Below are 144179 nucleotides of genomic sequence, written 5' to 3' on the forward strand. Positions count from 1 at the left end.
AGAGAGAGAGAGAGAGAGAGAGAGAAGTACCTGGAAGAGTAGAGTACGAAACAAGAGAAAGTGGAGGAGGTGAGAGAGAGAGAGAGGTGAAGTGAAACGCGCAACCAAACACCCTCAGATGAAATTTCGCTTTACATATAGGTTTTCCAAATAGGGTTTCTGTCTGGAACTCGCTTCTATGTGAGCTGAACATTCAGATGGGTACCACGTGTCCTTTTTCTTTTTTGGGTACTTTCGATCCTTCAGTTTATGGAATTTTATATGTATAAATTATTTATTAAAAAAATTTAAAATTGAGTTTTTTTTTTTTTTTTGGGTGGCAAAAATAAGAATTTCAATTAAAATATAAAATAGAAAATAGAAACTAGTACTCAGTTGTCCAAGCAACATACTAACAAACTAATTACAAGCAAAAAAAGAAATCAAAATAAAATATATATATATATATATATATTTCTTACTGCTTAACTATTGTCAAAAGAAAATGTCGTAAAACATGCTAACCTCTTAGTAGGATGAAGATAACTTTTATATGCGAAGGAGATTTTACAAGTGTGAAAGTGCTGCGCAACAAAACAAATATCAAAAATCTATAGTGCCAAGCTTGCTTCAATGTTCTTAGTTCCCTTCAGTTGTTCAAACAAAAATTTGGCATCAGTAAAGACTTCAACATAATAGTAATTATTGTCCTTAGCCCACTTGAGAGCAGACAAAACAGATGCAACTGGAGCATCATGAGCATTCATGTACAAAGATTTAAATAATGAGCTCACCCTGGCCTTGTTAAGGAAGGCAACTATGCCAATACACATGCCTAAAGGAGATGAATTACCCATATGACTACAAAGAAGGTCCACCGGAAGAGAGTTGCAATCACAACTGTTTTGTGAAGGATTGAAAAGACAGAAAGGTGAGGAGTTGGAGGAAGAATCAGTGTTTGCTAGTGATGTAGAACTGATAAAAGAGTTGTGATTATTAAGAATTCTAGTAGAAGAAGAATAATAGCTAAGAAATTCTTTAGTTGTTAAGAGAGAAGAGAAGATGTCTTTAGCTAAGAATAAAACTTGTAGAGGTGTGAATTTCTTGCCACAAAATAAACTCTGTCCCCTAACCTTCCAAATAATCCAAAGGATAACAATAATCTAAAACAAGATCTCAAGATCATTATTAGTAGAGAGGTTAAGATGTGAAAACCAAGAGCCCAACCAATAGGATATAGGATTGGCACTGTTTGAGGGTGTAATAAATCCAAAGAAGAACCAAACCACACTTGTTTGACAAAATCACAACATAGAAACAAATTAGGAGCAGATTCTAAGCTAGAATGACAAAGGGGGCAGACTAAATTTTCATGGAAGCCTCTAATGACCAAATTTTGTTTCACATGAAGTCTATCATGGCAAAGGTGCCATATAAAAAACCGAATCTTGAAAGGTAGAGGTAGGGACCAAAGTTACTTTCAAGTAAATCTAGGCCCAGCAGGATGAATCACTTTGTTAAGAGAAGAAGTATTCCAAAAATAAGGTTAAATGACATCACCACTAGAAATTTGTTCCATTATAGAACAAGTTGTAGACTTCAAATGTTCTAAAAGGTGATAGACAGACCTTACTGTAAATTCACTAGAAGAAGAAGGACCCCAAATAAGTCTATCAAGAAATCCAAAATTGAAAAGAGGGATTGTATATAACAATTGAATAATGGAAGGAGGAAGTGAGGCTGATAGAAGTGTTGAGTTCCATTGGTGAAGATCTTGATTTATGAGGTCTGAAACCCAAAAGTTGTCAAGCAACAAATTATTCTCTGAGTCAATTAAAGATGAAAGGGTAACAAGACAACATAAAGGCAGCCAAGGATCATGCCATAAAGAGATGTCATTCACATTCCTAATTTGCCAACGAATGCCTTTTTTCAAGGCTTCTCTTCCAAAAATGATACTTCTCTAGCACCAAGAGCTTGAGGAAGCCATGTGTAATGAAAGGAAAAAAGAAGATTGACAATATTTAGCTTGAAAGAAGGATGAGAAAAGAGAATCAAGACACGTCAATATTCTCTAGCTTTGTTTAGCTAAGAGTGCTTGGTTGAAGAGAGATATGTCTCTTAATCCAAGGCCTCCAATGGATAGAGGCTGACAAATTACTTCCCAACTCAGCCAATGGATTGACCTCTTGTTTGGATTACCCGCCCAAATAAAGTTTGAGATAACAGAAGAGATTTTGTTACAAACATATTTGGGAAAACGTTAAATGGAAAGGTAATAAATCAATATGGGAACCAATACTGATTTGACAAGAGTGAGTTGACCTACTTTATTAAGAAGAAAATATATCCAATCTAGGCATTTGGATCATACTCTTTCAATGAGATGATGAAAAATCTCCTTTTTTTTAGACACTATATCAAGATCAATCCCCAAATACTTCCCGAAATTAACAGCCAAACTTATACCTAGATGTTGAGATAAAGATTGTTGCAGGGCATAAGGTGTATTGGGCCTGACAAAGAGATTGGACTTGTGAAGATTGATGGCATGACCAGAAAGTTTACAATAAGTGTCTAAATTTTTTTTCAAATTTTGGCCTGTATGGGGGTGATTTTAAAGAAGAGGAAGCTGTCATTTGCAAAAAGAAGGTGAGAAATAGATGGTGCAGTTCTGGATATTTTAACACCTTCTAAATTTAATTTGAGTTGTAGCTATATAATAAGTACTAAATTAATTTTATTTTAATTTTAAATAAAATATATAAAGACTTATAAAATAAACTACTCATCATTATAATGAAACTTGTAATAGTTTCCAATTAGATTGAATTGCACTTTTCTTTTTAATAAAAAAGAATATCAGTATGTTTGGTTTCAATTTTTTAAATTTAGTTTTTTAAAAATTAAATTTTTTATTTTTTGTGTTTTTTTTTTTATTTTTAGTGAATATTTTTTAAATTTTAAACAATTTGTTTACTTTTTTAGATGAACTTTACTTAGATGTATTTAAATAGTAAAATATTTATGAAACAATATTTTAAAAAATTAATAAATACACAAAAATACAAAAAATGTACTGATTTTTTATATTTTTTGGTTTTTAGTGTATTGTTTAAAACAAAATCACAAATATTATACTTTTTAAGTGTATTTATGTTAAGTGTGTCTAATTTTTTTTTAAAAAAAAATTACTTAAAATATTTAAAAAATTCATTGAAATCATTAAAATATGAAAAATAAAAAAGGTAAAATTTTTTGAAAACTAGAACCAAACAAGCTGATATTTTAAATTTAACCTTGTGAAGACTTCACCATAATTTTGCCTTTAAATGAAAATGCAACTCATTTATTTATTTATATTTTTTTTGGGTACAGTTTTAACCATAATGTTAGGAACCCAAAATCTGAAATAAAAAAGAAATACAAATGACTAGTAATTTAAAGTCCAAATTCATTTGAGTTATATATATATATATATATATAATAAAGCAATATAGATATGGGATGATTTGGAAAGTTTAGTTAAAAGTTAGCTTTTTTACTTTTTTTAATTTTTTTGTCTCTTTGTGTTGTGTGTAAAAAATATGAGAGGTGATGTGAAGGAAATTCTATTTCCACATATCCTTTTATCTCTGTGCACATCATATCTTAGTTCACACACTTATGTTAGGTTTGGTTGGGAGATTTGAGGAGTGATTTGGAAAGAGAAAGGGAAAAGAAAAAGTTAGATAAAATTTGAATAAAATATACTCACATTTCACTTAGTTTCACACACATTTTATCTTTCCCTTTCTAAATCTCTTTTCAAATCCCCCAACCAAACACAACATTAATGAATTTGAAAAGAAAAATTTTACTCAGTACACAGCCCTTTATACTAAAAATACCATCTTCTTCATCCTTCCAACACTAACCCTAATCTCTAACTCTAACTCTAATTCTAACTCTAACTCTAACTAGTCACTGTCGTCTAACCTTAAATACATACCCTTACTGAGGCAATCAAGGGAGGAGGCCAGCAGTTGTACTTACAGTTTTGGTCCTATTTCTCAAGTCCATTCCCACACCTCCCATATGCATTTCTCTCTCTCTCTCTCTCGTAAATCTTTTTTCTATAGCTCACATTGGAATCACACCCCACATGTATCCCTGCTATTTTAAAACGTAGTGAAATTCCACTCTCTATTTGAATACATTACATTGATCCCTTTTTAAATTTAATTTTAATTAAAAAAAATGCACATGAAATATCTATAAACAATATTAAGAAGAACTTGAGCTTGAGTTAGAGGTAGAGGTAGAGGTAGAGCTAAAAAACCGTCAAATTAGTAGAAGTAGGAGTATGAGGAGAGAGTAAAGATACAAAGATGATCCATCTCCTACAAACAAACTCACCTGAAGTGAAAGAAAGGAGATGACTAACCAAACCAAACTACTAACAAATTTAATTTTTGGGTGGCTTGGAAATTAGGGTTTTGGATGTGGAAGATAAAAGGATATTTTGGTATTTTTATTTTAGAATAAAAATGTAATTGATTTTTTTTTCATTAAATGTGTGGAGTGAGAGAACTTTGTGTATAGATATAGAATTTTCCCGTAATGTGATCCCAAATTGATTAAAACTTAACAGTTAACTTTTAGCTAGCTTCTCAAATTGTCTTTATATATTTAGTATACTCCAAAAGGATGGGAAACAAGAGAGACGCCAAGCGAGGCATAAGAGTTTTTTTTTTTTTTTTTCAGTAGCAAACGAAGGTATACATATATATAATACTTGAAAGTTGTTAACAAACCTAGCCAAATCATGAGCAGGTTTGATTATAGACCGATCAACTTTAGAAATGATAAGAAAATTAAAACACTTAGCTATATGTCTAATCTCCGAAATAGTTGATGAAACATTCCAATCTGAATCGAATTTGCTTTACAAAACATCTAGCAAAACTTGACAACCCGAATATCCCGCCGCGATCTCTTGCCCAACAAAGAGCTTTCTGCAAGAAAAGGAGAAGAGGAAGGTGATTTACGTAACTTTTTTACTGATTTTTTAGACTTGATTTGCCTACTCTCATTTGTGATCTTCAGTGAGAGAAAAGGAGAAATTTACCATTATAATGATGATGAATTTAATAATTTCATTATTAATTGACACAATAATGCATATCTTGAGTCTTAATAAGCTAACAAAAAAATTTAAGAGCAAAAAAAAAATTACAATGTTATTTGATACGCTTTGTTTTTAAGGACGAAGGCAAGTTATATTCAAAACCTTTCAACTTAAATAAGTCAGATAAACCTTTTATTTTTAATTATTTTAATAAATAACGTTTTAATTTATTTTTATTTTTTTGGGTTTGCTTTTTAGTGTGTGATAACAAAACGACATCTTAGCTTATTAAAATACCAAATAAATTGACTTATAAACTAATGTCAAAAGCTTCACGATGCAATTCCACCAAATTAATTTATCAAATTGCATCAAGGAAACAAAAAATAAAAAAATACAAATATCAAAAGAGAGAGAAGAAATTAATCAAAAGAAACTTTTTTTTTTTTTTTTTTTTTTAAAAAATTCCAAACACTACAAGACATCGGAGATTTTCCCGGATCGTGTCACTCTATTTACAAAAATGCATCTGCTATTTATTACACACAAACATGGAAACTAGTAAATGTTTGGTTGCTGTACTTTTATTTTTATTTTTTTACCAAATGAAAGAAACAAACAAAGAAACTCTATCCACCACTGTGTCCATTTCAACTTGGTCACTCTTTGGGATAATATACAACCATCTCTCTCTATGTGATCCTCAGAAGCAACATATTCCATTCTGAATGAAGAGCTGGAACCACAGTTTGCATGATCTGCAAGCAAAGCATTGAATGTCTGATGCCTCTAACTCAAAACAAATCCCAATATCTCCACCCAAGCGAAGGCCTAGGGTTGGGACTCATCAACCCCACACCACTTCAGATTGTACCCTTTTCCCTTAAAGCAGGCTCATAAAGGTCTCCTCTAATTCTCAAGTCAATAATAAATTTCAAGTAGCAAGAATTACTGTAATCTCATATTATTATGCTTCATACTAAAAAACCCAATTGGCCATTTCATCTAAACAACAATAGTGAAGATCTTTATTTCTTTCTTTCTTTCTTTCTTTTTTTTTTGTCAAAAATAAAAGCTAAAACTATATTAAGGCCTCGTTTGGGAACAGGCTAATTTAGTAACTTTTTGGCTATTTGGCTAAAAAGGTAGGTAAAAAAAACTTGTATGTTTGGAATGACTTTTTGGCTAATTACGAAAAGATGTGCAAAAAGTAGAGAGAAAAGAGAATCTTTGACTTTTTGGTTTGATTTGTTGGCTTTTTGACTAATGTAGTAACTTTTTGACTAATTGGCTAAAAAGGTAAGTCCCCAAACGGGGCCTAAGAAAAAAAGATGAAGTACAAAGAAGGCAAGCAAGAAAAGAAGAAAGTACAAACAGAAAAAAAACATCTCACATTCTACAAGCAGCTCTCCAATCCCTAGAAACAAGAAAAAGAGGGATCCCTTCAAAAGGAGGCGGCATTGAAATCCAGAAAGATGCCAAAAAACAATTTCCTTCCCACAAACTCTCAATATCTTCACATTTCCCATCAAAAACTCTAGCATTCCTTTAAAGGATTACAATATCATGTATTTTTCTTTCTTTTTCCAGTACATATGATCGTGAACAATGTCCAACAAAAAACAAAAACCTAACATGGATAGGGGAGATCTGTGTTGAATCATAAAGAAAAAAATAATAATAATAACACATTAGATTACTCTGTAAAAAAAATGCTACTGATTCATTTTCATTTCAATCTTTTCAATGCTACTGACTACACTGAAAATGTAAGAATCCAGTGTCTTGATGAGGAAAAATTATCCTCCCAATAGCAGGGGGGCATTCAACCACATTGTTCCCTTCTTCTTCAGACAAGATGGCCATGTGTCCCCCTGCTATTGGGTGGGAGCATGGCCACATGGCAGTCATGTTAAGTTGTCCCATTGAGAAGTTTCCTTTTTAAGTATTTGGGACTTACATTGGGGGGAAATCCTAGAGCGGAGACTTTTGAAACCTTGTCCTTGTTATGATTGGGAAAATATTGGAGGGGTGGAAGTGAGCATTGTTGTCTGTTGTCGTAGGGGGAGGGATACATTTTGGTGCAGTCCGTGTTGAGTTGCATTCCTATTTACTTTGTCTTTGTTCAAGATCCCCAGTCAAGCTTGCAAAAAAAAAAAATTTTGAGAAATTGATGGGACTTTCTTTGGGAAGGGTGTGATGAGGGTAAATGGGATCACTTAGTTAAGTGGGAGGTTGTCTCTCTTCCCAGGTATAAAGGGGGTCTTGCTATAGGGAGTATTGTTGATAGGAATATTGCTCTCTTGAGCAAGTAGTTATGGAGATTTCTTGCCAAACGTGAATCGTTATGGTGTTTCATTATTAAAAGCAAGTATAGAATTCATGCCAATGGCAGAGATTCTATTGCGGTTAGTAGAGACAATTATCGTTCTCCTTAGTAGTCTAAATCTCGTTTGTCCCCACTAGTGTCTAGTTTCTTATCTTTGAAAGTAGGTAATGGGGTTAGCATCCGGTTTGGGACAGATGTTTAGACAGGGGATATCTCTTTTGATAGAGCTTTTCCACTTCTATATAGATTGGTCCGTTCTCAAAATGTTTCAATTACATCAGTGGCATCTTCTAACGTGGCACCAATCTCTTGGAATTTCAATTTCCTTAAGAATTTAAGCGATAAGAGTCTTGAATTGGCAGTTTTGTTGTCATTGATTGATAGGATTTCTTCATCTTCTTCCAGCGATAAAAGGGTTTGGAATATCATCTCTTCAAGGATTTTCTCATGTAAATCTTTGTTTGACAAACTCATTGATAAACCTTTTGTTCCTTTGTTTCTTTCTTCATAAGAAAATTTGGAAATTTGGAAAGCGGTTGTTCCTCATAAAGTGAAATTTTTCATGTAGTCCGTAGCTCAAGGAGGTGTCATGACCAATGATCTCTTCCAAAGGAGAAGGCCTAATTATTTTTTGTGTCCTCAATGGCGCGTGACATGCTATCCGAATTCGGAATTGGGAATTGGCGGATCATTTATCTCTTCATTGTCCAGTGGCTCTTTTATTATGGCAGCGTCTTTTTGGTTTGTGTGATGATCAGTGGGTTGCTCCGAGGGAGTACACACACATGCTTCTTGTTAGGTTCAAAGGGTTTGGCAGCAATAAGAGAGCCGAAACATTGTAATCTTTTATTGTTTTAGCTATCTTTGGGTTTATTTGGCTGAAAAGAACACACAAATATTTGATGGAAAGGAGTCATATGCAGAATCTTTACGGGATTAGGCGGGATATTTAGCTTCATTTCGGGCTTTTGTGTCTCCTCCTTTTAAAGGAGCTCCATTTTTCTTGATTTCTAGGGATTGGACTATTATTTGCCATTCTTAGTGATTGGAATTTTCTCGTTAATTCCTTTTTCTTTTTCTTTTCTTTGGTATCTTTCATTGTATGAGGACTCCTTGTTCTCTCTTTTTTTCTTGCTTGTACTCAAAAAATTCTTTGTTGTTCAAAAAAAAAAAAAAAAAAAAAAAAAAAAAGAACCATCGCCTAAAAAACACTGATCAAAATCATTAGGTGCATTACATACAAGATTTGAGTTTCCTCAGAACTTACTGAGTTTGGAACCGATTTTCCCAAGTTAATCTTCTAATGTGTCATGACATTTTATGGGTACATTGCCAGCTACAAACTCTACACATCAGAGCACGTGCTCACATTTCCTCGCAACAACTGCAGATTCCCCTTTCCATAGTCTACCGGAAAAAATAAATTGAGTAAAGCTCCAACTAAAAAACAGTTATTTACCTAAATGTAAATTACTAATAGGTTATAAACATACATACACAGCCATATTTTAAAAAGGGAAGAATAAAATGGAAAATTTCCACCATGACAGCCTTAAGGTGTTGGGAACTTGAGATGTTATAATCTTTTCGAGTTTTGTAATTTCCATTTAAATATAAGAAAATTTTACTTCAATTAGTAAAATTAGTGAAAAAAATAATCCGTACAAATATAAGATAAAAGTTGACCGGGGTAAAGCTATGGAAACATTTCAGAAGCATTTTAGGGCAACTAACATTTTTTACCAAACATAGCTACATTAGTGATGAAACGAAACACAGCCAAGTAATCATAATATATACCAACGACACAATATACAACCATGTAAGGCATTTTATGCCTATTTAACATTTTTGATCAAACATAACTACATAAGTGATGAAACAAAGCCTAGTAATTATAATATATACCAATGACAAAAACTCTCAGAGGATAGGGAAGACAAGCATGCTGGAGACAACAAAAGAAGAAAGAGAAGAAAAAGAACAAAAACACAAGTACAGCAGAGAGGAGAAAAGCCCAGAAGTCACAAGAAATAAAGCAGTCTTTTATGAATCTATCAATCTCCCAAGTCAAAAGGGTGGTCCCCAGGATTTAATAGGCCAGAAAAACCTTCAACTGTGGTTTGCTTCCAAAACTAACCACCACAATTTGTTAAGATTTTAGAGAGAAAAAAAGTAAATAAATAGTTTGCCTCACCCACTTAGGCACAAAAAAAAAAGCTCATCATTTGTCCCTTAGGCTTCACTTAGGCCGAGAAAGTCTATGCCACAAAACAGGCCAGCTTAGTTTCTAATCCTCAAAGTAGTTTTCTTGCACCTTGCCTCAAACTCAGAACACTGACATACATGCATGTACTGGCGATGTACATAGATGCGAGACAGAGAGACTTACAGTTCAAATCAAAATTTTCTTCCATCATGTGCTGAAACAAAAGCTGACATCAACTTCTATACTTTGACATACTTCTGAACATAGCCCTGCAGAATTATGTCATGAGATGGTGCTGTAAAGAAAATATATGATTTTATTCAAGCATCATTTACAATTGTTACAAGTAAGTTACAAGTCAACGAATCTCTTGAACAAATTTTATGCTATGTAAATCTTTCTATTTCTTGAGTTTGTCTCAGAAATAAAAACAAAACCTCGTATTTCAAGAAATAATGCGAACTTCTGTTGCGAACTTCTGTATGTTAAAATATTTACAAACAGCAAATCCTAGAGACATTTGAACTTGAAGCAACTTTCATTCGACAGGTCTCAACAATTAGATCGATGCATTAAGAGTTTTACATTCATTTGGAAGATACAAGCCAAAAATGAACATGTAATTTTGGGGCATCTTTTCTAATTAAAAAATTGGTGAAATTGTAAATCAGAAAATTCAAACTCTTTTTGACATGAATACTGATTTATTCAGCATTGATATATCATTTGGGCCCAAAGAGCATAGTTCCTATGCTATTATGTTAATTTCATGTGACCAGTTCACGAACACACTATTTCTGAAACATCCCTTTTTCTTATCTTTCATATAAAAGTTTTCTTTAATCCTCACACACAGGTTTTTATCATGCAACAAGACTCTGTTTACAATAAGTTCAGATAATAAAAAGAACAAAATGGCAAGTAAAAAGGAAATTTACCATCACAAGTTTAGTGAGTTTCCGCTGTGATGAGTCAATATAATGATTAATCTTCGCCTGAGACTTAGGTATTTGGTGGCTCTTCATAGCTCCAGACACCTTGTCAATAGTCTTCTTGACAATCGTCTTAAATGCCTCCTTGCTCATACTACCCTGTCGCCAGGATGGCTTTAGCACCTCCTTCACAAAATCTGCAAGGGCTACCTTGAAAAGTTTCATTGATCTTGAATCTTTACTCTTCTTGCTCTTCCCTGGCGTCTTAATTTGATCAATCTCAATCTCTCCCGCTGATGTATTTGTTGCATCAAGTGGATTGCTTGCACTTGCATTGTCCACATCATCCACTTCTGCATCTGCTGTCTCGCCATATTCATCATTTTCACTTTTTACTGATGTAGTTACCGTAACAACTCCAACATCTTTCTTCCTTTCTTCTTCCACGTCTAATAGCTTCTGGGAACCAGTGGGTTGATGCTTCGGATCATAATCAAATTTCTTCAATGAGTTTTCAGATGGCTCAATGCTGTCAAAAAGTGGATCATACTGATCACTGCCTGACCTAGGTACATCAGCAGGCCTGGAAGACTTTGGTGAGGATTTCATGTGTCTAGAACCAAGACTTCCAACACCATGTCCATCAGCTGGAACATGGCTCAAACTGTAAGGAGCATCACCTAAATTACTGTGGGGCATGTCCTTTTCTGGATTGAAAACATTCGAGCTGAATTTGGACCTTAGTGGCTGGTCAAAAGTGGAAGCATAAGGATTGTAGTAGTTTGAAATTCTTGACCCTCCAAAATCAGACAGGTGAGATGGCTGATTCTTGTCAAGAATATCTGAAGTATATCTTGACAAGGAAGGATTAATGTTTCCATAATCACCCAAATTTTCAGCAAGACCATCAGCAGAAGGCCGCTGCAGACCATAGAGTGGCCTTTGATGTTGCGAGTAAGTATGATTCTGAGGAGATGAACTAAAAAATCTTCCTGAAGACAGGTTGTCACCTGGGAAAGACTGCATTGTCCTTGATGCTGAATCCCTCAGAGAAGGCAAAGGTTGAGGGGGTATGTTGCTGTGAGCAAATGAATTTGGAGGATTTAAACCCTGAACTGGAAACTGTGAGAAGTGATCTTCTCCAACAAGACCTGTACTTCCAAATGGTTGACTCACTGGGTTGCTCATAGGGAGAGTTTTTGGTCTGAAATCTTTCATGTGCAAGGAAGGTTGAGGAGGCTCTGGCCCTTGCATTAGAGAGTAGTTGTGATGGTGAAACTCACCCACCTGAGAATGAGCAGGCAGTTCATGTGGGTAAGGCCTTAAAAATGTCAACGAAGTTAAATCATTTCTTGGAGGCAGCTGATTCTGTTGAAATTGTAACGAAGGAACACCTTGCATTGCAGTTGCTGCATTTACAGCTGAATTGTTAACAAATGATGGTCGGGGAGGCAACGGCGGTGGTGGTGGCAGGGACCAAGAGTAGTTTGGTGGCATTGCAAAATGGGAATTCTGGTTTTGCATTGAACCTTGATAAGGAGGACAGTTTTCCATATGAGGAGAGAGAGATGAAAATTTCAAAGTTGGTTGCGTCAAATCGTGTTCCCTGGGCAGCTGTGGCACATGAGGGATACTTGTGCCTTGTGAAAATGAGGGAGGGGGCGGCGGTAAATGCAAATGATGAACTGGAAAATCCACAGCAGGAAGAATGACTGGAGTGAACTCCTTAGGAGGCAGGGATTGAGATGAAAATGATTGGTTAATAGAACCTGTACCATGATTCTGAACTGAAGAGATCTTATTCAGAAGAGGTTCACTAACTGAAAGCTGATTTTGAAAGGTTGTTGATTTCTGAACTTGTGAAAATTCAGATGTAGAACAGTCATCTGCATACTGAGAATGGTAATCGGTGTTCTGAAGCACTGGAAGAGAGAGATTAGCTTGAGGATGCGGAATCACCAACTTTTCAACCAAAGCTATGCCATGAGCAGTATCACCAGGTGATGTTGGGGCACCAACATCATCAGTTAACAGACAAGAGGGAGAACCATCAACAGGCTGAACAGTTTCTATTTGTTCTGGACAATTTTCATGATCAGGACGTCCGGAAATGGAATTTTCATGATCAGGACATCCGGAAAAGGATTCCTGTATCTCTTCTTTAATATCTCGAGTATCCTGCACGACTGCGGTTACCTCTACAGACCTCTCAGATTTAGCCAGTTCAGCAACCAAAGACTTGTCATCTTGATTAGAAATTCTAGTTTGCACAGAAACTAATATTTTCCCCGCGTCCATGTTCTCATCCTTCAGAGCACCAAAACTGCTTTCAGGCATATCCTGCTCATGAACTGATCTTTTAGGCAGGGTTTTCTCAATCTCTTCATGAAAATCAGAAGTCCTTGAAACAGGTGGAACTTCCAGATACTGATGTTTGCTCCTATAGCGTCTTGCACCATCACTCTTGTCAATGTCATGCACATACCGACAAAATGCTCCACGGTGGCACCTGCCTCGAAGAAAGTCAAAACATGCTGGAGGCTGACCCCTGTTCCATCTCATTTTGTCACCACCAGATTCAACCCCGCGCCTATACGTGGGAGACCTGCTCCTGCTTCGTTTTTTGGGAGACCAACTGAAACAAAATCACGAGGAAATTAACAATTTCCATGAAATCAACATAAAAGCAAGTCAAGAGTACACATTCTAAAGTTAACTAAACCAGCTATTATGAATCAAATAAGAGAAATCAATTGATATTTAGTCTAAAATACAAATCGAATACATTGCATACCTGCGAGACCGGCTTCGCTTCACCCTTCTCCTCCGGGGACTCTTCCTCCTCCTATCATGAGGGGATCGGCTTCGGCTCCAACTTCTCCCTCTCTTACCACGCCTTCCAGTATAGCGTGATTCATCAGAGTCACTGTCACTAGCACCTTCTCTGACTAATCTACCAAACTCATCAACTTTTGGGAGAGTAGATGTATTTTTAACATCTTCCTTCCAAGACTGAGACTTGACACTCTCAGCAGCAGAAGCAGCAGCAGCATCAACACCATCAAAGGCATCTTTTTGTTGCAAAGCCTCAGAAGAAGCAGCATTTTTAATAGATACTTTATTTTCACTGTTATTTCCAACCATTTCTTCTGTTTTAACAGTTGCAATGGATGTTATTGTTGTTTTCCTAGCATTCCTTAGTGATTCTGGGGGGAAATCCCAAGCATTAAATGGCATGCTCGAAGGACATGCCACAACTGACTCGGACAATATTCCAAATGCCATCTCAGAGCTTGAGAGATCCTTCGATGCTGGATCTGTCCGTAAATTAGATCCTATATCTCCGTGCAAACTTGTAGCACCTGCTGTAGTCAATGGTGAAACTGTTACAGGGCTCACATCTTCAAGACAAGGCTTCTCATCATCTTCTGAACTATCATCAGAAGCATAGTCTTGTAAAAGTCTGAAAGGGCTAGCACCTTTGACGAGTTCACCAGGAAATTTCTCAGACCGAACACCTCCTGCAGCTTCTGACACGTTGGATTGAGTTAAATCTTCTAGGAGTGGAACAGAAGATTTTTCTACATCGCTGTTTGAGGGGCTTCCATCTGAATTCGTGACAGAGCTATCAACTTTGGAAAGTGACCTTCCAAAGGTAAAGTGATCATGATCAGGAAAGAGTTTGGACCCTGTAAATGCATAGGAAAAATAAGGTAGTTCAAATTTGTCAGAAACGAAACAGAATTACTGGTAATTCCAAAATTATGCATATTGAGCTACATTACACAGACTCTTTGTTTTGTGAGAGGTACCCCGCGTCGACACGACACGGGTACGGGTGCGGAATACGGCCGGTAAACGGCTAGATACAAACAGATACGGCTGAAACTCAGAGATGGAGAAAGGGAGAGGGGGGCTGAAACTCAACTTTGCAAAGCAAGTCGAGTGGCGAAGCAAGATCGAAAAGCGAACCCTAGTTGCGAGCTCAACCGAATCAAAGGAGATCATCGCAAAGTCGATTCCACCCAGAAAATGATCCTAGGGCCCCTCCCTCCCTCCCTCGCTCCTTCCTCTTCTTTTTGTCTTCTCCTCTTTGTTCTCTGTTCTCTTTAAATTAGATTAATATTATGTAATATAAATTAATATAATAATATATAATATTATTCATCTTACATAATATCATTCAGCCAAAAAAATATTATATAATATAATATATCATAAATAATATATTTTTTATTCCTAAAATAAAAATAATATATTTTATCATATATAATATAATTTATTTTATACCTACAATAATTTTTATTTGTTATTTTTTTAGTAAATTTGTTATTCCTTAACTTTTTTTAACTCATCTTCATATAATAAATATATTTTAAAAATAATTATTTAATGTATCTCCGTACCCGTATCTAAATTTGGATATATATTCACGCATCCTCAATTTTTAATTTTGAAGTGTCCGACCCCTAGACCCGCACCTGTACCTGATACCCACACCCAAGTCCGTGTAACGTAGATATTGAGGTGAGAAATCAAGAAATAAAGAGGTGAATAGAAACGGAATGGTTAACTTATTTTCTTGGTTATTATAGATACATTTTTCGTAAACACTACTACTGTTTTTCTTTTTTCCCCATCCTTGCTAATACTACAAGAATTAGCAACTCTTGTGTTTTACCTTATGGTAAACTCCTTTCCTAACCTTTCAAACCTTTTGTTTATGAGCTTCTAATTTTCACTGAACTTTATTGAACCTTATGCTTAATCTTGTTTAAAAATTTAAAATTAACCTGGTTTGTCCATATGGATACCATTTTACCTTCATTTATTATTAATATTGTTATTATGTTTATTTTTTATATTTTAAAACCTTCTTGGTTGGAACCTTATACGTATTTAGAATCGTATACAATTGTGTGTGATAACATTGATTTGTTTGTCATTAATTTTAAGATTCTTAGTTCCCATTGAATTTTACTTCCTAAATATACATTTGTACCATTTATGTAAATAACAGCTGCACATGGAACCAAATCACCCGCCCAACCCGAGCTGTCCAACCCCAAAAATCGCTCTACAAACAATTTTGAAAAGTGTTACGGTCAGCAGCGGTTTCAAGTGTATGGAAAAAGCAGGTTGGGTGGTCACATGTCAGTTTTGGATTTAGTACATCTATATAACCCTTCCCGACCGAACATATACAATTATATAGATTTTGTTTGGACACTTGGTGTAATATCATTGACTAAATGAGATTACACTTGTCACTTCGTCCTTAGGTTTTTTTTTTTTTTTGGATGACCAGGTGTCCGAGCTAGCTTGTGTGCACCTCAACTAATCCTGTCACCTACTGTTAAAATCCACCTACTCTCCACCTACTTCACCCACTTAAACCTACTCCACTAAACCTAACCCACTACACCACTACCACCTCACCTACTCCACTAAACCTAACCCACTACACCACTACCACCTCCACTTCACCTACTCCTTACCTACTACACACTCACCCTCTTCTATATATAGGAATCATGAATCATTGTAATACAACATATCAAAATATCAATCAATAATACAATTCTCTATTTCTCTTTATACATTAAATTTTCTACATGGTATCAGAGCGAGGTTAAGACCTTAGTATTTCTCGCTTCACCGGCGGGCGGCAACCTCGCCTTGGCCGCCCGCTGGACCTCAACCTAGTCCGCTAGAATTTTCAACACATACCACAAACACATACCTGAAACTCTTCTTTCTTTGTTTCCTCATCTTCATCTTCACTAATTTCTTTCTCTGTGGTCTTCTCTATCCAGAGGTAGATTGGGTAGCTAATGAGCTCAGAGTGCCTCTTCACAAGTTCCTTCAACTTGGACATACTCCCTGCATTGGGGTTGGCGGATGCATGATCATCCCCACCAAAATCATGAGAGAGAGTGTTGAGAAGCTCATTAGACTTCTTTCTCAGTCTCAACAACAACAACAGAGACAAGAGGGTCAATTATCAGCTAATTCAGAGCAGAGATCGACTATGGAGATAGAGATGGACTGTAGAGCAGTTGCTGATGTGGCTGTAACCAAGTTCAAGCGAGTCATTTCTCTTCTGGGTCGGACTAGAACCGGCCATGCCCGGTTCAGAGGAGCCCCTCTGGCGTTACCGGTTCAAAACCAGAACAGAGACTCCAAAGAAGTCTCTGAATCGACTAGAATCTATTGCCCGAGACCAATCCAACAAGTTCCTCTCGCTGTTCCTCACCCAAATTCTCACCACCACCATCTTCAATCTCAGCACGACCACCTCATGATCGTGAAAAATGGGGTTATTGATCAGAAAGACTCGGCGTCGAAATCGATTAATTTCTCCTCATATTCGCCGGCGATTTCCGGCGCCACCACCTCGTTCATGTCGTCTTTGACGGGAGACACCGACAGCAAGCAACTTTCGTCGTCATCGGCGTTTCAGATTTCGAATCTGTCGCAGGTTTCCTCCGCGGGAAAACCGCCCTTGTTGAAGAGAAAGTGCAGTTCGTCGGAAAACGCAGCCTCCGGCAAGTGCAGTGGCTCTTCCGGCCGCTGCCATTGTTCCAAGAGAAGAAAGCTGAGGCTGAAGAGGGTTTGTGATGTCGGCGGAGGAGCAGACATCATCATACACAAAAAAGAGAGAAATATCTTTTAAAATATTCTCCACTCAAAAACCATCATCACATTTTCCACCGCCTAACTTTTCTTTGAACCTCAACTTTTTATCTTTTATTTAAAACAAAAAATAAAAAAAAATAAAAAAAAATAAAAAAATAAATAAAAAAAAAAAATAAAAAAAAAATTTACAAATTTTCACACCAAACCATATTTTATTCATCTCAGGTATCAACCCTGCTCCCACTTTTACACAAAAAAAAAAAAAAAAACAAACAAACACAATCACACCCACAGTGGGATTTTTCTTTTCCCTTCTCTACTCTACTGCAGGTCTCTTCTTCTTACTTTTATCTTGGGTGTCCCGTGCCAGTCCGGTCTCCGTGCTTCCTAGACCACCAAGCAAGTTGCCTCCTCCCTGCTCCTCCACTACAGCATATGGTGGCCCTCCAAATCGGAACATCACGGTGGCCTTCCGCTTCAGCTCCTTGTTTTCTGTCTTTAGCACACTTATCTCTGCTCGCGCATCCTTATACATGCGTTGGAGCAGAGCCAGCTGGGAGTTTAACTGTTGCACCTCATTTGTCCTGCTCTGCAGCCGGTGCGACAAGTTTGTGACCGCAGTCATGGTTTCCACACATGACTTCAGAGTATACTGATTGGCCTCAATATCAGTTTGCACCGCCATTTTTTGCTCCACCGACCGCATCGGAAAGTTCAACGGAGCAAAACCAGAGGTGTTTGGTTGAGGTTCACTGGCCACCGCACCAGTTATTTCTCTTGTGGACTCGTTCAGTTCTGGAAAGAGCGTGAGCAGACCACGGGAAGAGGAGGCCATGTTCTGGGTAGCTGGACGAGAAGAAGAGGCCATGTTGCTGAGTGTTTCAGAGACGGGTTGGTTATAGAGTATTACAGAGTTTCTCTCTCAGCAAAGGAAGAGTTTTTTCAGAGGATTTTCAGAAGTTTTTTGTCTGCCTCAGCCTCAGCATCAACCTTGGTTAAATAGCGAGGCAGCCACGCGTATCGCGCGCCACTTGACGCCAGACGACAAACGGGCGCGCCAGCCAAGGCACTCACGTGCCTCGCCATCATGTCCGGCACATCTTTTTATGACTTGGGCTCACCTTTTGATGGCACGCCTTTTTATGGATTGGGCACGCCTTTTGATGGCACGCCTTTTGAAAGATTGGGCACGCCTTTTGAGGGTGCGACTTTTTAAGGGTCCGACAAGACTCTGTAAACTGTCCCGACATTGATTCCGGTTAGCTCCTTCATGGGTCCGACAAGACTCTGTAAACTGTCCTGCTACAACGGTCCGACATGACCCCATAAACTGTCTTCTACAACGGTCTGACACGACCACACAGTGTCTGCTACAACGGTCCGACAAGACCCCGTAAATTGTCTTCTACAACGGTCCGACATGACCCCGTAAACTGTCCTGCTACATCGGTCCGACATGACCCCGTAAACTGTCTTCTACAACGGTCCGACATGACCCCGTAAACTGTCCTGCTACAACGGTCCGACATGACCCCATAAACTGTCTTCTACATCGGTCTGACACCGCCATCCAGTGTCCTCTACACCGTTATGACACCACCATACAGTGTCCTCTACATGGTTATGACACCCCCATACAGTGTCCTCTACAACGTTATGACACCACCATCCAGTGTCTTCACCAATGGTCTGACACGACCATACAGTGTCTCTTATCCTCTTTTATTTTTATGTATTTTCTTGTTTTGTTACTCTCTCCAAACTCAAGTTGGTTAGTTCCTATCCCCCTTGAGTTTGCGGGAGGCTGTTAAAATCCACATACTCTCCACCTACTTCACCCACTTAAACCTACTCCACTAAACCTAACCCACTACACCACTACCACCTCACCTACTCCACTAAACCTAACCCACTACACCACTACCACCTCCACTTCACCTACTCCTTACCTACTACACACTCACCCTCTTCTATATATAGGAATCATGAATCATTGTAATACAACATATCAAAATATCAATCAATAATACAATTCTCTATTTCTCTTTATACATTAAATTTTCTACACCTACGCAAAGCGCCTCCTCCACGTGGATCGGGCAAAGCTCGGGCATAGCCCACGGACGTGGCCCCAAGGAGCGGATTGCTCGTAATGGGAGTTGAACTTGAGACCCAGAGGAAGCACACCTCTAAGCCCCAAGTTGCATCCACTAGGCCAACCCTTGGGGTTACTTCGTCCTTAGGTTTTTTTATTATGTTTTAGATCAGATCTAATACTCTAACTCTCATGTCTCTTACCCTCTCACTCTCACAGCCTCGTCTCTCAGCCCTCAACATTTTTGTGATGTCTCACTCTCGTCTCTATCGTGATCCGTTACATTAAGTGGCACTACAGAGCTCCTCTCTCTCACGATCTCCACAGCCTTTTTCTCTCTACCTGACTATGAAAACCATCTCCCTCACCCTTTTCACTGAAATCCTAATATATGGAAGATGATGAAGACTGAAGATATTAAATGTGACTTGAGTGTTGGGAATGAGTAGATCGAAATGAAGAAAGAGTAAAGCAAGTAGAAGATACCTTTTTCTTGGCCATCCAGTCCCGAGGACCTGGATGCATTGTCCTTCACATGACTATATTCATCAGCATTCTGTGATGCACATAACTGCTCTCGAATATCAAGCTCTTTGGGTATCAATACAGTCTCAGGATTCAGACTTTCAAATGAGGTATAAACCCGCTGCTCTTCATCAGGCTGGGTGATATCATCTAAGGGCCACCCACACAAAAACAAAGAGAAGAGAAAGCTTCAGCATTCCAACTGTACACAGATTACTCAGAAGAACTCATGCACAATACAAGTTAACATGTTTGTCATTTCGTTTGCTCCTCTCCTACAAGAACTTTAACTGAAACGTCATCAAAAGCAACACAATTATAATCTATTCAAAACCAAAGATATGTGCAAGGGATTTCACACCCAGGAAGCAGTTTTTATGAGGCAGCAAAAGAATAACCAAAATTTAAGTCACCTTAAATACATAAGGTAGAGGAGTCTTTGAAGAAAATACCTATCAGGGGCGAAAGTACAAAAGAAAATTTTCTATCAAAGGAAAAGAAAGGACTAGAGAATAAATTTCTTCTAATAAAGCGCAAACATATGTTGTATAGGCCTAGGAACAGCTTTGTGAAAGATGAGACACTACACATAGCACTGGTAGACTTATCACCCAGCTAAACAACTAACTCAAAAATCTGTTCCTCAACCTCTATGCAAAGGTACAATTGAAGAAAAGAGAACCTATGCAACAATTACCCCAACACCTTCAAAGAAGCAATGATAGCCTGCTTTCTCCTGTCACAAATAGTTCTCCTCCAACTATATAGAACCCCTCATAGGAAACTGATGAACATGAACAGATTTCCAGACATGAAATTATAAGCCCCATAGATCCCATGCTGATAAGAAAAAAAAAGCCCCATAGATCGCTTAACACCCTAACATGAAGAAAGAGAGATTAACAGTTTCTGCCACAAGACGTGCAACACTGAAGAGAGGATGGCCCTGCAAAAGAACAAAATTCAAGGGTAAGGTGTATAGCCATGATAACCTGGATAAAGATGCGAAGGGGTTGGAGGACTTCTCTAGGGTAGAGGTGCTATAGAAGGAGGTGGTGGATTGCAGGCTTGTGAAAATGGGTGCAAGGTATCAGCTGGGGATACAGAGGTATGGGTGAGAAAAAAAAAATTATCAAAATATGGTTTTGGTGGCAGTGCCTTTTGAGACAAGTGGTTCTAGATATGCAAGCGGGTGGTGCATCGTGGAGGGGAGAGGGGCAAGAATGTAATTGGATTGATAATGTAGAATGGTGGAGTTGATAGGCCTACACTCACAAAAGAAGTTTAGGCCAAGGAAGTAGCAGTCCAAGCAGGTGGATAATATTCAAGAATTCTGTTTGTCTTCTGATTTTGGAGATGGCACTGACACCTCAGAGCAGTTGACAAAAAGGGTTCAAGACCTTAGCATATTTCTCAGGATTCCATGCAAAGGTTTTGAGAAGGATGCTAAGCAATTAACTGCAGCAATTGAAGCAAAGAAAAGACCAAGGATGGACAAAAATTCTGCTGAGAGGGGATTCAGAGCAATAAGTGGAAGGGAGTTAACGAATTTGGATAGCACCATCAATTATAATGTAAGAGATAAAAGGAGTTTTGAGCAGACAAAGGTAGATGGAAGGGTTGTTGATAGATGATCTTGAATTTTATTCAGAGAGTCTAAGGTGAATTTTTTGTTTGTTTGGTGTTGTCCATGTATGTTTGTTGATGTGGTGGTTCTTTTGCATTGTCTTGTATTCAAGAATACTGGTTGTCTTCTGATTTGTGAGATGCAATTGACACCTCAGAACATGTGACAAATAGGGTTGAAAGCTTCAGCAAATTTCTCAGGATTTCATGCAAAGGTTTTGAGAAGGATGCTATGAAATTAATCGCAGCAACTGAAGCAAAGAAGAAGCCAAAGATGGACGAAAATTCTGCTAAGAAGGGCGAATCAGAGCAATAAGTGGAAGGGAGTTGACAAATTTCGTTAGCACCGTCAATAATGATGTTAGAGATAAAGGGGTTTGAATGGATGGAGGTAGAGGAAGGAAGTTGTTGATGGATGTCCTTGAATTTTAGTCAGAGAGTCTAAAAGAGAATTTTTGTTCTTTTGGTGTTGTCCGTGTATTTTTGTTGATGTAGTGGTTCTTTGCTTTGTCATGTATTCAAGCATGCTGGTTGGCTTCTGATTTGGGAGATGGAACTAACACCTCAGGGGAGGTGACAAAGAGAGTTGAAGGCCTCAGCAAAATTTTCAGGATTCCGTGCAAAGATTTTTGACAAGGATGCTATCAAATTAATCACAGCAATTGAAGCAAAGAATGCCGATTTATTTGGCTGTTGGTTGGTTCTTGTCCATCTCCCTTGATTGGCTGTTTTTAAGCTAGTTTTGCCTTGGGGCATGTTAGTTTCGCCTAACCATTGAATTGTGAGAGTTTAATCTTTTCAGGCCAGGTGTTACGCTTCAGCCAAGCATTTGGTTTGGACGTCACTTCTTTGAAGCTGTGTTGAACCTCGGGGCTGTGTTTTGAGCGTCAGTATAATATCTATTCTTTTTTATATAAAACTAACCCCTTAAAATAAATAAATAAAAACACTCAGTTAAAACCTTTAAAAATCATATATAAAGACCCAAATATATACCTTAACCCATATTATAATCCAAGGGAACCCCCTTCAGCTCATTCCAAAAATTCTACAAGTACCAAAATAACCCTAACTCGTAAAAAAATTTGAAAAACCTAACAAATCATACAGAAAACTGACACAAACAATAAGTATAAATACTCTACTAAGACCTACATGTGATTAATAAAGGTTCCAAGCGAAAGTGGTTCTCTAGGTTGAAACTAACCAAATTCCAAACTTAGATACTTCTTTAATTCTACTTTTTCTTAATCTTCTTGTGGCCTATGTCATTAAGTTTGAAGCAGCAAATCATCAAACGTGACACACCCAAAATCTATCAGACCGTGCAATCCATAAAAAATCTAAAAATTTCTAACTTCTTCACAAAATATCTAGATAAATAACAAGGGAGAGGAGGACGAGGAGGACAGACAAAGACAAACAGAGGCTGTCACAGCTTCAAGGAACACACACACACATACACACAAAAATTCAAAAAAACAAAAAAACAGGAATCTAGAGATATGAAAATATTGGTAGGCATCAATGGAATAAAGAGAAAGGGATGAAATTCAAAACAGCAACACCAGTTGCACTAACCTTCCATATCCATGTCAGAATCAGTTGGTGAATGGGATACACCTGCATCCATCAAAAAATTAGTTTGCGTTAAAGTGTCAATGTCTGAAGGCCCTAAGGCTGAATTACTATGCTCGTGCTGCAAAATACATTTCTTTTTCATCCATTCAAAATATTCATGTGCAACTGCAGCTTCACTTCCTGGCTCACCACCAAACAAAAATTCAAACTCGGGATTCCCCGACTCTTTCTGACGAGCCATATCTTCAAAACCACAACCGTTCTTTGCAATAAAATGACATAGAATTTCAATTTTCCGCACAACTTTCTCTTCCACTGGCTTGGGTGGAGGTAGATCCAATTTTGTACCTTCCACAGATGATAAATCGTCTTTCACAATGGAACCCACCTCACAGCTGATCATGCCTTCAAAATTTTTATAGTCATCAAACACAGGTGCATCATGGGTGGAAACCACAACTTCATTAACAGAATCAGATGCCATCACTTCAAAGCCTGAATGATTGGAAGTTGGACCTGATTTGGAATTACAGGACAAGTCAAAAGCAGTAAGTAGAGGTGTAGAAGGCAGGGCTCCAAAAGGAGGGGGAGATGTAGGTGGTGGTGGAGAAGGTGGAAGGGGTGGAGGAGATGACGGTAGTGGCGGTGGCGGTGGCAATGCCCTGGGATCCTGATGGGCTGAATGTACAAAAGATCCAAATGGAGCAGAAGTGAAGAAACTAGATGTGGGTGGGGGCGGTGGAGGTGGAGGTGGTGGTGGCAGTGGGATTTGTTGAGTACCCTGCACACTATCTGGCTGCTGTGGATGAATTGGGCCTCTATGTGGAGTTTGCCCTTGTGAAGGTGTGGGTAATATTCTAGGAGGTAATGATTGCCGGCACATTTCTGAGCTACTTGGACCAAGAGGAGAAGGGACAGGTGGTGGAATATGATGCATATTATGGGTCCATTGGGAGTTCTGCTGGGTGTGTGCCATAGAGGTATTTCCATGGAATTGCTGGGGTGAGGGTGGGGGCGGGGGCGGGGGCGGGGGCGGGGGCGGTGGCGGTAGCAAGTAAGATTGCCCTGCATTCAACATTCCACTTGTTGGGACTTGCATAGTCGGGCCTTGCTGAACTGGGGGAGGTGGAGCATGCTGATACAAAGCAGGGCCAGAAGGAACAATGTGAGGTGGAATAGATTGAGGACCTTGTTGTATTAAAGAAGGTTGTGAAGCTGGAGGGCCCTGCTGGAAAGGAGGAGGAGGAGGAGGAGGAACCAGGCGGTGTTGGAATTGAGACATGGGCGTTTCGGAACCTGGCCCAAACTGAGGTCCATAATTACCCTGACCATACATTTCAAGCAGCCAAACTTTATTAATAAATCAATCAAACTCCGCTAATTTGCTGCATAAAACCTTCAACCTTGCTAGCAAAAGAACATTAATCAATTGAAGAGTCCAACGAGCCTCACTGAAACATAAAATACAAACTGTCATCTTAAAGTATTAAATTCGGAAGCGATAAATTTGAACATACATATGAATATATATCTACACGTGGAAATTGGGAACATCAAAAAAACCAAAGCGCACATTAACTACAATCAATAATAATGCAGAAACAAAACACTTGAGTTGCCTCCACTCCTGAATACTTGACGTAGGCAACATGAAATCTTTTTCACCCCATTCAACAGGCAAAACTATACTGTTCTTAAATCATATCTAACCAAGTTTTTTTCATTACACCTCGCTGTATTCTCAAAAGTATTTTTGTCGACCTCTTAGCTGCTTCATCTAAAATTCAGTTGACCTCCTTGCAATTCCAATACTCAATAAAATGAACGACAATTCCAAACTTTTTCAATTAACACTTGGAATTCAATACAACATTTTGCAACGGTATAATAAACAAAATGTATAAATAATTATAATTAAGGCTTAATCCAGAAAAACTAAACTTTTGTGTAGACACAACAACTGTAACAATATCAAAAACAGCAATTTCGAAAAATCAACCCTAACATCACCTATGAAACACGGATACTTCAAATAGGGTGACGTATCCGTATCGGATACCGATACTCCTTGGATACTCGCGGATACGTATCAAATACTTATTAAAAGTATCGAATACTTCTTAATTATTTTTTCATTCATTTTGGAGTATCGGATACTTAATTTTGAAGTATCCGATACTCTAAGTCATGTTTACTTGTTTTATTAAATTAGAATTGTAACATTTCTTGCATAGTAATATAATATAATATAATTGTAAGTATAACTATAAAAATATTTCTCTAATACTTTGTTAAGTTCGTCGATAAAAAGAGCATAGTGAGTTAAATAATAGAATTTATCAAATTGATGTATTCTAATTATTCTTTACATGTCCCCTATAACTACATAGAATAGAAAGTAAGAATTAACAAGAGAATATAACAATGGTAAAATTAAATATCAATAAATAAATAAATAATTAAACTTGAATACAATATTTTTCACTAGTATCAAAGGAAAAATCATAGGGACAAGTTGTGAATTGTTCTATTATTGTAATATAAATATATTAAATTTGATATTGAAATGAAATATTTGCAAGACCTATTAAAAATTTAAAAAGTAAACAAGCTACTAGCTTAAATTAATACAAAATTCTTAAAGGTTAGTATTTTGCATTACCAAAATTACATTATAGTTTCTCAACGTTCTTTAACTTATGTGTAACTCATTATTAATAATTTTAAAAAATATATTTTTCACAAACGTATCATAACCGTACCGGTATCCTATTTTTTTATGTTTTGTCGTATCGCCGTGTCCGTATGATGTCGTATCCGTATCTTGTATCTGTGTCTATGCTTCCTAGAACATCACCAACCCTCTGTTCCCATCCAATCCACCATATAACCCTAAAGTCTAAACCTTCAAATACATGTGCATCACACGCTCAATTTAAGACTTGCAGCACATCATCCAAACAAACCATCAAAATTTAACATATAAATACCCACATGCAGGTAAAAGCCAACTGGATGGAATTACCCATAATAATCCACAATTTGAAATATAGACATTACAAGCAATCCTTCAACTCCTATTTCCTCCAAGCAAATATAATTTCTCTCATAATTCCCATAGAAACCCAATTATCTGAATTTAAAAATTAAGCATCAAACTTGAACAATAATAATCACCCAAAAAAAAACAAACTTTACACCTTAAATTTTCCATTCTCTTTCCTCAAACAAGCATAAATTGATCCAACCGGGGGGGGGGGGGGGGGGGGGGGGAATCACATTCAAATCTAGCAAACAGTATTTACATATATATACACATACAAGCTTCTGTAGCTTACCATGAAGTTTCATATATTCCAAGCGAAGAAATTTAAGAATACGAAGACAAACCCTAGAGTTCGATTATCGGAATCGCTGGGACTTCACGAGGGTTTGGAAGTATGGTTTGAGTGAGAGAGCGGATGTGAAATAGACAGATACAGATTTTTATATATAAACCCTAATATATATATGTATATTGTGTATTTTATATGTATGTATAGTCAGCTCTTCCTTTGCGTTTGTTTCTTCGGATTCGAACCGAACATAAGAATAAGAAAAAGTCGTAAAATAAAAATTAAACAGAAAATTGTTTGGGACCCTTTTGGAATGATCTTGGCTAGGGTATTTGCGGATTGGTTTTGTATGATTTACGGTTCGGTTTTGATCTGTTCGCATTTATGTAATTCGAGAAAAAGTTAATTCACAATTGTCTGCAGTGCAGTTTGCAGTTTGTGCAGATAGAATTTACAGATGTGCAGACGGTTACAGGCGGTTTGCGATTTATACTTTTTTCTTTAAAAATAATTTTTAATTTTTTTTTTTTCATCAAATTTAGGCATCTGATTCATTTTATATATTTGTGATCATTTGACAACAATTTTATGATGAATTTATAAATAAAAATTGAATATCAATGCATTAAATGAAAGTACCCAAGATAAAGACTCTACACTATCATTTTTGCCATGAAAAAAATGTATATCAATGCATTAAAAGTTATACTCAATTAGAATTGTCAGTTCAGTAATCAATAATCAAATTAGAAGCTCCATCGACCACTAACAGGAAAATTTTATTAGGAAAAAGTAGATGAGTCACTAATGAAAATTATATAAGACACCAAGTTTAGGACTTGATAATTCTACGACATTAAGAAAGTTGAAAAATACTTAAAAATAAGGATCCTAGTGTCATAGAGAACATAATGGTGTTCCTGTTAAAATTACAAAGTTGGTATATAAAAAATAATAATAATAATAATAACTAAAGTGCGAGTGGTTTTTGCGGGTTTAACTCGCGATCCGCCCCAATCCGCAAATTTGCCATATTTCAAACCGCATCCGCGCCGCATTATGTTTGCGAAACCGCCCACATTATGTTTGCGAAATCGCCCATTTATATGCAGGTTGGACGATTTGAGCGGTTCGGATAAACCGTTGCCCATCCCTAATCTTGGCCCTTTATGTACGTGTGAAGCCCACTTATGTATGTATAGAATCCACATCATAAGTGATTCAGATTTGTAAGGATCTTGTGGAATAAGAGTCTCAATTATTGCTCAAATTAAATAAGGGCATTTATATATAAGTTTTAATTTATAAGTTTATATTTTATTAAGTCTATTAAGATGTTTTAGACTTTCAAGGTTTATTAAATTTTTAATGGTGGTGCTAAATGTACTAACTAATGTACACACTAATATATCAATTAGTATTATGTTATTATTACAGGCCCCACCTATTATACAAATTACAAATATTCAAAATTTCTAAAATTATGTCACATCATCTAGTAGTATACTAGTTGGTACATTAATTGTTATATAGCATTATTCAATTTTTAATAGTCGGAATTACCTTTTAAACAATAATTGTTCATCATTTATGATTATTTATAAATGAACATGATAATTTGATATTTATTTTGATTTTTAAAACTTTAAAATATCAACTTTCAAATTTAAAAAACTAAAAAATATGTATATGTTGAATTATTTTTGTGTAAAATTGAAAATTTTATATCTATAAAAGAGCATAAGATGAAACATTGATGTACAAAATTAAAAAATAAAAATAAAACTGTAAAAATGAAAAAATTGATAATGTTTTTAGTTTTAAAATTAGAAAAAAAACTATTAATGTTTTATATTTTATTAAATAATTGAATCAAATCAATAAGTAGCACAACAAAAACGTTTAATCTAGTACTTTGTTTTTTCTCATCGGTTAGTAAAACAATTATCTAGAATATTATTATGCAAAATTAATAATGTTCGTAGTTTTAAAAATTAGAAAAAAAAAATAGATAATATTTTCAGTTTTATTAAATAAAACTTATTGATTCAAAAAATCTTAAATATGACATGAGCTACCATAACATTTGTAAGTAGGACTTTTAGATAATTAACTCGTTAAATAAAGGGTAAATTACAATTATACCTTTGAGTTTTGCTTAAAATACGAATCGCTCCTTATAGTTTTGGAAATTACATCCACCCCTGATATTTTTAATTTCATTACAAATAGATCTTTTTATTATTAAATTATTAAGTTAATTAACAATTTTTAATAATATTATAAATATATTTTAATTAATAATTCAGATAATTTTATTATTAGAAGATAGCAATTAAGAATTTTTTTTTATAATTAATTCTGTTAAATAAAAAATTTTGACAATAAAATATTTATAATTTTCTAAATCATTGAGGACAGTTGATATTTTAAATAAATCTCCATAGTGTATTTGCCATTTATCCTAAATAATAAGAAAGCTCTATTGCCGTATCGTTTTTTGCTATTTCCAGATAACGTATAATTACTATTTCATCTCATAAATGCATCTCTCTGGAAAAAGTTAGATCGGTCCTACCAATAACATTATCTGACCTTTAATAATAGGATAAATTATAAATAGATTTATGACATTTGATTAAAATACAAATTACCTCCTATAGTTTTAAAAATTACATTTCACTCATGAGATTTCTATTTTTATAACAAATCGTCATTTTTTATTAATAAATTATTAAGTCAATTAACAGTTTTTAATAATGTTAGAAATATGTTTTAGTTAATAATTTAGGTAATTTTATTATTGTATAGGAAAGTAATTATGAATTTCATTTTTTCAGTTAATTATGTTAAATAAAAAATTATGACAGGGGGTATTCGTAATTTTTTCAAATCACATGAGACAATCTGTATTTTAAGAAAACCTCAGGGAGTGTATTTGTAATTTATCATTAATAATAATGAGAGATTTATTTGTGAATCATATTTAGAAGACTTATTATAAGTTGATAAAGTATTTTTCACTTAATTCTATCAATTTATTATTATTTATTTATTTACCATCTACAAGATATTTTATATTTTAAATCCTAAAAAAATTGAAAAAATTACAAGCCTAAATTTCACAAAATAATCACAGATTTATTAAAAAAAATTAATATTTTAATTACTTTTTTTTTATTAACTAGTAAATTCTCCAAATTTATCCTCCGTCGATTTTGGAATTAACTACCTAATGCCGGTTTAACTGGAGTACGACGAGGGGCGAATCTCCGGTGTGTGAACAGACTCCACGAGGCACACACCATATAAGGCCTTGTTTGGCATGACCTAAAAAAGTCAAAAAGTCACTATCCTATTTAAGTCACATCATCTTATTTAAGTCACATCACTTCTCTAACACATCACTTCTCTAACACATCACTTCAAACCCAACTCATACCTAACCCATATTTCATAAAAAGTCAAAAAATGCACTTATTTAGATCATCCCAAACCAACCCTAAGTTAGGGAGTGCAGTTATCAAAATTTGACAGAAAAAGGGATCATTAGCACAGCAGTGACTGTGGTGCCTCTATTTGAGGTATATTATGACCTTATTTTTATGATCCAAACCGTCAATTTTGTAGGGTTTGTTGAGTACTTCATGCCTACAAAAAATTGTATTAAACAGATATCAACAATTATATGATCACTATCCAAAAAATAAATAATAAGTTTTTCTTTTGAGAAATAGTATAAACAATATGCAATTCGATCATATAGCTATTGATATCCGATTAATATAATTTTTGATAGGTATAAAGTACTCAACAAATCCTACAAAATGACGGTTTGGATTATAACAATAAGGCCATAATACACCTCAAATGGAGGCACCATAGTAATCACTGTGCTTTTAACATAACAGTGACCCAATTTCCAAATTCGACTCCACACTCAAGTCCTCGATACAGTTCATCTAGCACTTAAAAGGCCGTTCTAGGACACTACACCCAGGGACGAATCTAGGATTGAGACTTTGGGAGGACTGCTCTATAGTTTGAAAAATTAGAGGGCTACTCTATATAATTTTGAAAGTATTTAAAAAAAAATTAAAAGTGCGAACTCCTATAATTTTAAATTATTTAAAAATTTCTAGTATAATATATGATATTTTTCAAATTTTTAGAGATACCCGGCGGATCCAACATTGTCTACACCCAACTCTTGGGAGTTGGCCCAGAAAGTGTGGAATTTCTCTTAAAAACTTTACAGAAGATGCTTAAAGTTTTATTTGGTCAAGTTTTTAAATTCTGTTTTTTTGTTAAAAGCTAATTTGATTAAAAAAACTCATTATATTTTTTATTAAAATTATTTTTTAGTGATTAATTTTCAATTAATTTTTAATAAATAATAATAATAAAACATGCTATCAAATCAACCAAAAAGTGTAACGGCAACAAATTTTTTTGAATTAATATTATATTTGAATTTTTTATTTTTTAAAAGAAAAAAATAATTTATACATTTAAGAATAATAATTTTTAAAACTAATTTAATAATTTTTTAAAAAAATGTTGAAAAATCCATTTACAGGAGCGCGTCGCATTTGATCTAAGAATTGTTTGTTTTAATTATGTAGATATAATTAATGAAATTGTTTGATGAGAATGACAAATGCTGCTATTAGCACGTATTTTAGCCTGGGGCTAAAAAGTATGATTTAGGATAGACCTTTTGACTTTTTTGATTTTTTGGTGAGGTGTCCATTTGTAAAATTACCCATTTGCCCTTCATCATACCACGCTGCCTTTGCTTGTCATTTACCTATGTGTCTGTTTTTGTTTCCATTTTTTTTTTTGTTAATAATTATCGGCAAAGTGACAATTTTACCCTTTTTTTAAAAAAAAAAACTTGAGAGCTTTTACAAAATTGTATGTAAAGATGCAAGTTTTGAGTAAAATTTTACATTTTTTCATTCGTTCCAATTTTTTGAAAACAAAATTTCCAAAATTACTTTCTCCCTCCTATATATCATTCAATCAGTTTTTCTCTCTCCTCCCTCCTTCTCAATCACTTGTTCTTTGACAAACATCTTGTCATCTACATCAAATCATACTAACCTCCCAAGTTTCAAAAATATAACCAAACAAATTTTAGTTACTCTCACCCCAATTATTTTTTACAACATTTATCTACAAACAGAAACCAAAGAACACACATAAACCAACCTGTTGGTATCTATTTTCAAACACATCACCTCTGCACGTGTTTCACAATTCGTTACAGAAAATTGTGTACAAATCATAATGCTACCTTTTCCCAACTCATAATAAAAAAAACACATAAATTGAAATTACTACTTGGTAATATACAAAATAAGGCATGTAATCCATAGTACTTTCATGTCTTCGCGTAAATATATCCATATTGTACAATATAATATAAGCACATACATCTTGACTATGGCTGAACTCATAAATAAGCATATGAATATTGGGTTGATTGTATGTTTCTTAGCATTCAGTTATTGCGCATGTACACTAACTTGTCCCGTATGCGAACGCACACCAATGCCATATGGGGGTCCTCATCATGTGCAACTTCCGGTATGTCATTTAGGGATTGTTTGGGTGTCCTAAATAAGTGTACTTTTTGACTTTTTAGACTAAAAAGTTGAGGAAAAAAATATGATTGTTTGGGTTAACTTTTTGACTTTTTATAAAAAAATGTGTATTAAAAAATTGTATAAATTAGTGTGTAGGAGAATATTAGAGTGTGAGTTGTACGGCTATCATGTCTGCAAAGGTGGAATAGATGCTAAGAAGTAATTGTCTCCTTTTTGGGCACTGTACTGGACGGTGTTGTTCGGCTCGTGGGGGCCATCACGGGTCCTATTTTGATAATCTGAACCGTTCAATGTGTAGAACTCATCGAGTACTGTATGCTTGTAAAAAATTACGTTGATCGAATATCGATAGCTATCTAATCAGTTTTTTTTCCAACCGTTAATTATAACACCTTTATTTTTTTATACAAAACTGATTTGATCATGTAGTTATCGATATCCAATTAATGTGATTTTTCACAGACATATAGTACTCGATGAGTTCTACACATTTGAACGGTTTATATTATCAAAACGGGACCCATGATGGGCCCCCACGGGCCGAACAACAGTGCGTTAAAATTGCACCCCAACTGTGCAATTTTTGGTACACAACGCCGCACAGATCTGAGGCTATCAGATTGATGTATTGTAATTTTATGTGTAAAATTAATTTTTTAATATTTTTTTGGTGAATAGTGATAACTTTTTAACTTTTTGAGTAACTTTTTGGCTTTTTTACTTTTTTGTGACATGCCAAACTTGGCCTTAATATTGCCATAGCCTCTTCCTCGTTGCAAATGGGGTTCACAGTTGTTGGATTGCCCGTATTTCGACGTATATAGTCATATAACGCCATTGACGCACCAACCAACTGAACTTGCACATTTGCAAAATCATACCGGGGCATATTTTGAATGAACCCCCATCAATTTTTCCATGCGCCGAAAGTGAGTTCCACCATACTCCGTAACAATGCGCGAATTTGTTAAATAACTCCCTGGGGTTGTTTGTTGTCCTACGTCTTTTAATAACATGGAATTCTTGTTGGTGGTAACAGTTGCCTTTGAATGGTTCTAGATAACCCATGCGGTTCGGATAGCCATTATCCACAAAATAAAATTTGCCTATAACATTTCCAGCAATTCAAAGTAAATACCCCAAAAAATTTTGCATGAGTTTTTTTGTCAATCTTATGTACCAAAAAAAATTTGGAAATGCAATATGATACATTCTTCAGGAGGTGGAAAAGGGACATTTTCATTTGTGGTTATCTCATTGAAAATGTGACTATCGTGTATATTTTCTTCCCATCTAAGCGATACGAAGGTGAAACACATGTCAAAATCACACACGGCTATGATATTTTGAGTGTGACAGTATTTCCTACCAAAATATGTTGGAGAGTCTGGCCTCGTAACCCGTGCATTAACATGTGTTCCATCAATGGCTCCGATACAATCCTGCCAAAAACCCTGTTAAATACACATTCACTTCAACATAAATAAATAAACATACAAAACTGTAATATGTTTTAGCACGTAATGGCAATTTTCTGACATTTTCTTTGCACTACTTCTCCTTCAGGTTTTAATTTTGACTAACAAACATCTCGTCAATAAAATAAACCGATTATGTTACTACTTGTTAGGGTACTTAAAATGGCTGTTGTTCGAATGTTGATGACACCAAAAGCACTGGGTTTCCTACATTTCTATGGAAAATATTTGCCAAACATTAAAGTGAAATTAACTGAGTCATGTATAAAAGGTAGGCATTTCCGTTTAGATCGCACGTACGGATGTATACCATTGTCACGACCCAAACCCGGCCCTATGGGTTTAGCACCGTAACCGGCCAGTAATCCGAGATTACCGAAGGCCTGCCTAACAGTAAACCAGTAAAACAGAGTACAGGGCCTGGCGGAAGCCAATATAGTAAATGAACAATGTCCAATGAGCTGTGACAGTCTACGCATACATGCACAATCATTCAGAACAGGGATCTAATCCCTATTAAACGGTACAGTAACAGTCTATATAGTCTATACAGTAAACAAAACAGTTACAGGGACGGACAGGGAATATTAAAACACCCCAAAGCCGAAGCTTGAACGGCTTAGAACCTCACAGTGAGGCACAGTGGTTGGCTGACAAAACAAAAACTTGCCTGACGCTCCTAGCAGCAGTCCAGTGCCTGAACACCTACATATATATATGAGCAGTGAGCTAAAGCCCAGTGAATAACATAATACGTAAAGAGGTTTAGGATGAATGTCTTTTCAATATTTAAACAGTTCATTGATTCAGTATATCGGTCAGTCAGTTTGTGGCTTATATTGATGCCGTAATAGTCATTTAGAAATCATAGTAATCGTACATGGCACATCCGTTAGCAGTACTAGTAGCAATGTCAGTACAGTAGCAGTAACGGTAACAATATAGTAACAGTACAGTAGCAGTACAGTAGCAGTAACAGTAACAGTAATAGTACAGTGGCAGTACAGTAGTAGTAATAGTAACAGTACAGTGGCAGTACAGTAGCAGTAACAGTAACAGTACAGTAGCAGTAGCAGTAACAGTAACAGTACAGTTCTTATGGACTCAAGAGGTGTCTCGCACAGATTCTAGAGGTGACTCACTTTGTAGCACTTAGTTCCGTGCAGCACTTTGCTCCAAGTTTCACAGATTATAACAGTCATATGTGGTACATCCAGTAGCTAAACAGTACAGTAGGTCTTAATAGACCGGGTCTTAATAGACCAAACAGTGAATGATGGCCATCATATCAGTAAACAGTAGTGGTTCCAACATGGGAACCGACAGAGATCTCTGTAACAGTAGTTGTCAATAACAGTAGTTGCTAAGGATGCCACAATACAGTTCAGAATATAGGTCATACATTCATTCATTCAGTTAACCATACCGTTCAGAAACAGTTCAGTTTAATTGTTCAGAAGATAATCAGTTTGAACATATCTTTACACAAATGTTACTCACAGAGTTCTGGGCTATAGTAAGCTAGAGCGTGTCTCCCCAGTCGCCAACCCTACACAGTTAACAGATTGAACACACACTAAGCTACACAGTTGGGAAAGATTAACAACTTAATCCCTAATGCCTCGGCGTGTTCTACATCTATATCCTCAACAAGATGTCTTAAACTAGGCCTAATAACGCCTAGAATGGGATGAGGATGCAAAGATGCACATTTAAAACATTTTCAGAAAAACAGAGTCCCGCTCGAGCTCAAGTTTCCCCGCTCGAGCGGTCATGCAACAAAGGTCTCCGCTCGAGCGTACATTACTCCGCTCGAGCGGACTGTAAAACAGTGCAAGATGCTGGGAGCTCGAATTCCCCGCTCGAGCGCCACTTTCCCCGCTCGAGCGGGAGACCAAAATCTGGAAAATCCAGATTTGAACTCCAATGCTCAAATCAAGTTCCAATGCATCAAATTCGATCCTTTTGGGCTAATTTTCTAGAAAACACTTCAAAACTCATAGTATAGCATGTTTCAAAGATCAATTTGAGAAATCAAAGCCCAAAGGTAGTTCAATTAAACATGATTTCAAACCAAGTTTCAAGAACAACAACTCAAATGTTACATGCATGATCTTAAATCATCTTCAAAGCTTTAGTGCTGTTTCAAAAGAGCTCAAACCTTCAAAAACAAGATGAACTCATGGAGTATGACCAAAAGATGGACATGCATGTGAGGTATTATGAACTACAACCTCAAAACTTCAATATATGTACATGCATGCAACCATTAAGCTTTAATTCAACAACAATGAACCAATTCATGACTTAGTTCTACAATGAAGCATGAATCATGCAAGAACAACTCAAAGACACCATCAAGATGATGAATGATCTACCTTGGGTGTAGAATTAGAAGTGAGGGAGCTCAAATTAGTAATCAACCTTCAATTCTTTAAGCAATTCTAGCCAATTCACCATGAAACAAGTTGAACTCAACTCTTCTAGCTCCTCTCTCTCTCTAAGGTCGGCTAGAGCATCAAACAAGGCTGAGGAAATGTTTGTTTCAAGTGCGCACAAGGCTCTAATATGTTATAATAAGAGGCCCACTAACAATGGCAATTTGGTAATTAAGCCTAACTCTTTAATTAGCTTGTTTTAATCTAATTTAGCCATACCTAATCAGTTTTCAGGTAAATACACCATAAACTCACATTAATTATGAGGATTATAAAACATTAATCGATTCCCGGTTCGGCCGCCGATAAGGCCTTCAATTAGCAGTTTAAACATAAAACATGAACAGATAATCAAACAATCAAACAGGATAGGTTATGCATTTAAACAGATACAGTCAGTCAATTAATTCCAGACTCCAGTCAGTCAGTTCAGTACTTTTAATCAGCTCAATTATCAGTCATAATCAATTCAGTTTAACGGTAATCAGTGTCTATCGGTAATCAATCAGTCATTAATCGGTAAGCAGTATGAGGGTTGTTACAACCATGCTGACTATACGTTGGCTTGTAATGTGCAACAGTGAACTCCTTCATCACCGCTAAAACATTATGCATATGCCGGGACACTGTCTCCCCCTAATGTTGAAACCGTTCTTGGATTTCGTGATTCTAATACCCTCTTAACACGTGAATAAACATTGCAACGCTTTCTTGAACGAACCATGTTTGTCAAATTGTTTATGCTTTCCGCTATAATTGACGCACCACTACTTGTTGCCTTCTTCGACTTTGCATAACTTATTAACGGAGTCTGTTTTCTTTTCACCGCAGTTTCAACTGGTTCCACTGAAGAATCTTGTTCCACATCGGCTGCACATGCGAGGATCAGATCAACGAATGGCCGCAATCCTATACTGGCAACTAAATCAAATTAAACAACTGCAGGTTCAGCTACTGTCTCTCCCGGGGTCCAATGGTGCTTACCTGTATGACCGTTTCCATCAACTCATGGTGTTTCAAAAAAAATTTCCTAAGCTTTACACATACCTTGTTTGTTTGAAAGATGAAAATTTCAAAACCACATTGTTATTACATGCAATATGAGTAATTTTTACTACCAACAGTCACAAATATAAATGGTAACCGAAATATATGAAACAAAACTAACATGCATAAATATAAATTTACTTACCGATTCCATCATATCCCACCATGCATTAGACGCCTGAAACAAACCAGTTTCGCTGTCAAATCCAATCCCTGAGATGCCTTTGCTGGAATCCATCAACTTCTTCCAAGCATTCCATTTCTTTTTTAGACTCATATATTTATTCTTCAACAATTTGAGCCCATGTTTTTTTCCATGTTTTTTTTTTTCCCCAAATTTCTTTGCCAATGACTTGTACCCAGTTTGGCTTAGGACTAGGAATGGGCGATTCCCTTTTGTAATCTCATCGGCAAATTAGTTGTAAGAAAATCCGGGTTGACTCACTATCCCAGGATGCCTTGTGGTTGAACTATTTTTGTGTTTCTTTAACACTGCTAGACTTTTTTGTTACAATGCCTTTGTTTTTCGAAGGGGTACGAGGGGAAGTACGTATGGAAGTCATTTGGACTGACTAAAAATATATGCAAAGTAATTTACGGGCCGAATTGATAAGAAGCACAAAATTACATGGGAATGACTAATATATAACAATTGCACAGTAATTAAAACCGATTGGTTGCTACGTTCACAATGTATAACTATTTAACATAAGAAAAGCAACACATAACATTCATGCAGAATGAGTGGTCATAGGAATACAAACAGTTGTTACATAATTTCGTTCCAGTAAAGTATTCCTTAACGTCTCCCTCAAACTATTTTACAAACCAAAGGCGAAAGTATATTGATTACAGTTAACATCATTACAAAAGTTATGCACTCCAAACACAATGTTTGATTATATATGCAACAACAAAATGACTACAACAATGCACAACACAAAGACAATGGTTTTAAGGAGATGCAACGAGTGTTGAATGTGTATGACATCATCTTGCAAGTGCATAACAATGTCATTTTTGGAGGACGTATAGTCCATGCTCTGTCTCCTTGGTTCTTCGCACTAACCAATCCAACTAACACAAGGCTGATGAGTGAAAATGCCGAATTTATTAGTCAATTGGTTCGGAATTAAATGCAATTATGGCCGTTATTGAATTAGGCACTCACCACAAGGCGAGGATAAGCAAAGTACGAACGCCCTGGATTTTTGTTGGATCTGAATATCTTCACAACACAATGACTGTAGCCACAGGCATACATCCGACGTGTCCAGGTTGTGGAAATAGCAGTTGAGGTAAAAGAAGCCATTCGTATGTTTTCTGACAGTATAAATGACTACTACACTAAATATTGTTAAAACGTAGATGCGACATAATTCATAGTTAAGGAATTCATTATGTATAAAATGACAAATGTCCCCATTTGTTTGTAAAAACATGGGTTTTTACAAAACGAACTAATTTGACAAGTACAAATAATTTGACAAATACTAAACCAGAAGCGTGTAAATAATTCTAGTGCAATTCATATTATTTATGTATAGGGTTCAACTATAGTAACAACTGAAACGAAAAATCTTTTTGTTATAGTATGTTTCATAATAAATAACCTTTCATAAAAACCAATCTTTAACAAACAAATTTTACTACTCTGTTGTTATAGTCTGTTTCAAAAATTGTAACAAATGCAACCAAATAGTCTGTTTTGCTAGTCTATTGTATTCTAGTGCAATTCATAATCTATTACTCATCAAATACATTAAGCATTAACCCTGTAATCGTATGTTTTAATACCTAAGTGAATATATAGTTATCTTAATCAAAACCTGATGAACATTAGAATGAGAGTAGGTTGAAAGTGAATGACATTTGGAAATGCATATTACAAAAATTGTCAATGTCAGATTTTTTAGCCTTAACTCATAAAAACCAATTTTAATTCCCATCAACAATCAGATCACAATATGTAAAGCTTCCAACATCAACAACAATAACCACCAAAAAAACAAAAAAACAAAAAATTGAAAAAAAAAGAGAAGGGAAAAAAAGGGGGAAAAAAATCACCAAAAGGGGGGGGGGACCCCATAATACATGTGTTCCACCAAATTTGACATTGAATCTGAAAAATAAAAATAAAAAAATTGAACGACAGATGCAAATTCGTATTACAACAATTTTCATTGTCATAAACACCAATCTTAATTCCAATCAATAAGCAAATGACAATATCTAATGCTTCCAACACGAACACCAATAACCACCAAAAAAGAGGGGGGGGAAATACATGTGTTCCACCAAATTTGAAATTAAATATAAAAAAAGAAAATATTTGAAAGACAGATTCAAATTGGTTTTACAACAATTTTTAACGTCATATTTTTTACCCTTAACTCATAAAAGCCAATCTTAATTCCCATCAACAATTAGATCACAACACATAAAGCTTCCAACATCAACAACAACAACTAGCAAAAAGGGCAAAAAAAAAAAAAAAAACATATAAACATATGTTGCACCAAATATGAAATTGAATCTAAAAAAAAAAATTTACTAAGAAAAGATCCGAATTTCAGTCCATAAACAGGACATGTACAGAATGGTTTCAAAAAAAAAAAAACAAACGACAAAATTTCCCATAAATCGGCATATACCGAAGTGAAAAATGAAAGAGTTCGACAAAAAAAAAGCAACATACCACGGATGAGGGTAATTTTGGAGAGCAATTTTGTACAGATAAACAAAACACATGTGTTCAACCAGAGTTTATGCAACATCCAAATCCTATCGGGGTTTTCTCAAATGCCAAACAAACAAATAACATCTACACTCCAAAATTTTCGTTTTTAATCAAAACCACAGCAGATCAGGTTAAAGGAGATCAAACCAACCAAAAATTAAAACAAAATTTGTGTACCTGAGGATCGGTGGTGGCGAGGAGGCGATGGTTGCAGTGTCGCCGCCGATGTGCAGTCCAGTGGGCTTGGGCTATGGACAGCGTCAGTTGCTGTTCTTCTTGGCCGACGGCACTCTTCAATTTTCACCTCCTTCTTCGACAACAGAAAGCCCTACGTGAGGAAAAGTGTTTGGCTTGGTTTGGTGCTGTTGTACACAAACGGATTGGCAATGGGAGTACTTTGGTAATTTACACAGACCTTAAAACCACACAAAAAGTACGTGACTCTTTTTTGTCTATTGTGGCTACTTTAGCATGTTTTGGACGTTTGTGACTAATTTAGCCCAAGTTTGTCTTGTCAAACGAGCTCTTAATTTTTTTGAACCCCTAATTCTCACTTTTTTTTATTACAATTATACCCTGAAATAAAATTATTTTGTGTGTTTTGTTTGAGTTTTTTGGATTAAGTTTATTGAAAATTGAGTTTTTTGTTTTTCGTATTTTTTTTTTGTTTTTAGTGAATAGTTTTAAAATTTTAAACATTTATTTATTTAGTTTTTAGATACACCTTATTTAGATGTATCTAAAAAGTAAAAAAATTGTGAAAAAATATTTTAAACAGTTAATAAATACATAAAAATATAAAAATATACTGAATTCTCGTATTTTTTTTTGTATTTTTAGTATTTAGTTAATTTTTAAAAGTTTTTTTTTTTTACAAAAATTATACTTTTATGTGTATTTATGTTAGGTGTGTCTAATTTTTTTAAAAAAAAAATTGCTTAAAATATTAAAAAAATCAGTAAAAACAAAAAAACACGAAAAACAGCAAAGTAGAATTTTCTGAAAAGTGTATTTGAAAAACCAAAAACAAGCAAAGTGAATAGGTTTTTTTGGTAACTTTTTGACTTTTTTACTAAAGTATGACGTTAAAAAAAAAAAACTAGTATATTTAGGATGACTTTTTTATTGTTTACAAAAGATGTGCAAAAAATAGAGAGAAAATGAAATCTTTGGCTCTGTTTAGAATGATTTCCAAACTATATTTCTACCCCCACATTCTAACATAATGTTTGATACCACACTCAAATCACATTTCCAAAACATTTACAAAACTCTGTCTGAGACGCAATTTTTCAAATTTTTTTTTTTTTCAAATTTGGCCTAACTGGTCGTCCTACCGGTTGTTCGGCTGGTTGACCGGAACGACGCAATTTTTTTTTTGTTGCAATTGACATATGTTAATTTTTATATATTCGAAACAAATATTTTCTAAATTTTTAATTTTTTTTATGTGCTTTAATAGAATTTTGAGTTGTATGTTTGGTCATGAGTTATAAGTTTTTGTATCAAATATTATATGTCACGTCAAAAATTACTCACTCAATTCAAAACTCTTTCACTAAACAAATTTTCCACACTCAAATCATAATTTTAAAACTTACAAACTCAAAATACAACTCATACTCTCAAATCATATTTACAAAACTCTACCAAACGCAACTTTTGACTTTTTTGTATAAGTTGTTGTTGTTGTTTTCTTTTTTTTGTGACTTTTTGACTTTTAGATTAAAAAGTAATGTTGTCAAACGAGACATAAATAACAAGTTTTAATGGAACACTCACCTACTAAATGAAAACAATTAGAATGACACTTTACAATATTGCACACTCACTTTCATCCCCCTCTATACATATTCTTTACCAACTTAAACCTTAACCATATTCTTCTTCATCACCATCCTAAACCCACATATTCATATTCAATGAAAAACATTTGAAACCACCTAACCAGTTAAAGTTTTGTTTGGTGGTTTCAAATCTGTTTAGTGTTCCAAATCAGTTAACATTGCAAACAATCCTATCACAGAATCCGAGTTTCTACATTTGTGGTCGTTTTCACCATTTGTTGATACTTATAGAGCAATGGAGGATGATGACAACAACTCTAATAGGGTTGGCGTTGCATTTGTAAGTTTATCTATCTTACATTTACGATTTTGGGTCATTTTCGGTTCAATACTGATTAGCCGGTTGTTAAGGTTTTTGTTCAGTAATACAGTACTGAAACTGAAACATTTAATTCAATAATATAGCTCTGAACATAAACATTTTGTTTGACACTGAAATGCCAAACGATTCCATTTTGTAGGATTTTTTTTCCATATTTCTGTTTTTAATGAGGGTTTTTTCCCTTTAAAATCCTTTGTATCAAGGGTTTGCCCTGAAATATATATATATATATATATATGTGTGTGTGTGTGTGTGATGGGGAGTTGAAGGTTACTTGAAAGAAGAAGAAAGAGACTATCGAAGAGATTTTTGACTGAGATACCATCGTTCGCGGTGACAAGAAAAAAGAGACTATCGTTTATGAGAGAAAGAGAAGAGAGGGATAATCAATTCGTCTCTCAATCGTTTATTATTCTCAATAGTCTCTTAATCATTCATCGTTTACTGAGAGAAGAAGAAGAGAGGGTGTGCAAAATTAAGCGAGTGTGCACTTGGATGTGATGATATTATGAATATGGGTAAAATTAGTATTAAGTGGAGTGTTCAAAGAAATCTTATTAAAATTTAGGGTTTAAGGGGTTCAAAGAAATTGAGAGTCCAAAAAAATTAGGTAAGTGCTAATAGTAGCCCTCCAAATTTATTTTGAATAACAAATTAATTTTTTTTCATTTTTACCCGCGACAACTGAATTGTTAGTTTTCAGTCGCTGAAAAAGTTGTCAGAGGTAGTTGGTAGTGGCAATCAACGGTGGCTAGTAGTGGTAATATAGATATATAGGTGACGTGTGGACAAATAGACAAATAAGTAAAAATAATAATGTGTTCGGTTTGAATTTTTTGGATTAAGTTTTTTGAAAACTAAGTTTTTTGATTTTTGTGTTTTTTTGTTTTTAGTGAATATTTTTAAATTTTTTTTAAATTTTTTAGATGCACTTTACTTAGATGCATCTAAAAAGTAAAAAATTTGTGAAAAAATATTTTTAAAAAATAATAAATACATGAAATATAAAAAATGTACTAAATTCTCGTATTTTTTTTTGTATTTTTGGTATTTAGTGATTTTTTTAAAAGGTTTTTTTCATAATTTTTTTACTTTTTAGGTATATTTATATTAGGTATGTCTAAAAATTTTAAAAATTGTTTAAAATATTAAAAAAATTTAATAAAAATAAAAAATACGGAAAACAAAAAAATAAAATTTTTTAAAAAGTATTTTTAGAATAATTTAACTAAGCAAAGTGATTACCTTTCAAATTATTATTGTAGCCTTGTTGGAGATGAGTGATTTTGGCTAAAATAACTAATAAAAATAAAAACGGAAATGCCTGAGGCCTCGAATCTGAGGCCTCGAATTTGCCTCGAATCCTATTTTTTTTTTTTTTTTTTTTTTTTTTTTTTTCTTTTCTTTTAACTTAAGACAGCTAGTTGTGTATTTTTTTTTTTTCTTTTCTTTTTGCAAGGATAGTTTATGTATAGGGATGTGATAAAAAATTAGATATTTTGCAAGTGAGTTGGGTTAGACTGATTGAATGATAAAATTGACTGATAAATTTTTTTATTTTATTTTATTTTATTTATTGGGCTGTGTTATTTATTTTTATTTTTTTTAAAGGTAGTCATATGTAGGGGTGTGCCAAAAAATTAGACATCCTGCACCAACTCATCATACAAAATTATATGGAATTAATAAATTTTAACCAGCAGTGATCAATCAATTAGGTTAGACTGGTTGAGTGATAAAATTGACTGATCCAAAATTGACTGATCAATTTATTAATTTTATATATTTTTATACGATGAACTGGTACGAAATATTTAATTTTTTTGATACATTCCTACATATAACCACCCTAAAAAAATAAAATAAACAAAAAAAATAATACACAAAGTCAAAAAAAGAAAAAAAAAAAAAAAAAAGAAAAAAAAAAGGCACTTTCGAGGCAAATTCGAGCCTCGGATTCGAGGCCCCTATCAGCGCTCAAATAAAAATACTAAAATGGTCCCAAAAAAAAGTGCCGCAACCTACACGTGAATCAATCAACTTTCTCTCTCTCTCATAATAATCTATTAAACTATAAAAAAAAAAAATATTTGAGGTTCACAATTTTTGTGGTCACAATGATTTAAAATTATCAAAACGATATCGTTTTGGCATGTTTTGCATCAAAAATGACGTCGTTTTGGCAATTTTGAGCCATTGTGGCCACAAAAATTGTAGCCCTCTAGCATCGTTGATAAAAAAATTTCGCAAATCATAAAAACGTAACTTTTTTCTATTTCATAAAGGCCTTGTTTGGCTAGAGATTATTTGACTAAAATAGTTAATAAAGATAAAATATGTTAAAATAATTAATAAGACAAAATGTCATATTCAACCTATAATTATTTTATTTTTTTCTTCCACAATTATCAAATTAACTACAAAAAAAAAAAAAACAAAAATCAAACTATCATCCAAGCCATGGCTTTCTTTTAACCAGACTAAAAAGTTAAAAAATCAAATAACCAACAAAAATTACTTATTCTTAAACAAGACTAAATAAAATAGTTGAAAAGTCAATTGAAATAGCCAAATTCCCAAACAACACCTACATTTGTGGTGTCAAAAATCAAAGTATGAGATTATTGCTAAAAAAATTTTAAAAAAAATTTATGGTAAAAACTCATTTTCTTTTATTTAATTTTATTATACATGTATATATTAGTACTATTATTTAGTGAAAACTTAAATTGGTTTAGTGAAATTTTCTAATTCTTATGACATGTGATAACTTTATATATATTAAAATAAAAAAATTATTATATATCGTGTAAATAAATTTTGAACCCAAAATCTTAAATTCGGTGTTTGGGAAGGATTTTTTGGATTTTTTTTACTAAAAGACAAATTGGTTACAAAAAAAAAAAAGAAAAATCTAAACAAAATATCACATCAAATCCCATACTCATTTTACTTTTTCTGAAACAAGCATACAAAAAAAAGGCAATTATCTTTCCAAACACAAAAATATTTTTCTTTAATAATATCTTACAACTAAAATTTTTTACAAAAACACCCACTTTCCAAAACCCCCCCCCCCCCCCCCCCCCCCCCCCCCCCCAAAATCTGAATCGCATACTTACCGTATATTATTTAACAAATATGAAATGCATACACTCAATCCACGCCCATTGTAGTATAAAAACGCATTGAAGTGGAAAATGGCCCTATCTTCGCTCCAGATCTGATCCCAACACCAGACACAACACAGGTCACTCCTCCTTCTCTCTCTACAATCTCTCTCTGGTCTCTACAATTTCAATTTTTGCTTTGCTAAAACTGTGTATTCCTTTCAAATCATATGCTCATTTCATTTGGATCTGTACGAACCAACAGAAATTGTGTTCTTCACGATATGGTGTTTAATTTGATTTCTATATGATAATGAGGTTTAACAATTTTTGTTTTTATTTTTTTAAAATTTGTTTCTCTGATGTGTGTTAGGGTTATTAGCTTTTGCTAATTTCGTGTTTTGACAATGTGATTTTGTTGTCTTGAAAAATATCAGGTAGTAGGATGTGCGAATCATGTGAATTGGATCGGAGTTTTAAATCGTTTTTGTTTTCATTCATTTGTTTTTAATTTTAATTTTAATTTTGTTTAGTTTCATCTGTTTTTGTGTAACAGTTTTTTGAAAATTAGAACACTATTTTTTAGGTGTTTGCTAAAAACTGGGATTCAAAAAAATAAAATAAAAATCCAACAGTGTGGCAAACAAGTTTTTTGGGAAATGAAAACTAAAGACAGAAATTGAAAATGATACTGAACAGGTTTTATTTATTTATTGACATTATGTCACTGAATCATGTGACCTTTTTCAATTATGGTCATATAACTCTAAATCTTAATCCAGTATGCATTTCCTGAATGAATGTTGTTTGCCCAAAATCAACATATTCCCCTGTTGTAATTTTTGTAATTTTGGCACATACAACTACTCTATTGATGCAATTCCACTAAGGCCTCGTTTGGAAAGTAATAGTTTTAGGCCAAGTTTGGCATGTCTTGAAAAAGACAAAAAGTCAAAAAGTCACTATCTTATTTAAGTCACATCATCTTATTTAAGTCACATCACCTCTCTTACACATCACTTCAAACCCAACCCAAACCCAACCCATATTTCATAAAAAGTCAAAAAGTACACTTATTTAGATCATCCCAAACAACTAGTCTAAAAGTCTAAAAGTTACTAAAAAAAATCAAAAAGCATATAACCTATACCAAAAAGTCAAAGATTTCTTTTTTTCTCTATTTTTTGTATATTTTTTCGTAGAAAACTAAAACTTCATTCTAAATATACAAGTTTTTTTTACCTCATATTTTAGTCAAAAAGTCAAAAAGTTACTAAAATGGCCTGTTCCCCAATGAGACCTAAGCATTAAGAAGATTTTGATAGGCTGGTTTGTTTTTGTGAATGGTGGTTTTATTTAGTTTGATATTATACTTGCTTGAGTAAGTATTGACATAAAGTAGTCAAGAATGGATACACCCATCTCAAGATAGCAGTATTGCCTAAGATTGATGACATATGATACCACATCACACCTGTTATCTGGCATGGCCACCAATGTTGCACGCTTATGCAGCTGTGAGAATTTTTTCGAAAGGCATCATGATTACTAGTGAACTTGGTTGATTAGGGATTTTTTCATGGTATGCCTCTGATTAGGCCCATAAAAGCATTTTTTTTTATATCAATCCTTAAGTGATGAGTTTTCAGCTGAATAATGACATGGAGCTCATAGGCACCTTATGCATAAAGAATAGTTTCTAAGCATGACACAGACATTTTTATCCAAGATGAGTTCCTCATGCTCATCTGTGGACTGTGTGGTCCATGCATTACTAGATTTGTTGCAGCTGTTTTCTACTTGCTATGTGTTACGCTCACCTTATTTCTTTCATTAGCTGCATCGAAATTTCTGCAGGGTTAGGGGTTTTATTTACATATTCAGATCAGATTATGGGCCGTGGGGTCAGCAGCGGTGGGGGACAGAGTTCCCTTGATTACCTTTTCGGAAGTGGAGAGGCTCCAAAAGCCACCCCAAAGAATGCTGAAGCTCCCCAGAGTTCAGTACAGGTTGCAAGCAATGAACCTTCTCAGAAGCCTGCGGCTGCTGCACCACCAGTAGATGTTACTAAGCAGATTCCAGCTGGTATTCAAGGAAATGCTGGAAACAACTATTTTCGAGCTGATGGACAGAATACTGGAAACTTCATCACGGTATGATCTCAGTCACAGCTATGTCTTGCTGCTTGTCATGCAAGTTCTATATTAGATGCTTCTTGTATCAGCTGTTACATAATAGGATTTTGGCTTTTTGATACCGTTATTCACTGACACTGTCCGATACCATGCTCTCTCGGCCGATATATGATTGTATGACCTATCCCGATGCATATCCCGATACCATTATTTAAAACTTTGCATCATAGTCTTGACCGGAGATTTTAGACATCATGAAGTGCAAATTTTATTTAGGGTGGACTATTTTGGTTTTACCAAAAAAAAAAAAAAACTTTGCTATGCTGCCATTTAGAAGGTGGTCAGGTATACAGATGGATGATCCCTATAGATATGAAATATGGAGCATGACTTTGGAAGTGTGAAATCAATCTAAGATCATGGGAACTTGTGGTTGCCGTTAGCAATGAAGATCATTGCAGTACATTGCATTTTTTTTTGTTTGGATCAACAACAAAATTTTATTGATTAATCAAAAAGAGAAGAAATGAGGATAAGGCATCCTCTACAAGTAAGAAAAACAAAGGAAAAAAAAAAAAACCCAAACAATGACTATATCAACAAAACTCTACTTGTCACACACCGACAACCAATCTCTATCTGGCAAAAACAGTGGAATCCCCCTAAAAAGAGGATTCACCGAAGCCCAAAATGAAGTTAAGTAGCGTTATCTTTCTTCCTTCTTGTGATCAATTCTTATATCTCCCAGAGTAGAAAATATGATGATATTTTAGAGCATTGTTGCCCACCTTTCGATAGTCTTATTGTCGGGTGGCTATCATTTATTATCCTTGTGTAATAGGCTATACGACCTTTGCCACCTGAGTCTCCTAGCATGCACAGTGGCTACAATATTTGTTCATGTATCCAATTTCAATACTAGGGACAGCTTTTCCATTTTGTCCTTCACATTCACGTTTCTCACATAAAAACTAATTTTGAGGCCGATGGTAAATATTGTTATGAATGATATGCTTCAACTTGAAGTAATAACACCAGTGGATGTTACAAGGAAGTTGAAGAAGCCACCAAGATTGTCAATATCCTATCTTGTCCTCATCTTATAAATTTGTATGTAAGAAGGCTTACCAAATTGTATGAACACTAAGTTCACTGACAGCAGAAAATTACTGACAGACCTTGGAAGCATATAAATGTACTTCTTGGAGAATTTCATTATATTGATTTTAGATCACTATGTACCATTTTCCATACATATAAGAAAGAAAAGCATTTAGATTAGGAAAGAAAGAAAATGAAAAAGAAGAGATATCTCAGCTGGATTTAATCTTTTAGGTGCCTTTGAAAGAAGAGATACCATTTTCCACTGTGTGTTTGGAAAGCTGTTATTTACTGACTAAGTTGGAATAAGACAGAATAAGTATGGGATCTGCAGTTTCTGTGGCCAGCAAAACTTAACCACAATATTCAAAATATCGATCGTGTGTTTTGCTGCCAAAAAAAAAAAAGAAAGAAAAACACATTTCCCGCCTGTGTTAATCTTTGAACAGTCTTCTTTCTAACTTTTAATGTTTGATTGTATTTTATTGTGACCACAAATTTCCTTTCGATGACTTTTGCAATGTTTTTCTGCACAGGATCGACCTTCAACTAAAGTCCACGCGGCCCCAGGTGGCGGATCTTCCCTGGGCTACCTGTTTGGCGGTGGCAGCAGCAACTAACGCTGTGTTCTTTGAAAGGATAAAACAATTGCTTACTGTTTGTTTGTCCAGGTTCCATTTGAAGTTTGGGGAAAACAATATTTTCTTATTCTTGTCACTGCAGACATCTGAGTTCCATGTAATATAATCTTGTCCTTGTTCAAAATGTTGTAAAGTTTGATGCATTAACAGTCGGAGACTACCCACCTTATCAATTGTTAATTGATTAAGTTTGTTTCGTGTCCTATTAATTTGTGTGTCGCGTGTTCAGAAGTTTACAGAATGCACTGCCATGATGTGGTGATTGGCGGTCCACTCAGGAACCAAACGACGAGGGATAAATTTGAAGTCCATGTTTCCTGCTGTTAGGAAAGTGGTTTTGAGGGCTCAGCCAACTTCTTTAGTTGTAGAGACTAAAGAAATAAAAAAATGATATTGTTTTTGAAAATTCTATTTTTGAAAATAGAAAAACAGAAATTGGCATAAAAAAAAGTAGTAGAAGACACTGCTACAGGCTTTAAAAATCCAAATAACTGTAAAAGAACAGTTCTATTCCTATATATATATAACTATTCCAGGCTTTAAAAATCTGTTTTTTTTTTTTTTTTTTTTTTTTTTCTGTAAGGAATCATGTTTCTAGATAGTTTGTTTGGGCAGTGAATGATTTATAATTTTTATATTTTTTTTATTCTTTTTTTAAAAATAAAAAATACACAAAAAACAAGAAACTCAAATTTCTGAAAAGTGAGTTAACCAAATTTTAGAAAACAAAAACAGTTACTAGGACACCCAATTCTATTTTCAACTCAGTGTTGGCAAAACCTAGAAACGAATATTAGTTTAAATGAGAGATGGTAACATTTTATTTTTTATTTTTAGATGCTCGAGATGGTAACTTTCACTATACTACCACTACTACTAACTCTGGCAAGACATTCATTGCAGTTATAAACTCACGAGGAGCAACTGTTGTTGATTTCAGTAATTTATGACCGAGTTGAATTTGAAGCAGTTAGCGTTAAGTACTAGATAAAACGACGACATTACTACATACAATTACAGAGCATATTATGGATATTAAACCTACTGCAGAAATGGAAGTCGGAGCATGAGCGTGCCGCTAATCCCCACCAGTTTGGAAGAACAGTTTCTGTAATCAACTGTGACGAAGAATGTACAACGGCTGGTCTTGTTCTTCAAGTTAAGTCCTAAAGTCGCCTCAAAATGATATTATCACCGAGTGCTTCAAAGTGATTGCACACCGGATCATTTTTAATCAAGGAACCATCCTCTTCAGCAGTCAATGCTCTGCCCTCTGCCAACAAACAGAAAAACAAGTTTCAATATCAGAGAGAGAGAGAGAGAGGCAAACAAGTTCACCAGAATGTTAGAGACGCATGCTTATTTGTGCCTCTGTTCCATTTCACGCTAAGATCAAGATTATCACAGTTGTATGAATACGTTTCACCAATCAAAACATGACTACTAAATGCATCGAACTGCATTTGGCAGCCCAAGAATCCAAAATACTTCATTTCTGTCCAGTTAAACAAACGCATAGCGAAGCAACCAACCATGGAATTATATGTCAAAAACCAAGAGGCAGCCCAACCAGTTGGATAGTTTTGAGTTTGTAAAATTATAATATGTATGGCATACGAAATTCTAATTGCACGTGTATATGCTTGAGTAAAGGGATGTATGCCACAAAACTAACCGATGTTTCGTCTGTTTTTACCTAGGGTTGGGAACAAAGTGATAGTCCTTGTCTGCTGAAGATGGATTCTCTTTATGGACTTCCATGCTGGAATTTGGTGCGATGCCTGTCTCATTATCTTCCACATTTATGTCAGCCACCACCGGCACTTTTAAGTTTCCAGCGTCCTGTTAAAAGGTAGAATGTGAAAACACAAATTCCAAGCATTCCTCATAATAATAAAACCTTAATTGTGGGCAAATTTAGGGATGATACTTCAGGGATCTCTAGCATTACTCAAAAGTAAAATGCACCAAATTGGATCCTTCTACAGTAACAAACATCAACCATAAAATGCTAACATCTTGAACTATTCTTTTCCTGTGCTGTTTTCTGGATGGAGGGCTATTTCCAACTAAAAGTATGCTGATTGAAGGTGAAAGCCACCAAGATACAGATGGCTGTGATTCAGATCAGATGCTTAAACTGCATTTCATGATATACTGGCAAGACTATGTCATCACGTAAGTGGCAACAACCACCTCATAAGTCATACCAATTGAAATTACATTTTTTCCCTAGCTACCCAATTGCAGTGAGCCACATCACTTCACTTCTAATCAGTCTTTACTCCAAAAGATTAACTAGATCAAAAATACTGATATGGGCTTGACTGCTGTAAGAACTACCAAAACACAAACCAATAATTGCATAAAATTGAATGCAACAATTTTTACCTTCTTGGCAGTGTGTTTCAGGTTTCCAGAAGTGACTTGTCTTTTTATGTTTTGGTGATACCCAGAAGTGACTGTCAAGTGCAAACAAAACTGGTAATCTAGGTGCTTGAAATCGCTTTGTAAGTGCTTCAGTAACACCCCCCATATGATTTTTCCCTCTTTATTTTGTTTTTCAATAGAAATAACACTGCTCGAAATATATAGTCGTCTTAAAATCCCCATTCTCCATTCTACCTTACTCTCACTTCATTCACATCAAGCAATGGTGATGATCAAAGGAGATTTTCCTTTTTCTCGTTCTTTTTTTTCAATAAATAAGCAAACTTTATTAGAAAAGCATCAAGGCGATGCAAGGAATGCAAAAAAGAAATAGCCCACAAATGGGTCCGGCAAAACTAACTAATTAAATCCTCCACAAAATCTATAAAACCAAAACATCAGGGTCAATCGAACCTGTAACCCAACTATGCCAAACTAACAAAAGCCTACTCTCTAACCAAGAAATTGAATGACACATTTCAAAAAACTCGCTTATTATGCTCCAACCAAATCAACCAAAGCAAACAGTGAGAAGCAAATAACCAGACCTTCCGATGCCTCTTCCCAACCATAGTTATCAGAATCCCGATCCGGATCTTACGATCCTACGATCTTACGATCTATTTAAGTACAATCGATCCGGATCGTGCAAAAAACTCCTTATAGGTAGGATCTTTCGATCCTGGTAGTGGGATCTTATAGGATCGTAGAATCCCGATCCGAATCCGATCCTATCCGATCCAATTTACAAGCCTTATTTTGTATTGTGTGACATATTTTATTGTAAATTTTATGTTTGTTGTCTAAATACCAATTTATGTGGTCAAAATAAATAATAAAAATTAAGTAGTATTGAATCAAATAGACAAAGAAAAACAAACTAGAAAACAAACATTCAAATATTGCGGTAATTTAAAAAAATTAAATAGTCGGAAAAACAAACTTAGCTTTAGCAGAGTCTAAGGAAGGTAAGATGATTACAATTTTATCCCAATTTTTGGAGAGATTATTTTTGTGACTTGAATCCGCTCCACCAGGGATGTTAACGACAAACCTTATCATTCGGTTAAGTTATTCTTTTGAGTTTTTAATATATTTTCATATCCAACTTTGTTAAATATTTTTTCCTCACTTTTTATGCATTATTGTAGATTGTAAAGTATTTTGTTATAGAATTCTTCTTCTTCTTCACCTTCTTTTTTGATGAAATATAATACTTTTGCCATCGAATTTTCTATTATATAATATTATATGTACATTTTACATAGAGTATTATATTTTTCATAATATCTTCACTTTTTTTTAATAGAATATAGGTTCATTTCGTGTATACTTTATAAGAAATATTTATTTAAATTAAATTATTATGTAATCTGTCCTTTTCGGTAGGATCTTACGATCCTCGATCCGATTCTACGATCCGATCCTATAAACACCTCCAACGAAGGATCCCGATTTTAACAACCTTGTTCCCAACCCTAGCCCCACCCCAACTCTGTAACACACCCAGCACAGACCCCAGTTGTACTCAGACCAAACCAAACAAAGCAACAATCAAACTTCACAGTTGAGACCTAACCGGACAATAAACAAACAAGTGATCCACCATCTCCGCATCCTCGCAACACGTACAACACCAATTCACTAAAATATGCCGCCGACGAATGAGGTTGTTGATAGTCAAAATGCAGCCCAAAGCTGCTATCCAAACAAAAAAAGCTACCTTAGAAGGTGAACCTGCACCTGATATGCACTTCTAAGGAAAAACAACACCATCACCACCAACAAGCACACAGTAAAACGAAGATACTGAGAAAACCCTTTTAGATCTCAGACAATCCCACACTAGAGAATCCACCCATCCTTCACTCCATACAAGAATCCTAGAAGATCCACTAACTGACCCACCTCCCAATCCTGAACATCATGACGAAGATGAATGTTCCATACAAACGACTGACCTTTGCCTAACCCTAACTGAAGCAACCATTTCCTCCTTATCAACAACAATGGCAAAAATCAAAGGGAACATTCTTGCCAAAGACAAAGCACCATACCACCTATCATGTCAAACACGACCCTTATCCCCCACCCCCACTTTAAACCAGACTCTGTCCCAAAACTCCTTACAACCCAACCAAATCCCTTTCCACATACCTTCGCCATGAGATTGGGCCACCCTTTTCAAACACCACCCCCCATTTTCTAGCCCATACTTCGCCGCCACCACCTTCCTCCACAATCTCTCCTCCTCCGCAAAACGCCACAACCACTGTCCCAAAAGAGCCCAATTAAACACAATCAACTTTCGAACTCCCAAACCCCCTCTCTTCTTTAGGCTACACAACTGCTCCCAAGCCACCAAATGATAATGAAAGACCTCCCTTCCATTACCCCACAGGAAATCTCGTTGCAACTTCTCCAAACGCTTAGTAACTGCCACCGAAATCACAATAAAATATGTCAGAATACTAGAATCAAAGGAGATTTTTCCATTCACCAAAAGGGAAATTAACCTCGATTCATTCATTTTCATCCATAATACTCATAAATCTCTATTTAGTTTGAAGTGTTCTGATTAGCTCCAATTTTTACACTATTTACTAAAATTGGATTTGGAGGCCATGGTTCAAACCTCATTGCCTATCTAGGAAAAAAACAACATTGAATGAAATCGGATGGTTGGACAATTTTACAAATGTTTTGTGGCACCATCACTTAGCTAGACGCACAATCTGTGATGACCCCAACACGCATATCATAATTTTAATTATTTAATTGAGTGTTAATTTTTAATTGTGATATGTGTTTTGTGATTAATTTGAGTATATCTGTCTGATTTGAAAACTACCTATTATGATTTCTGTTCAGAATTCGAAATTTAAGGCTTAAATGATATCAGAAATTGAAATTGGCAACATATAAATTAAGTTGTGTTTAATTAGCCTAATGTTCTAATTAATGTATTAAGCTATCCTAGCTATATATATGTGTTATAAGTTCATTCTTTCTTCATTTGAGTGCAAAATTCTGAGAGAACATTTTAGAGAGAGTGTGTAGAGATTGAAGAAGAACTTGAAGATTTTGCTAGAGGAACCTAGATTGTGCAAGAATAGGAGTAATTGAAGGCTCTAGGTGAGTTTTGTACCCTCATTCTTGAAGATGAGTTGAGTTCATGGAGTAGATATGATCATTTGCATGTATTTTGTTAAAGAATGTCAAGAAAGTGTTGTAGCTTCACATGCACGCATGAATATGTTCAGTTTTTGCCATTTTGAGTTTGGTTTTGTTCATCATTATTTTGAGAGTTAATTTGTACATGCATCTTTGATTCATCATGTTTTAACTCTTAAATTCATGTTTTGGAAAGGAGTTTCTTACTTGCATGGAGCTTTTGAGCTCAATTTTGTTATATATATGAGTTTTGGAAAAAGAGTTAGAAAAATCTTGCATCCATGAACTTTTGAGTTCAATTTTGGTTGAAACAGAGAGATTTTGAACAAATGGTTTTTAAGGGTTATGTATATATGTTTTCTGTAATTCTATGCTTTTGAACAAGCCATGCATGACCCAATGCTTTGAATTGATGTTTGGAAGCTCAAATTCTCAGTTTTGAAACTCAAAATTTTGACAGCCCACTTGAGCGACCAAGAGGTGGCTTGAGCGAATTTTGCGAGTTTCCAGCATCTTTGCAGTCTTTGTAGACCGCTCGAGTGACCAATTGTTGGCTTAAGCGAATTGAGTGTATGCTTTGCATCCGCTCGAGCGAAGAAGAGTTGGCTCGAGCGCACATCAAACCTATCTAGTATTTTTGCAGACCTCTGTGACCACTCGAGTAACCAAAGGTTAGCTTGAGCGAAGACCCTGTTTCAACATATTTTGAAAAGATGTTTTGTGTTTGTATTTTCATCCTCATGTTTTTTGAGCATTCTTAGGCATGACATATGACTCATTGAGAATTAATGAGTAAGAAACCAACATGAGGAATTGAATCAGAAAAGATAAGAAGAGATTCGATTCGAATGTGTTACAATGTGTATGGTCATGTGAAACGTGTAGGTTCGAACGTGGAGGAAGAATATCAAACTAGTCAAGGTGAGTAATGTCTTTGTAAAGATATTTTTGTATAAGCTATTTTGAAATTGGTTTCGCTATACAGTGAATTATGAAAATCTATACTTTGTTACAAGTTATGAGATATAACAAGTTTTCCGAATAAGTACTTTTGAGACGCTAAGCTATGCTTTGAAACCCTGAATTGTGTACGATATGATATGTTTTCCCAAAATGAAATTTTCTAAGAATGAATGAGTTGTGTCAATATGGAAAATGTATTTTGATCTCTGTTAGCTTTTGTTCTGCCTTTGATCCGTCATATACATTCTGTATAAGCTATTGACCCGTTATAAACGTTCCGTATGATGTCGATCTTTATCGATTAATCTTCTACACGTAATTGACATTCCGTATGAGTCATCCAAGTGGGCGTTCCATATGATCTCATTAGTAATCGTTCCATATGGTATTTACACGTAAAAGACGTTCTGAATGAGTTCATCAAATGTATAAGTCATCAAAGTGATGTTCCATATAAATCATTAAGTGTGATGTTTTGCATGAGTCACCAATATCGGCGTTTCGAATGAAGTCATTCTATATGAATGTTCCGTATGGTATTTCGACAAATTAAATAAGGCTTTTGAGTACTACGCAATGTGTTAAGCTATGAAAGGTTTGGTGAACTGTATTTGTTATTATACGTTTCTGAAACATGCTTTGATTATGTTAAGAACTTGTATTGTTTTGATAAGTTATGGAACTCATTCATTTAACCCCCTTTATATTGAGATTATTCATTGGGTTTCCAGCTCACCCCATTTATATATATGTATGTAGGTGAGCATCCGGAAGTCCAGCATTAGAAGCTGCTTTGGAGTCAATCCTTTTTGTAAAGCCACCCGAGATACGCCTCCACGTTGAGGACTTAGTTTCTATTTTGGCCAAGCTCGTAAAGCTTTGGTTTTGTATAATTCGTTTGTTTTTAGTTTTGATCTTGGGTTATGTGTAAAAGATAAATGTTTGTAAATATTGTGGTATGATATGTGAAGTGTTTTATTTATTTCTGTTCATAGCATGTATGCACAGCTCAATAGACAATTTTATATTCTGCTTCCGCTTCAAGCCCCGTACCTTTAATTATATATTTTGAAATTCTGTCTATTGAGGTCAAATCTAATCTCTAGGGGCGAGTTTAGGTCGTAACACAATCTCTCTCTCTCTCTCTCTCTATATATATATATGTATATATATATATATATTCTTTAGAATATATATAACCCATAATGTTATCAAGCACACTATAATGCTATTATTATTTTGTTTGCCAATATTAGCCCAGATTATATCTTTGTAATGGTCTGCAGGTAAGTTGCATTGATTCAATAACACAATCACCATGCTAAAAAGGGATAAAGCAGCTTTTCAATTCATGTAGTACAATTGGGTACCAATTTATCTGTTTTAAATTACTTTGTCACCTTTTTTTACTATTGTGATGTCCTTGATCCAATCCAATCAAATCCATATACTAGTTGTACTTATACTACATATTAATTTCAATATGCATTTCTTATACCAAAGAGTTTTTATAAATCATCCAGCAAGAAGTTCTGTAAGTTTGAAGGAATTAAATTGGTCGATTTGAAAGGAAGGAGGGGACTCATTAAAACCCTGCATAATTAAGTTTGGAGTCTTATTTAATGTTTTTCTCGAGCAAATAAGCCAATCGGTCAACCTTACTGATACTTTATTGAATTTTAAGAGTAATATTTTGGTAATTTCTGAATTTTCTGGACGTGGGCTGTAGGGAACATCTGTGGTCATCGTATTATTGAGTCTTGAGCATTCGACCATGACTACATAAAACCACAATCCAGCCCTTGTTACTGTTCACAGTCCCTAGAGAACCACAAATCACCTCTTCTTGTCTAAACACAGCCCCAATACTGCATTCTTTTGTTATCACTTACACCAAAATTCATAAATCTTACAAAACCTTGGCTACAAAACTACATATAGTTCAGCCCTAAAGAAAGGCCACCGCTATTTCCCCATATAAATTAGGCATTAAAACTTGTATCTGCTCTTGTCCAACATCACCGTGAGTGAATTTAACATATACTGAACACCGGTTATGTTACACGGACTCGGGTGCGAGTGTCGGATACAAGTATGTGTTTAAGTGTCAGATTCGCCTATTCCTAAAAAGTGAGGGTAAAGAGACTGGGCTAAAATATGTCCCAAAAATAGATACAGATACAGAGACACGGCACATGAAATATTAATAGGATATTCTATATCGTATACTAATTACATAGTCTATGCATCATGATCAATACCCAGGTAGTTAAAGTCTAAAAAAATAATCTAGGCATATATTTTTACTGTATTTAATTCATATAAGATGGTATAATTTTTTTAAACTTTTACAAATATAATTTATATTTAATGTATATAAATTTTATACTATATGAAATGTTTTAATCTCATTTATTAATAAACGGTCAAAATATTATATAATAAATGTTCTTGAGATATTAATTAATATGTATATTTTTATAAAGAATAAAGAATAAATAATATAATATAAATTTTATTATAAATTAGATATTATAATAAATTAGATTTTTTTAAAATAAATTATTTATTTATTTTTTTAAAATAAAATTAATTTATTTTGTTAAAATTGTTAAAAAGGAGAGAGAGAGAGAGAGAGAGAGAGAGAGAGAGGAGGAGTTGATTGATCGATCAAGAGAGGGGAGGAGATCGAGAGAGAGAGAGAGAGAGAAGATGAGATCAAGATCAAGAGGGAGAGAAGAAGATAGAGATCGAGAGTGAGGATGAGAGATCGAGATTGAGATCACAATTAGCTCCTCGCATCAGATTTGCGTTTCTCTCTTATCAGCTCCTTCTCGCATCAGATCAAAACTAAGGTCCTACTACCACTGTAAGTTTCTCAACAATCCTTCTTCATTCTCCTCTCATGTCAGTCGTGTCCAAGAAAAACATGCCAAGTCCGACACAGATCTCACATCCGGCACCCGTGTCATGTTGTGTCGACACGGGTACTCTACCCTAAACCAACGAGTCCATGTAACATAGCACACCGGAGTGGGCAAGGTGGGAGCTTGCTGCTTATAGCATGCAATGAAGACGACTTGCATACCAGAGTTAAACTTTACAGGCACTAAATGCTTTGTAGTGTTTTAAATACCAAAAATGTGTACCATTTTAATTTTGCTACTTCATATTTATTTATGATTTTTTTTGTTTGTTTGTAGACAAACATTAATTGCTTGATGCTGGATCTTAGTAGCAGGAACCTTCTAAAAGTGTGGATTCCGTGCTCCCAAGTAAGAAACTTGTAAGAAATTTGCTTCCGTTGAAAAAGAAACTCGCTCCCAACTAAGATAGAAACCTCTCAAATATATAAATCTTAGAGAACCAAAAGAAAAACAACTAAAACTTATTCTAATAGTTTCTACTTATATAATATTTACTTATACTTAATAAATACAATTTGTAGTTGACACGAATCTCTAATATTTATTCATATTTTAACACATTTATTATAACTAAGCAACAAAAAATAATTGTTAGAATATTTTTATATGTTTAATAAATAAATATATACACACTTCCATAGGTGTTCCCAACATAAGAAACTTCTATATGCCCTCGGTTCCTCCACCCCCACTCCATCTTCCGCTCCTGTCCCAGCCACCATTCTGTGCAACTAAGCGCAGGATACACCATGGAAAACCACCTAGCACCTTAGGGAAAAGAAGGGTATCATCTTTTATCTTATTTTTTTACCCCTTCCAGAGGATTCAACCTAACTCAAGGTCAAGACATCATAGCACCTTAGAAAAAAACAGGTATCATTATGCTTTTCTTTTTTTTCCTCCTTCCATAGGAGTCAACCTCACCTTAAGGTCAGGAAATATTCAATCAGGCTCATTATTTGCTAGGAGTGTCATCAAGCACTCAATCAGGGTCTAAATCAAGAAGGCCGATGGACAATTTTATCTTGCATTCCCTAAGACTAATATAACTCAAATAACAGCAGTGTGGTCACCAGAATCCGGGACTTGGGTTTAAGCCTTTTGTAGGCTAATTTGTGATCAGAAGAAACCAGATGTAATAAAAAAGAGACAGGCAAGAAGCAAAACCAAAATATTTCCTTGCATAAAAGATAGTAAATTAAGTACTCTGCAAAGAAAACTCCACAGTTATTCAGCTTACAAAAAGGGAAATAAAATATAACCTCGTGGGGCTGAGAAGCATCAGAAGGTGCTGGACTCTTTGTATTGGCGGTGGCAGCAGCAGCTTCCGTATTTTTTCCATGAGCACTATCAATTTCCGATTTAGATTTCTGATTATCCTTCAGCTTAACACCATCGATTTCGACAGCTCCCTTTCTCCTAATTTGAGAATATAGCATAACTGCTTGAGTCAGAATCTTCAGAAAATAAGGGTTTTTGGGAACTGATATTTGTCAATTTCAAACTTAAGCGGTACGGAGTGATTATATTTCACCTTTTAGAATTATCATCAATATGGTTAAAGCTTAATTTGTTGGAAAATAATACTCCATGAAGAATCTTTCCATCAATAATAGTTTCAATAGTGTAGCCAACTGGGAAACATTTGGTAACCTTAGCTTGAAATGTCCTCTTCCTTGGAAACGGTTGGTATTCCCTTGAATACACATGTGGTTTGCCTGCATTTGAACCACTGCTTATTAGAAATGCAGCTGATATCCTACAAAATCAAAAGTTTTCCAACATTGTCATAATTTTCTCAAACATTAGTTAACTTGGTCACCGAAAACTCAGAACTCAAGTCGCCACTGAGTTTCTGAGTTAGCTCCTTGTGCAAATTGGGAGCATAAACTACTAATTCTACACTAACTAGCTCATTGTTTTAAAAAGCTCCAGGGGCATTGAAGCGCTAAGGTCTCCTGGAGCCAAAGCGTGAGGTGCAAGGCGAGGCGCGCACCCCACCAAAGTGAGGCGCAAGTTGTAGAAGATACACAATTTTAATGTAGGCAAACTTTTTAACATAAGCAAATATTTCAAGTATTTCAAAAAACATAGAATAACATTCAATATTCCAAAAAATCATAAAAATAACATTTAACATTCCAAAAATTTCTCAAAATAACATTGAACCTTACTTTACCCAATACTATATGTCTTCCTTCATCAATTTATTGATGTGATTCGCTATTTTTTTTAAGATAAGGAACTCGCACCATCTAGTACATTAGTGATTTTGATTTTAAATCGAGACCAAACTGCGTGATAGTTTCAAGCATTGGCCCAAAATTGTCATAATTCACTATATTAAAAGAAATCTCAAAGTCATATATCCATCTTGCAATCCCAGTACTTTTGCTCAATGCCTAGTGCTTTTTTTTTTTTTATATATATATATGAAGTTAGGGCTCAGCATGTATTTACATTTTATATTAGAGGGATTGTGATTCCTTAAGGCTACACACACAAAGAATAGGGTAAACTACCAATAGATCCTAATATTTGGATTTAATTTTCACCAAGTCCTATTAAAAATAAATTCTAATAAAACCGTCACTAAAAAAATATTTTATGACGATTTTTTTTATGTTGCTAAAAATTGATAATTAGTGACTTTTTTTGTCACTGTTTTTATAAATTGTCGCTAAAACTTACAATTAGTAACGTTTTTCTGTGACGAATTTTGTAAGCTATTCGCTGAAAGTTGAAAATTAGTATTTTTTTTAAAATTGTTGCTAAAATTTATAATTAATAACATTTTTTGTGACAATTTTTAAAATGTCGTTTAAAATTAACAATTAGTGACTTTTTACGGTAGTGCTACATGCTCCAATTAGTATACCAATTAGTATACCAATTAGTGTACCAATATATGCTATGACATTGCTATTTCAACACTATGACCCCACCCATTATACAAACTACAAATACCTAAAACCTCTAAATTTATGCCACATTATCTGTTAGTACACTAATTAATATACCAATTGATGCATATAGCATTATTCCTTTTTTTAATAGCGTTTGATGAAAAATGCCATTAATTATTATGGAACCTATTGGACAATAAGTCCACCTATTAGGACCTACATGTACCCCCCAAGAATAAGAATGGAGCAAAAATTTAAATGTAGTGCATCAGGCGTGTGTCTTGCACCTAAGCCCAAGGCAAGTGCCTCATACGCGCCATTTCTACAGCACCTCACCTCAAGCTGTCTGAGATGCCTCAGGTGCGCCTTGTGCCTAAGCGCGCAGTTAGGCACACCGTTTAAGAACACCAGACCAGCTGATTCCTTTTATTTTCTTTTTCATTCATTCTTTCTTTTTTTGGATACGTAAAGATATTTCATTGAAGGTACCAAATATCAACACTCAAACATAGCAAGTATATTAAAATTCTAAACACTACAAAAAGGAGTATAAATATCAAAATTTGGTTAATTGAAAATGTAAATTTAAAAAAAAATAAAAAAGCTTGGTAGAATATTCCCATTTAACATCCACAAAAGTTTCTCTCTATGTTTACATGCACACACTGGGGGGGGGGGGAACCTTTCGGAGACCTACCTTGATCCCAGCCAATTCATTTTCCCAAAACCAGCTACATTGAGTGCTAATAAAAACACCTTTTGATTTGATTTTCTTTATATTTGTGATGGGGATGAAAAGGCATCAGATGACAAGTAAATTGGAGAATATTTGAATTTTATATTATTAGGAATTATGCTTTAATAAGATTGTATTTCTTTAGGATTTTAGATCTTAATTAGTAGTTTCTAATTCTATAGTTTCCTATTAATGAGTTTCCTAGTTAGTTAGTGCTTATGCCTATATATACGTATTTTTATGTAATAGTTTAATGCCTAGACTTTCATGATTGAATATTGAGAGTTGAATATTAAGTTTCATTTTGAGAGTATTTTGGGATTGAAATTCCCAAGTCTTCTTCTTCTTGTTTATTCTTCATTCTTCTCCTCTAGTTCTACACCAATTTGTCTGGAAAAACTAATTCTCCCTTGCAATTGAATATAAAAATTGGAGTTTGATCTATTGCTTATGGTATCAATTTAGGATTATCATTGCGCATATGTGCATTCTTTTGGATTAATGCTGTGACTTTAGGAAATGTAAAGTCCCATAAACAAGTTTATATGATCCCAAAGAAAATTAGTTAATTTGGACAATATATAGGGCTACAAACAAGCCAAACTAAGCAGAATAGTTGGTTGTTCAAGCTCAGCTCCACAAGGTGAGATAATTTTTGGGCTTAGGGCGTTAGGCAAGCTCTACTTAATCTTGTTCCAGGTTTGCTCACCATTGTTAAATAGAGCTTGAGCTTGGCCTGCTCGAGCTTATTTACACTTAGAATGATGAATGAGTCATGAAGAAGAAGAGAAGGCTACTTTCCCTGATCAAATCCCCATACCGGATGTACACCATTAAATTCTAGATGAAAAATAACAAAATATATATGTATATAATTATTTAGAAAACTAAATAGATCTGATCCTCTAGTGATGAGAGTCAGCATTCAGCAGCAACATTGGAGACACCGGAGAATAGCAAAGAAAGGTCTACTTTATTGGGTTGCCAATCGGCATTCCAAATCTACAAATTACCCTGTGGTTTTGATTTTCCAACTAAGAAACAATGACATTTCTAAGAAGGTAAAGTCTCGTGTCTCAGACAATGACACAACACGACACTCATTGGACACTTCTCGACCCTTGTTAGACATACCTCAAAATGTCTCACTATTTTGAAAAATTTCTAGAGTCAGACACGCTTTAGACACTTGGAAGACACGTGCATATCACTTAGACACACATGAGATACAATACAAGTTTGAATAAAAATAACTTGAAATCTAATGATAAAAGAAACGCAATGTAAATGAATACCTACTCCACTTCTTTAGAGTTTAGAAATTAGTGTTACATAGCATTTGTTATTGTCTTTAAATTAAATAGTAGCATTATATGTGATATATAATAAGTGTTTGTCCTTATATATGACATATATGTAAATAAATAAACAAATACATGTTTTATGTGTGCCCCCCCAAGTGTCATGTCCTACATTTTTAAAAAATTTACATGGCAGCATGTCCGGGTTGTGTCACGTGTACATGCTTCTTAGTTTTCCAAGAATACTACATTAAATAAAATAAAAAGAGAAAAGATAGGGATCATGAAAAAAATTTCATGAAACTGGTCATGAAAAATTTATGACCCTTTGATTACCTTGATTAGTGTGTGGTGTTTTATTTTAAGTGTAATCCAAGGGTCATAAATCTTTCATGATCATTTTCATGAAAGTTTTTTCATGATACCTAGCATTGCTCAAATAAAAATCCTAAACCAAGTCATTCATTTACAGCCTATAATATCTGCAAGGATTGCAGAAATTTACTACTTTGTATAGCCATCAAAAACAAAACAAAACAAAACAAGGAAAGAAAAAAATTTATCGCATTGCAAATTCTCTATTTTTTGACATACACCTTGTTCATTTTCCATCCTTAGTAGTTAAACTTGTACCAGAAAAAGAAATTATGAGTGCCATACTTGCTCAGTAAGGAATCATTCTAAGAGATATATTAGTTCTCACATGGTTCTATACTTGGCATAGGAATCGGTTGGTAAAGATCAGCATTTGTCTCAATTCTGACCAGTGCCTTATCATACGCAGGAGGAGTAAGCATATTCTGCTCCTGGCACTTTAACTTCAGTTGCTTCCTTAAAGATAACTTCTCTAGCCGACGTTCATCTCGCTCATTTTCAGTTGTAAGTCCTAGTAATAGATTTCATTGAAATAATAAATAGCTGAAGATTCATAATCACAGAGTTTTCATAACTAAATGGATACTTCAAAGTAACTACAAAATTTAAATTCGATAACTAACACCTAACACCTGTGTGTAAGTAAAACATGTCGTCCAATGCTTCAAGATTCTTACTGCAACCACCAAGAAATACAAGAATACCGCTCTTTTGTGGATCCAAACTGTCCCCGGCCATGGAAAATCTGGCACAAGGACCGTTGCCTGTAGCCATCACCTGAGTCCATACACCAGTCTCTGCACAAGAATTTGACAGAATTGAACATTATGAGATTCAAACAATACTATATAAATATGAGAAACAGGTACTAACTGGCAAGTCACACACACAAATGTCTTGAACATATCGTTCTACAGGTCTCATGATTCTCAGCAAATAGACCAAGAATAATGTCAACCCGATGGTTGATCCCAGTGCCTAACCAATCAAACTCTTTCTAAAGTGGTGAAGCACCATTGAAAAAGATATGCCCAACTATGTAGTTTATAATTCATATTTGGCCTAGAAAAGCTCAGAGAACAAGTTGCATATGTAGTGATTCTTAGTGCCATTATATATCTTCCCACCCATAGTGCAACTTGGATTTTTCTAGAAAGCAAAAACTCTCACCTTATGGAGCGAAAGATTAATGGATAGGTGTACATACCGATATCAAGCATATAAAGGTCATCATATAGGTTTGACTCATCAGTGAAACCCCCAAAGACAAACAAGTTCTTTCCCAAGGCAACTGTTGTATGCCCAGCTCGAGGTGGCAAGAGTTGGCCTGAAGTGAACAGCTTGCTCCACACAAGGGTATCTATTAAAACAGAGACACTATTATGGATAGTTTTTTCAACATGAAAGTTATAAGGGAAATTTACGTGACAATGTATATTTTAAAAAATATTAACAAATTAATGATAAACTTTACAAGTATTAACTATGTAGTGATAAACTTTATCATTAATAAACAATAATTTTTAAAAAACCCACTGACAAGTAGTTTCCTCAAGTTATAATTCCGATTCTATCTTGGAGATCAATATAGGAAATTTCAAGAAGAATTGATACCAGCATCAAGGATATGAACATCAGAGAGATAATAATCATATGAGTCTTCACCACCAATTATAATGATTTTGTTCTTCCAAGATGAGCAAGTATGGCTATCACGCTTTGCTGGTGGACAGCCTAATGTTGCAGCACGTTTCCAGACAAAAGTCTCTACAAAAGATTCTCTGAATCAAATTATTACTAAACTGGGATCAATCATCTAGAATTCATGCAAATCTACAGCCCTTGTAAAATTATGAACAATAAAACCCATGCTCTAGCTACCACTGAGCTTTATATAAACAAAACTCATTTGAAAAGAGAAGCTTTATGTAAATAAAACTCATTTGAAAAGAGAAATCCCACGCTGATGCCTTGTATAAATGTAGCATTATAAGCTTGTAATTACTAATCAAACAATAAAAAATAAAAATAAAAACTTGCCCCAAACAGTGACAAAATAATTCAGCTTCGGTGATTCTTGATGAGTGGCTCTTCGACTAATCCATAAACTTACCAGTATTCAAAATGTAGAGATCATCAAAAAACTCTTCATCAGAATTATTTGAAGATTTTCCGCACCCACCAAATATGAAAAGTCGTCTACCAACAACTGCCGCACTGTGGCCTTCTCGTGCCTCCGGTCCCTCACCTCTTACACTCGGTGAGATCCATGTATGTGTAGCTATGTATTTATTAAACACATCAGGAAGTATAGGTCAGAGTGGTACAAACTATAATAACAGAAAACAAGCTAACGTGAATAGATATAACTACTTATAGTTCTTATTATCATTAAGTCACAAAACAAGTGACTATAAAAAATATATATATATATTATCTTGTTGGTACTATTAGTTAAAAGAGAGATATAAATAGAGGGTTGTCCATAAAAAGGTTGAATGATGGCTTCCACAAACAATAATAACACTTGGGGACACAATAATGCATTTTAATAACACGAATACCTCAAAAAACTCATGTCTAAAAGACAGAGTCCATGAAACTGAGCAACCAGGAAACCAGGAACCAGAACAAGTTGATTGTTTGAATGGTGAAGCGGTCCACTTTGGGCAATACTACTTGGGAGATGAATATGAGATGTAAATAAAAACTTACAGAAGATGTAAACAAACCCAGTTTAGCAATTCCTGAAGCACTCTACTTTAGTTAAACAACTTTTGATTTTAATACATATTACACAATTATCTATTTGATTTTAATCATTAAACAAATTGAAAAGGCAAAAGAGAAAAGTACGAGTAACTCACAGGTGTCTAAAATATGCAAATCATTCAGAGGGTTCTGTCCATCTGTACCCCCAAACACAAACAGATTATCCCCAATAGCAGTACAGCTGTGGCTGTCCCTCGGCACCGGCGGTGTGCCTTTCATAACAGGGTCACTCCATGTCCTTGTAGCTATACACAACAATACCCACAATAAGATAAAATAGTATAAATATCAAAACAACTACCCACATGAAAATGAATGTACACCATTGCAAATATATACAAGGGTCCTACTAATGACCGCCCTTAGGGTTGTCATTGTCAATAAGAACCGCATGATGCCAAAATATTTATGATCTCAATACACATTTTACATATCGCAAAACACTTTTATATATTTTTTACACATTTCAATACACTTTATACACATCTTCCAACGCTAACAATAGCCTAAAGGCTGTTTTTAACATTTCCTTATAAACCTTTTTTTTTTTTATTTTTGACCGGCTACATATAAAACCCTACTTAAAAATACAAGAACAATGTAAACAATGAAGATAGTATAAGTCCAAAAAAAAAAAAAAAAATCGTAAATTTCATAGCCCATACGAAGCATTGAGTCCAAGCAATGGGCAACGATATGGTACATACCCCATACGTACTTTTGTTACATATTTTTGTCCTACATGTTACATATTTTGTGGTAAATGTTAAATATTTTTCTGATAAATTTACGATAATTTGAGGTTCAAAAATAAAATTACACATTTTATTATACAAATGTGTAACTTCATTTTTAACCAGAAATTGTTGTAACTCTACAAAAATATTACGTAACATTTACACCACAAAGGTGAGTACCATAGAATTTCCTTGGATACATAATTTCTATATATATATATATATATAATAGATTATATAACCAAAAATGTAAATCATAGCCAATAGATAATATAAGTCAACAAGAAAAACCCATAAATTTCATAACCAATAAGAAGCATGTGAAACTGAATACAGCATTTATATAAATGAAACTAATAAAACCCTAGACACCGAAATTTCTAAATTTACACATCAAAATATGTTAATAACAACTAATTAGCAAAATCAATCAAACAAACTGAGAGCGAAATTGGGTATAATCAAGAACAAGAGATGAGATTCAAGAACACAAAGAGTGCAAGGGATTGATAAAGAAGACCCACCAGTGTCGAAGACATGTACTTGGTTGGTCTGAGAGTTATCTTTGCCATAGCCACCAAAAACGTAGAGAAACTTGCCTCCTCTAATGGCGGTACAGGTGTGTCCCCACATCTTCCCGGGTCCATACACCGGACCCATCTGCAACTTTTCCCATCTCATTTTCCAGATTGAAGCCAACCCAACAAGAGTGGTGAAAAATTTTCCAGGAAAAGAAAAACAGAGAGAAAATCGAGAGAGAGAGAGAGAGAGAGAGAGAGATTTGATTTGTGAATTTGGGGATGGGATTGGGATTGGGATTGAAAGAGTTCATGCAAACAGCCATTAACAACAAGTGTCACAGTAGGCCAAATGGAAAATATTGCAAACCTCAAGGGGTACTTTGGGAAATACATAAAATGTCAAGTGTGAGTTTTCACTCTGTGGGGCTCAGTAACACCGTAAAGAGGACACGTGGAGAATCTAGGGTGAAGTATTTATTAGTGGGGTGGAGCTCATTCCAATTGGGTCTAAAATGGGACCCAGATATTGTTAATATAGTTTTTACGTAATTTTAAAATAAAATTATATATTTTATAAAATTTTACCTATTGTTATGATAATATTATATATTTTCTAATTCAAAATATGTAATATTATTAAAAAAATATTATTTCTGTCCAAATTGTTTATTCGATAAGAAAAATAAGTCTGTTTGGTTTAAGTTTTTTGAAAATTGAGTATTTTAGTTTTTGTGTTTATTTTATTTTATTTTTAGTGAATATTTTTAAAATTTTTAATTTTTTTTTTACTTTTTTAGATGCACCTTACTCAGATGTATCTAAAAAATAAAAAAATTATGAAAAAGTATTTTAAAAAATTAATAAATATATAAAAATATAAAAAAATGTACTAAATTCTCGTAATTTTTTTTTTGTATTTTTGGTATTTAGTGAATTTTTAAAATATTTTTTTCACATTTTTTTTACTTTTTAGGTATATTTATGTTAGGTATGTCCAATAATTTTAAAAATTGCTTAAAATATTTTAAAAAATCAGTAAAAACAAAAACAAAAAAAATACGAAAAATAAGAAAGTTGAATTTTCTGAAAAGTATCTTTGAAAAACTCTAACCAAGCAATAATATCGAGATTTTTAAATAATAAAAATTTTTAAAATTTTGATACGACAATATATTATTTTTAAGTTTTCTTGTTTTTTATTGGACAAATAATTTGAGACAAGAATAATATTATTATAAAAATAAGTAATTTCATTTATGAATTACAAATTTTCGTATTTTTGTTAAAAATATTAAATGATATCAGCAAGAAATATACGCACCATAAAAATATACAAGTAGGTGCATATGGAGGGGCTCCCTTAAAAAAAAAATTATGAATATTTATTTCAAATTTTATTTTAAAAATGAATATGTAATATAGATTTAAAATTAATGTGATGTGAGTCATATTTATAATAAATATAAGTAATTTCATTTATGAATTACAAATTTTCATATTTTTATTAAAAATATTAAATGATATCAACAAGAAATATACATAATATACACCATAAAAATATATAAGTAGGTGCATATGGAGGGGTTCCCTTCAAAAACACTTACGAATATTTATATCAAATTTTATTTTAAAAATGAATATGTAATGTGGATTTAAAGTTAATGTGATGTGAGTAATATTTACAATAAATATGGATTATTAAATTTATTTTTAAGTAATTTTTTAAATATGTAATATTACAATTTTAATGACTCATTTTGCTAGACTTTTGACTTTTATTTATTTGTTACCTTCTTGATAAAGATTTATATACACACATAGGTTTTAAAATTGGAATGTTTCTGATAGATGCCAGGTTTGTTTAATGAAGGTTGGGGAGAGGGTTCAGTACTCACATTTAAGATTTACTTTGAGAGTATGGAAAGTGAGTAGAAATATTAAATGTAGTGATGTGTCACTCCACTACTATTAAAGCCTGCTTTGACTGAGCCAAGGGACACTAATGGTTGCCCAGTTGACATAAATCTGCAATTAATCTATGGTATTGTTTGTTTGAAGAGATTGAAGAGTGGGATAGGATTAGAGGGTGATATAGGATTTAAGTTTTACTTCGAATTATTAGTTCGAAATGTGTTGGATAATTGTGTCACATGGGGGGAGGGACACAATTGGGAGATAAAAGGGATATAAGTGGTGAAATGATCATTTTGATCTTTTACTATTTAATTATGTATTATATTTAGTAAAATTTAATAAAATTTAAATGTCTCAATTTAAAAATAAAATAATTTTATTTAATTTTTATTGATATTTTATTTATTTAATTTTTTAAAATATTTTTTATTGATGTTTTATTTTAAAATTTTGATTATATTTTATTTAATTTCATTATTTAAATTTTAATAGATTTTTTATTTAAATTCATTATTTAATTATTATTATTTTTTTAAAATAAATTTATTTAAAATTTTAATTTAAAAAAAAACATATAATTTTATTGATATTTTATTTATTTTATTTTAAAAAATAAATTTATTTAATTGTGTAAAAAATAAAATCAAATAAAATTTTATTTAATCTAATTAAAATAAATAAAATATTAAAGATATGTTCAAAATTACTATTACTTAATAAATAGTTGAAAAGGGTAAAATAGTCATTTGAGTATTTATCCTTCTTCATAATATCTCAAACAACAGATTCATATCCTATCCGATCAAATAGTTCTTTCCTGACATCTAATCTTATGACCAAACAAACAGGGAGTACATATTCTATCCAACCAATAGTCCCACGATTATGAATAGTAAGATTGCAATCCGATGGATTCCAACCCCCTCTTATTCAATCCATTTAAACAAACACACCGATAGGTATATTTGCATTGGTTTGGCATGATAGGTTGGGGTCGGTTGAGATTAAAATAGCCAAAAATAAAAAATAAAAAATAAAATAGACTTTTTAGTTTTAGGTTAAAAAATGTCACATTTAAATTATAATTATTTTATTTTTTTTTCATAAAAGTCAACAACAAAAAAAATCATTCCAAACAAGATTTTTTAGCTCAAAGCTAAAATAGCTAAAAAAATTAAAAAGCCGAAAAATTAACCCACATCCCAAACGAAGCTAAAGGATAAATTACAATTTGTTGCTTTATATTTGATTTTTTTTTTATTTGACTTTTAAAGTTTGTGTTTGTGTTTGTGTTTTTTTTTTTCCATTTTGATTTTTTATGTTCAAGTTTTTTTCGATCTATTCTAAAAATTAACTTATGTCCAAAATTAAAGAAAATGATAATTGATAGCCACATGATATACAAATATTTTATTATATAACTCACATCTTTAACATAAACTCAAACTCTAATATAATATATATATATATATATATATATATATATATATATATATGTATTATGTGACAGTTAACATAGCATTTTTTAAAATCTAATTTTGAATAGAAATTAACTTTAGAAACAAACTGGAAAATTTAAATTTTAAAGGTCAAAGTGAATAAATGTCTAGATATAAAGGAAGCAAAATATAATTTATCCATACATAAATGTACCAATAATTATATCATAATCATATTTAATTTAGTTATGTTAAAATTATAAAATTTATTATATTTTTCTAAGTTTCATGGATGATCAGTGTTATTTACATTTTTTAAAAACATACTAAGCTCTCTTTTCGACAATTTTCGTTTTTTTATAATTATTTTTTTTTTTTATAATTTTGGGTCACAATTTTTTACTTTTTCAATCTACCTAGACTAGACCACAATCTTGAAAAAGCATATAAAAATTTGAGAAATATCCACTAAAAACAAAAATAAGTCAAATTTTGTCCAAAATACCTTAAAAAGTTTATTTATATTTTTACTTACTAAACTTTTTTCAAAAAATTGAAAATCGTCTAATTTAGACCAACTTAAAAAGTAAAATATTTTTACTCAAAGTTAAAATAAAGTTCATTAAAAACAAAAATAAACCCGAAAAATAAGTATCAATTGTAGCCAAAAGAACTGAGTTATATATTGGGAGCTTTTTTGATAAAACTCCTTTCTAAGAGTTTTATTCTATTCAATTCATATTTTTTTTTAACTATTTCATTAGGTCCTATTTGAGGTAAGAAGACCAAAACATCCTAAATCTCTCATGCCCTCCATTAATGTTGATATTTAATGTTGATTGTCATTATATCTCCATTCCAAAAAAATGCATTAACTACGCACCACTATTTAATGTTGATATATATTACACACAAAAAATTAAACATAGTTCTTTATTGATTGTCATTATATTTTGGTAGTTCCCATGCATCATTTGTTAGCCTTAAGGTTATTCAAACTTAAATTTCTATTGATTTTGATTATTGACAAATTTTTTAAATTTAATTTGTTATTCAAAGTTTTCAAAGTAATAGTATACAAATTGTGCTTAAATTGTTCTAGAAGTTATATGATTCTAGAAGTGTTGTTCTTCAATGGTTTTTTAACCCCTCAAAACATGAGAGTAGCACTTGTTTGCAAAATTATATTTATACTTGAAACAGGTCTAAGGGTCGACATCAAAGTGAAGCTCAGAATGCCAAAGTGTTCAAGAAGCAAGAGTCGACACCAAGATAGCAAGAGTCGACACTAAATTTCAGAATGTATTCCAGAAGTAAGGGTCGACACCAAGAACAAGGGTTAACACTAAATTTCAGAATGCAATTCGACAGAAAGGGTCGACACCAAGAACAGTAAGAGTCGATGCTAAATTTCAGAATATAATCCAGCAGCAAGGGTCAACACCAAGATTCATAAGGGTCGACACCAGGAACACCTGGAACAAAACTCAGAGAAGAAAAGAAGAGGGAAGGGTCGACACCCAATTTGTAGGGGTCGACACTTGTAAAATCTGGGTTTAAAAAATCCACCTGCCAAATCAGATCTGGACTGACACAGTTCTTTTTGCAGCCACTTTTTCATTTTTATGTACAAAATATGTCATCATTTTTTACCTCTGAGCAAATTTTCTAGCACCACATATTCTTCTAAGAAGTTGACTTATGAAGATGAGCATTAAATAAAAACTTATACATTTAATGAGCCTTTTCTTCCCAAGACCTGCATATAGTCTGCATCTCACCATACTCTAATCAAGCACAGCTGGAAGATATCCTCCATGATCTTCTTCAATGGCTAGGAGATTCAAACCTCATCTCTTTCTAACCGCTAGAAGCCATCAATATTATAAATATGGAGGTCTCATTGTTCATTCAATACACTTCTTCAATACAATATACTCGAAGCATTCAAGAGTAATCAAGAGCATTTAATATACTTCATTTATACTTCAACTTTCATATCTGAGTGAGTTACCCGTGAGCTTACACTTTCATATTTATCTTTTAAGAGAGAATATTTTTTAAAGAGGATAGTTGTACCTCTTGTTATTGTTCCTTATTTTCTGAGTGAAACACTTGTAAAGTGAGGCATTTAGTTGAGAGGTCTCGATAGATTGAAGTAAGTCCTTTGTAAAAATCCACAAGTAAGAAGAAGCTTGGTGGTGCATTGATTCTTAGTGAATAAATTCTTAAGGAAGTCTTTTGAGGAGTGGATGTAGGCTGGTGAGCCGAGCCACTATAAATCCTTATGTCAAGCTCTTCTTTCCTTTTCTTTCCTTTATTTTTTGTGTACTTATTAATGTCTACTGCATTTAACCTCTTAGTCTTTGAAATCTATTTTCTAGTTAAATTTTTTTATTACCCAATTCACTCTCCCTCTTAGGTTGCTTTCCTGTATAACATCATTGATTGGCATCATGTTTTGATAGTTCCTATGCATCCAAATGTTGATTGTACGTAATGACATGAATATTCACATCAGATGACGTGAATATGAATGTTCACATCAAACGACATTGTGATAAAGGTGATATTAATGTTCACATCAGCATTGCATCAAATTATACAACTACAAGCCTCAATTTTCATTTAAATATAAACATGACGTGAATGTTCACACTAAGACATATGAATGTTCATATCAACATTGCATCAAATTACACAACCACAAGCCTCAACATCTGAATCACATTCATATGTTTAAGTGTAAACATTCACGTCATCTGATATCAACATTATGAACATTAACATTTGAACATTAACATTTGTATTTACATTCATATGTTTTAGTGTGAAAATTCACGTCATCTGCTATGAACATTCATGTTCACGCCATTTTATGTGGACATTTACGTCATCACGTACAGTCAACATTTACATGCATGAAAACTACTAGAACATAATGACAATTAGTAAAGAACCATGTTTAATTATGTGTAATGTATATCAATATTAAACAATGATGTGTAGTTAATGCATATCAACATTAAATATAAGGGTATAAGAGTATAAAAAAAGAGTGTAAATTAAGAAAAAAGTCTTTATGGAGCAAATGTATAAATACATGAGACTAAATGAGTCATAAATTTCCTTCATGAACTTTCTAGGTTAGAACACTCCTAAATAGAATTTATTAATAAAAACCCCTTATATTTTCCACAGAACTTGCAAAAGCTTGTTGCTCCATTTTTTTAATAATCAAAGATGAAACTCAAGAAAGCCTTTATTAGATGATTTAAAAAACAAAAAACAAAATAAAATAAAAAACAAACTTTACTCAGTGGTGGAGAACCATGTCACAAATGCAAGGTTAAGTAATTTATACACTAATATATGTTGCTGGCAAACAATTTTTAAGTCAATATAAAACTGAAATTCCAAATACCACTTTGTATTGTAGTGAATGAATTTTCTGTCAACTTCTATTCCAACCTCTCCTCAATTTTACACTAAAAAAGAAAAACCTTTTGTGAACAACTTTTTGCCAAGAGACAATCCGGTATTGAAGCCAAAGAGGTATCATGGAAAGGCAAACAATCTACGCTGGTACAGTGTCAGAAATTCGTGTGTAAATCAAAAACTCAAAAAATTCGTTTCCGAATCCGAGCCCATGCGATGGCAGCAACCACAGCACCCCCCAAATGAGCAGATCCCGAGATTTGACTGTCTCCCTGACGAAAAATTGCAATGATAATTGAGCCAGGATCATAAGTTAAATGAAGTACATAATTGATTATTTTATGAAATATTGCAGACTGCAAGGTATATATGATCACTATGTATATCATCCAACTGATTAAGTGTGTTTCCTCAACAATAAATAAATTAGTGTGACACGAATGAAAATTTTCTAGGTTCATGGTAATGCCCCAATAATTCTTGACTATATTGTTTTTATGTTAAAAAATCCTGAGGAGAAACATATATGACATCACAAGCAGGGCTTGAAAGACAATAGTTAACCAAGCTCAAGTCTATTATGGCTTCAGCAGCACATAGATCGGTCATAATAATGATTAACGTCAAGGTGTCCCATACTTGAATGGAGAAAGAAGCTAAGAGTCAAACGAAGGTCATACCTCTAATATTCTCAGTATGTCTTTTCCAATAAGAAAGATACCCTAAAATGACATTCAGAAAAGAAAAAACAATTTTGTAAGAATTGCCAAATAGGCCTTAAAACAATGAACTATCACTTCAAAGTATGGTTATGTGGAATAAAACTTACCAGTAAGATAGCAGGAACTGGTATGATAAATTCTAGATAGAGAGTATTTTTGGGAAAGAGGAATATGTCAAGCAACATGATAGCATTCACTGCTCCACTCGCTCCCTGAATGATAGATGCAGAATCAGAAGTCATATGAATAGATTTTCAAGTTTCAATAAATGGCTAGCTTAATTGCCCACTGGACGGGGTATAAAATTTGGAGTTCATAACAAAATGAGCTTTTAATACACTTTCCTCTAATCTCCAGTTGATCATTCAGAAGACCATGTTTCCTTGGGTAATTCAAGCTGATAATATATGAAGGAGAAAGCACCAACAAAATCTTTCATTTTTTTGCAAAATATACGAACAAGTTCTACACGTGGGTTGAAGATTCAGGAAAACAAATTGATCCGAGAAACAATCATGTTGTAGAGATAATGTCTAATAGTCTATTCTTTTAGTCAGGAAGGGGAAATTAAAAAGAGAAAAAAAAAAAGAAAAAGGAGAAGGAAATTGGGAATATGATGTGGCCATTATTCTATAAAATGGATAACTAGACGTAACTACTTCAATGCATAATTGTTCAAAACAGAATTGTCATGACAATGCTGGAAAGAGAGGTACAAAAGAAAGAAATGGCAAGTCAAAACACTAGAAGTGAAAAAAGTCTCACTCAAAATGTCATGGTAAACAAATTCAAATAACAGAATACGGAGAATCAAACAGAAGTAGAAGCAGGAATGCAGCATACAAGTCCCGGAATGCTTGAAGGGTTTATTCTCCAATTTCGTTCATTCTGCAGATACCAAACAGAAGCCAAACATCAGTACTAAAAAGTGAGAACCATAGTATAAAATCTCAAACATATAATTACATGGCAATCAATGCTTCCAAGAACAAAAATCACTTCCATTTTCTCAAATTCATGCTTTCAAAGAAATTCTGGTATTACACCATCAAAGAAATTCTGGTATTACACCATGCATAACCATGAATCAACATAAATTTGAACTCTATGAACCAAATCAAGGTACAATACTACAATGTGTAGAAATCGACTCACAATTCCAATAAATTTGGACCTCTGCTAATCATCATGGCATCCAGTGTTTGGGATTATTAGTTTTTTTTTTTGTAAAATATGTATTTCCATAATCAAACCAAAGCTATACTTGTTCATCTTCTTTAGTGATTTTATAATGGTAAGAATCCAAGTTTGATCATCCTTACAATTTACCTTCTCAATATGGCGGAGTAAATGTTGAAACATTTTGATTATTTGTACCTTTGATGATGGGGCTATAAAAGCATGGTGCACCAAATAGAATATTGAGCCAACAACTGCCCCCGAGAAATACAACTTCAGCAAAAATTCTGGTCCAAAAACTCTTCCAATCTGCCCAGTAAAGTGAAATTAGCAACTAACAAATTCTAATTGAATACTAAATGAAAAATAATGAAATCCAGTGAATAATCCATTACGTAAGTTATCGAGTTTGAATTTCTTGTTCTGGTTTTTGCCTTCTTCATCTTCTGGTTTCTTTTTATAAATTTAGATAAGATGAAGATATTTACTGCAAACCAATAAAGGATAACTAGCCTAGCCACCAAATATTACAATGACAATGATGACAGAAAAAATATTAAGATTAAAAATATCATTAATACCAAAAATTAAATGCCATCTAAAGCATTGTAGACTATTCAAATCCCGTGGGCCAACCAATGAGCTATAAAATTTTCTTCTAGTGTAACATCATCTCTTCAATCAATGTAGTTTATGTATGCGATAAGTATAATTGACTGAAAACCTAATTGGACAATCACAAAACCTAACTCTTCAGTTCTAAAAGGTCTTCCTTTATTTGCAAGAAGTCAAAAATAGACAAGAAAGTAATTGCATTATAGCTAACAACTAAATAATAGAAGTTGATTATGTAAAAGAAGATTTACGAGTTTTCCATTAACACATTATATTATAGTTTGTTTTACTCGGGAAATATGATGACTGTTTCTGGATATCTATAGATGAGAATGATTGAAGTTTCAATCATTAAAATCGTACAGATTATCTAGAACTTTCCATTTGAAAAGAAAATGCTGCATTTAATTAGATGTCAACTTCAAAGTGTATTGGTTCCACAAACTGCAGATGAACAAACATTAAAAGTAAAAGAATTGGCTTCACAATCCCCTTCCCCTCCTATGCAAAATCTACTACCAATTTTCCAAGTGAAAATCAAATTATTATCATGAACACTGGTAAGTAAATGTTCTTTCATTTTTTTTTGAAAAAAAAATTAAAATTTGAACAAAAAGAAAATTAAGAGGCATGTGCATACATTCACTCCGAAGAAGTAAAGTCCAATCATGTTAGAGACAAGGTGCCCAATATCGATATGACTGAATGCAGATGTTACCATCGTGTGAACGCGTCCGCTTTTAAAATTCTCTACTGAAATCTGCTCAGAGAACAACAGTATATTATGAAAAAAAATGAATACAATACAAGCTTAAAAAGATTTTGTATGATAGTATGAATGAGAAAAACTGACAACATTTTATACAACTCACCGTAAAGTTCTTCAACATAAATTGTTGATCTGTAATCCGCCATAACATAAAAACAGCTATATTAGTTAAAATCAGGCCCAAAACCACGCTATCAGGTGTTAGCCTTTGAAGCCATGATTGCCTATTCACAGAATGGACATAGTTATTTACTTGCCAAAAAAAAAAAAAAAAACGAACATTATTTCCATATAGCAACACATTTAAATGGTCTTAAGTTAAAAAGGCCATAGGAATACAAGCATGCAGGTGGCTTTGAATAATGAAATTATCTACTGCTCATGTGTTTGGTGGAAAGCTCAAAAAATTAAGTCAATTAAAAGCTTTGTAAGACAGAAATTATAAGACAAGAGCATTGTAGGTGATACAGAATTGTCCAATAAAATGCAAACACGAGTGGATACAAAACCAAAAACATTTGTAGCAAAAGCAAAAGAAGTAAACATAACAGGTTAGAAAGAAATATGAGTTTGGGTGATTGGATTGGGCAGAAGCATAGAAGAGCATATAAAAAGTCCCTTTTCCTTTTAAGACCAAAAGGCTTAACAACTATCCAAGAATAATACTGACTTATTGAGACATAAAATACACACATCGATGACTTACTAGACCATGTGCACATTCCTTTGTATTTGTGGGCTAAAATACACCGTTACTCTCTCTCTCCACTCCCCACTACCCCACCCTCCACTGCCCTGCACCCACCCCACTCCCACTTCAATTATAAGGACAGCCACACCAACAGAGTACACCCCTCCTGACACACTCACTTTTCAGGGACAACTATTGGGAGTGGACAGGTTTGTTGTGAGCATAAGGACTCCACTGGGGCAGAGGCTGGCCAATTCTCAATATCAAGGGAAATGCTGGTTCTCTAGAGTGCAATGATAATCAAACTAAAGACATCCAATCCCCTCAAACTTTTTTTATTTTATTTTATAATTTTATAATTAATAATAATTTCATAAAAAACAGCATAAAGGGAATGCGACCCACATACAAAAGAGATTAAACAAAACCCCCCCAAAAACTATACACCTCAACAAGTATTAAAAAAAAGAAAAGAAAAGCAATCCCCGCAACTACCTTATGTTTGGTGATCTAGTCAATAAACTATATAAACATTTTCTATTGCAAGTGAGGCTCAAAATTCTAAGAAATGTTGCTTGAATTAGAGCATTGATCCCAAAGAAGAAGAAAGGGATGGAAAACTCAGCTTGTCAAACTATAAGGCATGAAATTCTGATTAAAAAATGTAGCTTGAATTAGAAAAACAAGGTCACCAATTCGAACGAACTTTGTTCTTTGTTCTTTTTTTTCTTTTGTTTTGTTTTGTTTTGTTTGTTTGTTTTTTTTTTTTTTGGGTTCACATGCTTATGTTTATCATACACAATAAAAAGTTCAATCAAAACACCAAACCCTGTGTTCTTGTAAAGTGGAAATGAGTCGCGAGACATTTAACTTGTATTTGATAATATAGGAAAATAAGTCAGTTCAGTGTAACTCCCACTATATTGTGTTTTTGCACACATCAAATCTAAAGCTTTTTAACACACTGATTTTATAATCTCCATCCTAAAGAACTTTCTTTTACTCCTCTTGAGGAGCTATATTCAAGAAATTATAGTGTATCTCATTCATATCAGATTAAGCATCACTTCAATAATAAATGAGCACGCTGCTAACTATCAAAACACTTACCCAAGCTATGAATTCCACAGTAGTCCAAACATCTTCCTATATAAATTTTGTAGATGAAATTTTCTTGAGTAACAATCATTCGCAACACCAGAGATAACTACTTCCAGGATAACTTACTTTAGCAAAGACTGCAGGTAACACAAGTTTATGTATGGTGTAGTGCATGCATACTAACATGCATATGTCACAACGTGTACAAAGAGAAAAATCTATATATATATAGCAATGCCAATAAAATGCAAATATGACAATATCTAACAAATATATATCAACAGATTCTAAATCACTCTAAAATGATTAATATGTTCATATAACTATCATTTATAATTAATATAAATGGCAACATCAAATCAATTAAAAATAACCAGAAAATGATACCAAACTAAATTCTTGAGCTTGTGAACAATGGAAAAGAACAGGCTTCTTCTATGTTCGTCCAATAAGAACCACGCTACATAAAGTACATTCCTAGTATATGAAATGTGTTTCTAGTAATACTTAGCCATAGTTCTAATCAATAAGTCAAGAATGCATCACTTAAATTGGCCATGGAAAATGTACAACTACTCGCACCACTACATGACATAATGAAGATACATCATGCTTGCACAATGCCAATACAAGCACAAACATGTTAATTTGTGCACCAATGAAAAACATATGTGGTGATCAGAGTATTTTCCTGAAGCAAGGGTCATATTGAATATGTTCTACCATAGTAACTGTCTTCATTTTCCTTTAACACTAATTTTCATTCAGTTGCAAAGAGTTTATCCTTTTTTTTTTCTTGGAAAGAAAGAGTAGATATTTTTGTTTATCGTAAATCATCAAATTATGTAAGCTCGCAGGATTTTTTAGCTTCCTCCCAGTCCACTATTGAAGAAGGTCTAGTTTTATTTTACAAAATACATATGCACACATATTATGCATAAGATAAGTCTTAGGTGCGCCTAAACATTGAATCAACATACAACAGCATAGGGAAAGTTAGTACTTAGTACTGCTTCATGTTTTGGCTTCCAAAAGTTGATGCCTCCATTTTCTTTTTTCTTTTTTGGTTTTATATTTGTTTTGGTTTAAATGAAACTTCCTTTTGCTTCTAAAAAAATGTTTTAGGAAACAGTATTCCGGTTCCTTAGATGCCCAATTTGACAACATAAACCAGGATATTAACAACTCTTGTAAGTCATGTCCAACAAGTTATGACAGCAAGTTTTCTAATGGGAACTATGCAGTTACTACCACTAAACAACTTCATTATGGGAATCATAGTTCACAAGTGTATGATGTGGAACCACTTGCAGGGCCCTAAGCCTCCTTGATGTTCAACACACACACACACACCAAAAAAAGAAAAAGAAAAAGAAAAAACACACACAAGTTTTTGTCCTAATAAATGAATGAAAGATACAGAAACTAAAGCCCAATGACATTCCTGCGTGTGTGAGAGAGAGAGTTTCAGTTAAGAGTGCAGGTGGAATGAAACATCTCAATGAAAATCAATGGCTGATGAACCAAGTTTAAATTTAAAAAATATATACATACATATATATACAGCAATGGCGTGAAACACCTAAATGGAAATCATAATACGGTTACCCAAATCACCAAATGACACGTATAGTCCCACTCTGTTCTTGCCATTCTCTTTTCTTGTTACCATTCAAACCAACCCAAAAATTAAGCAAGAAAAACCCTAGATTAAATTCCTCAAACAATCATTCTTCAATCTCAACTAAAAATTAAAATACTAAAAAAACAAAAAACAGAGAACATGATGTTTTTCCATTTTCACACTGACCCATGTGACCATTTTGACAACACAAGTAAACCCTTATTTCTGTTTGGTAGCTGAGAAAATTTGGGAATCGTATTTCACAACACCCCAAAAACCTTTTATACTCTTCCAACATTTTCCTACCAACCAAACAGTTCTTAAATTTGAGAAAAAAGTAAATTACCAGCCACGACGTTGAGCCTGAATGTTGATTTCGAAGCCTCGTTTAGGAAGCTGAGTTCTCAAAAACCCAACTCTGTTATCAAACACCCCTTTGCCAGAACCCTTCAAAAGAGAACTGGGTAACAATTCTCTTACGGGTACTGGGTTTGAAACGAACCCATAAATCTTCTCTGAAATGCTCTTCTGTGATCTCCATGAGTGTGAAACAGTTGTGAAATGGTGAGATTGGTTAATGGAAGAATAGGTGTGGAGGTGATTTGGGTTTGTTTTGAGGAGAGAAAACAGGGTTTTTGAGCAAATTGGTTGGAGAGATGGAGTGTTGTTAAAGTGATTTTGGAGCAATTTTGAGGCTGGTTTGAGAGACAATAGTCTCTGCATTGTGAGGATTCTCTCAATTACAAGGGTTTTGAAATGCTTCTTTGTTGGTTTCTTTATATACTCTTTCAGTCTTTCTTGTAGGGGAGGCAAGAGTCGTGTATGAAATTGATAGGCTCAGTTTGGTTGGAAGAAAAAGAAAAAGAAAAAGAAAAAAAAATGTGTGTTTACCTAGTTAACCCCAGAAAGTAATAATGGAAATAAAAATTGTTAACTTAGAGCATCTTTAACGGTGAACTTTTTTTTTCATCAAATCTGAAGAAAAAAAAGATGATTTTCTTAATTTGATACGAGACGCTCCAACGGTGAGCATCAAAGCAGAATTGAGAAAAGTGATCGACCGATTGGTCAACCGACCGGTTGACTGGCCGGTCGACCGATAAGAGCAATTTTTTTTTTACCTGTTTGAACATTTTTTGACTGGTTTGAACCTACCTATTTGAAAGGGAACCGATCGACCGGTTGGTCAACCGGTTCAGCTCTTTCAATGGTCAGGAACAGTAATTTGGTAAAATCAGTACCTTGTTCTCAGTTTGATGATTTTTTTGTTGAATTCTCATTTTGATATCAATTTGGTGAAACGGTTGAAGCATCAAAAAGTACTTTTTTTCACCAAAATTTGAATATGATGCCAAGTTTGGTTCACCGTTAAAGATGGTCTTATTAGCAAGACTTATGATTTTTAAGTAAAATATAGAGAAAACATTGGCTCCGTTTGGTAAGCCTCTCAAATTATAGCTCCACTTATTGGTTTGAGTGTGGTATATATTTTGAGGTTTCAAATCATAATTCTACACCAATTTCTCAAAACTCAATTCAAGACATAATCATTACTTTTCAAAACTCATAACCAAACACATAATTCAAAACTCTTTTCAAAACTCAATTCAAACCATATTTTAATTTTGTTAAGATTTTAAATATTTTAATATTTAACTATTTTACGATTTTTTTAATTTTTTAATTTTTTGAATATTTTTAAATATTACTATTTTAATTTTTTAAATTTTAAAATATTTTATAAAAATAAATTCAAACTCTATTTTATAAAAATATTTTTAAATATTTTAATTTTTTTGTTATGTATTTGGTTACGATTTGAGTCTAGAGTTGTGAAAATAGTATGAACTTTCGAATTATGTGCTTGGTTATGAGTTTTAAAAATAATTTCTTAATTGAGTTTTGTTTTATGTGTTTGGTTGCGATTTGAGTGTAGAGTTGTTTTTAAATTTAAAATATTAAAATTTAAAATTATTTAATTTTTTTGAATATTTAAATTATTTAAATTTTTACGATTTAAATTTTTTGAATATTTATTTAAATTTTTTACTTATTAAATTTTTTAGATTATTTAAATTATTTAAATTTTTATGATTTAAATTTTTTGAATATTTATTTTGAAAAAAAATTATTTCCTTTGTAGTATTTTCAATTAAAAAATTAATTAATGTTATTTTCTGTTAATAATAAATTTTTTAATTGAATTTTAAAAAAAAAATTTGGTTATGAGTGTTGATCAGAATTTTCAATAGTGTGAAAGTAGTATATTTTGTTATGAGTTATAACAATTTGAATTAAGTTTTGAAAACTCTTTCTAAAACTCATAACCAAACAAATTTTCTTACTTCACATGTCAAATCAAACTTTCAAAACTCAATTCCACACTTAATTCAACACTCTATTCAAAAATCATAACCAAACAAATTTTCTACACTCAAATAATAATTTCAAAACACACAAACTCAAAATACAACTCATATTCTCAAATTATAGTTAGAAAGTCTTGCCAAACGGAGCCATTATTTTTTTGATAAAATTTGCCAACGTTTATTTTTGTTTATCTCTTCACTTACGCTTCTCTCACAACTAGGGATGATCATTTTTCTCCGGCCCATCTTGCCTTGTATTGCAAGGATTTTTCTTGCCCCAATAAAGAAGTGGGATGGGAGCGTTCTAACTCACACTCACCCTGTTTATATTTATTATATATATTTATATGTATGTCATCTGTTAATGAAACTGTGACTTTAATAGTTTGCAAATGTGATGTTGTTCTAATTTGCATAGGTGAAGATCGACCGTTTGAGATCTCTTGAGCTTGAACGGGAAATAATGGGATCGGATGTTGAAGCTGTTGATGGAGATGTGGCCAACATTGTCGACGTTGGTGTAGACAATGACGGTGGTGATGAACATTTTGTTGATGGCAAACATGTTATAAATTTGACTATTGATGGTGACATGCGGGTTGGGAATGTTGAGGTGCATAGGGGCAACAAACGTGAAGACTGTAATGCCCTCAAAATAATACATAAAACCCATTACTTTAAACATGCATTAATATAAAAGAAGTCAACCATTTCTATTCATCAGAGTAATTCTTACACTGTATTACATGTTAACAACAAAAGCAAATGTCCTATGGGCTTACAGCTTTCCAAGTCAACACTTGGTTACACAAAAGAAGAGTACTAACTCTATATATATGTAATACAAACAAAATAAACAAAAGGAGTCTTCAACTCTCATCATCGTCCAAGCTATGTCCTTGGAGGTGGCATACTACCTGTACCTGAAAATAATGTCCCATAAAGGGTGAGCCAACGCCCAGTAGAGATATGCTAAATACAGTATGAGCAATGACTAAGACATTAGCAATTGATAAATGTTCAATTTCCTTAAACCAATTCATAATCCATTTCCATTTCATGACCACTATGTTCACGTTTCATTTCAATTTCCATTTCTTATCAATTTCACAATTTACATCAATGGCTCAGAACCTGGCCAACCACTTATATGAGACTGTGACTCATATTAAACCTTTCCCGTTTTACAATAGATAAACATACTAGTTGTATCAACATCTTAACAGATAAGCATACAAGCTGCATCCACATTTCAACAGATATGCATATTAATCAACACTTCCAATGATAAGCATATGAGCTGTATCAACACTTCCAAATATAAGCATATGAGCTATATCAACACATTATCTGACAAGCATATGAGCTGTATCAGTGGAGTCCATCCCCTATCTCCTCCCAAACAACATCCGGTTTAGAGGTCCATCCCCTATCTTCCCCTAAACCGTGGAGTACATCCCCTATCTCCTCCCACACACACAACGTATATACACAAAGGTCATATACACAATCAATCAATAAATAACGTTAATGTATTCTAACAACCGTCATACTCTATGACATATCCAATTGATTAGTTTTAGTTTGCCTAATCATCATGCATTGTCTACAACAATCAAAACTACCCTCCACTGGTAGCCCAAACAATTATTTTTAAACAGATAATAAAAGCTCCAACAGATAAAATATCAATGTTTTAAAAAATGAGCGATTAATAAATCCAACTCCACTATTCAACCATATAAAGCACCAATTTCATTATTTCCAACTCAATTCCATAAAGTCACAATTTTCCCAAAATTAGGGTTTTTCACCCGATTTCCAAATATTGACCCAATGGTCTAAATATCAACAACTAATAACGATATCATTATTTTGAACCCACAACACACACACTTTAGACTCAAAATAACAAATTCTCTTTTAACATTTTGAAACCCTAAGTCCCAAAATTTACCCAACTACAACACTTTATCAAAACAACCAAAAATCTAGGTCAAAGACCATAAGAGTGAGTAGGAATCCCTACCTTAAATTCGGAGCTCAAGGAAAGAAGGTGAAGAAACTCAACGTGCTCCAAAACTCAATATACTCGGATCAAAACGTAGCCCTCGACGATCAACCCAACTCTTACAAAGGCCGAAGGAAAAGGAAACACTCTAACTAGATCAAACCCTAGAGAGAAGGGAGTTTCTAGAGAGAGGAACTCTCAAAATGTCTTTTTAGAAAGTAAGAGAGAGAGAGAGAATGTAAAAAGTGATTTTAAAATGCCCAGCTGCCAACTGATATACGACATTCCCACTCGAGCGGAGAACACAACGCTCGAGCGTCAAGAACAAAAAACTAGGTCCGCTCGAGCGCAAAAAGGCCCGCTCGAGCGCCAAGACACAAGAATAAAGTACATCCGCTCGAGCGCGAAAACCAGTCCGCTCGCGCGTAGATTTCCCCCTCCCAGAACTTACACCCAAAGGTACTACCTGCTCGAGTGCCAAAGTACCCGCTTGAGCGCCACCACTCGAGCGTCAAAATCACACCTACAGAAGCTTTGCAGGGACACGAAAAACTGGGAGCGTGCAATCTCCGCTCGAGCGCAAGAAGACCCGCTCGAGCGAACCTCCTAAAAACTGGGCAACAAAGAATTGAAACCAAAGCCTCACCAACCTGTAATAACTCTGCCCAATACATCCTAAAACTCAATCAAGCGGAATTAAAGGATGACAACAAGGTATACCACCACCAACATCACGGAACCGAGTCCGGAATACAACAGAACAGTAAAGGGACAACCTGGATCGCTATAAAGACCATAGTGGGGGTAAGGTACATGGACCCTTCGTCAGTGAGTGGGGCATTGGCACAGATGGAGTGCGTGACCCGATAGTCGTATCTGATAATGTCGGGCGGAAAGATGCAAAACTTGAAAATGGACTCAAAACAATCACATCACTTGAGCTGCAAAACAAAACCAAGGACGATATGATATCATTGCTTTAAGAAGAGATTGGTAAGGTGAAAAGGAAAAGTGAGTTACAAGTTGTGAACATAGTTGGTGGTTTTGGTTGTGTTCTGAAGATGAAAGATGAAGAGCTAGATAAATTGAGAAATGAGAATGGGGAATTGCAGAAGACAATAACAGTACTGGAAGAGCAAATGTGACTCCCGCAAGTTTGCCAAACTCACAAGCTTAACTATCCCTGCGATGTTTGAACGGAAGTTCAACCTCGTGTGGGGTTGACGTTCAGCACCAGTGGAACTTTTACCCACATCTCGTCACACTTACAAGCTTAAATGTTTACCCACATCTCATTGCACTTACCAATGTTTGGGAATTGAAGAGATTAGTAAGTGTGACTCCCGCAAGTTTTCCGTATGCACAAGCTTAACTATCCCATGCGATGTTTGAACGGAAGTTCAGCGTCGTGTGAGGTTGACGTTCAGCACCGGTGGAACTTTTATCTACATCTCGTCATACTTACAAGCTTAAATGTTTACCTACATCTCGTCGCACTTACCAATGTTTGGGAATTGAAGAGATTAGTAAGTGTGGCTCCTGTAAGTTTGCTGAACTCACAAGCTTAACTATCCTTGTGATGTTTGAACGGAAGTTCAGCCTCGTGTGGGGTTGATGTTCAACACTGGTGGAACTTTTACCCACATCTTGTTACACCTCATGTTTGATGACTTTAGCCTGTTTGAATAGAATTCAACCCTGCATTTTCACCCCAAGATTGTTTGCTTTGAACAACTGGCTTCCTTAACTCGTTTCCGTTCACATGACTGTGTCCACGAACTCTTTACCCTACCATCGTTTGTAACACCAGAAAACACAACAAATCAGTATAACACCCCAGTACATAAACGGCAGGGAAAAAAACCCAACACATAGTTATCAACAAAAAAACACACAATCCCACGTCTGCGACTTGCAGCACACAAACCAAACAAACTCAACGTCACGCCAATCACTGCAACACAAATGACACATACCTCAACAAAATACAGTCACACACGCACACACAACGTAACCAGCAAACACATCATCAAACCATACCACATGCACAACTTCTATCGCATATGTTGTTCTGTTATGAAAATGAAATTAACGTGTCCTACGTAACACAATAACAGAACTACATACCACCACAACAACATACAGGTGTAGATGCGCCCTCATGAGCCTCATGCTACAGTTCGGACTCAATTTGTGTCACGGTCCTATATCTAATCTCACAGAGTGCAATGTAAGATCGATGAATCATCAAAGAGTCCAAATCCGGCAAATCATTTTTGAAAACAGATTTTTTTAAAAGAAGTGCCAAACATGGATTGCTTTGCCAGATACAGAGTCGCCACCTAAATATTTATTTTTGGAGAATTTAGGAAACCCTGACTCGTTGCCTAAAGCCACGTGTCTGTCATCACCAAAGTTGTCTCGGCTCGGGAACTTGGGTACAATTGGGGAAGGTCACTTCGTGAGCACCCCCGCTTGCCCGATCAAAGATCGGCCTCTACTAACCATGATATCTAGTTTTGAAAACATTACGCGTTCTTATTCCGGTTATTAGCCTAGATTTACTATGTGATGCGCACAGCATACAAGTATAGACTGGATCGCCTGAATTGGAACAAAACATTTCATGTTTGTTTATTTTGAAAATGGTTTGATGGTGCTACCCGCAAGTAGGCTAAGACGTGGATTTGCCACCCTCGGGTGGGCTTAGAAAACATGATTTTGCTACTATCTAGTGGGCTTAAAACTCACAATTAATGAATTGTTCCAATTCAAATAACCAAACCTTCACCCACAGGCATTCAGGCAGTTATATCATATAAGCACTTAGCCTCATGGTGAGCATGCTATCATGGCAGTCACTCACACGCATGCAATGATGCTAAAGCATAAACACTTACCGAGTACTCCAAGCCAAAACAAAAGTTATGTTAGAAATCCATGCATGATCCTAACTATACAGAAATGCCTAATGTAACACATGCAAAATGCAACTAAGATAGGCTTGGCTATTCTAAAGATGGCATATGAAATGCTACAACTAACAAGTATTCAGCTCGGAATTAAAATACAAATGCAGTTAGTATAATGCGCCGAGCCCGGTGCATACAAGACAGATAAATGAATGCAAACATGCTATCATACTGTATGCTAATTGAAACATGCCCTAATCTAACCATCATAAGCTGGTAAATAAAAGGGAGAAAGACGTGGGGTTGGAAGACATACATCACACGCACGCACATTTATTACAATTGTGCCCTCGCTCGAAGGGTCCGAATAAATAATACAGTCCGAATGAATAATACAGTTCGAATAAATAGTACAGTCCGAATAAATAGAAAATCCTAATTAATTAACAAATTAATCTAGGAAAGTAGGTAAATTAGTACGCAAATCTATGGACCACCTCAGCTCTGTTCCAAATGATGAATGATCATGCTCGAGTTGCCTTTGTCAGGAAATTCCTTGCGATGCCCCGGTTTGCCTCTGTTTGTAATTAATCCCGGGATGTTGTGCGAAGCTCTAGAAGGCTGCTAATTTTTGGTTTGCTGCAACAGAGAGCAAGAAGGGGGCATGGCAAAGTATTTTCACATATGTATGCATGTCTCGATCCTCGTGACACCAATCACGCATATCGATGCATGATGGCCGAGGAGTCAAATTGCACGACTCAATGTGAAATGAATGCACATGAAAACACAACAAGACCTAAACTCCATCATGGGTAATCCGGAGTGTCGGCGACAGGGAATTGAGGCACGTTCCGTCACTCGGAGTACGAAACGTACCTCGTTTCCCGTGCTTGGGCTAACTCCTATCCCAAACACGATGAAAATGAGATGGCATACACAATGCGACTAACATACAACCTAGCATACGCAACGCTATGAAATGGCCTACACAAATGCTCGATGTAACATGGCATACGCAATGCTCTAACATGCAACCTAGCATGCGCAATGCTATGAATTGAAATGGCATACACAATGCACAATGGACTTACACCAACATGAGTGGACCTCAGCCACACTCACATCAGTGGCCATTAGATGAAAATGAGACAACCGAAATGCGTGCACACATGCACGCAAACCGAAGACCGCACCTAAGGCATAAAATACCACTCTACCAAGGCATGACAAAGGATGCAAGATGGCATTCAAACATGTAAATTTTAGCACTGAAACATGATGCTAAATGGTCCTGAAACATGGAAATATGGCACCCGATGCATGGAATAAGCCCCGAAACTCAAAACTAGACACATGCATTGAACCACAAGCGCACAAAGAAAGCATTATTTGATCATGAAGCATAAAAATAGAGCCAAGGCAGTCCCAAAATATGCACATTTCTGGTTTAAAGCATGGCCAAAAGATGCTAACATGATGGACTAACATAGCATGCAACATTGGCTAGCAAGCATGGTTTACATGGCATGTATATGAAGCAAATGAGAACTCATCAAACCAGCCAAAAACAGTGAATAAAACATGCCAAAATATCCCCAAATAATCACTGAAATGCAGCCAATGCATGCAAAAATGAGGGGCTTCTTTGGAGGGCCTTGCAAGGGGTTGTTAAGCACATACAAGATAGACACTTAGCATGGCAAAACCAACTTTGGAAATGGATTATGACAGCCCTAAAACTCACAAAATTGGCCCTAAAATCAGTCAAGAAAGCATACGATGAAAGACCCCCTCAAAAGGCCTTGAATGAGATTGCTCTACACATGCATTGTAGGTATAAAATATGGCCAAAAGGGCCTTGGAAAGAGCCAATGCAGAACCCAAAACTCACAGAATGAGGCCTGAAACAAGACTTCGATGCATGCAAAATAGGGTCCCTTTGGAAGGCCCAAAAGACCCCCAAACAAGACAAGGAGAGAGGGGGTCACCCTCCTCTAATTTTGGCCCTCAAAAATGCATCTAAGCCACTGAAAATCCACTGTATTTCAGTGGCTAAGAGGCCAAACCATGGCCAATGCAAGTTCTCTAATGCATAGCCTTAATCATGAAGGAATGAAGCATGCATAGGGGGAATATGACCCCAAAAGGAAATGGGACCTTAACAAAACTTGAAGATGATGTTAAAAAAAGACTTTTTCCAGTTTATAGAAAATCTTGAAAATGCTCACAAGTAAGGCTAAAATAGGATGCAAAAATAGCCCTAAAAGAGAGATAGAGGATAAGCGGAAGTAAATGACCTCAAACAATAAAGTGCCCTTAAACAAAGTTGAAGAGGGGGTCAAAATAAGACACTTTACAGTTTGGGTCGAAGCCCAGAAATGCTTGAAAATAAGGCTAACCAATCATGCAAAAAAATGCAAGTTTAAGGGAAATAGGCACTTACCCTTGAAGAGCAGCAAAGCTGGAGCTTTTGGACCAAGTTAGTGAACCTTCAACCTCTAGAAATCAGCTTCAAAGGGCTGGAATGGATGGTGGAGGTGGTAGGCTAGGAGTTGTAGTGTAAAATGACCAAGAACAAGGGTATTTAAAGGCTTGAAGTAGAGAGATGGAGGGGAAATGGGTGTATATCTCAGCTGGTTTTTTCTAACCAGCCCAAAGGAGGGAGAGGACCTCCTATATAGACAAAGAGGTCTAAAGCTTCTCTTGGAAGCTAAAAACAACTTTGCAGATCCTCCATACACGTGTATGGAGGATGCTGCAAATGTCTCCCAGCTGGCACAGCTGGAACACACTCAGAGAGACAAAGCAGAGGGTAGCTGGCCGACCGGTTCAAGTGGCCGGCCGACCACTTGCCTTGGTCGGTCGACCAGGGTTCAAAAGGTTCAAGTTCTAAAGCTGGTCGGCCAGGAAGCCCTTGAAGTTAGCTTTCCAATGCCGCAAACCTAGCACTAAAATTCCTCCTGTGCAAAAAGTTATGTCTGTTTTGGTGAAGCCGCGCAGATTCGGTCCAACCGGACTTCAACCAACCATATCTCCCCCACCCGGACTTTGTTTTAGGAGATTCTTGAGTGTGAAATGAATCCCCGGAAGTCTCCTTTCCAATGGTAATGGCCTCACATCTAAATTCCTCCTGTAAAAAGAGTTATGCCCGTTTCGGTGAAGCCGCGCAGTTTTTGGTCCTCCCGGATTCATGCTGAACCACTTTGGACCACCTGATTTTTCTGGTCTTCCATCTGATTTTCTGGTCAGCCATGCAACCACATTGAAGCCTCAGAAGTTATCTTTCTAATGGTGCCAACCTTGCATCAAAATTCCTCCTGTGCAAAGAGTTATGCCCGTTTCGGTGAAGTTGCACAGTTTCGGTCCTACCCGGATTCATGCCGAACTTCTCCCAAACTAGTTTTCCTCTCTTTTCTCCTCTTTTCTTCAACTCCAAACCCCTAGACAAGGTGTTTTGAAAGATTTTTCAAAGATTTCATCTCTCTTTCATTCATTTCCACTTTGTCCTTGCTCGGTTTACCGAAAAGCGCAACATTCGACAAAATGCGAGCCTCGGAACATCGTAGGAACTTTATTTTCAAAACGTTTTGAAAGAGAGGGTTTCAAGTCTAAAATCTTTTGATCAAGATTTTTTCGGTCCAAGAAAGGGGTATGAAGTTGAGATTTGACTCTCTCATTGCCAAAGAAGCTGAACCTTTGCCCTGCACACCTTTCTCCATCAAGTAAACCATCAGTCGCGTTTAAGTCTTAAGGGCGGTAAAAAATGGGGTGTCTACAACAGGTACCAAACTTGGATAACCCCTAACTCTCCCAACATACCAGCATACTACGCCATATGACCTATCTTTAATTATGTGTGTTGTTGCAATACACATTCAATCACCGCACCACACTCACTAACATCTGTGCGGATCACACACACAAACCACACACATATGTGCCCACAAAGGCCCACCATACAGTCACACCCACTCCCACCAACCAAATCACACAAACCCCCAACCTCACATCACTTCACACATTACCACACTCCAACAACCTAACCCAAATAAAAACAAAAACTGTTATGGCATTCATCTAAAATACAAAAAATATACAATAACTCATAATAAATAAGTTGCAAACTTTGTAAACCCAGACAATAGGTAGGGGCATAAAGCATAACACATCAACCATTATGTGACACATATATCGTGTATGCGGATACCATCACCTGGTAAAGACACATACCCATATCTCCCATTGTTGTAATACCACGAATAAGATTAACGATTGTAGCTAGACTTTTCGTACTCCTTTCAGAAGATGAGAATCCCTACAGTTCGGATTCTACATGTGGTTCTGAATCTGATTTCATAAGTGCAATGTAAAACAGTGAAAACACAAAAAGAGTCCAAATCCGACAATTCTTTTTGAAAAATCGATATTTGAATCAAATTTCAAAAATGGATTGCTTTGCCAGATTACAAAGTCGTTACCTAAATATTTTCAGGAAATTTAGGAAACCCAAGACTCGTGCCAAAGGCCATTACTCCGTCATTGCCAAAGTTGTCTCCACTTGGGAACTTAGGTACGAGAGGGGAAGGTCATGAATTGAGTACCCCACTCACCCTGATCAAAGATCGGCCTTTGCTAATCATGATGTGATTTTTATTTACATTATATGCTCTTGTTCCGGTTATTAGGCTAACATTACTATATGACCCACACAAGTATAGACTAATTTGCAAAAATTGAAACATTTGATTTCATGTTTTATTTTGAAAAGAGTTTGTGAATTTGCCACTCGAAAAAGTGGGCTAAAATGGACATTAATCAAACTATCCCAATTCGAGCAACCAGCTTTCATCCACAGGCATTCAAACAATTTATCACTTAAGCACTTAGCCTCATGGTGAACATGCTTGGACATGGTAACACAAACATTCGATACAAGATGTTAAAACACAAAATTGCTCACCTAGTAATCTGAGCCAAAACAAAGCAAAATAATTAGAAAAAAATGCATGATCCTACATAATGCAATATGACTAATGCAACGCATGCGACATGCAATTTATGGGCTTGGCTATGAGCATGCCATATGATTCCATTCAAGACATATAATAAAGCACATATTTAAGTAATGATTTTGAGCATTGATATTGGGTTAGTATGATGAGCCGAGCCTTGGATGCATATAAGACAATGGATGCAAAGCATAAGAATGCTAATTTGAAAAATGATGTTCTATACTAACCATCGTAAGCAAGTAAATAAAAGGGAGAAAGACGTGGGGTTGAAAGACATACAACTTATTGCATAATTACGCCATCACGTAGGAGGGTGCGAATCAAAGTCCGAAAGTCCAAATTAAACTAATTATTATAAAATCGAATGAATAAATTAAAGAATTAACTAGCTAACTAGGCTATTACAACAAGGGTAACCATGATAAGCAAACTAGCTATTTAAGCTAATTAGCTATAACAATTACAAATAAACAATAATAATTAATTAATTAATTACAACATTAATAATTAACAAGACTAATAAATAAAGTAATGACAACAATGCATGGAGCATTAATACACAAGGGTTGCATGCACAAGGTCCCAGAATAACACTGTCTGCCTTGGCTTACTCTATTTCACCTTCAGCCACTACCCTCTATTTTCTGCAAAAATACACTACTGACCAAACATTGAGGACCGGTCGGCCCTCAATGAAGCCCAGCCGGGCCTAAAGAAGGTCGGCCGTGCCTCAATTTCATGCAAAATTCTATTTTGTGCTCTGAAGTGAAAATAGTGCAGATAGAGTGTTCTAGGCTCTGTTTGTCCCTCTCACACTTCTCTGTCATGGGAAAGCCTCGAGAGAAGGTTAGAATTGTTTCCAAATCCATCAATGAGCAAATTGATTGCTCGATGATTTCGATGTACAATTTGGACAAAAATAATAAATGAAAGGAACAATAACCACTCCTCCCTCCTATCATGGAGTGAACTCAAAGAAAGAGGTAGAGACGCTTCGAAGTTCATCCAAAACATCATGAATTGATGTAAATCCATCAATGAGCAAATAATGCCGATAGAGTGTTCTAGGCTCTGTTTGTCCCTCTCACACTTCTCTGTCATGGGAAAGGCTCGAGAGAAGGTTAGAATTGTTTCCAAATCCATCAATGAGCAAATTGATTGCTCGATGATTTCGATGTACAATTTGGACAAAAATAATAAATGAAAGAAACAACAACCACTCATCCCTCCTATCATGGAGTGAACTCAAAGAAAGAGGTAGAGACGCTTCGAAGTTCATCCAAAATATCATGAATTGATGTAAGATGACCCTTGACACAACGGATTCGGCATAACGTCCGGCCGAACCCCAAGCAATATAACTCATTTTTTTTTTTTTTTTTTTTATGTATGTTGGTTCATTTTAAGCCAAATTCATTAGTCTTTACCATCCATTAATCCATTAAGTCCAAGATGATTGTTACGTGCACTAGAGATTACGTCCGCTAAGTGAGAAATATGTCAATCGAGAGGTGATTCTCAACATGAAAAAAAAAACTACACTGTTGGCACTGAACCTCCGTAAAGATTAAGCCATTAAGCGTAAATCGCTAGTTCACGTTTTGAATAACCGTCAACCGATTGAAACAACTCTCAAATGAAAGAGAAGAATGGTAAGTTGATTATTAAAATGAGGCTATTAAACATGGAAATGAATTGAAGAAAAGCTTAGAACAATGTATTACAAGCTATGTGTGCAAACTTATAAGACAACAACCAAGCTAATCAAAGCATGAACTATTTAAACAACTTAAGACAGCCCTAAAATAGCCTTAAACAGATGAAAAACAGTGGCTTAGAATGCATGAAAGGAGCCTAAAAAGCTAATCAACAAAGAGAGGAAACAATGCTAGTAAGCAAGAACAATGAGGGGTGGCTAACCCCTCCACTTTTGAAACCTCAAAGCATGATTTTTAGCCCTTTTTAAACTTTGAAAATCAGTCTAGGGAACAAAGAAAAAGAGTGTAAAATGAAGGGTTTGAGCAATAGGTAAAGGTGTAGAAAGAGTAAACTCTCTCTACCTTTTTGGTAGCTTTTCAAACCCAAACTTAAACACTTAGGCCTCGTTTGGGAATAGGCTATTTTAGTAAGTTTTTGGCTTTTTACGAAAAGATGTGCAGAAAAGTAGAGAGGTGATGTGACTAGTTTTAGTTGGCTTTTTGGCTAAAATAGTCAGTCCCCAAACGAGGCCTTAGAATAGGATCAAAACAACACAAAACAATAAGAACTAGGTAGCAAATGAAAGAACAAGAAGTAAAAGATAGGATAACAAGCTTATACCTCTCAAGGAAGTAAGCTTTTGATTATGAACAAAGCTAAGTCTTAACACACTTTCAAGCTTGAATTATGGTGTTCAAGGATCAACCATGGTTCCTAAGCTAAGGTGTGAAGGTGTATATGATGTATGGATATAGGTTCAAGGTGATAGGTTAGCTCAAAGTGTTGCTTGCACAAGAAGAAGGAGAAGAGGGAGCTCTCAAGGTGGTATAGAGGATTTCTTGGAATTCTTCAACCCTCAAAACAGAGATACATGGTCATTTTTATCAAATTTGAGACAGAAATATCATAAATATCTTCAAAAATGGATAGCTGGTGGCCTCCTGCCCAAAACAGTGTTTTTCACTACTAAGGCCCGGCCAACCCTCAATAGCCACGATCGGCCCTCACTGAGGCACGGCCAGGCCTTAATGTGTTCTCCTGTTTTTCTGCTTCAACCTTAGCACAGGGTGGCATAAGGTGTAAAAATGAATTTCTTGGGTATAATAAATGGGAATGTGAAGGGTTTGGGATTGTTTCAAAGCTTAAACAAGGCTCTTTCGTTGAAACCTCGAACCACGCCCCATATCACTTTCATCGTCGAGTGTACCGGACAAAGCGCTCAAGCCTTGCGGGTGGTCAAAAATGGGGTGTCCGCAACGACACAGGCTCACTGTCGATCAGGTCTCTGAATTGTCCTATCACCTCGAACTCACACACAGCTCTGTACCACCATAATCACGAATACCCAGTAAATCCATCACAACGCCCCACACCCATATCAAAACGAGATATACGCTCAATCAAATTTTCAAAATTTGAAAACACACTAATCTAGGGTTTCTTGACGTCTCTCAACTTTCCATCAGAATTGAAGTGGAGAGGTGGATATGAAATTCGGGTTGCACTCATACGAATACGGGTTTGGGTATTGTGTGGCACGGTTCAATCAACCCACGTAAACATTACAGCATAAAAAGCCTTAGTGCGCTTTCCCGTTCTGTGACACTCACAAATGTGTCACGTAACCATCACCAACCGCAACTTACGACGGTGTACCACACTCCTACCATACCATTAACCATGCAACACACATGCACTGAATCAATCATAGCTGTAACGCTTACACCAACAATCCCTATTTGATGGCAATTATGTCCTTTCACAAAGGAAAGGACCAATCGGAACATTAGAAAACATATGGGACTAATTGGATCATAATTTCAACAATTGGAATTTATTGGTAAATCTCCCATAATACATATATTATTTCTTTTAGTATAATAAAATTAAAACTTAAAATATTACATTTGATAGTTATTTTCACTAATTTTTTTCAACTTATTTATTTTAATTTTCATTAATTATAAATCACTGGCGGGAGGCGATTTGCCACCAACCTAATTTGCCCTGTCCCTGTATGATATGGGACGGGAGTAGGGGACGACAAAATCACCCCATAGCCATCATTACAATTCCCTATTAAGCGGTAATTACATTTTTTTTCGTTATTTCCTTACAAAATTTTCTATCGATTCAAATGTATATAATAAAACAAATTTTTATCTTTTTTTTTCCTTTATTTCATTTCACTTTCTACAATTTTCACTTTTTATCATCCATTTCTTTATAAATAAACGGAACCATAGGGGCATCTCCAATTTTCACCCAAAAAACACTCCATTATACCACCTCTAATCTTTCCACAATTTTTTTTATATAATTTAATTTTAAATTTGAGTAAAAAATTTAATTTAATGTGAATTATTTAAACCATTCTACTATTTTTTTTTATCAAAATCTTTTTAGAAACTTTCCTGTTATCTCAAATTTCTTTTTTCATCAAATTTAATAATAAAAAAATCATCTCCAATACTTCATTTTTTTTAAGTTTCATCAAATTTACATTTGACTAAGAATTTGATGAGTTTTCAATTTGATAAAAAAATAAATAAATATTCCTTGATATGAGCATTTGGTAAAACAATTGAAAATGATTTTTGAATACCTTCTTAATCAAATTTAAATTTGATGAAAGGAAATATGAATTGGAGATGTTGTTAGAGCCTGTTCAATTCTTTTAAAATTTGATAAACAAAATTAAGGGCAAGTTAATCTAAACAATATTGTTTCGGCCTGCAGGGTTTATCGCGAGTTTTGCTTCAATGATTCAAATCAGTAGATAATATGACTAAAATAAATCCAAAATAGATGTAATAACCCCAATCTCTGATTAACGCTAATCCAAGATTAATTATGCCTAACAGTAATTTAAAAGGCTCCAGAATTAATTTGTATATGTGTTGCATTATCTTTGCGTTCCTATCTGTTTGCTATAAAATGATCTGTTCATGTTTAGACTCTGAACTACAAATTGAAAGTCTTATTGGCGCCCGATTTCGAAATTGATTAGTGTTTCATACTAGTTAAAATATGGGTGATTTTATGGTGGATTTAATTAAAATTTGATTTAGTATGATTAAATTAGATTAATTAGTGTTGAATTGCATTAGTTTGCCTAATTACAAGTTTGCCACTTGGTGGCTTGATTTGAGATCAACTATACGACACCTCATTACACTTAGAAGCATCTTTCCTCAGCCATTTTCTTGACCAAAACCGTAGGAGAGAGTGAGAGGGGAGAGTTTGGTTTCATCTAAAGAATTACTTGGAGAATTTGAAGTATTGAAGAGTAGATTGTATAATTGAGCTTCCATTCTTGAAATTGAGGACCCAAGGTAGGAAAATCATCTTCTTGAACCTTGAATTCTAGTTGTATCTTGCATGGTCCATGAGCCATTAGTGATTTAAGGCATTAATTAGCTTAATATGTTGAATTGAGTAGGAATTCATGCATGCATGTTCATATCTTAGCATTTTGAAGTGTTTTCATGGAAGTTCTTACATGCAAGCCCATATTCTAACCTTAGTTCATGAATTCATCATGATTTTGAGCTCAATCTTACATTTGGTTATGTTTTAGGGCATTGGATTTAAAATGAACACTTGCATGTTAAGCTCTTGTTTTGTTCTTGAAGTTTTATTTGAAATTGTGTTTAATTAACTCACCTTTGGGCTTTGATTTTGCAAATTGATCTTTGAAACATCTTATACTATGAGTTTACAAGTGTTTTCCAGAAGATGGGCCCAAAGGGTTGAGATTTGAGGTGTTGAATGCTTGGTTTGAGCTTGGGAGGCAAATCTGGAAATTTCAGAATTTAGCTTCCTCGCTCGAGCGACCATCGTTTGTTTAGAGCTTCGCTCGAGCGAATGAATGGTGGCTCGAGCGTAAATTGCAAGCTCTCAGGTTTTTGGTGCACGCAGACGCACGCTCGAGCGATGAGACCTACGCTCAAGCGAAGAGCTGTGTCTCACGCTCGAGCGAGCATCGAACGGGTATCGAGCGTAGACTCCTTCGCTCGAGCGACCCCTCTGTTTTGACAAGCTCGCTCGAGCGAGACCCCTGTTTTTTGCAAGTTTTGAAAACTATTTTCCAAGACATCTTTGGATCCTCATTCCATCTTAGGCATTCTTAGGCCATGTTTAAGACTCTATAGTGAGGATTTAAGGTTAGAAGCACACTAAGAACCAACGGCATAAGTTTTTTACAATTAGAGCGTGTGTTTCAGTGTGCATCTGTTATGTGTTGTATAGGTCACGTGCCTCGTACCGTTTGACCAAGTTTACTCCGTTTGTCTGTCTTAAGGCCCACTGTGAGTAATAACTCTTTAAAGTTATGTTTAACTTAAGTATTTTCTGACTGGTATGATATGATCTGTTTTTTGAAATGCTATCTTACGAATTATGAATGAATGTCCAATTTTCTGAAAAGTATTTATGGCACCCTTAGTTCACGTAGCCCTCGCCCGGGGGTAACAATACCATGGCTACTTGCGCGCAAGATATGGACCTTTATGGTCGTTGGTACCAACTATGCATGCGGGTCTCTGGACCAAATTGATCTGATAGCTAATGGGTGTACCACGTATGATCTTATGCAAAATCTGAGTATGAATATGAGTGTGTATCTAAATCTATTTCTGTTTTGAAGTCTGAATATGTTCTAATTTAAATACTGGATCCTAACTTGTGCTGGACATCATTCATAAAACCCCTTTACTCTGTAATTATTCACTGGGCTTTCGCTCACAGTTTATATTATATATGTAGGTGAGCAGGCAGGTGATCAGGGCTAGAGTTGACGGCCTTCTGTTCTGTTTTTGTCAGCCAACCGTTGTGCCTCCCGAGGAGGTTCCGATTGAAGTCTCGTTATATGACTGTTTTTGTATTCATGCTAGTCTATGTGTATGCTCTATATAGTCAGGTCTTGGGAAGTACATTCTGTAAATACCTTGTAAATATTGTGTATCTGGACTGGCATGTTTATGTATATATATAAATAAGTTTTGAAATGTTCTGTCCCATGTACGTTATCACAGTTCATTGGACCTTATCTATTTTGTATTATTGCTTCCGCAGCCCTTATTATTTGCTAATCTGTTCAGAGGTCTTTGGTAATCCACGGATTACTGGCCGGTTACGGTGCTAAACCTATAGGGGCGGGTTTAGGTCGTGACAATAGAGATATGTGATTAAAATTGGTTATGCGATATGTGGTTAGTGGTTTTGAGTTGGTTATGATCAAAGTTATGTGGTTGTAGACACCTCATTTTAACCGGCCTTAAGACTTGGGCACTTTCTTTTGAATACCCCATGAAGAAAATTGGAATATGCCATTTTATGAATTTCTTAGCCGAAAAATCCGATTGAAACTTTAATTCCAAATCTCACCCATTTTGGCCAAATTATTTTATATCACATATTTTTATATAATTTGATGTATGTGTACATAATCTGAGGTGATGTATTTTAGAAATAGAAAATAATAAAAACAAAATACAAAAAAAAGAAAATAATAATAAAAAAAGAAAAGAAAAGATGGGCAGAATGATAGGGTGGACACAAGAGATATGTTTCTTTATTGTTTTGATTGGGCTGGTAAGTGAGAATAAAAAAAATAAAAAAATAAAAAAAGGTTCAGAAAAAATTGGCTCTTTCTCATGAAGGAATATAAAAAAAAAGAAAGAGTGGGTGGTGTTACGAGAATAAGAGAGACAAACATAGGTGTACAAAAAAAATAATAAGAGAGGTGGGTCTCTCGGTAGAGAGAGTAATTTCAAAAAAAGAGTGAATGGTGTATTATTTTAAAAGGAGACAATCTAAAATTAAAAAAGAAATGAAAAGGAAGATAGAGATGTGAAATTTGATGGGTGGGGTTCAAAGGTGGGTGGAGGATAAAATTATTGGTAGAGTGAGGGAGAGTGAGGGTTGAATTTTTTTTTAAAAAGGAAAGAAAAGAAAAAAGGAATTGTTTGGTGCTTAGCACATGGCATGGTCTCGGCTCTCTCTCTCTGAGGGGTTACAAACCTCTCTCTCTATGCACTGTCTCTCTTTTCTCTCAGCAACTTTGAGTTTTGAAAGGTAAAGACACACAAGACCCACTCAATCTCTACAACCCTCTCGACACCTCTCTCTCACACAAATGCACACATATGCATAAACTCTCTTTCTTCGGTTGAAGCTGGGCAAAACCAAAACAAAAAAGACTCTTTAGACTTGCTCTCTCGACCCACAGATCTGCCACCGTTGTCTTTGATCAACCTACCGTCGCCGTCGTCGCCATAGACGGTGGCGACTCGACCAACCTACACTCTGTCTACCTCTCTCTCTCTCTCTCGACACATACACACTTCTATGTATATATATATATGTATCTATAATTTCTCTTTAACTTCCAAGTTTGTTGGTTTCGTGAATTCACAGTTGTTTCATGGTGTCTCCAGAGAAGCTTTCTGTACTGTAATGGTGACTGATCTCGCAGAAAAAAGCTAAAAACAAACAGACACAAGGTGCTAGGGAGGTGAGGGACAGAGAGGAGTAAACACAGAAAGTACACACATGGGCTGATTGCTCTCTCTCTCTTTTTCTCTCTCTCTCTCTCTCTCGGGTCTATGCATGAAAGCTGCACAATCTCTCTCTCTCTCTCTCTCTCTCGGGGTCTATGTATGAAAGTTGCACAATCTCTCTCTCTTCCATTGTTGCCGCAACTCCACGACCGAGCCACCACCATCTGCAACCTCACTCACCTCGGCTGCTTCATATTCCCTCAACCACCTTCTTAGGCCATTTACCACCAACCTCAACACCACGTGCAACCATGGCAGCAACCACACTCTCTCTCTCTCTCGGATAGATTCTCTCTCGGGCTCTCTCTCTCTCGCTGAGATGGCTCACGAGTGCTGCTCTCCCTCATCAATCAATGAAAAAACCCATTCAAAGCTTGGAATCTTACATGGAGTTGGGTTGGAGCTGAAAACACACAAACATGTTGTTATGTTGCCTGCATGTATTTGCTGCTGCTTATCGCTCAAGTCTTTTGGTCATCAATCACTCAACCTGTTTGTATCAACTATGGAGAGAAATCCATGTGATGGAAATGAAGCATTTCCTGCAGAGACTTCTTGGTTTCCTGAGATTCAAAACCATTGGATGGAGGCTCAAGATTCACTAAAGAGAAGATTAGTCACAGAAGATGATGTCACATGGAAATTACCTATGAACACAAATACAGCCACAGCCAGTGCATTTGAAGTTGGGAGGAGAAAAAGCATGCAAAGAAGACCGGGACAAATCAAATTCAAGCAAATAAACTGGTGGAACCCTCCATTGAGGATGAGTACATGGACTGAGGTGTGCAGGTCTGCTGAATGAAAGATTTTATTTTATTTTATTTTATTTTATTTTGAGTGTTTCTAAGGATTTTATTTTAATCATCTCTCTCGAATTTATAATATTTAAAATGTTGTAATAATCTCTCCATCCCGCTTCTTTCTATCTCATTCTTCAATCGCTTTCCCTAACTGTACATATATATATATATCTGACATGTCATGTAGGGGTGAGCAGCGGATATACCGATCCGCCAAAACCGACCGAACCGAACCGATCTGCCGCATTTTGGACGGATGCGTGATGACGAACGGACGGTTGCGGATTGATTTTCTCCAATCCGCCAATTTGGCGGACGGATGGCGGATTTGAGGTTCCTTTGGCCGCAACCGAACCGCCAAACCGCGAGCACCCTTAGTAATTTATAAGATTTTGTATTTTCAATTTGTTTAAATGTTTTGTTTGTATTTTCAATTGAAAAAGAGTTCAAATATTCTGTTGAAAAGAAGTTTTCAACTTGAATATATTTTTTGAATTGAAAAAAATAAAGGTATTATTTATCTATATTTTTTTGTTTTTAAATCAAACTCTAAAAGTAATAAATAAAAAATATGATATATACTGGTTAGTTTTTGTTTTCAAAAAGATATATAAATGTAACAATACGGAGACATACACAATCTCTATTATTGCTCTGTTCATGGTTTTGGTGGTTTGAATTGTTTTTATATTTTAAGAATCACAGATTGTAATACTTTATGTGGATGAGGCATACTGTGATTGTAATATGTGGATGAGGCATGCAGTGATTGTGATATTCTAAAGTTTCAAACTTTTTTTCTTTGGATGATGCATGCAGTAATTGTAATATTTTTTTAAGTCATTGATTGTAATACTTTTTTTTTTTTTTTTTTGAAGAAATGCACAAGTTGAATTATGTTGAAAATTTATAAAATTTCAAACCGCCAAACCGATTCGCATCCATCCGCCAAACCGCCAATCCGCTCAATCCACATCCGCCGGATTAGCGGACGGATGCGGATTGATTTTCTCCAATCCGCCAATCTTGCGGACGGATGGCGGATTGGAGGTTCTGTGGCCGCAACCGACCCGCGCCCACCCCTAATGTCATGCATATCCATACTTTACATCCATGTTTCATGCTTCAAGATTCGGCTAAATTTGTATTTGTGGATTTAATCAATTTTTTATGTGATTCTATGTGCGCTACTTCATGTTTTTGAGATGATTCACATGTCATATCTTAGAAATCGAATCTTTAGTAGCATCTCATGAGTGAATTGCATCAGGATTTTGTATATAGGATCATGCATATTTTACTAACTTTGTTTTGTAACTTGTTCGCGGGACGTCGGTAAATATGTGAGTTTTTATGCTTTAGCATCCCGCTTGTACATAATTTTCTTATTATGTTTAGCATATTACCATATGGCTAATTGCTTAAGTGATAAACTATCTGAATGCTTGTGGATGAAGGCTTGTTGCTTAAATTGGAATGATTCAACGATTGTACGTTTTAAGCCCATTTTGTAGTGGCAAATTCACAAACTTTAAGCCCACTTTGTCAAGTGGCAAATTCAAACCCCTTTCGACAAACAAACATGAAATTGAATTATTCCAATTTGAGCAAACTAGTCTATACTTGTATGCTTCACATAGTAAATTTTAGGATTTACTAAATAATCAGAACACGAACATATAAAAAAAATAAAATTCATATCATGATTTAGTATAGGCCGATCTTTGATCGGGTGAGCGGGGGTGCTCATTATTGACCTTCCTCTTTCATACCTAAGGTTCTGAGCCAAGCATCTTTGGTTACGACGAATAGTGGCCTTGGTACGAGTCATGAGTTTCCTAATTTCCCAAAATATTAGGTGGCGACTCTAAGATTTGATGACGCAGTCCATTTTTGACAAAATTGCAATAAAATAGATTTTCAATAAAAGTTTTCAAATTTAGACTCTCATCTATATTTCACATTGCACTCGTGAGACTAGATAAAAGAGATCTTGGGAGTCCGAACTGTTTAACGCGCACGGGTATCCCTCGAGCATGTTACAGTTTTTGGCGACTCCACTGGGAATTTTATGAAACCTTGACTTAAACTCCATGATATGACTTTTGTTTTCAATTATATGTTTATTGCATTGCATGCATAGGTGCACTTAAAGTCCCTGCGCTTCCCAGATACTAGTGGGAGCACATGCACACTTTTTATGACACTACACTTATCTTTACATTACTTTGAAGGCCTTGTGTTATAACCTTTTGAGATCTGAAGGTTCTCAGACTTTGAAAAGAGGCTATGTTGACTCTTCTGATTTCCTAAAGATCTTCATGGGTTATGGCCCAAAGGACTCTTTGGTAATGTCACATTGACTTTAACCCCTAAATTAAAGCCAACCTTGTACATATAGTGAGCTATAATATCTTTCAAAATTAGGACAGGATGCTCTCTCATTTCTAGGATGTATGATACCCGCTTGTTTGAATAGTGAACCTTAGATCATTTTACAAGCGAGGACAAGATAACCTCACCCTCCGTAGGGGTGTTTGTTCTTTTTCCTGCTATGTGTTATGTGCAATGTATTGGATCTATACAGGGGTTCTCAAATTCAAATGAGTGGTTCAGGCATTTCAGTTTGTGGGGTTCAATGTGTTTTTAAGTGGGGGCATAATTGGAAGTTCTGTTTTGTTTCTATAATTGAGAAGTGACCACCTATTGATTGCACGGGCTTTATTTTGAATATTGTGGATGGCCCATACGTTGACTGGCAATTTGAGAATGGTTTTATTCTGAGTTCTGAATTGAGTGTTGAGTCTAAATTTGATTCCACCAAGTTTGTAGAGTTGGGATCAGACTCGAGTCATTCTAGTGAGTCAGAGTATGTTGATTTCGATAGTGCTAACCTAGACATTTCTGTCCTGTCTAGGCCTTCTTTGTCATTTTCTTTTGAGTCTGTTGTCAAAAGTCTGTTGTCATTGCTGAGTCATAGTCTCTTTTCAATAATAATAATAAAAAAATGCCATAGAGTCTGCCTACTTCTCTGTGCCTTTAAATCATAGCATTGACCAAAGTTTTTTAAAACTTTTTCCAAAACTCTGATAAAAACAAAGAGGAAGAATTTCCTCGGGGATTTGCAAATTTTGATCAACTGAGAGGAAGAGAGGTGTGCTAAGTCTTTGATGAATAAAATCATTTCTGTTAATGTGGGTGCTAAGAAGGATCCTGGCTTGGTCCAAATTGGTTCTATCTTGTCTTTGTAAGAGTACGAGTGATTAGTCACTTTGTGAAAAGATTTCAAAAACTGTTTTTACGTGGTCCTACGAAGACATGCCTGGAATTGATTATACAACATAGGATCGCTCTTGACTTGAGGTCCGACCTCCTTAGCTCCTTAGCTTTCAAACCATGATTCGAAGTGTTCAGTACGTTGAGATATGCCTGTTGGTTACACCATTATTTTTTTTCTCGGTTAAAACCTTCCCCCTCTCCGTATGAGATACGGTTAGGTACGCCTGTTGGTTACACCACCTTTGTTCCTTTCACGTGAAACGTGTTAGGATTTGATGTTTACCCGATTAAAACCTTCCCCCTCTCCGTATGAGATACGGTTAGGTATGCTGTTGGTTTTACCACATTTGTTCCTTTCATGTGAAACGTGCCAGGATTTGATGTTTACATTCCTCCTCTCCGTATGAAATACGGCTAGGAACATCTGTTGGTTACACCACCGTTAGGATTACAAATCGGTTAAAAACAGCAGGTGAGCCTATCTGTTTACACCACCCCTCCTCCTTTAGATTGCAAATCGATTAAAAACATCAAGTGAGCCTGTTTGTTTACGCCACCCCTCCTCCTCTCGCGTGAGACGCGTTAAGATTGCAAATCGATTAAAAACAATAGGTGAGCCTGTCTGTTTACACCACCCCTCATTCTCTCACGTGAGACGCGTTAGGTTGTTGATTTCTCTTGGTTGAGGTCTTCCCTCTCTTGCATGATTATAAGTTTTTCAAAAATAATCAGCTTCACGTAGCGTGCAAGTCCAGTTCTCAAAATCTTCCTGCATATCATTAGCATCTTGCCCCTGAATTACACTGGTTTGAATCCTTTCAATGGGATACGTAGGCAACCTTCTGGTTCAATCACTTGCATTTGCATCTTGTTTGTCTGCCCAAGTCTTACGGCCTTGTCAAAAGGGTTGTCTTCGGGCTTTGACATTCACTCACGTCATGAAATGACTTCGAGCTCTGTCAAAGAGAGACAACTGTAGACACTCCATTTTGACCGGCCCTAAGACTTGGGCACTTTTTTTTGAACACTTCATGATGAAAATTGGAATATGCCATTTTATGAATTTCTCAGCTGAAAAATCAAATTGAAACTTTAATCCCAAACTTCACCCATCTTGGCTAAATTATTTTATATCACTAATATTTTATTAATTTGTAGTATTTTATAATTTTTATATATTTTTATACAATTTGATGTGTGTGTACATATTTTGAGGTGATGTATTTTAGAAATTGAAAATAATAAAAACAAAATACAAAAAAAAAAGAAAATAATAATAAAAAAAGAAAAAGAAAAGATGGTCAGAATGGTAGGGGTGGGCATAAGAGATATATTTCTTTATTGTTTTGATTGGGCTGGTGAGTGAAAACAAAAAAGAAAAAAAAAGAAGAAGAAAGGTTCAAAAAAAGCTGGCTCTCTCTCGTGAAGGAATATGAAAAAGAGAGAGAGAGAGTGGGTGGTGTTATGAGGAAATGAGAGACACACACAGGTGTACAAAAAAAATAATAAGAGAGGTGGGTCTCTCGGCAGAGAGAGCAGTTTAAAAAAAAAAGGAGTGAGTGGTGTATTATTTTAAAAGGAGACAATCTGAAATTGAAAAAGAAAATGAGAGGGAGATAGAGATGTGGAATTCGGTGGGTGGGATTCAAAGGTGGGTGGATGATAAAATTATTTGTGGAGAGAGGGAGAGTGAGGGTTGAATTTTTTTTAAAAAAGAAAGAAAAAGGGATTGTTTGGTGCTTATCACATGGCATGGTCTCGGCTCTCTCTCTGAGGGGCTACAAACCTCTCTTTCTCTATGCACTGACTCTCTCGGCAGCTTTGAGTTTTGAAAGGTAAAGACACACAAGACCCATTCAATCTCTACAACCCTATCGGCACATCTCTCTCACACAAAGGCACACAGATGCATAAACTCTCTTTCTTCGGTTGAAGCTGGGCAAAACCAAAACAAAGAAGACTCTCTAGACTTGCTCTCACTACAACATATAAGACTTTTGGCGACCAATTATTTTGGTCCCTAAAACCATTATTTTGGTCTCTAAATAGTTTTTGTGACAAAATTAAATTCGTCACTAAAAAAGTCACTAAAAGTGCGTCTAGAAAAGTCTTTAGCGACCAATTTTTGAAAATGTCGATAAAAATAACAATTAGCGACTAATTTTATATTGTCACAAAATATTTGATTTTACAAGACTAAACATTTAGTCGCTAATACTTCATCACAGAATATCCCGATTTGGTCGCGAAAAACAAAATAATGACATTTTTAACGACAACTATATTTGGTCGCTAAAAGACAAATAACTTTCTCTACCACACATTTTCGTCGCTAAAAGTCAATTTAGAAAATATTTTGTAACCATTTAATTTCATAGCTTAAAATGCCCAAAAAATAAATTTGTCATCCAATAAAATAAAATAAAATAAAATAAAAAATTTAAATCCGCACACCAAAGGCATTTTACTCCCAAACCACAAAGAGTATATAGAAAATAAAATTTTACAAAAATTAAAACACAAAGTATCCAAAGTCACTTCAACATGGTTTATTATATGAGTTAAAACTCAAAATAGGACCAAAATAGTTCAACATAGGTCATTATATGAATTAAAACTCTATGAAGATATCAACCACAGTTGACTTCAACACCACGCTATGGCTTTGCATTTGCCATGCCCAGTTTGAGAATGCTGGCAAAGGAAGGGCTTAAGTGGCCTTCCCTAATGCGCTTCATGGCAAACCAAAGATGATGATCAACACCATATTCTTAGAAATCCAAATGAGAAGGTCTAGGGACAAAAGCATAAACTGAAGTTCTAATCAATCAGAAGGTTTCTTAGAAGGCTACTATATGATTTAAGTTGTTCATCTACTATTTATCATTTTGTTAAAACAAGGACTCTGACTTTTGCTGTAGAATGCTTGCTTACTGTGCTTTATCATATAGATTATGTTGTTATATTAGAAATATTGCATTTCTCTGTGGTTTTAGAAGGTAGAAATATTGGTCACTCAGTCATATGTGAGATAGACAAAATGATAGACGATAGTTACCTCATGGTTTGGTGTGAAAATGGGATAGATGCCAGACCATATCGGAGGGTGCTTGGGCCATTGTTAGACCACGGGTGTTTTGTCCATCCGTAGGAGCAGAAACAGAGCTCTCAACCTGTAAAATACACAAAAGACATTGATCTATTAAGAGGTTATAGTAAACACAAAGATCATGATCTATGTGATTACAAAAATTGAAAGACGAGAGAATTCAAACCACCCACAAGATGAAATAGGATAGTAGAATTACCAATAAAAGGATAATGGAATTACCTGGACATAGGCATACTTGTTGAAAAAACGAACCAAAGTCTCCACAAGATAAAACAGGAAAATCAACACAGCGCGGCAAACACACATTGTTGCCAATCTTTGATCTGAATCCCCTAATTTGAAAGAATTCAATCAAACTGCATAATCAGTCATACCCATGCACGCTTGATAATATCTATGAATGCTATCCACTTGTGCAAATAATATTTCTATAAACTTAATTCAAAGCAGTATTTGACTACCTTCCACCGCAATGTCCAGATAGCAGCTGTAAAGAGTGATCCATAGCAAATGCTACCAAAAGTAGTCATGGCATACCACAGAGACTTCATCAGCGGCTTGGAAGGCATTGATGCCGCTTCTCGACCACCATGGAGAAGAACAAGAAACACCATCCCAGACACAATAACATGAACAGTATTACAGAGAACTGCACTCGTCCAAAATAAACTTACAGAGAATACCTGCATATAAATAACAGCACTTCTTGGTCTTAGTGGAAGAAACATACAATGATAATACCTTGTTCTGACTAAACCCTGACAATAACAAATAGCACGAATAGCTAAAAACTTGCCAGCTCACCACAAGAAGCCACCAACGTCCACCATCACCCATGCTTGAAGCCACAACACCAGCTGCACCGAAAAACCATAGTGCTAGCCATAAAAACATGACTAACATGAATGTGCATGCTACTCTCATAAACTTGGGAAGACTCCACACCATCTTAACGGCTCCTTGCAAAACCTACATGGTAAATGGAAGCCTACAGAAAAATATACAGTCAGGGAACAATGGAAACAGTTGATTAAAGGTTATTCCAAATCTTTATCATGAGAGAGAAGAGAGTTTTATTTAATGCAAACTAACCTTTTGCTTACAAATTAAATCATAGCCCAATACAATTGCAAGATTTTCATAAGCAACTACTAACAATGATGCATTTAATTTGGAAGAGTCATCCCAAACTAATAAGAGAGTGTTCTAAACGTTAACTATTATGGAATTATTTATCTTTGATGAGTATGAATCCTCATGCAGGAACTAGAACTAATTCAAGTGATTCAGAAGAAATACAAAAGACCAAGCTATTTAAACTAAGAATTTAAAGTACTAATCTATACTAACATAATATGTTTCCAACATGTTTAGAGTTCGACTCACTGTTGAAGTGTTATATTAGGAATTTTATTTGTACCAATCATATGGCAAAATGCTTCATTATTACTAAAGAGCAAGTGAATGAAAAAAAACCCAAGTCTAGTCAGTAGTCACACAAAATTAATGTCTTAATATTCAAAAGTCATTGTTCTAATAATGAACAGTATAACATCATGATAAGTAGTCAATATGTGAATTGCAAATTTCATCATTTGATTTGCACGTGAACCAAGCAATAACAACCAGGCCCACCCAATAACCGTCCCAACTCCACCAGCAACGGCATATAACGACCAGTAATCCTCTGTTTAAAAAATGCCCCAAATAATCTAATTGATTTTTCATCCATAATACTAAACAAGTAATTCACTTGGCAGATCTAAACTCACACTGCAAGGTAAATCAAACAACGATATTACTAGTAGGCCAGTAGATACTCTCAACCACGCTTGAATTATGTACACATTGAATAACAATCCCATAGCTTCTTCAGTGTTGAAAAGAAGAAACACAAAAATAAAATGACAGGAAAGTTCAGTGAGATAGCTAACATCGCTGAAATTTCTAGTTGTTTATCATTTATAGAATTCTAAGCAAGTACCAAAAGATATATTTGAAACAATTCCAACATTCATATTGAGAAAGAGAGAGAGAGCTCTTGCTCATTGAAATTACTGATGACCCTTCTATCTGGCAGCTAATTAAATCAACTTTTCTTAATAAATTAACAAAAAATACGTACAAATTTTAATACAGAAAAGTATAACCTATGTCATATATATATATATATATATAAAGTGTGCGTTAATTTCCTACAAAATGAAGAAACGAAAGAGAAATATGAGACAAAAATCCATGAGTTAAATAGTAAGTACGCATAAGTACATATTTTCAACTACTTTTAAAATATTCCGCATGAAGGCACCATATATGAAACACCTATGAGATAACAGCCAGACTCTGCACCTGAGATCTTCCCTTCATTAAGACCTTATTTCCAAATTTTCAACTCAGATTGGACAAAATATACCCCACCAAAAGTATTAAAACTCGATATTGCCTTCAACGATCTAATTAAGTTTTGAACTGTTAGAAGACAAAAAAGAAATAATTCGAAACATACAAAATAGTTGTAGCTTCTAAACTCTACATTAGATGATTACATGATGTCCGAATACAAGATCACTAATCTTCACCAAGAAATATAAAATATTATCTAAAACATAAGAATAAAACTTTACCTCCAGATTCAAATAAGTCAAATCCAAATTGAACTAAAAGAATTCTAAAAGCCCGTACATTAATAAACAACAAAATCTAATCATTTCTGGAATGCATTAGAATACAAAACAATCAAATATAAATCAAATCAATTCTAAAGTTGAATTAAAACACAAACTATTGAAAACAAATACAAATCCAAATTGCTACAGTTTAGCTAGGAAGAAAAAAGCACCTACCTAGATTATTTGAAAAATTTTTTTTTAAAAAAAATTTGGCACATAAATTTCCAATCCCAAAGCACAAAAAAAATGCAGAACAAGTGCCTCGGATTCGGCGTTCAATTAGTCGAATAGGTATTTTGTGCTCTTCAGATTCTAAACCACTCAAATGAAGAGAGATGATCAAATCGAATAGACAGAGAAGAAGAACAAGAGATTGAGATGTAGAAAGCGAAAGAAATCCTAGATTTTATACAATATGATAATGAGAGCTCAATCGATAATAATATGTAGTATATAGCAATTTTAATCTGTCCAATCGAACAATACGTGAATTACTTATAGTGTTCTTTATAGATCTACATATATATATATATATACATATATATGTATGTATGTATAAGCAGAGAGAGATTGAGAGAGAGACTCACCAAATCTGCAACAAATTTGAAGACAAGAGATTTACTGTGGATTGAAGCTTGTAGATCTCAAATTTGACTTTGAGTGAAGATCTGCGATAGAGAGAGCGAAGAGAGAGATGATCTGTAATGGATAGAGTGAAGATTTGCAATGGAGCTTTTTCGTATCGTGGATTTGTAAAAGTGAATGAAGCGTGAACAAAGCATGTATTTCATCTGGTGGAGTTTTGCAAATTTTTCATTATTTTTGGTCCCTAAAGATGTTAATAATGTATTAGCAATCAAATTTATTGGTCTCAAAAAGTTTGTAAATATTAAGTGAGAATCTTACCACCTATTTTTACAATCTCATAAGTAAATGTACGGGGAGCAAATATTCAGGCAAGCCCGTATTCCTTTCTTCTAAGCTCCGTTTCTGTCCGATCACCTGAAAGCACAATGAGGGTGAGCTACTCGGCGGTGTGTGCCCAGAAAATCCCTCCGACGATCTAATTAGCACACACCTTAGGGACAAGAGAGAGAGAGAGTGTTTGAGTGTAGGAGTTCCTTACAAAGTGTTCGTCTGTCCGCGTATGGGGGGCGCAGACATGCTTATATACCCTCTGCGCCCGATATCCACTCCCAGTCATCTCCTGACACGTGGCTCCGCTATCCCATCTGTCAGCGTAAACCTTGCTAAACATCACCTAATCTCAACTGCCTGCCTTCTCAGCTGGAGCTCGGCAGCCGAGCTCGACAGCCGAGCTTCTCTATCCACGGCCGTGCTGTGCTTCATACCCAAGCACTTCACTGGCTAAGCCCAAGGAGGACCGGGCTAGGCGGCATCTCGGCAAAGCCGAGCCCGGGGCACCTCCTGTGGTCGGCCTTCCTGCCGATCAAACGATTACCTCAGCTGACCACGCCTTTCCGGGTACCGGTCACTCAGCTTGACTGGCTCCACCATCGCCTGATCAAGCAGCTCGGTCCAACTGAGCACTGCCCTGCCGAGCAGCTTCTTTACGGTCTGGGGCGGCACATACTTGGCCCAACTCCTGCCCGGCCCAAGTCCTGGTAGCCCATGTCTGGGCGGATCGCCGGTCATCTCGGCCCCATGCACCATTAGGCTCTCAACCTGCTCGGCCGTTACCTCGGCCCAATTCCAGATCATAGATCTCCCTCTCAATTGCCCCTTAATTCCGTCCGCTGAAGCGTGACTGGGATTACCTATACTGACCGGGATAATCTTTTCCTCGGTCCACGGTTTGCAGAATGGCGATCAGGCCGGTTATTATTCCTGGCTTCAGAGCTTGCCCGGTTCAACTTCTCGATTTTTCATTCCTGTCTTCAAGACCAGCCCGGCTGGCTCCTCGGTCGTCGTCTCGCCTGACCTTCCTGTCGCTTCAACTCTGACGCTACATTAATGGGAACACGTGTCGTCATTTTATTCGCCCTCGAGCGGCTAACCCAGCCGTCTTTGCAAATTTAAATTTGGGCGGTTTCTTACCCTTTATAAACATGCCCCTGCCCTCTTCCTTCCGTTCTTACTCCCTCTCTTGTTTATCAAGCTTCACAGAGCTATTGCCCATCCTCTGCCGTTCCTGAACTCGAGCTCCAAGGTGGAGAACACACTGCCCTAATTTGGTAAGTCCTTAAACTCCCTTTTTATTGTCATTTTCTTCGATATTTCACACATTAGGGGAGAGAAACGCAGCTTTTAGGATTCGGGCACCAAAAACCATCCCAAACCCTCCATTACTCATGGTGTTCTTCATTTTTCCTGAAGAACACTGAAGAACGGGGGCGGACCGGGCTCCTGGTCTTCATTTGATCCAAAAAACCCTTATAACCGAGCAAATAACATGTTTGTCAGAACCCCAGCAAAAACCGAGATAGCAAAAGGAATTGGTCGCTCAACCGGGCTAACATCTGGTTCGCTTGGGCGACCGAGCTCCTTAGTTAGCTTAGGAAACTGAGGTGGTTTGGCACTCTTCATGACCGAGCTAAAGAAAATCTCATTTTGCGCGACCGCGCTCACACTTACACTTGCCATCCTTTTCCTGCAGAGTCCAAGGGGACCACTGTCCATTCCTCAGGCTCTCTAGACCGAGCAACTACCAATTGCCACTGTGCCAAACACCTCAGCCGAGCTACCTTAGTCCAGCCACAAATGGGGAAATTCCGCTTCCTAGTGGATACTCCGGCCGCGCTAGCTATGTTCAGAGAGGAGTACGGCATCCCGGCCGACGTCCATCTCGAACTGGCTGAAGAGGAGACAACACCCTGGGGCAGACTAGACCAATGCCCTTTTACTGTGCTGTCAATAGTAGAAGGAGGCCTCCGCTTCCCAGTCAATCCCTGATGACCGAGTTCCTGTGTCGAACCGGGCTAGCACCAACCCAAGTATCCACTAACACCTACCGGATAATAAACGGCGTGCACGAGCTAAACAACCGGTTAGGCATAAGCCTAGGTTTAGCCGAGATCCTGCGCCAATACCCTAGGCCACACCGGTGACGGCCTCGCCTATTATCTTAAGATTCGACCGGGCAGAGAGAAAATCGTGACCGGCACACCAGACAAGGATCTTCACGACGATGATTTCTTCTGGGTATCAGGCAATTACAAGACAGCCGCGGTATCGGGCTGGATGATAAGCAAAAACTTTGGCAGCACATGTAAGCCGCGCAAATTAGCTCGGTTAATATACTTTCTTCATATTTCTGTACTTAGTCATTTTCTTTCTTGTTTCTTTTGCAGCAATCCAAGCCTTGCAAGCCAACTATCATTTCCCCAACGTAGAGGCAATCAGGACCGCGCTCCGCTACCGCGACCGAGATTGCAACCAATTGCTCGGCTACAGTCCCTCATACAGATACTCCGCTCCCCGCCGGAGTAAAGTTACAGACTTCCTCCGCGCTCCAACACCTCCACCAGATCCAACTCTGCCAGACGTTCCACTCATTCGCGTGACAGAGGAGCAAGAGATGGCCAAACGAAGCAGAATCAAGAACCTGCTCACCGCCACGTCTGTCGAGATGCCGAGTGTTGTCACCCACTCGCCAGTCGCCGGTCAATCCAGCGGCGCCGTGGTCGCTCTTGCCTCTCCAGCGACCAGGCAGTCCAGCCGAGAACCTGCTCCTCGCCGTGCTGGTAAAAGAGCTCGCACAGACCCATCTGCCGAGCTTGTCGCCGAGCTGACTACCGAGCAGCCATCTGACACTCCTGTCCCAGTGCCGGCCTGGCGTCCACAACTGAAGCACTGGGGTCAAGACATCCCGGCCACGGCTTCGATCAAGGGCGATAAAGAGCATTTGCCGCCTTCGATCTTACCAAAGCTCTTCTTCTATCGAGCGACGTGGTCGGCAGCGACCACGTCCCTGACACTCGGTTGATAAAATCATCAGTGAAGTCTATGGCTAGGGTAAGTCAATGTGCCTCTGGAATTTTCACAAGTGTTTGCCCAGTTCCTTCTCTAATCAACTTTGCTTCTTGCAGGCCATTCAGAAACAGCACCTAGTAATGGAGCGCATCCATAGACTTCAGCAAAAGGCCAATGACACAGCCAGCCAAGTCCAGAGCCTCTAAGCCGAGCTCAGCCGGGCAAAGTCTTCACTTGAGATGGCTAATGCAGACAACAACAGACTGCTCGGTCAGCTGGATGCGGCCGTGAAAAAACAGGATGAGCTCCAGACCGAGCTAAACGCGCTCAAAAAGTCGCGAAAGAAAGACTGTCGGGATGCTAACAGCGCCGGCTTCAACGAAGCCGAGGAGAGCTATAAGAAACAAGTCTTTGCAACACAAGACATTTACTTCAAAGCTGGCTGGAAATCCGCCTGCGAGCATCTCGGCCAGGGCTCTGACACCGACGTATTTGCCAATCCTCCTCCTGCTTTCCTACCGGTCTACCTCGTGCCTTACGCAAACGACGTCTTCAGCGGGTTGCAAGCTGAGGTTGAGGAAGGGCTTGAAGAGGGAGACGCCGAGACAGATACAGAGGCAGAGGATGCCGAGGTGTAGGAGCAGCCCGGCCATGATGAGCCCGGTGCCCAAGATAAAAGTCCAACCATCAACCTTGAGGTCGCCGAAGACGAGCTTACCAATCTCTCCCCCTTAGTTTAGTTTTCTTTTCTTTTTGTATGTTTGCTTTCTGCGTTTCTAATGTAACCGGGCTCTGTCCCCACCTTTTGTATTGAATTTCTATCAATGAAAAACTCTAATTTTGCCAAGTGTTTGCACGGTTGTCATCAATTCCATCTTCAACAAAACATCTCGGTATAAATCATAGATTGAATAAAACACCTCGTCAACCGGAATACATAACTCGATTGAAGTACTTAAGCAGAACAAAACAGCAACTTCATAAACCGAAATAACCATCTCGGTTGGTAATAACAAAGTTGAACAAATCACCAACTCTTCCAACCGGAGTAAATCATCTCGGTTGGGAATATCAGTTGAACAAATCACCAACTCTTCTAACCGGGATAAATCATCTCGGTTGGGATTCCTAAGTTGGACAAAACACCAACTCTTCCAACCGGAGTAAACCATCTTGATTGGGAATCCTAAGTTGGACAAAACGCCAACTCTTCCAACCGGAGTAAACCATCTCGGTTGGGAATCCGAAGTTGGACAAAACACCAACTCTTCCAACCGGAGTAAATCATCTCGGTTGGGAATCCGAAGGTGGACAAAACACCAACTCTTCCAACCGGAGTAAATCATCTTGGTTAGGAATCTGAAGTTGGACAAAACACCAACTCTTCCAACCGGAGTAAATCATCTCGGTTGGGATTCCGAAGTTGGACAAAACACCAACTCTTTCAACCGGAGTAAATCATCTCGGTTTTTACATTAAAACAACAGTCCAAGTGCTAAAGCAAAATTACTTCTATATATTGACAAAAAGAATTACATTTTGAAGTGCAAGCCAAAAAATTCCTTTGCACAAGAAAAGAAAGCAAAATCTTAGAAATAATACAGTTTCAGGTTGGCCGCATTCCATGGCCGGGGTATTGCTCTTCCCTCTAGATCCTCCAAGTAGTAAGCCCCTTGCCCGCCAGACCGGTGATCTTGTAGGGTCCTTCCCAATTTGCCCCTAGTTTGCCTTCACCTGGCACCAGGGTGTTGCCCATAACTTTCCTCAAAACCCAATCACCAACTTTGAACGGTTTGGGGTGCACCATCTTGTTGTACTTCTTTGAGAGCTCTTGTTGGTATGCAGCCACATGGATGAGGGCCTTCTCCCGACGCTCTTCCACTAGGTCCAGCTTCAAGGCAATAGCCTCGGCATTCAGTTCTGGCTCGAAACTCTCACTTCTTAGGGTGGGCATGCCAACTTCCAGAGGTATGACCGCCTCCATGCCATAAGCCAAAGCAAATGGAGTTTCCCCGGTAGATCGCCACGGGGTTGTTCGGTATGCCCAAAGGACGCTGGGTAATTCCTCAGCCCATTTTCCCTTTGCCTTCTCCAGCCGTTTCTTCAACCCATCCAGTATAGTCTTGTTCGATGCCTCGGCTTGACCATTACACTGCGGGTAAGCCGGGGTGGAGTTGTAGAATTCAATCTTCAAATCTTCACAAAATCCTCTGAATAGGCGACCGTCAAACTGGGTGCCGTTGTCAGAGATCAAGATCTTGGGGACGCCAAACTGCGTGACCACGTTCTGCCAGACAAACCGCTTCACGTCTTTCTCTTTGATTGTTGCCAAGGGCTCAGCTTCAACCCATTTCGTGAAGTAATCTGTGGCCGCAATGAAGAATTTCCGGTTGCCCGGTGCTGTTGGCAGTGGCCCCACTATATCTAGCCCCCACATGGCGAAGGGCCAAGGACTGGTGAGGGGAAGAAGTTCCCTAGCAGGCCGATGGATCTGATGGGCGAATTTCTGGCATTTTTCGCACTTGTGGACGTACTTTTGTGCATCGGCCTGAATGCATGGCCACCAGTATCCCTGCGAAATAGCTCGGTAGGCCAAGGACCTGCCCCCTATGTGGCTGCCACAAATGCCTTCGTGAATTTTGTACAAGAAGGCCTCCACACTACTCGGGTGCACGCACTTTAGATAAGGACCAGTGAAGGACTTTTTATACGATGTACCAGATGGAGAGAGCCAAAACCACTCTGACTTCACCCGGACTTTGTGTGCTTCTTTCTTGTCAGTTGGTAGAGTCCGGTCTCTGAGGAACAAGATTAAGGGGTCCATCCAAGAAGGACCTAGCGCGGCGCAGAGTACATTCGTCTGCCCGGCGTCTTCAATGCTTGGCCGTGGAAGAAAGTCAATTAACAGGGGGTTTGGAGACGTACCATCTACCATGGAAGCGAGGCCGGCCAGCTCATCAGCTCGGCTGTTTTCTTCATGGCCAATCTGTTGGACTCTGATTGCCGAAAACTGCATGATGTGGTCCCTGACCAAAACTTGATACTTCATCATTCTGTCATCCTTGGCCTGGTAGACCCCAGAAACTTGGTTAACCACAAGCTAGGAATCATTGTAAACCATTAATTCTGATGCCTGCATCTGAAGCGCGCTCTTGAGACTGGCCAAAAGCGCCTCGTACTCGGCCTCATTTTGGATGCAGGGAAGCCAAGGGTGATAGAGTGTTCAATTGTCAACCTATCTGGTGATATCAAAACTATACCCAGCTCGGCGCCGTGACGGTTCGAGGCACCATCAACAAAAAGTTTCCACATCTCCCCCACGAAGAGCTTCCAGCATTCTGAGGGGTCCTGAGAGGCTTGAAGGTTTATGGGGTCACAACTGCTCGGCTGTGCGGTTTCAAGTTCTGTGTTGATTGGTTCCAATTCAGTCCCCCTTGATGATTCGGCACCGGACTCAGCAAGTTGATCTGTAATGCTCAAGTCCGTAGGCGAATTATCAGGTTGCGGTGCTATGCCGGCCGCAGGTTCTGAGTTGTGTGGTTCCATTTCTTCCCCCCTTGGTGATGCGGGACCGGACAGAGCAGATGGGTCGGTGATACTCAACTCCGTCATCGCATCACCGGGTGGTAAAATCGTGCAAACTGAGGGTGCTTCAATGGTGCGCGCAAACTCCGCGTCGCTACCTTCACCAACTGGTTGTATCTCGGATGGTCTTGCGTGCATCTCATCATCTGCCACGGTAATATCGACCGGGCATACCGGATGAGTGCCAGGTGAGAATTCGGCGATGAAGTCGGCCAAAGTTTGGGCTTTGATAGCAGTGCGCGGCTGGAACTTCACATCAAACTGTTCCAACTCGACCGCCCACTTAAGAATCCGACCGGAGAAGTCTGCCCGTTCGAATAAGGCTTTGAGGGAGAACTCGGTCAAGACGATGATGGTATGTGCATGGAAATAGTGCGCCAATTTTCTTGAAGCCATAATTAATGCCAAAGCAAGCTTCTTCAGCGGCAAGTATCTCGACTCTGCCAGTAGCAAAGTTTTGCTGACATAAAAGATGGGGAGGTGCTTGATTCCATCAGCCCGGACGAGCACCGCACTGACTGCATGCTGTGATACGGCCAAATAAAGATAAAGTTCTTCTCCAGGCTCCGGTGTGACCAACAATGGCGCTGAAGAAAGATACTCCTTGAGCTCGGCCAAAGCTCGGTCACATTCTTCATCCCAGGAGAACTTTGATTTTAAGGACTGAAAGAAAGGGCAGCAGCGATCTGATGACCGACTTATAAATCGATTAAGCGCGGCGGCCATTCCGGCCAGATGCTGCACGTCTTTTGCCGAGCTAGGCCGTTTTAACTCTTGCACGGCTTGGATTTGTGTAGGGTCTGCTTCGATACCTCGGTTCGTGACTAAGAATCCCAAAAATTTCCCGGATCCCACGCCGAAGGCACACTTGGACGCATTCAGGCGTAGCTTGTGCTTTTTGAGAATGGCGAACATCTTGGCCAAGTCGGACAAATGATCTGCCTGATGTCGGCTTTTAACCACCATATCATCAATGTAAGCTTCCATTGTCCGGCCCGGCAAAGGAGCAAACATCTTGGTCACCATCCTCTGAAAAGTTTCCCCGGCGTTCTTCAAACCAAAAGGCATGACTCGGTAGCAGAAGAGTCCCCTTGGTGTAGTAAATGAGGTGATTTCTCGGTCGGGGCCATGCATGGCAATCTGATGATAGCCGCGGTAAGCATCCAAGAAACTTAGCCTATTATGTCCAGCCGTCAAATCCACAAGCTGGTCAATTCTAGGCAAAGGAAAGCTATCTTTTGGACAAGCTCGGTTGACGGTCTTGTAATCAACGCAAACCCACCACTTCCCATTCTTCTTCGGTACCACCACTGTATTTGAGATCCATCGAGGATAGTGCACTTCTTGAATCGCCTGTGCCTCCAGCAAATTCTTGACTTCCTCCGCAACTACCTCGGCGTGATGCAGCGCCGATCTCCTTGTCCGCTGAATAACTGGCTTGGCACCGGGGAAGACATTGAGATGATGGAAAATAAAACTAGGATCGAGGCCGGGCATGTCGTATGGCGACCATGCAAAAACTTCGATGTTGGCCATCAAAAACTCAACCATCTCGGTCCGTTCTAAGGCCGTAAGGCTTGAGCCGAGCAAGAAGAACTTGTCCGGCTGTTCTGTATCAATTCGCACCTCCACCAATTCCTCGATAGCTTTGTCCACGGCCTTGGTGCCCACATCATCCAAGACGCCCTGGTCCTCCGGTCCCTCAATCATTTGAACAAATCCTTTGGCAGCCCGGCTCCCGTTGACTGCCACGAAACACTGTTTTGACATGACCTGATCGCCCCAAATCTCCTCGATTGCCCCTATAGCCGAGGGGAATCTCATTACTTGGTGAAAAGTCGATGCCACGGCTTGCATGGCATGAAGCCACCCCCTTCCAAGGATCAAATTGTAAGTAGATGGCACTTGTAACACCCAGAACTCCACCTGTTTGACCACGGATCCCGCTTTGACCGGCAAGATAATCTTTCCCAAAGGCCACTCCGGTTGTGAGTTGAAACCAACCAATGGCGAAGTCGCCGGGGCCAAATCTGTATCCCGGAGCTTGAGCTGTTTGAAAGCGTCGTAGTACATGATCTCGACCGAGCTTCCCTGATCGATCAAGATCCGTTTGACTTCAAAATCTTTGACGCGGAGTGTAACTACTAAGGCGTCATTGTGCGGTGTCTGAATGCGCTCCAGGTCTCTTGAGGAGAAGCTGATCACATCTTTCGCTTCTGTCTTCCCCCTCTTGAGCACAGGCTGAACTGACAAGACTTCCTGCATGTGCTCTGCCTTCTTGATCATACCACGAAGCTTGCAAACACGCGCCGGTTCCACTATGCTGTGGATGACATTTACAATCCCTTGAGGAGGTGCATCTCGGTCATCCGGTCCCCGCAGATCAGCCGGAACCTGATTTACCTTGACGCCCCCATCAATGTAAAGATCTAGGTACCCGGCTGCGACTAGCTCTTCCAAGTGTTGCCTCAAAGGCAAATAGTCCTCTGTTCGGTGGCCCTGCTCCCGATGAAATGTGCAACGATACCGTGGATTGTAGCCCTTTTGTCCATCGCCCAACCTAGCAGGAAACCGGACATATTCCTCGTCTCGGATTTCGCTAAGTATGCGATAGATTGGAATCTTGAAGACCGTGGTTACGCCAGTTCGTGCCTTCAATCTTCTGTTTGCATCCGCTACGTCATCTCGGGGGTAGTTATCCTGGTCATTCCGACGTCCTCTACCCCGATTTTTGCGATTCGAGCCACGGTCCGATTCCTCTGCTCGGTCACTTGAGCGGCTGGACTCTTGCCCAACTGCGTGCACTTTTCCAGCCTTTTTGTCTAACGCTGCCGGAACTGACTTCGCGTTAGACGCCGACGTGTCATCCTCAACTCGAATATGCTCATTAATGCGTTGCATGAGTTGGCCCATGGATGTCGGCTGGTGTATGGTAAACGAGTCCCGCAGTCTATGTCCGACCGGAAGACCACGCTTGTATTGCGTGATTGCAAGGTTGACCGGGCAATCCAAGATCTCGTTGAAGGTTTCCCAATACCTTGAGTTGTATGCCTTCAATGTGTCGCTCGGTTCCATCTTGACACTAAGTAAATGATCGACTTCTTTTGGTGTTTTTGTGTTGGTTTTGAAGCGCGTCACAAAGGCTTCGGCCAACTGATGCCACTGTTGTATGCTCCCTTCCGGCAACCTCTTGAACCACTTCAAGCCCAGCTTGCCTAAACTCGACGGGAAGATCAGGCACATAAGTCCGTCATTTCGCCTATGTCCGGCCATAACTTGTCGGAAGTGGCTCACATGCATGTAAGGATCGGTTTTTCCGTCGTAGAGTGTGAACTTAGGCTGGTGGAAGCCTGCCGGAAGCGGTGTTGTCTCTATTTCCAGGGAAAAAGGGGTGGCACTTAACCTGGCCAAATCAGAATCCACTAAGAGTGGCACTGCCTGGCGGGGTGGAGGCATTCCGACCTCCTCGCTGGCGTGAACCCCGTAGGATAGCCGCTGGAACGCCGGTATCCTCTGAGCTTCACGTCGGCGAGCCCGCTCCTTTAAGACCGCCCGTAAATCCTCTGAATAAGCGGAGTAAGAGTATTTCGATGTCGTCACCGGACGTGAGGGCCGGTAAGTGCTATCTTGCGCGCTAGACTTCTCTGCATGGATGTCGGAATCACCAACCTGGTAACTTCTGGTGATAGAGATGGATGGAGTGCGTCGCTGACTTTGATCGCCTGAACGGCGGGATGGGGTGCGCTCACTGTGGTCACCCACTCCAGCTACACCCTTCCCTTTGACATGCTGCTTGAGCTCCTCCATCTCTGCTGCCATTCGCTGGATGACAGCGTCTTGGTCCCTCAACTTGTGTTCCAGATGTCGGGCATGTGATTCTCTCCGCCGCCGATGACTGTCTGGACTTCGTGAGTGACCATAACTTCTTCCGCGCTTATCCCGCGCGTCTCCTGACTGTCCTCCGGTGGGTGTCTCCAAGTCTGCCATTGGATGGATGACGGGAGGTCCTTCTCTCCTTCGGGTGAACTCCGGCGTGGCTCCGTCTATGGCAGACAACGAAAACTCCTCGTTGTTCGCCATGGACGGCGATCAGACGAGCCTGGAAGACAAGGTTTTGTCTGTCAAGCTTCCCACAGACGGCGCCAATTGCACGGGGAGCAAATATTCAGGCAAGCCCGTATTCCTTTCTTCCAAGCTCCGTTCTGTCCGATCACCTGAAAGCACAATGAGGGTGAGCTACCCGGCGGTGTGTGGCCGGAAAACCCCTCTGACGATCTAATTAGCACACACCTTAGGGACAGGAGAGAGAGAGAGAGTGTTTGAGTGTAGGAGTTCCTTACAAAGTGTTCGTCTGTCCGCGTATGGGGGGCGCAGACATGCTTATATACCCTCTGCACCCGATATCCACTCCTAGTCATCTCCTGACACGTGGCTCCGCTATCCCTTCTGTCAGTGTAAACCTTGTTGAACATCACCTAATCTCAACTGCCTGCCTTCTCAACTGGAGCTCGGTAGCCGAGCTTCTCTATCCACGGCCGTGCTGTGCTTCATACCCAAGCACTTCACTGGCTAAGCCCAAGGAGGACCGGGCTAGGCGGCATCTCGGCAAAGCCGAGCCCGGGGCACCTCCTGTGGTCGGCCTTCCTGCCGATCAAACGATTACCTCAGCTGACCACGCATTTCCGAGCGCTGGTCACTCAGCTTAACTGGCTCCACCATCGCCTGATCAAGCAGCTCGGTCCAACCGAGCATTGCCCTGCCGAGCAGCTTCTTTACGGTCTGGGGCGGCACATACTTGGCCCAACTCCTGCCCGGCCCAAGTCCTGGTAGCCCATCTCCAGGCGGATCGCCGGTCATCTCGGCCCCATGCACCATTAGGCTCTCAACCTGCTCGGCCGTTACCTCGGCCCAATTCCAGATCATAGATCTCCCTCTCAGTAAATTATTATATATTTAAATTTATCCTTAAAAGATCATTTTTAGCAACCAAATTCAACTAGTCCCTAAATATTAGTCTCTAAAAGACTAATTTCTTGTAGTGTCTCTCGACCCACAGATCTACCGTCATAGTCTTTGATCAACCTATCGTCATCGTTGTCGCCACAGATGGTGGCGACTCGACCAACCTGCACTCTCTCTACCACTACCTCTCTCTCTCTCTCTCGACACATACACTTCCCTATGTATATATATATGCATCTATAATTTCTCTTCAACTTCCGAGTCTGTTGGTTTCGTGAATTCACAGTTGTTTCATGGTGTCTCTAGAGAAGCTTTCTGTACTGTAGTGGTGACTGATCTCGCAGAAAAAGCTAAAAACAAACAGATACAAGGTGCTAGGGAGGTGAGGGACAGAGATGAGTAAACACAGAAAATACACACATGGGCTTATTGCTCTCTCTCTCTCTCTCTCGGGTCTATGCATGAAAGCTGCATAATCTCTCTCTCTCTCTTGGGGTCTATGTATGAAAGTTGCACAATCTCTCTCTCTTCCATTGTTGCCGCAACTTAACGATCGAGCCACCGCCATCTGCAACCTCACTCACCTCGGCTACTTCATATTCCCTCCACCACCTTCTCAGGCCATCTACCACTAACCTCAACACCACGTGCAACCATGGCAGCAGCCATTCTCTCTTTCTCTGTCGGATAGATTCTCTCTCGGGCTCTCTCTCTCTCGCTGAGATGGCTCACAATTGCTGCTCTCCCTCATCAATCAATGAAAAAACCCATTCAAAGCTTGAAATCTAACATGGAGTTGGATTGGAGCTGAAAACACACATACATGTTGTTATGCTTCCTGCATGTATTTGCTGCTGCTTATCGCTCAAGTCTTTTGGTCATCAATCACTCAACCTGTTAGTATCAACTATGGAAAGAAATCCATATGATGGAAATGAAGCATCTCCTGCAGAGACTTCTTGGTTTCCTGAGATTCAAAACCATTGGATATAGGCTCAAGATTCACTTGAAGAGAAGATTAGTCACAGAAGATGATGTCACATGGCAATTACCTACAAATACAAATACAACCATAGCCAGTGCATTTGAAGTTGGAGGAGAAAAATCATGCAAAGAAGACCGGGACAAATCAAATTCAAGCAAATAAACTGGTGGGACCCTCCATTGAGGATAAGTACATGGACTGAGGTGTGCAGGTCTGCTGGATGGAAGGTTTTATTTTATTTTATTTTATTTTGAGTGTTTGTGAGGATTTTATTTTAGTCATCTCCTTCAGAATTGTAATATTTAAAATGTTGTAATAATCTCCCCATTCCGTTTCTTTCTATCCCATTCTTTAATCGTTTTTCCTAATTGTACATATGTATATATCTGACATGTCATGCATATCCATGCTTTACATCTATATTTCATGCATTAAGATTCGGCTAAATTTGCATTTATGGATTTAATCAATTTTTTATGTGATTCTATGTGCGCTACTTCATGTTCTTGAGATGATTCACATGTTATATCTTAGAAACCAAATCTTTAGTAGCAGTTCATGAGTGAATTGCATTAGGATTTTGTATATAGGATCATGCATATTTTACTAACTTTGTTTTGTACCTTGTTCGCGGGACGTCGGTAAATATGTGAGTTTTTATGCTTTAGTATCCCGCTTGTACATAATTTTCTTGTTATGTTTAGCATCTTACCATATGGCTAATTGCTTAAGTGATAAATTGTCTGAATGCCTGTGGATGAAGGTTTGTTGCTTGAATTGGAATGATTCAATGATTGTACGTTTTAAGCCCATTTTGTAGTGGCAAATTCACAAACTTTAAGCTCACTTTGTCAAGTGGCAAATTCAAACCCCTTTCAACAAACAAACATGAAATTGAATTGTTCCAATTTGAGCAAACTAGTTTATACTTGTATGCTTCACATAGTAAATTTTAGGATTTACTAAATAATTAGAACATGAACATATAAAGAAAATAAAATTCATATCATGATTTAGTAGAGGTCGATCTTTGATCGGGTGAGCGGGGGTGCTCATTATTGACCTTCCCCTCCCATGCCTAAGGTTTCGAGCCAGCATCTTTGGTTACGACAAATAGTGGCCGTGGCATGAGTCATGGGTTTTCTAATTTTTCAAAATATTAGGTGGCGACTCTGAGATCTGATGATGCAGTCTATTTTTGACAAAATTGCAATAAAATGGATTTTCAATAAAAGTTACCAAATTTGAACTCTCATCTATGTTTCACATTGCACTCCTGAGACTAGATTAAAGAGATCTTGGGAGTCGAACTATTTAACGCGCATGGTGCCCCCCGGGCATGTTACAGCGGTTATGAGCGAAAATGGTGTTGGTTTTGAGATGTGTGATATTTGTTATGAGATGTGGTAATGAGATATGTAGGTAGTAGTTATGAGATAATACATGTATAGTTTGCTATGTTGGAAGAACACATTTAATTTCCATATCAACTCTTTCTTTTTCTCAACAACCAAACATAGCATCTGGGTCTCTTGCTGTGGGTTGTTATCTTTTATATTTTCATTGATTCCAATAAGTTTAGCTCCATACAAAAGCTTATCTATATGTGTGTTTTTACAGGTAAGAATCACAATACTTTCATAACTTTTTACAGGTAAGTTTAGACCTGACTCTTGAGTGTTTGGAAAGCGGCATTCTGCCAATTTTGTAGAAAGATGCTAAAACAAATTTAAGAGTTTGTTTTGCAAACAATGAGAGGGCGGTCAGGTCTAAACTTATAATTATTGATACAAGAAACTATAACTAGGAAATTGAACTATGGATCCCTCCCCGTCATTCCAATGTTGAGGTGCAGATGATGGGATGAACAAGGTTTTTTTTTTTTTTTGTAGAACATAGAATAACGGCCAATGACTATGTGTTGTTCCATAAAGCTGTTCAGCCTATCAGATACAATAGGCACACGGTTTTTGTTTCGAAACTCAAGTTCGAGAAATTAATTAGTCCCATGGAGGTGACATAAAAGGATTCAAGATTACAATTGCGGTAGATGCCATTATAATAGAAGATGAAAAGAAAAATGTGGTCCACTTCAAAGATGCACAAAATCAGGATTGGCAAATAAAACTCAACTTTTATCATGCTGTTACTTCAGGCAAACTTCCTGAACTAACCACCAACTTAGTCAATTTTGTTGAACATTATAGCTTGGAAGCTGGGGAAGTGATCCGCGTTTACCACACTGGCGAGATTTTATATTATTATGAAATTGAATTTTCAAAAGCTACAAAACCATTCACTGAATCGCAAATAGATAATGGTAAAAATGGAGGAACAAGAGAAACAGCCTCCAACGTTGACAAGAATGGAGAAGGAACAATAGCCAACATCGACAAAAAGAAAGACAGGGGAGTCAGAGTATCGGCCGCAACTTGAAGACAAATGAATTGTAACTTTTCCTGTCAAATATCAGATAAATATGAACATATAGATGTTATGGAAGCATAGAAAGTTTTGATAGTTTAGTTTGGAAGTCAAGTTTGGAATTATGGAGAGATCAAAGATTATAAATACATAACTTTTTTGTTACATATAGATAACCCAACCATGGGAGAGTCTAATCTCACTATTGCATTATTGAGTTTGACACACTGGTGGATCCTAAAATACAAACTTTATTGATAACACTCTAGTACACAAAACACTTGTACACAATCACACACTAATACACTTCACTTATCCACTCATACATACATTCAAGCACTAACACTTTGTGTCTTCCTCACACAAGACCTTGAGACACTTCACACTAGATCACTCTTGTAGTGCACTTTATTGATAACACTCTAGTATACAAAACACTTGTACACATCACACACTAACACACTTCGCTTATCCACTCATACATACATTTAAGCACTAACACTTTGTGTCTTCCTTACACAAGACTTTGAGACACCTCACACTAGATCACTCTTGTAGTGTTTGACCACTCACTTTGGACTTACTTTTCTTTTACTCAATTGTCCAATACCTAATACATCCATTCATCGCATATTTATACTAGTTGAAAAACTTTATAGAATACACTCATACTTTCACTACACTCTAGATCAATCTAGATTATTCTAATACATATTAGTGCTTTCTATACTTCTCTAAAATATTCTAGTCACTTCCAAAACTTCTCTAATGTTCTGGAACCTTCTAGGATGTTTTAGAATCTTTCAGATTTCTCTAGGTCTTTTTAGAATCTTCTACATCTTTTCAAAATATTCTAGATTCATGTGGAAACTTCTAGAATATTCTAGAGAGAAGATTCTAAAAAGTGAGAAGAGTTAGTGATGACTCTCAACATGCACAATTCAAAAATGCTATGTTTACTGCATATTAGATAAAGATTTGTAAAGGAAAAAAGAAATGGGAAAAATAAATATATTTAACTTATATTTCATTCACATTGTTCTTACCTTTGCATTTTTCTTTCCAAATTCCTACCCAAATATATGATCCAAATACAATCTAAATGTTTCTTCCAAACACTATGTTGCTACTAAAAAAAGCAAAAGACAATTCTAAATTACTAAAACCAAGAGCATGAACTTGATTCTCAACACCAGAAAAAAGCCAATAGCCTCTTAGAAAAAAGAAAAGAAAAATTTTCAGACCACTAAAACAAACCATATTTAAATAAATAACTATAAAACATTGAGCCACATTATTTACAATGGTTCACAAAGCACATGAAATGTGTACAAGCATACCGAAAAGCAAAATGACATAAACTTATTCAACAACATAAATGCATCTACAACGTGATTCACATAACAAGATAAACTACATACGCTTTATTGGAGAACTTGGACAGCTCATTTCCTATAGTCAAAAGCTTTTGGGATAGTGGTGATCTACATGCTCACCTGATGGATTTGAACAAATCAAGCCGTTAATTTTGTAATAGATTACTTATGTTAATAAATAGTTGTAAAACATAGTTTCAAAGACTCTCTACCCACTAGGGTGTAGATTTTCATTTGTAAATATTTTACCTTGTTATTCTGTTTAAAAATTCTACACTGTTTTCTATTGAGAAATTCTCTCCACATCAAATCAAAATGAGATTTTTCATTCTCTCCATCTCTACCCCAAACGCAAGAATAATATATAAATTAGTTACGGAAGGCATCAACACAAAAATAAATAAATAAATAATATCAAAATTGAGTGCATACCATGTTCAACTGGTTGCAGGGAAGGTAAACCCTAGTGGTATCTTTCACGGAGACCTTTGTCCGACAGGTGAGGCATTTACCCTGAGCAGCAATTGCGGCCTTAATACACGACTTACAAAAAATATGACCACACTTTGTTGACATCTCCTCAACCAATGTGCCCAGGCATACTGGACAGCAAAAGGTGGGCTTCTTTGACGGCGGTAGCGGTGGGGATTGTTTCATGCTTTAAAAACTCTCACCCTGCCATTGGTAAAAATCTTAAAAACCATTTAAAAAAAGAAAAACTGTCCACCTAGACAAATTGCACCCCCAATACACTTTTTTGGTAAATTATGTTATATAAAAAAGAGAAACAAATAAATAATTTATAGACAATACCATGCAAAGTATAAGCATCCAAAATTATTCAAAATTTTCACGTCATGAAGTACAACATAAACTTCTTAATTTAGATATAGATAGGCACAAATTAAATCATATGCAAAGAAACGCATCAGGTGTCACAACATGTCTTCATCCATGTGTCATACAAGCCATGACTTCTAGATTTTTCTGGTGCAACATGAATACTTGAGCAACAAAACCCTACTGGGTCAGGGTGAAATTGTTTTTAAGTCGAATGATATTGACTGAATAATGACATTGGTTGTTATCCATTGATGTAAATGTCCAACAGGTCCTGTTGTAGCTTGCTTTTCGTGCTCCTTTCGAATACGATAGCCCTACAATTCGGACTCCCATGGTTCTGAATCTGATCTCACAAGTGCAATGTGAAATAGATAAACACAAAAGAGTCCAAATTCAACAAATCTTTTAGAAAATCGATTTTGAATCAAAATGTCAAAAATGGACTGCTTTGCCAGATTACAGAGTCGCCACCTAAATATTTTTGAAAAATTTAGAAAACCCAGGACTCGTGCCAAAGGCTACTTATCCGTCATCACCAAAGTGTCTCAGCTCGGGAACTTAAGTACGAGAGGGGAAGGTCATGAATTGAGCACCCCACTCACCCAATCAAAGATCGGCCTCTACTAATCATGATGTGATTCTTATTTACATTATATGCCCTTGTTCCGATTATTAGACTATTGTTACTATTTAATGCACACAAGTATAGACTAATTTACAAAAGTTGGAACGTTTTGATTTCATGTTTGTTTGAAAATTGTTTCGAATATGTACCACTTGAAAAAGTGATCTCATATGCACATTACTCAAATTATTCAAATTCAAGCAATTAGCTTTTATCCATAGGCATTCAAATAAATATAGCACTTAAGCACTTAGCCTCGTGGTAATCATGCTTGACATGGCAACAATCACACTCATGCGATATGCTAAAGCATTAAAGCTTACCTCAATTCCCGAGGCGAGCCAAAAGAGAGAAAATAGTTAGAAAAATGCATGATCCTAACTAATGAAATACGCCTACTGCAACACATGCAGTATGCAATTAGAAGTCCGGCTACTAGCATAACATATGAATCAATTTGATAGCATGCAGTTTTAAACACGTCTTCAAAGAAGTATTTAAATGACAATGCTTGTTAGAATGAGGAGCCGAACCTTATGCATGCAAGACACATGGATGCAAATCATGGAAAATGCTAAACGAAATGTGATGCTCTAAACTATCCATCATAAGTGGGTAAATAAAAGGGAGAAATACGTGAGGTTGGAAGACATACACGCATTGTTACATATTAACCCTCGCACAAGAGGGTCCGAATGAATGAATTAGCTAAGCTACTTAACTAATTATTACAACATCGAAGTTAACTAATTATTCTAGCTAATTAAATAGTTACAACACACTCTAATCACTTAATACAAATTAACTAATTAGTTACATTATGAAATTAAATAACTAAATAATTAATTACAAGTTCATTAACAACATACTACTATTAACAAAAATCTAACAGGTTCCAAGGAGCAAGGAAATGGCTAATGCATGCACATGAATTTCTTCCCCGAGAATGCCTCTGCACTGTTTTGCACCTCAGCTTCTACTCTACTCTGTTAAAAAAAAAAAAAAAAAGTGGTACTGCCTGGCTGAAAAAGGTGGCTAGCCGCCCACTGCTAGTGGCCTACCGTACGTTAAAGGTGGCCTGCCAGCCAATAATGTTGGGTTTCTCCTGCTGCAACAAAAAATAAACAGAGCACAAATAGAGCATTCTTATGGGATGTTTGTGCACCCTACCTCTCCTTATCATCAGACAGCTCAAAGGAGGGGTAGGCTTGATTCGCAAGCCATCAATCGACGCAAATTCATTGCGTGATAACTTATGAACCAAGGGATATAATTTCAATAAATGCACAATTAAAGACTCATGAACCTCCTCCCTATTATGATATTGATCAAGGGAAGCGCTTGACATCCACTCTTGAACTGTTTTCATCACTAACAAGTATGAAATGACTCAAGACTCAATGGGTTCAATTAACGTCCGATTGAACCCAAACTATTTTATTATCTTGCTCCATGTTAAGCCATTGATTACCCCTTTTAATTACCTTTTCATTCACTAGTCATTTTAGTCCAAAGTGAGCATTAAGTCCACTAAAGGAAGAAAGTGTCAAACAAAGGGTTGTTTTGGGCATGAGAGAGATGTCATGCCGTTGGTAATGAACCTTTGAAGAGATTAAACCATTAAGCACAACAATCTCTATCTCAAGCTTAAACAAACAATCGGTTTAGACTCTCAAAGTAAGGAAGAAGCGAAGAAATGAGAGAAGTACAAAGATGATTAGAGATGATCACAAGAATGGAAAGCTTGAAATAAATGCTATCAACTCAAATAGGTTGGTGTTTAATGGCTAAAACACCAAGCCTATGAGGATCATTACGCTAGAAGCGTACTATACAAAGCATAAATGAAACTAACACATGAAAACAATCTTATATTAGCTCAAAACAGTGTTGGAATTAAAGTAAAAACAGCTAAAAAAAAGGTAAAATAATAAAGAAATTAAGCTAGCAAACAAAGCCAAGAGAGAGGAGGCTAACCCCTCAATTTTTGGGACTTCAAAACCATATTTTAGCCTCTGAAAAACCTCTGAGAATTAGTGTTAAAAAGCTCAGAAAAAGATAATGAAAAGGTGGGAAACACAAGGGTAAAAGCCTAGAAGACAAGGGTTAAAGAAGGGTGGTCAACCCCTCTACCTTTAATGGCCTTACACCATAAGTTTCAATCCATAAATACAGGTGAAAAACAGTCCAAAAACAGTAAGAAAAGATAGGAAAGACGTAGTGCAAAAGAGCTAGGATGTATACCTCTTGAAGAGAAATGATCATTTTGTTCACAAACCACTAATTTCACACACTCAGGAGCTAAAATGCAAGCTCAAACACCTCAGTAAAGAACCCTCAATGTTTGGTTTAGAGTGTTTAGGCAAAGGGTATAGAAGTTGCAAGGGAGAGAGAGAAATGTAGAGAGAGAAATATTTTTTAAGACTTTGCTTCACAAATTTTTCTAACCCTAATTTTTTGAGAGGGAGTCATCAATATATAGAAATATATGAGACTAGCTCGAAAATATCCATACAGACACAGCTGGTGCAGTGCATGCATCTGTGGAGACAACTGGTACAGCTGGCAAAAAGATTTGAATTTTTCCACAAGTGGTCGGCAGGCTAGTAAAGTTGGGCGGCCGACCACTAATAGTAGGCGGCAGGCCACTAGTGGGTCTGCAGGTCTCTGGATGGTTAGGCTTGAAAACTACTGTTTTGGTCCTAAAACAAGGCACAAGGTTTGTAGGTTTCTAAGACTCAAAACTGAGACAAGCGTGTAAATTCATCATTGAGTGATCAATCGGTGGCGCCCAAGTCTTAAGGGTGGTCAAAAATGGGGTGTCTACACCTGTCCATGCGTTATGGAAACATAAAGTGTTTGGACTGCACAAATACCCTAATTAGAGCTAGAGTGTTTACGTTCTTCTAGGGACACTTCACTTGTAAGTTGTATGAAATTGAATTAAAATAGCACATGAGAGAACCTATAGTGAACTCAAATATATTCACATACTTAATGCTCCATTTAGTAGAAAAGATATTCTAGAAAAAGTTTGGACAAATGGAGAATGCTACCTTGTAGAAAAAAGGATCACTATTTTATTGCAACATATTCCAAAGAGTGAATTCGTAGCTAGATAAAAAAAATGTTCCATCTAGTAGGACCAACAAAACAATTGAGAGCAATAAAGGTCAAAGGTATACAACAGAAATACCCTAAGTAAGGGAAACTTTCTTTTCGTCTGTCCTCGTTACCATGCCATTTACCATAACAAAAATTAATGTAGGGACCTTGTATTAAAAGGCAAATATGTAAAGGAAAAAAAGGTAAAAGAATCTTGTCTTTTTTTTTCCTTCCCTCTTTGCTTTCCTCTTTTATGAAGGAAAACTGTAGACTTTAAAGGGACAGTGATATGGAACGTAGCTGCACCAACTTTGGCATTGAGATTTTTTTAACAATTTTAGAATTTTATTTATTTCCTTTGAATTTAATTATAGTTTAATCATGAGTTTTAATAATTTGTTTTCCTATTTTATTGGGGTTTTAGTTTCCTATTGTGATTAGGGTTCTTAACCTATAAAAATTAGAGTTTTGTGTTCTATTATTTATATTTGGATTAACAAAACTGAGTATTAAGGTTATGACCTTGTGTGATTAAGGTAGTGGGTGGCGCTATTATTCTTCTCTCTTCTTTATCCTTCTCCATTCTATACTAATTTGGTATAAAAGAAAACACCGATCTATTTTTACCAACTTTTAGTGTTGTCGTCGCCTAAGAAGCACATATTAGTGACATGGCAATTTCGAAAAATTAAGATGCGGACACTGACGTGACACCCATTTTGAAGTGTTGGTGCTTCATAGATTGTTGCTCACCATTGACGACCTTGACCTCCAAGTTTCTTTTATGGTCACAACTGTAAGAAATGTTCTGGAAAAAATGGTTTGGCAAAAACAGATTTTTTCTAAACTTTGGTATAATTTTTAGGTGGGACCCATGTAATGCCCCAAAATAAATATGACAAACTCATCTTATTTGCAGAAATAGAATTGAAATAACATACTTTCATTCATCAGAATTAATATACAAAAGGTGACACATGCGATATACATTCATAAATGTCATATCCTGAATCTACAGCATGTGTTACTAGTAATCAAAAGATGAAAGTTGAACAAATATTTAAATGCCTTAACAGATTATATCTTTCCAAGTCATTCCTTGGTTACAACAACATGAGTCTAGCTCAATACAGTTAAATCCATTGGCTATACAAATTAAAATACAACAAAAATAAGCCCTTGCCCCAAGTCTCTCCATGCTACAGCCTTGGCGGAGGCATGTCACCAACACCTGAAAATGGTTTTTCCCAAATAGGGTGAGCTAAAGCTCAGTAGAAATAATCTCGCACAATATATGTGGTTTAACAAAGATATAAGTAAAATGCACAGGTTCAATGCCAAATGACAAAATCCTTCACAACTCTTTTCCCAAAACCAAGTTATATCAAACTTACATCTTAATTCATTTTATCCCAGTTCACTATTTATACCCACGTCGCTTAATTAGTCAAACAAAGGATACACCCCATAAGTCCCCAACCATTATTAATATCATACAAATACATTCACTCGCCATTTTACAGAAATTTCATCCGCAGGAATCGACACCCATGTGTACGCGCGGTTTTCAGGACTTTCACCCTAGACACACAGGCCAACTTAATTTAATGGAGTCCATCCACTTTCTTCTCCCACATACGGAGTATATCCACTTTCTCCTCCCAAATATCATACATATGCAATGTATATAATTCATAATCATATTCAATGATAATGACCAAGAGATTAGTTTCAATCTGCCTAATTCTCATGCAATTTCTGCAATAATCATGGCTATCCTCCACCGATAGCTCAAAACAGATATTTCTAAACAAATATACAATCTGTGCAATAGATAAATTATCCAAACTTCCATGGGCGAGAGATTAAACAAATCCAACTACACCATTTATGTAAGCAACATCTTAATTTTACACTTTCAATACCAATTTTATTATCTATACAAAATAATTATTCAAGACATTTTAGGGAAAAACTCCCTCTCTTCTAACTTCATCCCAAACACCAAAATCAACCATTTTAACACCACACAAGCTCATATATACTCCCATAACCATTTCCAATGCATTCATTTGAAAACCCCTCTTTCGATTTTGACCCAAAACCCTAAGTTTGTTCAAAATCACAACAAGTTCCAATATTTCTTACCCAACAACAAATAACTAAGTTAAAACTCATAGAAGAGTGTAGAAAATCCTTACCTCGAGTTTAGAAGACCAAAACAACAATGGAGTAACTTCAATGACGCCGAAATCAAATCTTATTCAGACCAAAACGGAGCTCTAGAGATGCTCTTCCTTTTTAACAAAGGCACCCGGGTAAAGAACCCAATGGATCTAGGTGAAAAAGTAGAGAGAAAGTGAGTTCTAGAGAGAGAAGCTCAAGATCTAGGGTTTTGAAATGTTTTAGAGAGAGAAAGAGATAAAAAAAAATGATGAGTAAAATTATTTTGTGTTATAACTTATTTTCTAGTTTTAGTAACTAGAAAATTTAATTTGTGTTTTGGTTTTGGATTTTCTAATTTTTGTAATCAGATATTATGGCTTCTGCAACTGAAAGTAGTACTCCAAATTCGATTGTAACAACAACTCCGGTCCCTATCCAAAACCATGTTCAAGTTCCAATAAGTCATGGAGAAAAATCGAAAAATTTAATGACACAAAGTTTAAGAGATGGCAGCAGAAAATGCTATTCTATCTTACAACTCTTAATGTTGCCCAGTTTCTCCATGAAGAGTCTTCAGTATTGAAAGATGGTGAAAGTGATCGACAAGTTATTGCCGCTGTGGACGCCTGAAAATATTCTGATTTTCTTTGCAGAAATTACATCCTCAATGGCCTAGACAATGCGTTGTATAATGTTTACAGCCTTCTGAAAACAATAAAAGAATTGTGGGATTCTTTGGAGAAAAAATACAAGAATTTGTTGTTGGTAAATTTCTGGATTTTGTAAGAGTAGACTCCCAAACGGTTATTTCTCAAGTTCAAAGTTTTCAATAAATTTTGCATGATATTCATGCTAAGGGTATGTCTCTTAGTGAGTCTTTCCAAGTCGCTGCATTAGTGGAAAAATTATCATCGGCTTGGAAAGATTTCAAAAATTATTTAAAACATAAACGCAAAGAGATGACCATAGATGAACTTATTGTGAGATTGAGGAAGATAACCAGAAGGCTAAAAAGAGGAATGGTAAAAATCCCATTGAGTCCAAGGCTAATGTAGTGGAGCAAGTGCCCAAACCACATAACAAGAAAAGGAAGTTTGCTGAAGATGGCTCTAAACAAGGCGACAACAATGGCAATAAAAAGTTCAAAGGAAAATACTATAATTGTGGCAAGACTGGACATCGTGCCTCTGATTGCCGACGCCCTAAGAAGGATCGCGGAAGTACAAGCAAAATGACCACCAATCAAGCCAATGTGACAAAAGTCGATTACATCTCTGACGGGGTAAATGACATCAATCTATCTGCTGTGGTGTCTGAGGCTAATTTGGTTGGAAATCCCAAAGAGTGGTGGGTCGACACTAGGGCAACTCGACACATTTGCACAGACAAAAAGATGTTCATTACTTATAATGAGGTTGTAAATGGTGAACAACTATTCATGAAAAATTGGTCTACTTCTGCTGTGGCTGGACAATAAAAAGTTATTTTGAAGATGACATTGGAGAAGGAACTTACCCTCAACAATATATTGCATGTACCAAACATCCGGAAGAATTTAGTTTCTGGTTCTTTGTTAAGTAAAAATGGTTTTAGACTTGTATTTGAATCTGATAAGTTTGTATTAACAAAGAGTGGTATGTATGTGTGTAAGGGATACATGAGCGATGGCCTCTTCAAGTTAAATGTAATGAGTGTTGTACCAAAATCTGTTATTAATAAGTGTAACACATCTTTTGCTTATATTCTTGAGTCAAATTTATGGCATGGTAGATTAGAACATGTAAATTTTGATGCTTTGTGTAAACTAATTGGTTTGGATTATATACCAAAGTTTGAAATTGATCCTAATCACAAATGTGAGATATGTGTAGAAGCAAAACTAACTAGGCTTCATTTAAATTGGTTGAAAAAAAAACCGAACCTCTAGAGTTAATTCATACTGATGTGTGTGATATTAAATTTGTTCAAACTAGAGGAGGCAAAAAGTATTTCATAACATTTATCGATGATTACACAAGATATTGTTACGTAAATTTACTTAGAAGTAAAGATGAAGCCTTGGAAATGTTTAAACTCTACAAAATTGAAGTTGAAAATCAACTTGGTAAAACCATTAAAATGGTTAGAAGTGATAGGAGTGGTGAATATGATGCACTTTTAAATGAATTTTGTGTACAACATGGCATATTTACCAAACTACATCACCTTATTCTCTACAGTAAAATGAAATTCTTGAAAGGAAGAATAGAACCCTTAAAGAAATGATGAATGCGTTGTTACTAAGTTCAGGTTTACCGCAGAACTTGTGGGGAGAGCAATTTTGTCTGCTAATTATGTCCTCAATAGGATACCTCACAAGAAAACTAACAGTACTCCTTATGAATTATGGAAATGTCAACCACCTTCCTACAAATACTTAAAAGTGTGGGGGTGTTTGGCAAAGGTAGAAGTTCCTGTTTCGAAAAAGACTAAGATAGGACCAAACATAGTGGATTGTGTGTTTATTGGTTATGCGCATAATAGTAGTGCATATTGGTTTCTGATTTTATAAATCAGAAATACCTGATATACATGTGAACACTATTATAGAGCTAAGGAATATTATTTTCTTTGAACATATTTTTCTTTACAAGAAAGGACAGGAGGTTAAGTTCACAAGAAAGAACTTATGATTATTCACAAAGTCAAGAGGCTAATAACAATCAAATGCAAGAGAATAGTAATGGTCTCGACCAACAAGATTTACCTGATGATGAACTAAGATGAAATAAGAGAGCGAGAATATCAAAATCCTTTAGTCCAGATTTTCTAACATACCTGTTAGAAAATAAGCCTTAGAGCTTTAAGGAAGCAATGTCAGGTTCTGAAGCACCTTAATGGAAAAAGGCTGTTAATAGTGAAATTGAATCCATTATGCAAAATCATACGTGAGAATTGGTGGATCTTCTACCCGGTTCTAAACCTCTTGGGTATAAATGGATATTTAAGAGAAAAATGAAAGCGCATGGTTCAATAGACAAGTATAAAGCAAGACTTGTGGTAAAAGGTTATAGACAAAAGGAAGGTTTGGACTATTTTATCTGTTCAAATCTATTTGAACAGGTTTTTACCTGTTCAACTCTGTCCCGAACAGGTTTTATACCTGTTGAATTCTGTTATGAAAAGACACCAGTTTTCCCATAAATAGTTAGTCCCTCATTTGGATTTTGCAATCAATTTTTCCGTTCTTGCTTCTGCTATTGTTCTTTACATTTTGCTGCATTTATTTTCTGTGAGAAAGAGTATTATATACACAAAGTGTGTTCATTGTGCAAACAGTTTGTAGTGTTGCTACTATTCGTTGTAGATCATTTCATCTTAGGAGATAGACGTCCATAATCTATGAGCACCCTAGGGAGGACGAATCTGTCTTAAATAGATAGTGTAAAACACTGGACTTGATCATTCTTAGAAAATATCTTCTGTAAGTATTTTCTTGTTCTTATTTTGTTTCCTTCCTCCTACTCTATTTCCAATTTCTGTTTTGTTTCTATAATTAAACAGATTCTGGAAAATCTTTCTTTTAAATTTATTTATTTTTATGTTCTGTTTTGTTGTTGAGTATACAAATAGAAAATTAAATTAATACAGCGAAGACTGTCTAACAACAACTTATTATTATTTGCTTAAAGACCAACTTTTCATATAATGAAAATCAATAAATCGAGGATAAAGAGGTCAGTTGCCACAAAACCGAAAAAATAAGAAAAACAATTAATATAATTTCAACAAACTGATAAACCAATGTAGGAAATAGAAATCAAGTCAATGTACAAAACATGTATGGCATACAGAAATCTCAATTATTACCGTATATATGGTAGTACCCCAATCAAGATATTTCCAACCAACTCTATCAAATGCAAATATGTTTTTTAAAGGAACTCCCTTGTGATAATTTTCTTCTGCAATAATTTTCTAAGGTCAGTACAAAATTGAGAGGAAAGGAAAAAAAAAAAAATACTCGAAAGATATAAAAAAGAAAAACCACTAATTAAATTAATCAAATAGATGAAAAGTAACAATATCAAATTTTATTGCATATGCTAGAAAGTGGGACTAAACCGAGTGTGCTTTTTTTTCCCCCCCATTTAAAATATACAAGCAAACAAGTATTCTTAGATATCTTAGGTGGACACATTGGCTTTTCAGTGTGACAAAAAGCAGCAAATACAACTAGAGGACAGGTTTCATATGTGACTGAGAGGGAGATTTATGAGCTGGAATGGGCCATGGTAAAGGCCGGGCAAAATGAGGGGCCGAACATGTTTGGGCCGTGATAGCTTGGGCTCGCCCAGATAAGGTTTTGCTCGGTTGAGGCCCAGGACCATGTTGGGACTGAGCTACTTGGGCTTTCTATGTAGAAAATCGAGCTACTTAAGTTGCTCAGCCGAGATGATTGCCTGCCATTCTGGATTCCACGATTCACGTGTTTAGCGCGGCAGGAAGGCCTTCGGTTTGTTGGTTCGACCTATCTTGAACTCGGCTTCGCCGAAATGCAACCGAGCTCGGTCGTTCTGGAGCTCGGCGAGTAGAGCACTCGGGTACGCTGCGTAGCGCGGTCGTGAAAGGCCGAGGTGGTTTCGTCGGTCTGCCGGGCTCCGCTAGCATAGCCTAACGGTTTGGTTAGGTAGTGATTGCAGGATTTGTGCTGACAGATGGGAGAGCAGCACAACGTGTCAAGAGACTAATGGAAGCAGATCTGCGTGCAAAAAGTATATAAACATGACTATGCCCCCCATGCTGAGGAGGGAACATCATTTGGTGAGAAACACTCTTTGTGATTTATCTCTCTCTTCCTCTCTCTCTTTCCCTGAGTGTGTGTGCTAACTTGAGCGTCGGAGGGGTTTTTCGGCCACACACCGCCGGGTAGCTCACCGCCGTTGTGCTCGCAGGTCGATCGGATAGACAAGGAGCTTGGACGAAAGGAGTACGGGCTCCGCGAAATATTTGCTCCCCGTATAATTGGCACCATCTGTGGGAAGTTTGATAGACAAAACCTTGTCTTCCAAGCTCATCTGATCGCCTTCAATGGCGAACAACGACGGGATACCGTTGTCCGCCATCGACGGTGTTACCCCAGAGTCAGCCAGACGGAGAGACGGACTCCCCGCCGTTCCAAACATGACGGGCCTGGAGACTTCCCCAGGAGGAAATTTAAGAGATACGCGGGATAAGCGCGGTAGAAGTTTTGGTAACTCTCGGAGCCCAGACGTGCATCAGCGGCAAAGAGAATTGCACGCTAGGCGTCTGGAGCACAAGTTAAGGGACCAAGACACTGTCATCCAGAGAATGGCGGCAGAGATGGAAGCTCTCAAATGCCAGGTCAAAGGGAAGGGTGTTGCTGGAGTGGGAGACCACAGTGAGCGCACCCAACCCCGACGTTCAGGCAGCCAGAGCCAGCGGCACACTCCCTCCCTTTCTATCACTAGAAGCTATAGGGGTGGAGACCTAGACACGCTTGTAGAGAAGTCTAGCGCGCAAGATAGTACCTACCATCCCTCACGTCTGGCGACCACTTTGTGATATTCTTACTCCGTCCGTTCAGAGGATTTGAGGGATATCCTGAAGGAGCGAGCTCGCCGACGGGAGGCCAAAAGGATGCTGGCGCTCCAGCAGCTATTTTACGGGGGTCACGCCAGTGAGGAGGTCATAATGCCGCCACCCTGCCCGGCCGTGGTTGTCCCTTTAGACACAGATTTGGCGAGGCTGAACGCCACCCCCTTCTCCCTTGAGATAGAAACCACACCGCTTCCCGCGGGCTTTCACCTGCCCAAGTTTACGCTCTACGACAGAAAGACCGATCCATACATGCATGTAAGCCACTTCCGGCAGGTCATGGCCGGACATAGGCGCAATGACGCTCTTATGTGCCTTATCTTCCCGTCGAGTTTGGGCGAGCTGGGCTTGAAATGGTTTGAGAGGCTACCAGAGGGAAGCATCGAAAGGTGGCAGCAGTTGGTGAAAGCCTTTGTGACTCGTTTCAAGACCAACACTAAAACGCTAAAGGAGGTGGACCGCCTTCTTAGTGTCAAAATGGAGTCGAGCGACACACTTAAGGCATACAACTCCAAATACTGGGAAACCTTCAATGAGATTTTAGATTGCCTGATCAACCTGGCAATCACCCAATATAAGCGCGGTCTCCCAGTCGGACATAGGCTGCGGGATTCGCTTACCATGAACCAGCCGACATCCATGGGCCAACTAATGCAGCGCATCAATGAGCACATCCGAGTCGAAGACGATGTAGCCGCAGCTACCGTGACGACAAGTCCGGTAGTAGAGAATAAGAGAATAGTGCGAAAGATTCACGCAGTCGGACAAGATAATGGCAATGCAAACTGCCATGGAAGAGATATAGGGAGTTCGGTTTTTGGAAGACGTCTATAAGAAGGCCGAGGAAAAAGGGCATAAAACTCGTGGAATGTAAATGGTTGATCCATTTTCAGAACATCGAACTCTGCCAATCTAAAAGTTTTGTTCTTAGTTATGTTTTTGCAACCCTTTTTGCCAATGGCGCAATGAAACAAGTAGATCATTTTCTTGAAAGTTGTTGTATTTTTGCCTCACCAAGCAGATTTAGTGCGGTCCAAGGGGCAACTAACAATCATTTGGATGGAAAGATCTAAATTCCTTGCCGGGCGAATTTTGCTTGGCAAGAGGCTCGTTGATGGTTTTGATCAACTTTGGAATTCCTTGCCGGACGGGTTTTACTCGGCAAGAGGTCTGTTGATGATTTTATCAACTTTGGAATTCCTTGCCGGAGGGGTTTTACTCGACAAGAGGTCTGTTGATGATTTTATCAACTTTGGAATTCCTTGCTGGATAGATTTTACTCGGCAAGAGGTTCGTTCATGGTTTTAATCTTTAGAATTCCTTGTCAAGCTGATCTTGCTCGCCAAGAAGAAAGTTGCCGAGTGACCTTGCTCTCCGACCTTGGAGTTCCTTACCGAGCTGATCTTGCTTGCCAAGAAGCAAGTCGCTGAGCGGACCTTGCTCGTCGACCATGGAGTTCCTTGCCGAGCTGATCTTGCTTGCTAAGAAGAAAGTCACCGAGCGGACCTTGCTCGCCAACCTTTGAGTTTCTTGTCGAGCTGATCTTGTCCGCCAAGAGGTAAGTCACTGAGCGGACCTTTCTCGGCGACCGTGGAGTTCCTTGCCGAGCTGATCTTGCTCGCCAAGAGGTAAGTCGCCGAGCGGACCTTGCTCAGCGACCTTTGAGTTCCTTACCGAGCTGATCTTGCTCACCAAGAAGAAAGTCGCAGAGCGGACCTTGCTTGCCGACCTTTGAGTTCCTTGCCGAGCTGATCTTGCTCGCCAAGAAGCAAGTCGTAGAGTGGACCTTGCCCACCGACCTTGGAGTTCCTTGCCGAGCTGATCTTGCTCGCTAAGAAGCAAGTTGCCGAGCTGACCTTACTCGCCGACCTTGGAGTTTCTTGTCGAGCTGATCATGCTCGCCAAGAGGTAAGTCGCCGAGCGGACCTTGCTCGGCGACCTTGGAGTTCCTTGCCGAGCTGATCTTGCTTGCCAAGAGGTAAGTCGCCGAGCGGACCTTGCTCGCCAACCTTGGAGTTCCTTGCGGAGCTGATCTTGGTCGCCAAGAAGTAAGTCGCCGAGCTGACCCTGCTCTCCAACCTTTGAGTTCCTTGCCGAGCTGATCTTGCTCGCCAAGAGGTAAGTCACCGAGCAGACCTTGCTCCCCGACCTTGGAGTTCCTTAACGAGCTAATCTTGCTCGCCAAGAAGTAAGTCACCGAGCTGACCTTGCTCTCTAACCTTTGAGTTCCTTGCCGAGCTGATCTTGCTCGCCAAGAGGTAAGTCGCCGAGCGGACCTTGCTCGTTGACCATGGAGTTCCTTGTCGAGCTGATCTTGCTCGCCAAGAGATAAGTCGTCGAGCGGACCTTGCTCGGTGACCTTGGAGTTCCTTGTCGAGCTAATCTTGCTCGCCAAGAAGAAAGTCGCCAAGCTGACCTTGCTCTCCGACCTTTGAGTTCCTTGCCGAGCTGACCTTGCTCGCCAAGAGGTAAGTCGCGAAGTGGACCTTGCTCGTTGACCATGGAGTTCCTTGCCGAGTTGATCTTGCTCGCCAAGAAGCAAGTCACGGAGCGGACCTTGCCCGCCGACCTTGGAGTTCCTTGCTGAGCTGATCTTGCTCGCCAAGAAGAAAGTCGCCGAGCTGACCTTGCTTGTCGACCGAGCAAAATGAACCACCGAGCGAAAAGTCTAGCCCGGCCTTGTAATATAATTCCGGTCACGCAAATGTGGACGAAATTAAGAGGCAATTAAGAGGGAGATTTATGAGCTGGAATGGGCCATGGTAAAGGCCGGGCAAAATAAGGGGCCGAACATGTTTGGGCCGTGATAGCTTGGGCTCGTCCAGATAAGGTTTTGCTCGGTTGAGGCCCAGGACCATGTTGGGACCGAGCTACTTGGGCTTTCTATGTAGAAAACCGAGCTACTTGAGTTGCTCAGCCGAGATGATTGCCTGCCATTCTGGATTCCACGGTTCACGCGTTTAGCACGGCAGGAAGGCCTT

The 144179-nt window shown here is 36.7% G+C and overlaps 6 protein-coding genes and 2 long non-coding RNA genes across 20 annotated transcripts in view; 4 read left to right on the top strand and 4 right to left on the bottom strand.

The window, feature by feature from the left end:
* LOC114277983 (uncharacterized) overlaps window positions 1–230 on the bottom strand; it is an 11341-nt gene extending 11111 nt beyond the window's left edge. For both annotated transcript variants that reach the window (XR_014356834.1, XM_082909330.1), the window contains exon 1: window positions 31–230. The gene's annotated coding sequence lies outside the window, so the exon portion shown is untranslated. The remainder of the gene's footprint in view (window positions 1–30) is intronic.
* A 4463-nt stretch (window positions 231–4693) lies between these two features.
* Window positions 4694–26589, bottom strand: LOC114314387 (uncharacterized). Of its 8 annotated transcripts, XR_003647454.2 has the most exons (8): window positions 26364–26589; window positions 23026–24476; window positions 19780–19968; window positions 13354–14248; window positions 10566–13194; window positions 9811–9896; window positions 8686–8825; window positions 5512–5847 (listed from the first exon to the last, which is right to left on the bottom strand). XR_003647454.2 is itself a non-coding variant. In XM_028260871.2 (6 exons), the coding sequence occupies exons 2-6, from the start codon at window positions 24359–24361 to the stop codon at window positions 9867–9869; spliced, it is 5079 nt and encodes a 1692-aa protein (XP_028116672.2). In that variant the 5' UTR covers window positions 24362–24476; window positions 26416–26589; the 3' UTR covers window positions 9180–9866. The 8 variants fall into 8 exon arrangements, 3 of the variants coding, with proteins under 3 accessions (XP_028116672.2, XP_028116671.2, XP_028116673.2); XR_003647455.2 differs by lacking the exons at window positions 5512–5847; window positions 8686–8825 and adding an exon at window positions 4694–4976; XR_003647452.2 differs by lacking the exon at window positions 8686–8825.
* LOC145813643 (uncharacterized) lies at window positions 5846–9803 on the top strand. Its single transcript, XR_014356836.1, has 2 exons — window positions 5846–6180; window positions 6413–9803. It is a non-coding gene; the product is annotated as an uncharacterized LOC145813643 (long non-coding RNA).
* Window positions 15952–17250, top strand: LOC114318509 (putative WRKY transcription factor 7). The gene has a single exon (XM_082909331.1). It carries the CDS (start codon window positions 16465–16467, stop codon window positions 17233–17235), a length of 771 nt encoding a protein of 256 aa, XP_082765457.1. The 5' UTR covers window positions 15952–16464; the 3' UTR covers window positions 17236–17250.
* An 18366-nt stretch (window positions 26590–44955) lies between the features above and the next one.
* Window positions 44956–49040, top strand: LOC114314389 (protein SPIRAL1-like 1). Of its 2 annotated transcripts, none has more exons than XM_028260876.2 (3): window positions 44956–45094; window positions 46812–47107; window positions 48727–49040. In XM_028260876.2, exons 2-3 carry the CDS (start codon window positions 46847–46849, stop codon window positions 48808–48810), a joined length of 345 nt encoding a protein of 114 aa, XP_028116677.1. In that variant the 5' UTR covers window positions 44956–45094; window positions 46812–46846; the 3' UTR covers window positions 48811–49040. The 2 variants fall into 2 exon arrangements, with proteins under 2 accessions (XP_028116677.1, XP_028116678.1); XM_028260877.2 differs by having other exon boundaries at window positions 44972–45094; window positions 46792–47107.
* Window positions 49041–49728: 688 nt separating this feature from the next.
* Window positions 49729–68034, bottom strand: LOC114314388 (protein GLUTELIN PRECURSOR ACCUMULATION 3). Of its 4 annotated transcripts, none has more exons than XM_028260874.2 (11): window positions 67677–68034; window positions 66511–66660; window positions 65757–65924; window positions 65258–65410; window positions 64851–65003; window positions 64276–64440; window positions 63972–64154; window positions 59860–60043; window positions 59588–59744; window positions 50528–50673; window positions 49729–50104 (listed from the first exon to the last, which is right to left on the bottom strand). In XM_028260874.2, exons 1-11 carry the CDS (start codon window positions 67831–67833, stop codon window positions 50083–50085), a joined length of 1638 nt encoding a protein of 545 aa, XP_028116675.2. In that variant the 5' UTR covers window positions 67834–68034; the 3' UTR covers window positions 49729–50082. The 4 variants fall into 4 exon arrangements, with proteins under 4 accessions (XP_028116675.2, XP_082765225.1, XP_082765224.1 ...); XM_028260873.2 differs by lacking the exon at window positions 49729–50104 and adding an exon at window positions 50185–50326 and having other exon boundaries at window positions 67677–68011; XM_082909099.1 differs by lacking the exon at window positions 65258–65410 and having other exon boundaries at window positions 67677–68003.
* On the top strand, window positions 50532–56380 carry LOC114314390 (uncharacterized). The gene is made up of 3 exons (XR_003647456.2): window positions 50532–51009; window positions 51234–51341; window positions 56158–56380. It is a non-coding gene; the product is annotated as an uncharacterized LOC114314390 (long non-coding RNA).
* Window positions 68035–74361: 6327 nt separating the features above from the next.
* LOC114314391 (RHOMBOID-like protein 12, mitochondrial) lies at window positions 74362–82035 on the bottom strand. Its single transcript, XM_028260878.2, has 8 exons — window positions 81512–82035; window positions 77853–77973; window positions 77621–77740; window positions 76564–76674; window positions 76030–76074; window positions 75294–75398; window positions 75145–75186; window positions 74362–74736 (listed from the first exon to the last, which is right to left on the bottom strand). Exons 1-8 carry the CDS (start codon window positions 81886–81888, stop codon window positions 74647–74649), a joined length of 1011 nt encoding a protein of 336 aa, XP_028116679.2. The 5' UTR covers window positions 81889–82035; the 3' UTR covers window positions 74362–74646.
* Between the last annotated feature and the right edge of the window lie 62144 nt (window positions 82036–144179).

This window comes from Camellia sinensis, chromosome 15 (genome assembly GCF_055761805.1).
Source record: "Camellia sinensis isolate YWXY chromosome 15, ASM5576180v1, whole genome shotgun sequence".
Classification (NCBI taxonomy): Eukaryota; Viridiplantae; Streptophyta; class Magnoliopsida; order Ericales; family Theaceae; genus Camellia; species Camellia sinensis.

Bases quoted from the DNA above. Each gene is read 5' to 3' on its own strand.
- LOC114314387 (XM_028260871.2), bottom strand. From the start codon at position 24,361: ATGTATGGTCAGGGTAATTATGGACCTCAGTTTGGGCCAGGTTCCGAA. The intron at 19,969-23,025 runs GTTAGTGCAACT...GGTGGCCCTTAG, and splicing joins TTCTGACATGGATATGGAAG to ATGATATCACCCAGCCTGAT. The intron at 14,249-19,779 runs GTATCTTCTACT...ATGCATTTACAG, and splicing joins ACTGGATGGCCAAGAAAAAG to GGTCCAAACTCTTTCCTGAT.
- LOC114318509 (XM_082909331.1), top strand. From the start codon at position 16,465: ATGATCATCCCCACCAAAATCATGAGAGAGAGTGTTGAGAAGCTCATT.
- LOC114314388 (XM_028260873.2), bottom strand. From the start codon at position 67,833: ATGAGATGGGAAAAGTTGCAGATGGGTCCGGTGTATGGACCCGGGAAG. The intron at 64,441-64,850 runs GTATGTACACCT...ATTCTTGTGCAG, and splicing joins CCTTTATATGCTTGATATCG to AGACTGGTGTATGGACTCAG. The intron at 64,155-64,275 runs GTGTTAGGTGTT...ATCTATTACTAG, and splicing joins CATGTTTTACTTACACACAG to GACTTACAACTGAAAATGAG.
- LOC114314391 (XM_028260878.2), bottom strand. From the start codon at position 81,888: ATGCAGAGACTATTGTCTCTCAAACCAGCCTCAAAATTGCTCCAAAAT. The intron at 76,075-76,563 runs GTACAAATAATC...TGGTATCTGCAG, and splicing joins TTATAGCCCCATCATCAAAG to AATGAACGAAATTGGAGAAT. The intron at 74,737-75,144 runs GTATGACCTTCG...ATTTTTCGTCAG, and splicing joins ACATACTGAGAATATTAGAG to GGAGACAGTCAAATCTCGGG.
- LOC114314389 (XM_028260876.2), top strand. From the start codon at position 46,847: ATGGGCCGTGGGGTCAGCAGCGGTGGGGGACAGAGTTCCCTTGATTAC. The intron at 47,108-48,726 runs GTATGATCTCAG...TTTTCTGCACAG, and splicing joins ATACTGGAAACTTCATCACG to GATCGACCTTCAACTAAAGT.